The sequence below is a fragment of the Clarias gariepinus genome, chromosome 20, assembly GCF_024256425.1.
Source record: "Clarias gariepinus isolate MV-2021 ecotype Netherlands chromosome 20, CGAR_prim_01v2, whole genome shotgun sequence".
NCBI classification, from domain to species: Eukaryota; Metazoa; Chordata; class Actinopteri; order Siluriformes; family Clariidae; genus Clarias; species Clarias gariepinus.
Window position 1 is genome coordinate 180862 of NC_071119.1, and position 129139 is coordinate 310000.

At 44.1% G+C, this 129139-nt stretch overlaps 4 protein-coding genes across 11 annotated transcripts; 3 read left to right on the forward strand and 1 right to left on the reverse strand.

Annotated features, from left to right (window-relative positions):
• Positions 1 to 4211: 4211 nt before the first annotated feature.
• Positions 4212 to 12833, forward strand: LOC128508291 (histone PARylation factor 1). Of its 4 annotated transcripts, none has more exons than XM_053479556.1 (8): positions 4212 to 4309; positions 5129 to 5306; positions 5744 to 5927; positions 6709 to 6807; positions 6928 to 7075; positions 7262 to 7349; positions 12169 to 12341; positions 12578 to 12833. In XM_053479556.1, exons 1-8 carry the CDS (start codon positions 4268 to 4270, stop codon positions 12710 to 12712), a joined length of 1047 nt encoding a protein of 348 aa, XP_053335531.1. In that variant the 5' UTR covers positions 4212 to 4267; the 3' UTR covers positions 12713 to 12833. The 4 variants fall into 4 exon arrangements, with proteins under 4 accessions (XP_053335531.1, XP_053335534.1, XP_053335532.1 ...); XM_053479559.1 differs by having other exon boundaries at positions 4253 to 4350; positions 5155 to 5306; XM_053479557.1 differs by having other exon boundaries at positions 4266 to 4452.
• A 6512-nt stretch (positions 12834 to 19345) lies between these two features.
• ank2a (ankyrin 2a, neuronal) lies at positions 19346 to 85716 on the forward strand. Its single transcript, XM_053479504.1, has 52 exons — positions 19346 to 19540; positions 23889 to 23990; positions 24116 to 24214; positions 24297 to 24395; positions 24624 to 24722; positions 24806 to 24991; positions 26902 to 26925; positions 29883 to 29981; positions 39505 to 39603; positions 39720 to 39818; positions 39953 to 40150; positions 40275 to 40373; positions 41104 to 41202; positions 41308 to 41406; positions 41567 to 41764; positions 41873 to 41971; positions 42242 to 42340; positions 43443 to 43640; positions 44156 to 44254; positions 44384 to 44482; positions 44608 to 44706; positions 44804 to 44902; positions 57924 to 57996; positions 58351 to 58477; positions 58598 to 58673; positions 58773 to 58876; positions 58992 to 59213; positions 59335 to 59433; positions 59549 to 59703; positions 60415 to 60626; positions 60712 to 60919; positions 61060 to 61156; positions 61365 to 61593; positions 61759 to 61884; positions 62017 to 62139; positions 62956 to 62988; positions 63078 to 63099; positions 64730 to 67017; positions 67060 to 67437; positions 67774 to 67777; positions 69008 to 69319; positions 73610 to 76543; positions 77018 to 77095; positions 77311 to 77442; positions 77522 to 77662; positions 78185 to 78380; positions 78512 to 78572; positions 79603 to 81216; positions 82150 to 82233; positions 83876 to 83992; positions 84091 to 84213; positions 84285 to 85716. Exons 1-52 carry the CDS (start codon positions 19475 to 19477, stop codon positions 84351 to 84353), a joined length of 12894 nt encoding a protein of 4297 aa, XP_053335479.1. The 5' UTR covers positions 19346 to 19474; the 3' UTR covers positions 84354 to 85716.
• A 1321-nt stretch (positions 85717 to 87037) lies between these two features.
• Positions 87038 to 111311, reverse strand: camk2d2 (calcium/calmodulin-dependent protein kinase (CaM kinase) II delta 2). Of its 4 annotated transcripts, none has more exons than XM_053479725.1 (21): positions 111140 to 111310; positions 110481 to 110575; positions 109948 to 110007; positions 109713 to 109767; positions 109503 to 109568; positions 108173 to 108245; positions 106194 to 106296; positions 105953 to 106036; positions 105720 to 105814; positions 102121 to 102243; positions 101918 to 102001; positions 99064 to 99106; positions 98545 to 98582; positions 97899 to 97943; positions 97684 to 97728; positions 97467 to 97515; positions 88669 to 88689; positions 88477 to 88552; positions 88252 to 88346; positions 87850 to 88104; positions 87038 to 87663 (listed from the first exon to the last, which is right to left on the reverse strand). In XM_053479725.1, the coding sequence occupies exons 1-20, from the start codon at positions 111199 to 111201 to the stop codon at positions 87875 to 87877; spliced, it is 1542 nt and encodes a 513-aa protein (XP_053335700.1). In that variant the 5' UTR covers positions 111202 to 111310; the 3' UTR covers positions 87038 to 87663; positions 87850 to 87874. The 4 variants fall into 4 exon arrangements, with proteins under 4 accessions (XP_053335700.1, XP_053335699.1, XP_053335702.1 ...); XM_053479724.1 differs by having other exon boundaries at positions 98545 to 98585; XM_053479727.1 differs by lacking the exon at positions 88669 to 88689 and having other exon boundaries at positions 111140 to 111311.
• A 1214-nt stretch (positions 111312 to 112525) lies between these two features.
• elf2b (E74-like factor 2b (ets domain transcription factor)) lies at positions 112526 to 119534 on the forward strand. Of its 2 annotated transcripts, XM_053479363.1 has the most exons (9): positions 112526 to 112691; positions 113859 to 113943; positions 114037 to 114247; positions 117203 to 117319; positions 117414 to 117587; positions 117882 to 117965; positions 118206 to 118395; positions 118546 to 118866; positions 118960 to 119534. In XM_053479363.1, the coding sequence occupies exons 2-9, from the start codon at positions 113869 to 113871 to the stop codon at positions 119348 to 119350; spliced, it is 1563 nt and encodes a 520-aa protein (XP_053335338.1). In that variant the 5' UTR covers positions 112526 to 112691; positions 113859 to 113868; the 3' UTR covers positions 119351 to 119534. The 2 variants fall into 2 exon arrangements, with proteins under 2 accessions (XP_053335338.1, XP_053335339.1); XM_053479364.1 differs by lacking the exons at positions 112526 to 112691; positions 113859 to 113943; positions 114037 to 114247 and adding an exon at positions 115360 to 115515.
• Positions 119535 to 129139: the final 9605 nt, after the last annotated feature.

The window sequence follows — 129139 nt, forward strand, 5'->3', positions numbered from 1 at the left end:
CTAATAAGAGGTGAGACTAATAAGAGGTGAGACTTATGAGAGGTGAGATTAATGAGGGGTGAGACTCATGAGGGGTGAGACTAATGAGGGGTGAGACTAATGAGGGGCAGGCACGTACAGGGGGGTGGGTGATGGAGGGTGCTTGAGCACCCGCCCCTTTCCTCCAGGATGCCTCAAGTGCCCTTTCTTGTTTTTTTTTGTTGTTGTTGTTGTTTTTTTTTTAAATGTGTATGTGCGTATGAAGCCCTGTCTTTGCCTCTCAACAATAAAATGTAACAATTAATCTCAATTTTGCTAAATAAAAGGATCTGGCTTGCATCAGTCAAACGACTGCCATTAACCAATGCTCGCCCTTGATTGCAGAGCGCGCTCGTTACGAGCCGGGTACGTCCTCGCAAAGTGCACGCGGATATTTTGCAGGCTGGGTGGTGCGGAGCTGGAGGAGAAGCAGGCAAATTAATTGGAAGGTGCAGACTGCAATAGGGTGTACAGCGCACACTATAGTCTATAAGAACAGAACAGTAAATAGGGTGTACAGCGCACACTATAGTCTATAACAACAAATGAATTTAAATAAATGAGCAACAGCAGGACAAACATTACCTGTCCTTTAATGAACTGCACACGTAGTGGTGGTCATTAACTGCTATAGATAACTGGGTATAAGGGTGTTACAGGGGGTCTGTAGGTCTGGCCACCGTTTTAGGGAACATGTTTTGTTTTAAAGTAAGTTACAGGACTTTTCCCTTCTTTTCTTGAGGGCTTTTATTTCACTAAAAACAATCTAATGTGGATATCAACTTGATTATGGATTATTACATTATGATTTTCAAATAAAAAACGAAAAAGAAAAATATATTAGGTAACAGAAGTTCATGCTTTTTGAGGTGCTTGTTTTATGTGTATAGGTTGTTTTAATATAATAATAATAATAATAATAATAATGTGGCGTGGGCGGGGCGGCGGCTGACGACCAGCATACCTTGCGGGAATGTCGGTGTGTTCACCATGATGGGGAAAGGTGTTTGGGTTAGTGACTTCGGCCCTGTTTGTTTGTGTGTGTGGGTGTGTGACGTGTAACGTGTGCTCTAGTTCAGGCTGATGCTGAATTAGATGTAGGCTCCTGAGTGACGGTGTTGCTCATGCCATACCTGCTGTGTGCTAAATAAAGTACTCCCAGCCATTGCATTGGGCAGCAAATAAGCTCACTCGTCTCTCCAGCATTCTTTCTGGCGTAAAAACGCTACATTGGTGTCAGAAGTGGGATGGAGAGTAACGGGTTCAGGCGCACAATGGAGGACCTTCAGAAAGTCCAAGCGGGCCGCCGAGTAGCGGAGCGACTACTCGCGCAGAAGAAGCGCTTTCCCGACGGCGCTAAAGCGAGCACACCACGGCAACCAACACGGAGCAGCCAGGTGAAAATCCCGGCGCTGGATCTCGGGGCGGAGGCTGGCGCTGCGCAAGCGCCGGAGCAAGATACAGCTCCGTGCGCCGTCAGCCGGCAAAGCGACCTGCCGAGCGCGCTGAGCCCATATCGGCGGTGCATCGCGACGGAAGAGCCGAGCGGCCGCCCGCAGCTCAGTGGCGCTCGGTTTGTGAACCTAGCCGGGGACAGGGCTACCCGTCGCGGCTAGGCAACGAGCAACTCTCCGACGTTTCGCGGCGAGGCCGAGGCACGGGACAGCGTACACCAGCAGCCGCTAAACTAGCGCCGGGAGGACGCTTGGGAAGCCGCGCTGGGCTTTACATTGACTGTGTGCTGGATGGCGTCTTACTGCGGGCGCTCGTGGACACCGGCTCCACTGTTTCGCTGCTGCACTCTGGATTACTGGGGCAAATTGTCATCCTGCCTTCAGCATCCGCACCGTTGCTGGGGGCTGCGTCAAGGTACGGGCGTGTCGCACAGCGCGAGTCCAGGTGGGTGGCCGAACTTATTCCCACGGGTTCGTTGTGGGGAATGTTGAGGAGGACTGTATTTTGGGGCTGGACATTCTGGAGAGATTGGGTGCGCTGCTGAATTTGTCCAGCGGAACTCTGCGTGGTAACTTCGGGGTAGCCAGGTTGCTCGGACCCAAACCACAGCCGAGCAGGTTAGCAACACACACCCGGGGGGCGGAACTTCCGATAGCAGACCGAGCGGGAAATCTGCGCGCTAACACCGGCGCTTTACCTCGCCGGCCGGGCAGCAAAGCGCGTGGCCGGTACTGCGAGCAAGTGGAGCGCCGTGTCGACGTAGAACCCTCGACGCAGGACGTTCCCCCCGTGCAGTCCTCCAGGTTCTCCGGTGGTGATCAGCTGTCCAAGCCAGCATGCAGCCGTCTTACTGCGTCACCCAGAGCGTCACCCGCAGTCGCTCCGCCGGTCTCGCCAGTCTCACAGCTGAACTGTGAACCGCTCATCGCCAGGCAGAAGGGCCCCACCCAGCGCTCGCGGGCACCGCTGCAAGACTTTCAGGTGGGGGCACCTATGGGGCGAATGGGCGTGGACACTCACAGCCAGGGGCGAGATTTTGCTGCTGGCGAGCAGGTGTGGGTGTGTTCCTCCGGAAGGAGAAGGAGGGGGCCCCCGGCCGGGCGTGTGTCTCACTTAGTGGGCCCCTGTACGGTAATATCTCGGCTCTCCGATGTCATCTACCGGGTGCGGTTGGCGGGGCGGGCACGAGTTTTGCTCCACCGGGACCGTCTTGCGCCTTGCCAGCCGCACGCCGGGGAAACATTGAACTCTGTGGAGGCCGGACCGCCTCAGGACTACGTTCGCGTTCATCCCTCACCTGCCAAAGGACGCCGGCGTTCCCACCGCCAGCGCCGACCGCCTCCACGCCTCCGGAACGGAGTTCGTCATGGTGACCGGGGACAGCTCGGGTGGGGGCAGTGTGGCGTGGGCGGGGCGGCGGCTGACGACCAGCATGCCTTGCGGGGATGTCGGTGTGTGTTCACCATGATGGGGAAAGGTGTTTGGGTTAGTGACTTCGGCCCTGTTTGTGTGTGTGGGTGTGTGACGTGTGATGTGTGCTCTAGTTCTGGCTGACGCTGAATTAGATGTAGGCTCCTGAGTGAAGGTGCTGCTCATGCCATACCTGCTGTGTGCTAAATAAAGTACTCCCAGCCATTGCATTGGGCAGCAAATAAGCTCACTCGTCTCTCCGGCATTCTTTCCGGTGTAAAAACGCTACAATAATAATAACAACAACAACAACAATAATAATAATAATAATAATAATAACAATAATAATAATAATAATAATAATAACAATCATAATAATAATAATACATTCTCACACTACCATGACCACCCCTGTCTTTTGTAATACTAATATCCTGGTTTCAGTTTATTTCCCAGCTTTTTTCATCTGTTGCCGTATAGTTCCAAGCATTGTCACCAATCTTTTTACATTTTATTTTTATCACAAAGCACTTCTTTAATCAGCTACCCGTGGACTTTTTAATGTCTACAGTGTCAGAACAACACAGCAACAGGAGCAGCAGTGGACCCCTCATCAGCCACACTGTACATGTGCTTTTCATTGTCCCCCCTGATGACAGTCATACAGTATGATGCAGTTCCATATTCGATTCGTCATGGATGTGAGTTGTTTGTATTCAGCCTGTTCTATCTTTTTTAACTTTGAGCACGCGCCCCTTCCAACGTCTCTGCACGGCCCTGATGAGGGGTGAGACTGACTGAGACTAGTGAGTCATTATTCTGGAATAATTCTGTATTAGCTCATGTATTTTGTTAATCCTTTATTTTCTTAGAAAGATAATTGATAAAATAATAATTGTGTCTCCAAATGAACGGCGCTAAATTACAGCCTTCCTGAAATGTAGAAGCGTAACCGCGGTACTGCTGCCATCGTGTGGTCAAACCAGAAAACTGCACTGCATGCAAGTCTCATTTCCGGTTTGTTTCCTCGAGAAACTCCCACTGTGTAGTGTTTAATAGTATATAGTGTTTAAATGTATAGTTTAATAATAATAATAATAATCGTAAAAATTATAATCATTTGGTTTGTGTTCTACATAGATTTGGAGCAAAAAGAACAAACGTAACCTCATTTAAAGAAACGCACTATATATGAGGGAAAAACATTGTAAAAAAAATTATGGTGGAATTTTATATAAACAGTGATTTGAACCTAGAAGTTTTTAATTTTTTTAAGGTTCCATATTTTAGAACGGAACCGGAAGTGCATCTACCTTCTGCTATTGGCTGAGAGCGCTGTGTGCGTCGTGACGTCACTGGAGGACGCGTGCGGAGGCAGCGGAAGATGGCGGCGCGCGGGAAAAGGAAAGCTAAAGCTGCAGCTCAGGTGAATAAAGAGCGCGCGCTGCGGCACAGACGTGACTCAGCGTTTTAGTGTTTAATACAAAAACACATAAATATAAGCAGCGTGAGGTAATTAAACACGGAACCGGATATGAGGTAGTTTAGTGCTCTACACCGAGGAGTGAGGTGTGTTTGTTACAGTAACTGAGGAACTAACAGTCCTGTATTTCTCTCCTTCACTTCAGTGTTTATTCAGTGTGTGTTTATTCCTGTTCCTCATTTATAACCTGTTGGTCTGAATGAGTTTATTCAGGGAAATCTGAATGAATGAGTGGAAAGGGGCGGTGCTTACTGGCACGAGGTCATGAATATTCATAGATTTTCTGATCTCATCATATAATATTTCTGTACAAAATCACACTGACATGTTTCTGAGTCTGTGTGTGTGGGGGGTGGGGGTGTGTGTGTTAGATAGGAGAGTGTGTGTGTGTGAGAGAGAGAGACAGGAGTGTGTATTACAGGGGTAGCTCAGTGGTTAAGGCATTGGACTACGGTTCAGAAGATCCCAGGTTCAAACCCCACAACCACCAGGTTGCCACTGTTGGGCCCTTGAGCGCGGCCCTTAACCCTCAACTGCTCAGATGTGTAATGAGATAAAAATGTAAGTCACTCTGGATAAGAGCGTCTGCCAAATGCCTAAATGTAAATGTATTACATTTCCTTAGACTCTATGTGTCACTCAGGGGACGGGCCTTAAGTAGGCAGTGAGGGCAGTGTGCCACTTAAAGTATTTTCATTTTTTTAACTTTAATCTTCACACACACACTATTAGGTTTAATATGCGTTACCGTTTCTGTGTAAGGCATCTGAGCAGGGCAAACGGCCGAGGTTTCAGGAGGCGGGGTCTGATCAAGGGGCGGGGCCATCAGCACCTGCGCAGGTAAGGGAGGAGGTGGAGCGTCTGTACGGCCTGCGCATGCCTCTCGACTTCTATCACTTCTGGGATTTCTGCAGCAGTCTGAGACCTGATGACCCACAAGGTAACACACACACACACACACACACTGCAGCGTCTCTAATTACACAAAGTTTATAAAAATATCCATAATGAACAAATCTTTTTTTTAATCATTTTATTCTTTTGTTTAGAAATAAATTAAAATGTTGTGTTTTTAATAAACAGACTCCCAACACGTCTACATACACACATTTAGTCTATAGTTCCAGTGATGAAGATATTACAATGCAGTTAAGGACATATTATAATAAACAGAATGAGCAGCTCAACATCCTATCTTCTGGTCTGAGTCGTTCGTTCTTTTGAATCTATTGTACTGTATAGCGTTTAATGATTTGGACCAAAGACTCAAAGGTAACTCCTCATTCCTGTTTCCTGTACATAACCTACGGAGGTTTTGTGATGATTTGCGCATCTGTGTGTGTGTGTGTGTGTGTGTGTGTGTGTGTGTGTGTGTAGATGCCCTGAGGGATACTGTAGGTGTGCATTTAGTCGGGCCGTTTGATGTTGTGTGCGGTAAACACTCCCAGTCGTCGTCCAAACCCAACCTGCACCTGCACTGGAGACATTACTACGACCCTCCTGAGTTCCAGACCGTCCTGCAGGGGAACACGGACACTCACCTGCACCTGGGTTACTACAGGTATGCACACACCCGAGGACACACACACACCCGAGGACACACACACACACCCCCGAGGACACACACACACCCCCGAGGACACACACACACACCCCCGAGGACACACACACACACCCCCGAGGACACACACACACACACCCCCGAGGACACACACACACACACCCCCGAGGACACACACACACACACCCCCGAGGACACACACACACACACCCCCGAGGACACACACACACACACCCCCGAGGACACACACACACACCCCCGAGGACACACACACACACCCCCGAGGACACACACACACACCCCCGAGGACACACACACACACACACACCCCCGAGGACACACACACTCACACACACACCCCCCCGAGGACACACACACACACACACACACACCCCCCGAGGACACACACACACACACCCCCCCCCCGAGGACACACACACACACACACACCCCCGAGGACACACACACACACACCCCCCCGAGGACACACACACACACACACACCCGAGGACACACACACACACACACACCCGAGGACACACACACACACACACACCCGAGGACACACACACACACACACACCCGAGGACACACACACACACACACACCCGAGGACACACACACACACACACACCCGAGGACACACACACACACACACACCCGAGGACACACACACACACACACACCCGAGGACACACACACACACACACACCCGAGGACACAGCTGGGAACGATCTGATACTGTTAGGAGCTGTGACTGACTGTGTGGGTGTGTGTGTAGAGACAGTCCTGACGCCCTGCCGGTGTTTGTTGGAGAGAATGAGGCGAAGAAGGGCTGCACTATCACACAGATGGGAGAGAACCTGTTTGCTGCAGTGCTGTAAGTGAGGGTAACAGGGGTCAAAGGTTAATCTGGATACCGCACACTCACATTACACTACTGATACACACTCTCTCTCTCTCTCTCTCTCTCTCTCTCTTTCTCTCTGTTGTTTTTCAGGCTGTTAATAGACAGGAAGAAGCGTAAGGAGGGGGGGAAGGGGGGTGGTGCTCTGAGGAAATTGGAGGTGGAGTTAAAGAAGAAGGCGGAGCAGCTGGGTTTGCCTCTGGAGAAGAAAACCAAAGCTATGAAGCAGAGAGACAAGAAGGTACACACACACACACAGGGGACATGAGTGAATATGTTAATAGGAGCTGCAGGTCAGTGTAATGTAAACACTCTGTAAACACTCCGCTCAGTCCAGCATGGGGCACTTTTACACTCAACACACACTCACTTCAACACTTTCAGAAAACCAGGTGTAGCTCTAATTGTGTGTGTCTGTGTGTGTTAGGTGGTCAGTAAGACGTTCCATGGTGCAGGTATCGTAGTGCCTGTTGATAAAAACGACGTAGGATATCGAGAACTTCCTGAGACTGACGGTACTCTCCTGAGATCACTCCCTACTCTCACTATTCACGACACTCCTTAATCCATACACGCCTGGTTCTACCCTCCTTATACTCCCTATTCCCTACATCCCTTATAAAGTGCTGTGAAAAACTATTTATATCTGATTCTTAGTTTCTTTCATCTAACTTCTTTGCTAACAGTTCTCACTAACATTTGATTGGAGATGTTTCTGCCAAGTGTGACGCAACCAGTTATTAGGGTTAGTTCCAAATACTTTTTCACATAGGTCCATTTAGTTTAGGACAGATTTTTTTTCCCCTTTAATGAATGAAATTGTCATTTAAAATTATCTTAAAGTTATCTTTCTTCTTCTTCTCCTTTGTCTTTGGGCTGTTCCCTTTCAGAGGTCGCCACAGCGAATCATCTGCCTCCATCTAACCCTATCCTCTGCATCCTCTTCTCTCACACCAACTAACTTCATGTCCTCTCTCACTGCATCCATAAATCTCCTCTTTGGTCTTCCTCTAGACCTCCTGCCTGGCAGTTCCAACCTCAGCATCCTTCTACCGATATGTTCAAATTCAAATTTTATTTGTCACATACACAGTCATACACAGTACGATATGCAGTGAAATGCTTATATATAAGCATATATATATATATATCACAATCTCTCCTCTGAACATGTCCAAACCACCTCAATCTGGCCTCTCTGACTTTATCTCCAAAACATCTAACATGGGTTGTCCCTCAGATGAACTCATTCTTGATCCTATCCATCCTTGTCACTCCCAAAGAGAACCTCAACATCTTTAGCTCTGCTACCTATAACTCTGCCTCCTGTCTTTTCTTCATTGCCACTGTCTCTAAGCTGTAGAGCATCGCTGGTCTCACCACTGTCCTGTACACCTTTCCTTTCATTCTCCCTGATACTCTTTTATCGAACATACCTGACACCTCTTCAACGCCCTTCTCACCTCACTTCTACTAATATTTGCTACTTCCTGTTCCACAACAGTCACTTTTTTTACTTTTTGTTCTTTTTCATTTTCCTCATTTATCAACTCCTTAAAGTACTCCTTCCATCTTCCCATCACCCTCCTGGCATCTGTCAGTACATTTCCATCTCTATCTTTAATCACTCTAACCTGCTGCACATCCTTCCCATCTCTATCTCTCTGCCTTGCCAACCTGTACAGATCCACCTCTCCCTCCTTACTGTCTAGCCTAGCATACAAGTCCTCATATGCTCTTTGTTTGGCCTTTGCCACCTCTACCTTCACCTTACTCTGCATCTCCCTGTACTCCTGTCTACTCTCTTCAGTCCTCTCAGTGTCCCACTTCTTCTTAGCTAGCCTCTTTCCCTGTATACACTCCTGGACTTCCTCATTCCACCACCAAGTCTCCTTGTCCACTTTCCCCTTACCTGATGATACACCAAGTACCCTCCTACCTGTCTCCCTGATCACATAGGCTGTAGTTGTCCAGTCAACTGAAAGCACCTCCTGACCACCCATAGCCTGTCTCAACTCCTCCCTAAAGACTTCACCACATTCTTCCTTTCTCAGCTTCCACCACTTTGTCCTCTGTTCTGCCTTTGTCCTCTTTGCCTTCCTCACCACCAGGGTTATTTTACACACCATCATTCTGTGTTGTCTGGCTACACTCTCCCCTACCAACACTTTGCAGTCACTGATCTCTTTCGTCGACACAAGATGTAGTCGACCTGAGTGCTTCTGCCTCCACTCTTATGTGTCACCCTATGTTCCTGCCTCTTCTGGAAGAAAGTATTTACCACTGCCATTTCCATCCTCTTTGCAAAGTCCACCACCATCTGTCCTTCTACATTCCTGTCCTGAAGACCAAACCTGCCCATCACATTTTCATCACCTCTGTTCCCTTCCCCAACATGTCTATTGAAGTCTGCACCAATCACCACTCTTTCACCTCTGGGGATGCTCTGCATCACTTCATCTAACTCACTCCAGAATTTCTCCTTCTCTTTTAACTCACATCCTACCTGTGGGGCATAACCACTAACAACATTGAACATTATCCCTTCAATTTCCAGCTTCAGACTCATCACCCTATCTGATACTCTCTTCACCTCTAGAACATTCCTTACAAACTCGTCTTTCAGAATAACTCTTACTTCATATCTTTTCCTATCCACACCATGGTAAAACAATTTGAACCCTGATCCTAAGCTTCTAGCCTTGCTACCTTTCCACCTGGTCTCCTGGACACACAGTATATCCATCTTCCTTCTCTGCATCATATCAACTAACTCTCTTCCCTTCCCTGTCATGGTCCCAACATACGAAGTCCCTACTCTCACTCCTAAACTCTTGCCTTTCCTCTTCTCTCTCTGCTTTCGAACACGCCTTCCTCCTCTCCTTCTTCGACCAACAGTAGCCCAATTTCCACCAGAACCCTGTAGGTCAACAGCACCAGTGGCGGTCGTTGTTAACCCGGGCCACGACCGATCCGGTATGGGAATTATATTCGTGATTTGCATCATTGATTTGGCAAATGTTTTACGTCGGATACCCTTCCTGACACAACCATCTGCATTTATCCAGACTTGGGACTGGCACAAGAAGACACTGGCTACACTGGACATTCTCACTCCCTAATCCATGCTCCCTATTTCCTATAATCACTCCCTGATCATGATTCCTGTACTCACTCCCTAATCCATGCTCCCTATTCCCTATACTCACTCCCTAATCCATGATCCATATTTCCTATACTTACTCCCTAATCCATGATCCATATTCCCTACACTCACTCCATAATCCATGCTCCCTATTCCCTAAAACTCACTCCTTAATCCATTCCTCAGATTCCCTAAAACTCCCTAATCCATGCTCCCTATTCTCTATACTCACTCCCTAATCCATGCTTCTTATTCCCTAAAACTCACTCCCTAATCACTGCTCCCTATTCCCTAAAACTCCCTAACCCATGCTCCCTATTACCTAAAACTCCATAGCCCATGCTCCCTATTCTCACTCCCTAATCCATGCTCACTATTCCCTATACTCACTCCCTAATCCATGTTCCATATTCTCTATACTTACTTCCTAATCCATGATCCCTATTCCCTACTCACTCCCTAATCCATGCTCCCTATTGCCTATACTCACTCCCTAATCCATGCTCCCTATTCTCTATACTCACTCCCTAATCCATGCTCCCTATTTTCTATACTCACACCCTAATCCATGCTCCCTATTTTCTATACTCACTTCCTAATCCATGCTCCCTATTCCCTATACTCACTTCCTAATCCATGCTCCCTATTCCCTATACTCACTCCCTAATCCATGCTCCCTATTCCCTATACTCACTCCCTAATCCATGCTCTATATTCCTATACTCACTCCCTAATCCATGCTCTATATTCCTATACTCACTCCATAATCCATGCTCCCTATTCCCTATACTCACTCCCTAATCCATGCTCCCTATTCCCTATACTCACTCCCTAATCCATGCTCCCTATTTCCTATACTCACTCCCTAATCTATGTTCCATATTCCCTATACTCACTCCCTAATCCATGCTCCCTATTCCCTATACTCACTCCCTAATCCATGCTCCCTATTCCCTATACTCACTCCCTAATCCATGCTCCCTATTCCCTATACTCACTCCCTAATCCATGCTCCCTATTTCCTATACTCACTCCCTAATCCATGCTCCCTATTTCCTATACTCACTCCCTAATCCATGCTCCCTATTTCCTATACTCACTCCCTAATCCATGCTCCCTATTCCCTATACTCACTCCCTAATCCATGTTCCATATTCCCTATACTCACTCCATAATCCATGCTCCCTATTCCCTATACTCACTCCCTAATCCATGCTCCCTATTCCCTATACTCACTCCTTAATCCATGCTCCCTATTCCCTATACTCACTCCCTAATCCATGCTCCCTATTTCCTATACTTACTCCCTAATCCATGCTCCTTATTCTCTATACTCACTCTCTAATCCATGCTCCTTATTCTCTATACTCACTCTCTAGTCCATGCTCCCTATTCTCTTTACTCATTCCCTAATCCATGCTCCCTATTCCCTATACTCACTCCCTAATCCATGCTCCCTATTCCCTATACTCACTCCCTAATCCATGCTCCCTATTTCCTATACTCACTCCCTAATCTATGTTCCATATTCCATCATATTCCATCACTCCCTAATCCATGCTCCCTATTTCCTATACTCACTCCCTAATCCATGCTCCCTATTCCCTATACTCACTCCCTAATCCATGCTCCCTATTTCCTATACTCCCTCCCTAATCCATGCTCCCTATTCCCTATACTCACTCCCTAATCCATGCTCCCTATTCCCTATACTCACTCCCTAATCCATGCTCTCTATTTCCTATACTTACTCCCTAATCCATGCTCCTTATTCTCTATACTCACTCCCTAATCCATGCTCCCTATTCCCTATACTCACTCCCTAATCCATGCTCCCTATTCTCTATACTCACTCCCTAATCCATGCTCCCTATTTCCTATACTCACTCCCTAATCCATGCTCCCTATTTCCTATACTCACTCCCTAATCCATGCTCCCTATTCCCTATACTCACTCCCTAATCCATGCTCCCTATTCCCTATACTCACTCCCTAATCCATGCTCCCTATTCCCTATACTCACTCCCTAATCCATGCCAGAGTTCTATTCAAATTCTGGAGAATCTTCAGTTAAACACATTTTTAGAAATAATTTAGGTTTCCAATATCACACAGCCCTGAACTCATTGTTCCTTACTCTCAGGATCTGTTATTTACTGTACCTCGTGTGTGTGTGTGTGTGTGTGTAGCTGAACTAAAGAGGGTGTGTAAGGCGATAGCGGAGGCTGAGAGTGATGAGGTGAGGATGAAAGCCTTCGCTCCTCTACAGGAGATAATGACTCTGGTGCAGTTTGCTAACGATGAGGGAGATTATGGCATGGCTCTGGAACTCGGCCTCGACCTCTTCTGTTACGGATCACACGTGAGAAACACACACACACACAGTGCATATACACTCACACACAGACTCATCATACACACACACACACACACAGACTCATCATACACACACACGCACACACAGACTCATCATACACACAGACTCATCATACACACACACACTCATACACAAACAGCTCTGTCTCTCTGTTTTATTTGTTTCTCAGTTTTCTGTTGATTTTGAACATTCAATGTGAGTGTGTGTGTGTGTGTGTGCAGTATCTCTCGAAGACGATTGGTAATCTCCTGCCCTTGGCGTACTCGCTGCTCCAGAGGAACCTTTTTGCTGAAATCATTACGGCTCACCTCGCTAACCGTTCCCATGACGACCTGGATAAACTGGCAGCTGTATAAGTGGGCGGAGTCACGTCTATGTTTTGTTCAGATTATTTTAGGGCGGGGCAGCATTACAGCAAATACACACCAGTTCAGAAGTGTTACATGTTATGTGTTATTTGCTTGTTTGGATGTGTGTGTGTGTTTAAGAGAGAGATGTTTATGATGTTTTTCTTAGGTGTTTATTAATAAAGTTCATTTCAGTTTGACTTTTGCATTGTTTATTTTTATTTTTGTGTGTGTGTGGGGGGGGGGAAGATGTATCACACATACACACCACTGAAAGACATACACTCTTGGTGATGAGAACAGGAGAGAGCCCGTGTGTGAGAGTGTCGAGTCATCACTGGGCAGTCTGTTCATTTTCATCTCTTCAGCTGATGTAAACATGAGATATTGTGGGAAAAGGTTTATGTCATGTGATTTTAAAGTGAAGCTCTGATGTAAAGTGAAATATTTTAATATTTATTTACAGTTCATAAAAACCAATCATCTCAGGAGCTTTTAGAGCACTTCATGATCCTGTCTGTTGATAAGTTTTTTTGGAGATGCTGATTTGCTTTTCCAGCAGGACTCCACCCACCGCGCCAAATCTACCACTGGGGTTGTCCGTGATGTCACTGTGCTTGACTGGCCAGTAAACTCACACCTGACCTGAGCCCCATAGAGGATCTCAGAGTAATTGTCAGGAGGAAGATGAGAAGGACCAGACCCGACAATACAGACGAGCTGAAGGCATCTATTAGTGCAACCTGGTGTTCAATGACTATCGCCCTGTAGCCCTCACCTCAGTAGTGATGAAGTGCTTTGAACGCCTGGTCAGAGACTTCAACATCTCTTCACTACCAGACACACTCGACCCACTACAGTTCGCTTATCGTCCAAACCGTTCCACGGACGATGCAATCTCTCATCTCCTCCATACATCTCTCACTCACCTGGACACTCGGAGGGGCAATTATGTGAAAATGCTCTTCATTGACTACAGCTCTGCATTTAATACCATAATTCCCTCCACACTTACCACCAAGCTGGAGCACCTGGGACTCAGCTCATCAATGTGTCAGTGGATCTCCAATTTTCTGACTGGCAGACCACAGGCAGTAAGGATGGGCGGACATGTCTCAGCCTCCCGCACTTTCAGCACTGGAGCCCCCCAGGGTTGTGTTCTGAGCCCCCTGCTGTACTCTCTGTACACCCACGACTGCGTGGCCACTACCAGCTCCACCACCGTCATCAAGTTCGCTGACGACACTGTCGTGGTGGGCCTGATCACGAACAACGATGAGACGGCCTACCTGGAGGAGGTTGGAAATCTGGGGAACTGGTGCCAGAGAAACAATCTCCTCCTGAACGTCAGTAAGACAAAGGAGCTGATAGTGGACTTCAGTACAAAGCAGGTGAGGAACTACCAGACCGCCGTCATCAACAGGAGCCCAGTGGAGAGAGTGGACAGCTTCAGATACCTCGGTGTTCACATCACGCAGGACCTGGCATGGTCCTGTCACATCAACACCGTGGTAAAAAAGGCCCGGCAGCGTCTCTACCACCTCAGACGCTTGAGAGACTTTAGACTGCCCTCCAAGGTGCTTTAGGAATTTCTACTCCTGCACCATAGAGAGCATCCTGACGGGAAATATCACGACCTGGTTCGGGAACAGCACCATGCAGGACAGACGAGCTCTACAGAGGGTGGTGCGATCAGCTGAGCGCATCATCCGCATCGAGCTCCCTGACCTGCACTCGATCTACAGCAAGCGGTGCTTGACCAAGGCCAGGAAGATCGTGAAGGACCTCAGCCACCCCAATAACGGACTGTTTACTCTGTGGCGGTCTGGGAAGCGATTCCGCTCCTTGAAGGCCAACACAGAGAGACTAAGGAGGAGCTTCTTCCCGCAGGCGATAAGGTCTCTCAACCACAACCACGAACTAACACAATCTTTTCATAATTGATCAAATCAATCAATCTTTTTACATCCATGAACACTATGGACAATTACACGCTCACCTTCCTTCATATCTACACTACATTTTGTACATCTACATCCTGGACCATTGCACAAAGACACTTTAATAACTTTGCACACCTACCTTCACAACTACACTACATGTCTACGTTTACATCCTGGACCAGTGCACAAAGACACTTTGTTCTATGCATATTTGCACACACAGCACAGTATATTTCAATTTGTACAGTATATTTCTATTTTTATGCATATCATATTTCTATTTTTATTTTTAGTTCCATTTTTTTCTAGCACATTTCTATTTTTATTTTTAGTTCTATTTTTTCCTAGTTTAATTAAATTTTTTTATTTAATTTCTATCGTATTCTTTTATTTATATTTATTTCTTATTTGTAAACTTTAATTCTCTTTTAGGGTCAATAGCAGTCGTATAATACATTTCACTACATTTCGTACTGTGTATGTTTGTGTATGTGACAAATAAAATTTGAATTTGAATTTTGAATTTGTTCAGTAACGCCTCAGCAGAGCCACAGGCTGATCTCCTCCACGGCGCACTGATGCAATAACTCGTGCCAAAGATGCTTAGAGTTTGTAAACAAGTATCATTTCAAAGTCAGACATTTCTGTATTGTAAATGGATTTCGTAATTTTTTGGAAACATTTCACTATTTTGAAATACTGAAATAAAAGCGACTGAAGAGAATTAAAATAGACTAAACTTGACCAGAACAGTAATGCGATCTCGTGCTGGATGATACAGCAGTAAGTTGTGTTAATAAAGTGTCTGGTGTAGTACCACCTGGTCCAGTGGATGGCGCCCTCTGCTGCTGCTGTAACTAACAAACTTTAAAGGGGAGGCTCAGCATTAGGCCCCGCCCCCTCCGTTTGATGGGTGACAGTGATTTAGTTGTTTTATGACGTGTGTCAGACCCAAAGTTAATAAAAAAAAACACATAATGTTAATAAAGCATTCTAATAGCAATTAAATAAATACATTTTGAATATATAACTGTCAATTTTGTATTTTAATTAATGCCAGTGAATTACGTCTATCTAGTGTGTTGTTATTTAATATAAGTTTTTTTTTTCATATTTCCACACATAATACGGTTCTGTGATGAGTTCTCGAGCCACAGTGTCACCAGAAGACCAGAGAGATCAACCAGGCTCGAGCGTGTGTGTGTGTGTGTGTGTGTGGATCCCTGAGAGGGTGAAAGGGTGTGTGAGAAGGTCTGTGTTTATTTCTTTTAATTTTGATGATTATGTAAGAGCCAAAATCATCAAAAGTTAAAGAAATAAACACTTTATATACATCAGTCTGTGTTTCAGTCTTTATATTGATTTACTAAAATAAAAAACTTTTTAATGATATTCTAGTTTGTTAAGATGCACCGATACAATGTAGAACACCATTAGAAGTTCAACATCTACAACAGTGCGATTAGAAGAAATACATAAACTAAGGGTTGATTTAAAAAATACCGTAAGACAGCAACACACACAGACACACACACTATGGGACGAGAACGATACTGGACTTAATATACTGAATACTGGAATTAAATAGAGACAGACTTTACTGCACAAGCCTCACTGTGTAAAACAGCTGATTTAATGAATGTGGAGGTAAATGAGTAAATGATGACTGCAGAGTTTAATTATTTCACTAGCCATGACATACTGTACTCATCATGTTATTACTGGTCTGTTTATAACTCTACTGGGTTAGGGTTAGGGTAGATGGAGAGTTTGTGGGTAAATGGTTGAGTGTTTGGGTAAACAGGTGAGTGAGTGGATAAGAGAGTGGGTGAATGAATGAGTGAGTGAGTGAGTGAGTGGATGAGAGAGTGAGTGAATGAGTGAGTGAGTGAGTGAGTGAATGAGAGAGTGAGTGGATGAGAGAGTGAGTGGATGGATGAGAGAGTGGGTGGATTAGAGAGTGGGTGGATAAGTGAATGAGAGAGTGAGTGGATGAGAGAGTGGGTGGATGAGTGAATGAGAGAGTGAGTGGATGAGAGAGTGGGTGGATTAGAGAGTGGGTGGATGAGTGAATGAGAGAGTGAGTGGATGAAAGAGTGGGTGGATTAGAGAGTGGGTGGATAAGTGAATGAGAGAGTGAGTGGATGAGAGAGTGAGTGGATTAGAGAGTGGGTGGATGAGTGAATGAGAGAGTGAGTGGATGAGAGAGTGGGTGGATGAGTGATTGAGAGAGTGAGTGGATGAGAGAGTGGGTGGATTAGAGAGTGGGTGGATGAGTGGATGAGTGAATGAGAGAGTGGGTGGATGAGAGAGTGAGTGGATGAGAGAGTGGGTGGATGAGTGAATGAGAGAGTGAGTAGATGAGAGAGTGAGTGGATTAGAGAGTGGGTGGATGAGTGAATGAGAGAGTGAGTGGATGAGAGAGTGGGTGGATGAGTGATTGAGAGAGTGAGTGGATGAGAGAGTGGGTGGATTAGAGAGTGGGTGGATGAGTGGATGAGTGAATGAGAGAGTGGGTGGATGAGAGAGTGGGTGGATGAGTGAATGAGAGAGTGAGTGGATGAGAGAGTGAGTGGATGAGAGAGTGGGTGGATGAGTGAATGAGAGAGTGAGTCGATGAGAGAGTGAGTGGATGAAAGAGTGAGTGGATGAGAGAGTGGGTGAATGAGTGAATGAGAGAGTGAGTGGATGAGAGAGTGGGTGGATGAGTGAATGAGAGAGTGTGTGGATGAGAGAGTGGGTGGATTAGAGAGTGGGTGGATGAGTGGATGAGTGAATGAGAGAGTGGGTGGATGAGAGAGTGAGTGGATGAGAGAGTGAGTGGATGAGAGAGTGGGTGGATGAGTGAATGAGAGAGTGAGTGGATGAGAGAGTGAGTGGATGAGAGAGTGAGTGGATGAGTGAATGAGAGAGTGAGTGGATTAGAGAGTGGGTGGATTAGAGAGTGGGTGGATGAGTGAATGAGAGAGTGAGTGGATGAGAGAGTGGGTGGATGAGTGAATGAGAGAGTGAGTGGATGAGAGAGTGGGTGGATTGGAGAGTGGGTGGATAAGTGAATGAGAGAGTGAGTGGATGAGAGAGTGGGTGGATGAGTGAATGAGAGAGTGAGTGGATGAGAGAGTGGGTGGATTAGAGAGTGGGTGGATTAGAGAGTGGGTGGATGAGTGAATGAGAGGGTGAGTGGATGAGAGAGTGGGTGGATGAGTGAATGAGAGAGTGAGTGGATGAGAGAGTGGTGGATTGGAGAGTTGGTGGATAAGTGAATGAGAGAGTGAGTGGATGAGAGAGTGGGTGGATGAGTGAATGAGAGAGTGAGTGGATGAGAGAGTGGGTGGATTAGAGAGTGGGTGGATGAGTGGATGAGTGAATGAGAGAGTGGGTGGATGAGAGAGTGAGTGGATGAGAGAGTGAGTGGATGAGAGAGTGGGTGGATGAGTGAATGAGAGAGTGAGTGGATGAGTGAATGAGAGAGTGAGTGGATGAGAGAGTGAGTGGATGAAAGAGTGGATGGATTAGAGAGTGGCTTGATGAGTGAGTGAGTGGATGAGAAAGTGGGTGGATTAGAGAGTGAGTGGATTAGAGAGTGAGTGGATGAGGGAGTGGCTGGATGAGTGGATGAGTCATGGCGGTGAAGATGTTGGTGTAGATGGCTGTGTGAGAAGCAGAGATGGTGTTTTGGCTGTAGCAGCTGTCACTCTGAGATGTTGACATGATGTAGTGGTTAGCACTGTTGCCTCACACCTCTAGGGTCTGGGTTTGATTCTCACCTTAGGTCTATGTTCTCTCCGTGCTTGGTGGGATTCCTCTGGATACTCCGGTTTCCTCCCACAGTCCCAAGATATGCAAATTAGGCTAATTGCTGTAGGTCTTTCGGCTGTTCCTGTCGGGGGTCTCCACAGCGGACAATTCCATCCGCACAACAACTCGACACAGGTTTTACAATGGATGCCCTTCCTGACACAACCCTCCCATTTCATTGGGGCTTGGGACTGGCACTGCACCAGCGGCTGGGGTTTGGGCACTTGGTGGAAATCAGCCTTGGCCTTCTGACCTAGAACTGAACCACCAGTTAGATTAGGGTAATTGATGTTCCCAAACTGTCTGTAGCCTGTGTGTGTGTGTGTGTGTGTGTTCTGTGATTGACGTGCACCCTGTCCATACTCCTGAGATAGTCTTCATGACCCCACTAATATACAGACGACACTGTGTATAGATGATGACGGAGTGAATTTAGACCTCAGATGCTTAAGCCCCCATCACCCCCCCCCCCCCCCCCCCGCTGGCCCCCCTACTCTGTTTCTCCGGAAGTCCCAGCTCTGAGTGATTGATGTTGTTGTTGTTGTTGTGTGTGTGTGTGTGTGTTGCTGAGTAAACACATTTCCCCATAATAATAATCATCATCCTCCCCCCCCTCCCTCTCTAAAAGCTTTGTAGATCGATCTTTGCGCGCGCGCGTGTGTGTGTGAGTTCGTTTTATTCTCGAGCGAGAGACGGAGAGAGGAGACTGCACGCGCACCGCGGAGCCGCCTGGTCTGGTCTCGTGTTCATCTTCATCATCTTCATCATCCCCACCCTCCTCTCTCTCTCTCTCTGCGCGCTCTCGGTGTCTCAGTGCTGCAGAGCCTCAGACCTGTCCCTCTCTGTCTCTCTCTGTCTCCCTCTCTGTCTCTCTGTCTCTGTCCCTCTCTCTCGCGCACGGCTCTGTAGGCTCGCGCTCCGTCACAGCACAGAGGAGGAGAGCGCGCGCAGCTTGTCTTCATCAGTATGTACCGGGGCTGAGGGACCGCACCGTGTGTGTGTGTGTGTGTGTGTGTGTGAGAGGGAGAACATGGCCTCCTCGTGCAGCAGCTCACCGGAGGGAGGATCCCCACCGCAACAGGGCCGCGTGCGGCAGGTCAGTGCGGGTGTGTGTGTGTGTGTGTATCTGTGTGTGTGTGTGTGTGTGTACTGTGTATGTGTGTGTGTGTGTGTATCTGTGTGTGTGTGTGTATCTGTGTGTGTGTGTGTATCTGTGTGTGTGTATGTGTATCTGTGTGTGTGTGTGTATCTGTGTGTATGTGTATCTGTGTGTGTGTGTGTATCTGTGTGTGTGTGTGTATCTGTGTGTGTGTGTGTATCTGTGTGTGTGTATGTGTATCTGTGTGTACTGTGTGTGTGTGTGTGTGTATCTGTGTGTGTGTGTGTGTATCTGTGTGTGTATGTGTGTGTGTGTGTAGGGGTGTATCTGTGTGTGTCTGTGTGTGTGTGTAGGGGTGTATCTGTGTGTGTGCGTGTGTGTGTGTGTGTAGGGGTGTATCTGTGTGTGCGCGCGCGCACTTAAAGATTTGACCAAACACACACTCAGTGTTTCCAGTTATTTCCATCTCAGCATCTGATCCCAGCACACTGTCTACTGCCGAGTGCACTGTGTGTGTGTGTGTGTGTGTGTGTGTGTGTGATAAACATGTAACTGAATGCTAGACATTTTTGCTCTGTGATGATGTCATACTTCAAAAAGTCCGTCCGTCCGTCCGTCCGTTTGTGTGTGTGTGTGTGTGTGTGTGTGCTACAGCTTCCTGTTGGAGAGGTCGGTTTCAGATTTAATCAGATTTCAGTAATGGACTGCACTCTCTCTCTCTCTCTCTCTCTCTCTCTCTCTCTCACACACACACACACACACACACACGCACACACACACACACCCATTAAAGCCTCATGTACACAGACACAAAATACAATTACAGTCTCTATTTCCACTGCCACTCCCTGTGTGTGTGTGTGTGTGTGTGTGTGTGTGTGTCATCATTTAACTCCATAACAGCTTTGTACTTCGGGTCAGACCTGAAGTTCTTTAGATGATCAGATGGTGTCCTGCATTGCATTATGGGTAGTGCTGGGTTTGTAAGAATGAATGAATCCTTCACAGGCTAAAACATTAAACACTGTGTGTGTGTGTGTGTGTGTGTGTGTGTGTGTGTGTAAGAGAGAGAGAGTGTGTTACTCAAGATCTTCATAGACACTGTTTCTGTGAGAGAAACCCAAATTAATTTGATCAGAAGCTAATGCTAATGCTAATTGTGACTATGTGAGCTGTCCGGTGCTGAAACAAACCAACCTGACAGTCCAGACTGTAAAGTGAGCTGAGATTAACATCCCAGGAAATGGCATTATACCCAGCCCCTTTTTTAGTCCAGCCTGGATTTATGATGTATGACTCAGCAGTCTCTCTCTCACTTCCTGTCTCACTCTCTGTTACTAAGCTCTTTCTCTGTTATTGACTGTTTCTCATCTTTTTATTTATTCATGTGCACTTAAAGCTTCTGAATTTTTGCTGAAGCTGAGGCTGATGTCAGACCGTGACCTTCATTACGTCATTTTCCTTTAATGTCCTGAAGAGGAACCAGATTCAGGATGGAAGCTGTGCTCATTTGGTAGACGCTGAATCATTTGTCTAACAGCATACAGTGTTCTCTTTATACAGATTATCTACTGCATAATTAATGAGACTGAAATCATGAAGTGTTTTCAGTAGGTGTAACCTTTAGGCTATCCAAGTGAGACCTTCCACTTCTGACTCCAATCAGTAGTAATGGGATAGGGTTAGTCAGGGAGCTCTTGAGGAAGAAGATATGCTACAGCTTGTGCTCAGAGTGCAAGCAGGGACTAGAAGTTACAAACAGCCAAAAGGAAATGCAGACATGAGGGGGAACTGAGGGTGGAGAAGACAGCATCTAAACATACCAGTTCACCATAACACTCTACGTCCATGAGACTCTGCTCCTTTACCTAAGGCAAACCTATTTACAAAAATGCTTGGCTAAATAAATAGGTTTTAAGCCTATGACACAAGGTGCTACCAAATAGCCTTAACCTTTTGATCTAAGTAGGCGTGGCAGATCAGAAGACACTATCAGTTCACTCAGATACTGTGGCGCTAGACCATTTAATGCTTTATACATCGAAAGTAGTAATTTAAAATCGATGTGAAATTTCACAGGCAGCCAATGCAATGTGGATAAGATAGGAGTGATGTGCTTGTATCTCCTGGTTCTAGTGAGGACTCTCGTTGTGTTCCAGTAGTTCAACCTAGAGGTGATAAAAGCATGAACTAGTTTTTTTTCATCGTTTAGTGTATATTAGTAATATATTTCTTATCTTGGCAATATTTCTGAGGTGAAAGAATGCTATCCGGCTTATATTATCTACATGAACTTTAAATGAAAGACTGAAATCTATAATCACACCGAGGTCTTTCACTGATAGACTTAATGGAACAGAAAGGTAAAAGCTTACTGTTAGCTGCATGAGGCCCTAGTAGCAGAACTTTAGTACTTTTTGGTACTTACTCAAAATTTTTGTGTTTTAGGTCCATTATATGTTCCTGAGTTAGCGATATGGTTTTGCAGGAGAATTTAAGTGTTGTCATAAGAAACACACTGGAAACTAACACAAACAACTTTATGAACATCTGAGCACAAAGGTAGTGAAAATTATATCAGTATAATCAGTTCCTCAAGGTCATGATGGTCCTTGAACATTATAATAAATTCTCTTCTAATATGGCCTTTGTATCCTTCCGCCCCAGGTACCCCTGTTACTTGATGTGATAAGTATTTTCCAAAGAGTTTTTTTTCTTGTGAAGCTGCTTTGGGACAATGACCATTGTTAAAAGCGCTATATAAATAAAATTGAATTGAATTGAATTGAGTCTTACTTTTGCTTTATTTCACCAGAGTATATCGTTCCAAGACAGTTCTGATCTGTCCAAATGCTTTAAGTGACACACCTTTGTGCTTATTCCAGTAGAGGTGTGGGATAGAGATAATTGTGGTTAAAGTAATTGTTTATTATTCTGTGTGTAACTGTTGTTGCTGCTGCTTTCAGGTCATCTCTATTTGAGCGAGGTTGTAGGGTGGGGTGTAGGACGAGGTGTAGTGTGAAGAGTGATAAGAGCCTTCAGGCCTGTTCTTGGCTCTGTAGGAACATGAAGTTGATCATCAGTGTTTGAAATCTGATGCAGCAGCTACAAGAAGACTGCAGTGGGGTGATGTGAGGAAAACTGAAACAGTACTCCATTTCTTCCTCGCCTTCTCCTCATTCATTAGATTCCTTACTTCCTCGATCTTATTTCTCCTTGTTTCTTCTCATTTTGTCCTCCTCCTCAGGTCTTCCTCTGGTCCGCCTCAGTTAATCCCTCTCAATATTTTAATCCTTCCTCCTCAGTGCATCCTCACTTTCTCTTGATTCTCAGTTCCTTTTTCTCCTGTTACTCCCTGTGTGTGTGTGTGTGTGTGTGTGTGTGAGAGAGATGGACAGAATCAGTTTGTATTTTCAGCAGCTGGAGGATGAAGTTTACTTTCTAAATGATTAATGACCAACCAATCAGGGCTTCCTGTAACACTCAGAGAGGCGGGGCTAATCAATAACTCACAGATGGAAGAGTTTGTTATTGTGGATGAACAAAAACACAACCCAGCATTCTGCACTGCTAATGGACTAGGGTGTGTTTGTGTGTGTGTGTGTGTGTGTGTGTGAGATTATCATCTGGAGTCTTTACGCTTTTATCTTTTATTGATCTGTCCATAATAGTTTAGGTGTGGTCTGTACTCTGTGTGCGGGTGGGGCTGAGCAGCTTCACCACTAGATGGAGACACAGAGATCAGATCTCCAGTCTCCATTCTGATGTTTGAAGTGAAGATGCTGCTGCCACGTGATTGACTGATTAAATAACTGCATCAATAAGCAGTTAACCTATTAAAGTGGACAGTGAGTTTATGGTACCAATATAATGATTATAAATTAAAACGTCTATAATAGATTAGAGATTACAGACTAAAGTTAAGGCGGCACGGTGGTGTAGTGGTTAGCACTTTCGCCTTGCACCTCCAGGGTCCTCCATGGGTGTGTGTGTGTGTGTGTGTGTGTGTGTGTGCCCTGTGATGGATTGGCACCCTGTCCAGGGTGTACCCTGCTTCGTGCCCTAAGCCTCCTGGGATAGGCTTCAGGTCTACAGGATAAAGCCGTATATAAGATGAGTGAGTGAGTGAGACTAAAGTTAAACACAATATGCTGTGTGTGTGTGTGTGTGTGTGTGCGTGTGTGTGTGTGTGTCGAGGGGCGGGGGGTGTTGGTAGCTTTGTGGTGGCTTTTGTTATATTACAAACAGATACTTTCAATGTGTTAATGTTAGTCTTGCACTCAATTTAACGTGTGTGTGTATGTGTGTGTGTGTGTGTGTGTGTGTGTGTGTGTGGTCTCTAAAGTCGGACAGTAACACCAGTTTCTTAAGAGCAGCAAGATCCGGAAATGTTGACAAAGTTTTGGAGCTACTAAAGGGAGGACAAGACATCAGTACCTGTAACCAGGTAATCACTTACACACACACACACACACACACACACACACACTCCGTCTGCTGATAATCATAATCTAGGAAATATGTAAGCTACATGTATGGTCTGTTTGTGTGTGTGTGTGTGTGTGTGTGTAGAATGGGTTAAACGCGCTTCATCTCGCTGCTAAAGAAGGTCACGTGGAGCTGGTGGAGGAGCTGCTGGAGAGAGGAGCACCTGTAAACTCAGCTACCAAGGTACACACACACACACACACACACACACACTAAAGTGAGTGCAAGTCTGAATCTTGTTCCTTCTCTTTGATGGTCTGTGCAGAAAGGAAACACTGCTCTCCACATCGCCTCATTGGCTGGACAGAGGGAAGTGGCCAAGCTCTTGGTGAAAAGAGGAGCAGATGTGAACTCCCAGTCCCAGGTAAGCCCCGCCCACTAGCCAATCACAAACTCTATCACCTGTGTCCTTCTTAAACCAGCAGGTAGTGCAGTGACCAGTGTAAATCAGTCACATGATCAGTGATCATTAATAACAAGTAGCATAACCACATCTCTAATCCACACTGACAAACCATTTATGAAGCAGAATTAATTTGACTTCACTGTTTTGTGTGTGTGTGTGTGTGTGTGTGTGTGTGTACAAACACAGAATGGCTTCACTCCACTCTACATGGCTGCTCAGGAGAATCACCTGGATGTTGTGCGCTACCTGCTGGAGAATGGAGGCAACCAGAGTACAGCCACCGAGGTGTGTATTTGTGATGGAGTTTGTGATGACGTGTGTGATGGTAAGTATGTGATGGAGTGTGTGTGTGTGTGTGTTTTGTGCAGGATGGCTTCACCCCGCTAGCAATCGCACTGCAGCAGGGTCATAACCAGGTGGTGTCTCTGTTACTGGAGAAGGACACCAAAGGGAAAGTGCGTTTACCCGCTCTGCACATCGCCGCCCGCAAAGACGACACCAAGTCTGCTGCACTTCTGCTCCAGAACGACCACAACGCTGACGTCCAGGCCAAGGTCAAACACTTACACACACACACACACACACACACACACACACACACACACACACACATGTTTAGGCATCCTGGTGACTGACCGTACTTCCTGGTTTATTTCTTTCTCTGTACCGCACCCACATTGTGCAAAAAGAACTGTATTAATTACCATAGGCGCATTCACAAATGGCACTTGAGTACTCTTACTGTAGGTGCCATTTACATCATCACACCACCAAAATAAAAGATGGAAGCCCAGATAATTGTACCCTTCCCGAAGTTCCTGTTGTGCCTGTTTTTTCATGTCCAGTGTTGAAAAAAAGCCAGTTAGGGCTAACTGTTTATCTAATTAAGTTTAGTCTTAATTTCTTGCACATTACCACACACAGAAGTTCTTTCTCAGCTTTTGGAAGCTGTGGCCAAAGCTCAGGGTCCCTTTGGAGCGGACAAGGATCCACAGGAGCAGCCTGACAGAGCTGGGGCTTGTACCAATGACCTTCTACCAAAGAGGGGGATTCAGGGTGGGGCTGGCTGACCTCAAGTATGTGCTTAAATTGTCTGTTGTTAGCTGGACCACCTCCCTTGCCTGCTTTATGCCAGTTGTTGGCACACAGCCCATTCTGCTATCTTTTCAAGCAGTGTCAACCGTTTCCAGTACCACATTGTCCATATTCTCTTCAGTGACTTTGGTGGGCTTGGAGTGCCTATGAGCTGAGCCAATTGCCCAAGAAGCCGTAATCTGCACCTAGATGAGAGCTACAAAGTGTAGTTGGTGAAGACTCGAATAGGACTTAATTTTGTTGAGGGTTTAGTAAAAATCTTCACTGTAAAAATCTACAGGAGATGTTATATGGTTTATTGTTTATTGAGGACAAGGTCTCCAGTCTTTGGTGTCTGAAGCCTGAGCAAGGTGTGAGCTGCGCAAACAGTGGATGAAGAAGGAAAGCATGGCAAGTCGGTGCAGGACTATGCTAGGCTAAAAAACAAAGTCTGCTCTCGTGACAATAAAATGGACTACATTTGAGCACTAGCAGACTATTCAGCGTGAGTCTAGAAATTGCTGTTTTGTGGTTTTCACTGGACGATTCCATTGAGCTAGATGTGCTAGCATTGATCCGCTATGAGAGAAATGCACCTTTGTATTGTTAGGCTCCTGGTGGCGCTTGTGTGTTTATATCAACATGGAATAGTGCAAGAAGTGTTTATGTAATTTAGACACCCAAAAATTTATCAATGTACTTCTATTCTGTGTACATTCCCCCCAGTGCTAACGCCAAAGAGGCATCTCGTGAACTGTATGGGAATATAAGTTAATTGCAAAACCCTAAAGGACTGTTTAATGTCATGGAAGACATAAATTCTATTAGCATGAAAAAAGGTGCATTTTATTCCCAGATCACATCTCAGTTATGCTCCCAGCATACTGATCACACATCGGCTCTCCAGAGTGGTTCAGAGATGCCATCTTTGCTCTTAAGCAATGTTTTGAGAATACTGACTGGCACATGTCCAAGACCATCATGACATGCCTTAACCAGAAGCTGTGGATGACTAGGGAGGTGTGTGCACTCGTGAGGACGCCAGACTCCACCTTCAGAGTAGGTGACCAAATCGCTCCAGGAACAGCGAGGGCCAAATTGTCCTGTTGACTTTAGAAGAGATCGGATCTCAGCAGATCCTGTTCCTGCAGAAATGTGGTTTTGTTTCACTTCATTGTGTACTTGCTGTATATGGTTCAAATTGGTTAAAAGCGACTTGACGAGAAACAAACGGCTTGCTCCTAGATTCTTTACAAACAGCGTGTGACCAGTGAGGGTTATTCGTAAGGTGTGTAAGGTGTATGTTCTGTTTATATGGAGAGACACACTAACTCTAGGACTGCTAACAGTAACAAAATCTAATAGACATTTTCTCCTTCTGCCGCTGCAGATGATGGTCAACAGAACGACTGAGGTACTGATTCTCCATCAGACACTTATGTGTGTGTGAGAGAGTGTGTGTGCATGCCTGTATTTAAACACAATTTGCTTCATGGTCCTTTCTGTTCTCAGTTTGTTTGCTCATTGATGCACACATTTCTCTGTTTTCTGTTTCACACTTAACACAGTGACGGGATTTTAGCTGCAGCAACAGTTTTATGTTTATATTTAGTAACAATAATTACTAAATATATGCCAGTTTAATAGGTACATGTCCCCAGGTTTTGTTCTTTTTTTCTTTTGGAGCTCCACTTTCTGCACATTAGCTAATCCTATGCATTGTGATAGCCAATAAATTAAGCTCAGAGTGTTGTTTTTTTCGGCATTTGAGACATTCTGTAAAATAATAACTCATCATAATTAAACAACCAATTCTAGGTATGTAGCATGCTAGTGAGATATCGTGCATAAGCTCGGCAATAATAGCAAACATAAACTGTTTATGTTCTTAAAGATGTCTGGTTTGGGATCACATCCAAATTCAACATGGGGTCCTTCTCACGACATTCCAATTAAAGCCATGAGAGAAGAACATCTCATTCAGTGAGAATAAAAGAACCTGAAGGGTGAAGAAGTTTCCACATCCAGCATCCTGCTAGTAGCAAGCCAAGAGCTTAACAGTGAGTGAGGAATTTGGAATAAGATGGTCATGTTCTCCTCAAATTTACTGAAGAACATCAGCACCACATAGTACATCTGATTAAAGCCACAACTTGAGTTTGTCTTCACATGGCTACTTAATTTATTCCTAAATGAGCACCTTCAGCATGATGATGGAACGTTACTGTATACTGATTCATACCCTGGGGCAAAAAAGTATTTAGTCAGCCACCAGTTGTGCAAGTTCTCCCACTTAAAAAGATAAGAGAGGCCTGTAATTTTCATCATAGGTATACCTCAACTATGAGAGACAAAATAAGAAAAGAAAATGACATTGTAGGATTTTTAAAGAATTTATTTGCAAATTATGGTGGAAAATAAGTATTTGGTCAATAACAACATTTCATCTCAATACTTTGTTATAAACCCTTTGATGGCGACGACAAAGGTCAAACGTTTTCTGTAAGTCTTCACAAGGTTTTCACACACTGTGGCTGGTATTTTGGCCCGTTCCTCCATGCAGATCTCCTCTAGAGATCTCTTAGAGATGTTTTGGGGCTGTCGCGAAACTCCCTCCAAAGATTTTCTATGGGTTTGAGATCTGTAGACTGGCTAGGCCACTCCAGGACCTTGAAATGGTTCTTACAAAGACACTGCTTCTTTGGCCGGGCAGTGTGTTTGGGATCATTTGTCATGTTGAAAGACCCAGCCATGTTTTATCTTCAATGCCCTATCTGATGGAAGGAGGTTTTCACTCAAAATCTCATGATACATGGCCCCATTCATTCTTTCCTTTACACGGATCAGTCGTCCTGGTCCCTTTGCAGGAAAAACAGCCCCAAAGCATGATGTTTCCACCCCCATGCTTCACAGTACTGTAGGTATGATGTTCTTTGGATGCAACTGAGCATTCTTACTCCTCCAAACATGAAGTTCTATTTTGATTTTATCTGACCATATGACATTCTCCCAATCCTCTTCTGGATCATCCAAATGCTCCCTAGCAAACTTCAGATGGGCCTGGACATGTACTGGATTAAGCAGGGGGACACGCCTGGCACTACAGGATTTGAGTCCCTGGAGTCCCAGATCGAGGGAGATTATCAGTGGTCTTGTGTGTCTTCCATTTTCTAATAATTGCTCCCACAGTTGATTTCTTCACACCAAGCTGCTTGCCTATTGCAGATTCAGTCTCCCCAGCCTGGTGCAGGTCTACTGTTTTGTTTCTGGTGTCCTTTAACAGCTCTTTGGTCTCGGCCATAGTGGAGTTTGGAGTGTGAGTGTTTGAGGTTGTGGACAGGTGTCTTTTTTACTGATAACAGATGCCATTAATACTGGTAACGATCAGGAGAACAGAGGAGCCTCTTAAAGAAGAAGTTACAGGTCTGTGAGAGACAGAAATCTTGCTTGTTTGTAAGTGAACAAATACTTATTTTTCACCATAATTTGCAAATAATAATCCTACAGTGTGATTTTCTGGTTTTTTTTTTATTTATTTTGTCATTCATAGTTGAGGTATACCTATGATGAACATTACAGGCCTCTCGCATCTTTTTAAGTAGAAGAACTTGCACAATTGGTGGCTGAATAAATACTTTTTTGCCCCACTGTATCTCTATACAGCATGAATACGTGTTCCTGTTGTTATTCAAAGATCTGTGTTGGTTTGGTGAGTGACACCATTTAGTGTACAATGTGTTAGATCTCTCCTGCTCACTCCACAGGTTAAGGAGGTGTCCCTGATAAACTGGCCACTCAGTGTAGTGTGTGTGTGTGTGTGTGTGTGTGTGTGTGTGTTTATTTTTTTTAATTAAACTTTATTTAGAGTCTGTGAGCTCGCTCTGTCTCGCTGTACGTTGTATAACTCTCACTTTAGAAATATTTCATTTTTAGCCATGTTTCGCTGCACATGTTAATTATGTCTCTTAAATCGCACCATGTCTGCCAGAGTGGAAAGGTAAGGCATGCTCAGTCATGATATCTGCACTCTCTCACTCATTTCTCAGTATCCATCTTCACTCATTAGCTCTTTACTCAAGTCATGCTAGTAGCTGCAAAATTTTCATTTTTCCTTTCTTTATCTTTTCTTATTTTGCTAATATGATTAAGTGAAAGGATACTTATTCTTACCTTCATTTTTTTTGCATGTGATGTTTGTTTTAAAGCTCATGCTGTCTTAATTTCCTGCTCCAGCAGCATGCTGCACGTTCAGACAGAGCTGTTACTGACATACAAAGCATGTGCATTCGATAAATAATACTCCTTCTCTCTTTTGCTTCTTCCTTTATTCTTCTTTATTTATCATTTTCCCTTTCTGTCTTTTCTGAGAAGAGTGGCTTCACTCCACTCCACATCGCTGCTCATTACGGAAACGTTAACGTTTCTACTCTGCTACTGAACCGTGGCGCTGCTGTGGACTTCACTGCCCGGGTAATGCCCTTAGCCAATCATAGGGTACTGTACTACAACCTTGACCAATCAGAGAGTACTGCCCTACACCCTTGACTAATCCCAGAGCCCTGTACTACACCCCCGGCCAATCACAGAGCCCTGTACTACACCCCCGGCCAATCACAGAGCCCTGTACTACACCCTCGACCAATCAGAGAGGACTGTACTACACACTCGGCCAATTACAGAGGACTGTACTACACCCTCGACCAATCAGAGATGACTGTACTACACCCTCGGCCAATCACAGAGGACTGTACTACACCCTCGACCAATTACAGAGGACTGTACTACACCCTCGACCAATCAGAGAGGACTGTACTACACACTCGGCCAATTACAGAGGACTGTACTACACCCTCGACCAATCAGAGAGGACTGTACTACACCCTCGGCCAATCACAGAGCCCTGTACTACACCCTCGACCAATTACAGAGGACTGTACTACACCCTCGACCAATCAGAGAGGACTGTACTACACACTCGGCCAATCACAGAGTACTGCCCTACACCCTTGACTAATCCCAGAGCCCTGTACTACACCCCCGGCCAATCACAGAGTACTGAACTACACCCCCGGCCAATCACAGAGTACTGTACTAAACCCTCGGCCAATCACAGAGTACTGTACGACACCCCCGGCCAATCACAGAGTACTGTACTACACCCCCGGCCAATCACAGAGCCCTGTACTACACCCCCGGCCAATCACAGAGCCCTGTACTACACCCTCGACCAATCACAGAGCCCTGTACTACACCCTCGACCAATCACAGAGCCCTGTACTACACCCCCGGCCAATCACAGAGCCCTGTACTACACCCTCGACCAATCAGAGAGGACTGTACTACACACTCGGCCAATTACAGAGGACTGTACTACACCCTCGACCAATCAGAGATGACTGTACTACACCCTCGGCCAATCACAGAGGACTGTACTACACCCTGGACCAATTACAGAGGACTGTACTACACCCTCGACCAATCAGAGATGACTGTACTACACCCTCGGCCAATCACAGAGCCCTGTACTACACCCTCGACCAATTACAGAGGACTGTACTACACCCTCGACCAATCAGAGATGACTGTACTACACACTCGGCCAATTACAGAGGACTGTACTACACCCTCGACCAATCAGAGAGGACTGTACTACACACTCGGCCAGTTACAGAGGACTGTACTACACCCTCGACCAATCAGAGATGACTGTACTACACCCTCGGCCAATCACAGAGCCCTGTACTACACCCTCGACCAATTACAGAGGACTGTACTACACCCTCGACCAATCAGAGAGGACTGTACTACACACTCGGCCAATTACAGAGGACTGTACTACACCCTCGACCAATCAGAGAGGACTGTACTACACACTCGGCCAATTACAGAGGACTGTACTACACACTCGACCGATCAGAGAGGACTGTACTACACACTCGGCCAATTACAGAGGACTGTACTACACCCTCGACCAATCACAGAGCCCTGTACTACACCCCCGGCCAATCACAGAGCCCTGTACTACACCCTCGACCAATCAGAGAGGACTGTACTACACACTCGGCCAATTACAGAGGACTGTACTACACCCTCGACCAATCAGAGATGACTGTACTACACCCTCGGCCAATCACAGAGGACTGTACTACACCCTGGACCAATTACAGAGGACTGTACTACACCCTCGACCAATCAGAGATGACTGTACTACACCCTCGGCCAATCACAGAGCCCTGTACTACACCCTCGACCAATTACAGAGGACTGTACTACACCCTCGACCAATCAGAGATGACTGTACTACACACTCGGCCAATTACAGAGGACTGTACTACACCCTCGACCAATCAGAGAGGACTGTACTACACACTCGGCCAGTTACAGAGGACTGTACTACACCCTCGACCAATCAGAGATGACTGTACTACACCCTCGGCCAATCACAGAGCCCTGTACTACACCCTCGACCAATTACAGAGGACTGTACTACACCCTCGACCAATCAGAGAGGACTGTACTACACACTCGGCCAATTACAGAGGACTGTACTACACCCTCGACCAATCAGAGAGGACTGTACTACACACTCGGCCAATTACAGAGGACTGTACTACACACTCGACCGATCAGAGAGGACTGTACTACACACTCGGCCAATTACAGAGGACTGTACTACACCCTCGGCCGATCACAGAGTACTGCCCTACACCCTTGACTAATCCCAGAGCCCTGTACTACACCCCCGGCCAATCACAGAGTACTGAACTACACCCCCGGCCAATCACAGAGTACTGTACTAAACCCTCGGCCAATCACAGAGTACTGTACGACACCCCCGGCCAATCACAGAGTACTGTACTACACCCTGGGCCAATCACAGAGCATTGAACTACACCCTCGACCAATCACAGAGTACTGTACTACACCCCCGGCCAATCACAGAGGACTGTACTACACCCTCGACCAATCACAGAGGACTGTACTACACCCCCGGCCAATCACAGAGCCCTGTACTACACCCTCGACCAATCACAGAGGACTGTACTACACCCTCGACCAATCACAGAGGACTGTACTACACCCTCGACCAATCACAGAGTACTGTACGACACCCCCGGCCAATCACAGAGCATTGAACTACACCCTGAACCAATCACAGAGGACTGTACTACACCCTTGGCCAATTACAGAGCTAGGAGTTATGTGTGTGTTTCTGTGTGGTTGAAAGTGATGTTTGTAAGTGTTTGCGTTTGTGTGGGTGGTTAGAAGCGGTGTGTGTGTGTGTGTGTATGTGTGTGAGTGCGTGTGTGTGAATAGAAGTGTGTTTGTGTGTGTGTGTGGTTAGTAGTGATGTCAGTGTGTGTGGCTAGGAGTGATGTATCAGTGTGTGTGGCTAGGAGTGATGTATCAGTGTGTGTGTGCGTGTGTGTGTGTGTGTGTGTGGTTAGGAGTGATGTATCAGTGTGTGTGTGTGTGTGTGGTTAGGAGTGATGTATCAGTGTGTGTGTGTGTGTGTGTGTGTGTGTGTGTGTGTGTGTGTGTGTGGTTAGGAGTGATGTATCAGTGTGTGTGTGTGTGTGTGTGTGTGTGTGTGTGTGTGTGGTTAGGAGTGATGTATCAGTGTGTGTGTGTGTGTGTGTGTGTGTGTGTGTGTGGTTAGGAGTGATGTATCAGTGTGTGTGTGTGCGTGTGTGTGTGTGTGTGTGTGTGTGTGGTTAGGAGTGATGTATCAGTGTGTGTGTGTGTGTGTGTGTGTGTGTTTAGGAGTGATGTATCAGTGTGTGTGTGTGTGTGTGTGTGTGTGTGGTTAGGAGTGATGTATCAGTGTGTGTGTGTGTGTGTGTGTGTGTGTGTGTGTGTGTGTGTGTGGTTAGGAGTGATGTATCAGTGTGTGTGTGTGTGTGTGTGTGTGTGTGTGTGTGTGTGTGTGTGGTTAGGAGTGATGTATCAGTGTGTGTGTGTGTGTGTGTGTGTGTGTGTGGTTAGGAGTGATGTATCAGTGTGTGTGTGTGTGTGTGTGTGTGTGTGTGGTTAGGAGTGATGTATCAGTGTGTGTGTGTGTGTGTGTGTGTGGTTAGGAGTGATGTATCAGTGTGTGTGTGTGTGTGTGTGTGTGTGTGTGGTTAGGAGTGATGTATCAGTGTGTGTGTGTGTGTGTGTGTGTGTGTGTGGTTAGGAGTGATGTATCAGTGTGTGTGTGTGTGTGTGTGTGTGTGTGTGTGTGTGTGTGTGTGTGTGGTTAGGAGTGATGTATCAGTGTGTGTGTGTGTGTGTGTGTGTGTGTGTGTGTGTGTGTGTGGTTAGGAGTGATGTATCAGTGTGTGTGTGTGTGTGTGTGTGTGTGTGTGTGTGGTTAGGAGTGATGTATCAGTGTGTGTGTGTGTGTGTGTGTGTGTGTGTGTGGTTAGGAGTGATGTATCAGTGTGTGTGTGTGCGTGTGTGTGTGTGTGTGGTTAGGAGTGATGCATCAGTGTGTGTGTGTGTGTGTGTGTGTGTGTGTGTGTGTGTGTGTGTGGTTAGGAGTGATGTATCAGTGTGTGTGTGTGCGTGTGTGTGTGTGTGTGTGTGGTTAGGAGTGATGTATCAGTGTGTGTGTGTGTGTGTGTGTGTGTGGTTAGGAGTGATGTATCAGTGTGTGTGTGTGTGTGTGTGTGTGTGGTTAGGAGTGATGTATCAGTGTGTGTGTGTGTGTGTGTGTGTGTGGTTAGGAGTGATGTATCATGTGTGTGTGTGTGTGTGTGGTTAGGAGTGATGTATCAGTGTGTGTATGTGTGTGTGTGTGTGTGGTTAGGAGTGATGTATCAGTGTGTGTGTGTGTGTGGTTAGGAGTGATGTATCAGTGTGTGTGTGTGTGTGTGTGTGTGGTTATGAGTGATGTATCAGTGTGTGTGTGTGTGTGTGTGGTTAGGAGTGATGTATCAGTGTGTGTGTGTGTGTGGTTAGGAGTGATGTATCAGTGTGTGTGTGTGTGTGTGTGTGTGTGGTTAGGAGTGATGTATCAGTGTGTGTGTGTGTGTGTGTGTGTGTGTGTGGTTAGGAGTGATGTATCAGTGTGTGTGTGGTTAGGAGTGATGTATCAGTGTGTGTATGTGTGTGTGTGGTTAGGAGTGATGTATCAGTGTGTGTGTGTGTGTGTGTGTGGTTAGGAGTGATGTATCAGTGTGTGTGTGTGTGTGTGTGGTTAGGAGTGATGTATCAGTGTGTGTGTGTGTGTGTGTGTGTGGTTAGGAGTGATGTATCAGTGTGTGTGTGTGTGTGTGTGGTTAGGAGTGATGTATCAGTGTGTGTGTGTGTGTGTGGTAAGGAGTGATGTATCAGTGTGTGTGTGTGTGTGTGTGTGGTTAGGAGTGATGTATCAGTGTGTGTGTGTGTGTGTGTGTGTGGTTAGGAGTGATGTATCAGTGTGTGTGTGTGTGTGTGTGTGTGTGTGTGGTTAGGAGTGATGTATCAGTGTGTGTGTATGTGTGTGTGGTTAGGAGTGATGTATCAGTGTGTGTGTGTGTGTGTGGTAAGGAGTGATGTATCAGTGTGTGTGTGTGTGTGTGTGTGTGTGTGTGTGTGTGTGTGTGTGGTTAGGAGTGATGTATCAGTGTGTGTGTGTGTGTGTGGTTAGGAGTGATGTATCAGTGTGTGTGTGTGTGTGTGTGTGTGGTTAGGAGTGATGTATCAGTGTGTGTGTGTGTGTGTGTGTGTGGTTAGGAGTGATGTATCAGTGTGTGTGTGTGTGTGTGGTTAGGAGTGATGTATCAGTGTGTGTGTGTGTGTGTGTGTGTGTGTGTGTGTGTGGTTAGGAGTGATGTATCAGTGTGTGTGTGTGTGTGTGGTTAGGAGTGATGTATCAGTGTGTGTGTGTGTGTGTGTGTGTGTGTGTGTGTGTGGTTAGGAGTGATGTATCAGTGTGTGTGTGTGTGTGTGTGGTTAGGAGTGATGTATCAGTGTGTGTGTGTGTGTGTGTGTGTGTGGTTAGGAGTGATGTATCAGTGTGTGTATGTGTGTGTGTGTGTGTGTGTGTGTGTGTGTGGTTAGGAGTGATGTATCAGTGTGTGTGTGTGTGTGCGTGTGTGTGTGTGTGTGTGGTTAGGAGTGATGTATCAGTGTGTGTATGTGTGTGTGTGTGTGTGTGGTTAGGAGTGATGTATCAGTGTGTGTGTGTGTGTGTGGTTAGGAGTGATGTATCAGTCTGTGTGTGTGTGTGTGTGTGTGGTTAGGAGTGATGTATCAGTGTGTGTGTGTGTGTGTGTGTGTGTGGTTAGGAGTGATGTATCAGTGTGTGTGTGTGTGTGTGTGTGTGTGTGTGTGTGTGTGTGTGTGTGTGGTTAGGAGTGATGTATCAGTGTGTGTGTGTGTGTGTGTGTGTGTGTGTGTGTGTGTGTGTGTGTGGTTAGGAGTGATGTATCAGTGTGTGTGTGTGTGTGTGTGTGTGTGTGTGTGTGGTTAGGAGTGATGTATCAGTGTGTGTGTGTGTGTGTGTGGTTAGGAGTGATGTATCAGTGTGTGTGTGTGTGTGTGTGTGTGTGGTTAGGAGTGATGTATCAGTGTGTGTGTGTGTGTGTGGTTAGGAGTGATGTATCAGTGTGTGTATGTGTGTGTGTGTGTGTGTGTGTGTGTGTGTGTGTGTGTGTGTGTGTGTGTGTGGTTAGGAGTGATGTATCAGTGTGTGTGTGTGTGCGTGTGTGTGTGTGTGTGTGTGGTTAGGAGTGATGTATCAGTGTGTGTATGTGTGTGTGTGTGTGTGTGGTTAGGAGTGATGTATCAGTGTGTGTGTGTGTGTGTGTGTGTGTGTGTGTGTGTGTGTGTGTGATTAGGAGTGATGTATCTGTGTGTGTGTGTGTGTGTGGTTAGGAGTGATGTATCAGTGTGTGTGTGTGTGTGTGTGTGTGTGGTTAGGAGTGATGTATCAGTGTGTGTGTGTGTGTGTGTGTGTGGTTAGGAGTGATGTATCAGTGTGTGTGTGTGTGTGTGTGTGTGGTTAGGAGTGATGTATCAGTGTGTGTGTGTGTGTGTGTTTAGGAGTGATGTATCAGTGTGTGTGTGTGTGTGTGTGTGTGTGTGTGTGTGTGGTTAGGAGTGATGTATCAGTGTGTGTGTGTGTGTGTGGTTAGGAGTGATGTATCAGTGTGTGTGTGTGTGTGTGTGTGTGTGTGTGTGGTTAGGAGTGATGTATCAGTGTGTGTGTGTGTGTGTGTGGTTAGGAGTGATGTATCAGTGTGTGTGTGTGTGTGTGTGTGTGTGGTTATGAGTGATGTATCAGTGTGTGTATGTGTGTGTGTGTGTGTGTGTGTGTGTGTGTGGTTAGGAGTGATGTATCAGTGTGTGTGTGTGTGTGCGTGTGTGTGTGTGTGTGTGGTTAGGAGTGATGTATCAGTGTGTGTATGTGTGTGTGTGTGTGTGTGGTTAGGAGTGATGTATCAGTGTGTGTGTGTGTGTGTGGTTAGGAGTGATGTATCAGTCTGTGTGTGTGTGTGTGTGTGTGGTTAGGAGTGATGTATCAGTGTGTGTGTGTGTGTGTGTGTGTGTGGTTAGGAGTGATTTATCAGTGTGTGTGTGTGTGTGTGTGTGTGTGTGTGTGTGTGTGTGTGTGTGTGTTTAGGAGTGATGTATCAGTGTGTGTGTGTGTGTGTGTGTGTGTGTGTGTGTGTGTGTGTGTGTGGTTAGGAGTGATGTATCAGTGTGTGTGTGTGTGTGTGTGTGTGTGTGTGTGTGGTTAGGAGTGATGTATCAGTGTGTGTGTGTGTGTGTGTGGTTAGGAGTGATGTATCAGTGTGTGTGTGTGTGTGTGTGTGTGTGGTTAGGAGTGATGTATCAGTGTGTGTGTGTGTGTGTGGTTATGAGTGATGTATCAGTGTGTGTATGTGTGTGTGTGTGTGTGTGTGTGTGTGTGTGTGTGTGTGTGTGTGTGTGTGTGGTTTGGAGTGATGTATCAGTGTGTGTGTGTGTGCGTGTGTGTGTGTGTGTGTGTGGTTAGGAGTGATGTATCAGTGTGTGTATGTGTGTGTGTGTGTGTGTGGTTAGGAGTGATGTATCAGTGTGTGTGTGTGTGTGTGTGTGTGTGTGTGTGTGTGTGTGTGTGTGTGTGATTATGAGTGATGTATCAGTGTGTGTGTGTGTGTGTGGTTAGGAGTGATGTATCAGTGTGTGTGTGTGTGTGTGTGTGTGTGGTTAGGAGTGATGTATCAGTGTGTGTGTGTGTGTGTGGTTAGGAGTGATGTATCAGTGTGTGTGTGTGTGTGTGTGTGTGTGGTTAGGAGTGATGTATCAGTGTGTGTGTGTGTGTGTGGTTAGGAGTGATGTATCAGTGTGTGTGTGTGTGTGTGTGTGTGTGTGTGTGTGTGGTTAGGAGTGATGTATCAGTGTGTGTGTGTGTGTGTGGTTAGGAGTGATGTATCAGTGTGTGTGTGTGTGTGTGTGTGTGTGTGTGTGTGTGTGGTTAGGAGTGATGTATCAGTGTGTGTGTGTGTGTGTGTGGTTAGGAGTGATGTATCAGTGTGTGTGTGTGTGTGTGTGTGTGTGGTTAGGAGTGATGTATCAGTGTGTGTATGTGTGTGTGTGTGTGTGTGTGTGTGTGTGTGGTTAGGAGTGATGTATCAGTGTGTGTGTGTGTGTGCGTGTGTGTGTGTGTGTGTGGTTAGGAGTGATGTATCAGTGTGTGTATGTGTGTGTGTGTGTGTGTGGTTAGGAGTGATGTATCAGTGTGTGTGTGTGTGTGTGGTTAGGAGTGATGTATCAGTCTGTGTGTGTGTGTGTGTGTGTGTGTGGTTAGGAGTGATGTATCAGTGTGTGTGTGTGTGTGTGTGTGTGTGTGTGTGTGTGTGTGTGTGTGTGTGTTTAGGAGTGATGTATCAGTGTGTGTGTGTGTGTGTGTGGTTAGGAGTGATGTATCAGTGTGTGTGTGTGTGTGTGTGTGTGTGGTTAGGAGTGATGTATCAGTGTGTGTGTGTGTGTGTGGTTAGGAGTGATGTATCAGTGTGTGTATGTGTGTGTGTGTGTGTGTGTGTGTGTGTGTGTGTGTGTGTGTGTGTGTGTGTGGTTAGGAGTGATGTATCAGTGTGTGTGTGTGTGCGTGTGTGTGTGTGTGTGTGTGGTTAGGAGTGATGTATCAGTGTGTGTATGTGTGTGTGTGTGTGTGTGGTTAGGAGTGATGTATCAGTGTGTGTGTGTGTGTGTGTGTGTGTGTGTGTGTGTGTGTGTGTGTGTGTGTGTGTGATTAGGAGTGATGTATCAGTGTGTGTGTGTGTGTGTGGTTAGGAGTGATGTATCAGTGTGTGTGTGTGTGTGTGTGTGTGTGGTTAGGAGTGATGTATCAGTGTGTGTGTGTGTGTGTGGTTAGGAGTGATGTATCAGTGTGTGTGTGTGTGTGTGGTTAGGAGTGATGTATCAGTGTGTGTGTGTGTGTGTGTGTGTGTGGTTAGGAGTGATGTATCAGTGTGTGTGTGTGTGTGTGGTTAGGAGTGATGTATCAGTGTGTGTGTGTGTGTGTGGTTAGGAGTGATGTATCAGTGTGTGTGTGTGTGTGTGGTTAGGAGTGATGTATCAGTGTGTGTATGTGTGTGTGTGTGTGTGTGGTTAGGAGTGATGTATCAGTGTGTGTGTGTGTGTGTGTGTGTGTGTGTGTGTGTGTGTGTGTGTGTGTGTGTGTGATTAGGAGTGATGTATCAGTGTGTGTGTGTGTGTGTGGTTAGGAGTGATGTATCAGTGTGTGTGTGTGTGTGTGTGTGTGTGGTTAGGAGTGATGTATCAGTGTGTGTGTGTGTGTGTGGTTAGGAGTGATGTATCAGTGTGTGTGTGTGTGTGTGGTTAGGAGTGATGTATCAGTGTGTGTGTGTGTGTGTGTGTGTGTGGTTAGGAGTGATGTATCAGTGTGTGTGTGTGTGTGTGGTTAGGAGTGATGTATCAGTGTGTGTGTGTGTGTGTGGTTAGGAGTGATGTATCAGTGTGTGTGTGTGTGTGTGGTTAGGAGTGATGTATCAGTGTGTGTATGTTCTCCCCTATACAGAACGGGATCACTCCTCTGCACGTGGCGTCTAAACGGGGAAACACCAACATGGTGTCCCTGCTGCTCGACAGGGGCGCGCTGATCGACGCTAAAACCAGGGTGAGTCCACAGCGTGCTTCCTGTCTCACCTTCACCTACGACCTGCCAGAGTACTGAATCACTGTGTGTGTGTGTGTGTATGTGTGTGTGTGTGTGTGTGTGTGTGTGTTGAACAGGATGGACTGACTCCACTACACTGTGCTGCCAGAAGTGGTCATGATGCCGCAGTGGAGCTGCTGTTAGAGAGAGGAGCTCCGATACTCGCACGAACCAAGGTATACACACACACACACACACACACACACACACACACACACACACACACACACACACAGATGTTGCAGTGACTTTATGGTGCTCAGAAACATTGGTGTTAAAATGTTTTTCTCTTTCCTACACACACACACAGAACGGGCTGTCCCCGCTGCACATGTCTGCACAGGGCGATCATGTCGAGTGTGTAAAGCACCTGCTGCAGTACTCGGCGCCAGTTGATGATGTAACTCTGGATTACCTTACCGCTCTGCATGTCTCCGCCCACTGTGGCCATTATAGAGTCACAAAATTACTGCTGGACAAGAGAGCCAATCCCAACGCGCGAGCACTGGTAACACACACACACACACACACACGCGCACACACACACACACACACACACACACATTGGTTTTAATGTCACTCAGCTATGTTGTTTATACAACTCTGTGTGTGTGCACATGTGTGTGTTACAGAATGGCTTCACGCCGCTGCACATTGCCTGTAAGAAGAACAGAGTTAAAGTGATGGAGCTGCTTGTGAAATATGGAGCCTCCATTCAGGCCATCACTGAGGTAATGAACTTTCACCTTTGATCACTCACCCTGATCCGTTCACCTTTGACCAGGAAGAGAATTAATGCGGTTTGATATCTTCAGTAAGATTTGAAAGAAGAACTGACGAAAGAGTGTACAGTGGAACCTTGGATTACGAGCAAAATTCGTTCCGGAAGCGGGCTCGTATTCCAAAACAGTCATTAACCAAAATCCAATTTTCTCAAAAGATATAATGGAAACTCAAATTATTTGTTCCACATTAAAAAAAAAATAAAGACATAAAAATAATTAACCTGCGCTTTACCTTAAGATAAAAGTAAAAATAAATCCAGACAGATAGGTGTTAAAATGTATTAAAAATCTTTGCTTGTCTTGTGGAACGCTCGCAAACCACGTTACCCGCAATCCAAGGTTTTACTGTAACGGGGTGTGGAGAACCCCTAAGTGTGTACATTAGTATGGAAGAGTGAGAGAAACCCCAGCAGTAATGCATTAAGGAGATCAAACTGAACCTGAGATGTGATCAGGGTGTATTTCTCCATGTCCAGATCTGGGTGGAGATAAGGGAGGTGAGGAGTGAGTCAGGCACTTTGAGGAGAAAAGCTTCAGGAGAAGACATTGAGCTCTGTTAGATTAAGGTCTAATAAACATGGTGTAAGAGCCGAAACATTTCCAGGGTGCAGAAAGATGTCAGTGTAATAAACCAGAGTGCCTGATAGTCATCTCTCTCTTTCTCTTTCTCTCTCAGTCGGGTCTGACTCCGATCCATGTGGCGGCATTTATGGGTCACCTAAACATTGTTCTGCTGTTGCTGCAGAACGGAGCCTCACCGGACATTTGCAACGTCGTCAGTTACACCTCGTCATTATCATCATCATCTTTATTCTTATTAGTTGTAGTAGTAGGACCTGTCTCTTTACACTGTTTTGTGTGTGTGTGTGTGTATGTGTAGCGGGGAGAGACGGCCCTGCACATGTCAGCGAGGGCGGGGCAGATGGAAGTGGTTCGCTGTCTGCTGAGAAACGGAGCCCGCGTGGACGCAACAGCCAGAGTAAAACACATACACACACACACACTCACACATTTACATTTACACTTAGGCATCTTCCCTTTATACTCCTTGTCTCTTTGTCTCTCCCTCTCTTTTTCTCTGTCTCTCTCTCACTCACTGCTCCTTCGCCCCCGGCCCCTCCCCATCTATCTCCCTGTAGGAGGGTCAGACCCCCCTCCACATTTCGGCGAGGTTGGGCCATATCGAAACGGTGCAGCTGTTGTTGCAGCACATGGCCGATCCTGACGCTGCCACCACTAACGGGTACACACCTCTGCACATCGCTGCCCGAGAGGGACACACACATATTGTCTCTGTACTGCTGGAGGCTGGGGCCACTCACGCACTGACAACAAAGGTATGTATATACGCACACACACATACACACACACACACACACACACACCCAAACATACAAAATTTGTGTATACTCTGCACCACACTGTCATTTGTGTTATGTCCACAGAAAGGGTTTACGCCTCTGCATGTAGCAGCCAAGTACGGAAGCCTGGAGGTTGCCAAACTCCTCTTGCAGCGCAGAGCCCTGCCTGATGAAGCTGGAAAGGTACATCAGACCAGGATCAGACACAGACTGGAGATGAAGATCAGAAAAAAGTCTAGAATTTACTAAATGTTAGACATGGAGTTAAGCTGAGGATCAGACACAAAGTACAGTTAAAGAGCAGAAATGGACCGGAGCTTAATATTGGACCTGAACTGGAGATAAAGACCAGAAAGTGATCTGACACAGATCGAGTTAATTTTGCTCTGAGGTTTGGAGTTTAACGCCATCTCTCTCTCTCTCTCTCTCTCTCTCTTTCTCTCTCTCTCTCAGGATGGTCTCACTCCTCTGCATGTGGCAGTTCATTATGATAACCAGCAGGTTGCACTTCTGCTGCTAGATAAAGGCGCGTCACCTCAGAGCACAGCCAAGGTGATACTCACGATACTCACTATACTGACTATATACTTTTTTATGCTGGAAAGCACCTTGGTTTAACTTAGATTGCTGTAAGGTGCTATATAAATAGATGTTGATTGATTAACTATATTCACTATACACAGTGTGCTCATTTTTATCATTGTACTCACTGTAGTCAATATACGTTTTGTAATTACTAAGCTCACCATACTTACTGTACTCAATAATTACAATACTGAATATACTCATATTATATTCACTAAACCTACAGTTCTCACTACTACAACAGTTCTGACTTACAAACAAGTTCCATTTTGGGAGCATGTTCGTAAGTCAGATTCATGTCCAAGTCCAACACGATAGGGGTGTGAGTCTTACACCCCTATCTCATCTATGCAGAGTCAGCGCAGTTTACACGGTGGCCATAAGTACGGTTTATTGCAAATTCACCAAGTTTTTGCGGTTTTGGCAACCCTGGTGATTACGTTTCTAATCTTTCTGCATGAGACATTCAACATGTTTAATTTTTTGGCGGTTCTCCTGGAAGCTCGCGGACCCTGTGGAACATAGGGCGGTCACACATGGGGAGTGATGCAGTGGAGTGACACAGTGTGGTTTAAAGGGAGCCCGAGAAGACGACATTACACTTTGTTTACCATGCACTTGTATGGATGCCATTTTGTCATTTATTAGACTAATAGGATATTAGATTTTAGAGTTAAGATATTTGATAAAGCCATTTTAAGCTTTATTAGACTGTGAAGTTTTGTTCTTGTTGAGGATTTTCCAAAATTAGGAACTGTCAATGTCCATAGATCCGCTTTACATTTGTATTATAGAGAATTACTGTACGCTATACTTACTATAATAAAAATAATCACTACTATAGTCACTATAATTACAATATTTAATGCTTACTGTACTTACTATAATCACTATACTCACTATACTCACTATACCCACTGCACTCTGCATTCAGTGTTCTAACTGTACTTACTCACTGTTTTAAGTAAATAAGCCAACATCTATTTCTTTGTATACAAACACTTATAAAAAAATCAGATTTCTTACAAACATGTAACATTTAAGATATAACTGATGTGTGCGTGTGCAGAATGGATACACCCCGCTCCACATTGCAGCAAGGAAGAACGAGCTGCAGGTGGCGAAAGCGTTGTTGCAGAAGGGGGCGGAGCCTGGGGCAGCGACACGGCAGCTGATGACCCCGCTTCACCTTGCTGCTCAGGAGGGACATGACGACATGGCCGCCCTACTGCTGGACCATGGAGCTATTGTTAATGCTGTTGCAAAAGTGAGGCATGACATCACTGCACGTATAGAACACACATATAGCTTGTGTGTGCGTAAAAGACACCTATAGTGATTAAGAAAAACACATGAGAAAACACACTTTTATATATATTGCAATAATTATATATAAGATTGTTGTCATGGTGTGTGGTCCATAGTACTATATCACCACCTATACTGTGGTCTTTAAATTTGTCATGCATTTACATCTTGTGGAGTCTGATGCAGGTTCCTCCAGTGTTTGGTGTTCCTAAGGGTTCTGTTTTAGGCCCACTGCATTTTTTCTTTATACATGCTTCCTCTGGGTGACACAATTCATAAGTATGGCTTCCACTGTTATGCTGATGACACACAGTTATGTCTCAGAAAAGCCAGAAGAGTTAAGTAATGTGTGCAGACCATTAGACACTGGATGCCTAATTCTGACGTGACAGAATTACTTCTGGTAGCTGGAAGTGGCTCGGGGAAGACAGTAGAGCTGTACTTACTGTTCATCTCTCTGTGTTTCTCTTTCAGAATGGTCTCACTCCTCTACATCTTGCTGCTCAGGAGGACAGAGTGAATGTGGCGGAGATTCTTGTTAAACATGGTGCAAACTTGGACCACCAAACAAAAGTGAGAACACACACGCCATCCTCTCCCCCCAACACACACACACACAAACACACACTAATTCCAACTTCATAGTTGTACTTTCATGTACATACGTAATGTATTTTGTGTGTAACCCCTTCCACCCAAAAGCTGGGTTACACCCCTCTCATCGTTGCCTGTCACTATGGAAACGTGAAGATAGTGAACTTCCTGTTGCAGCATGGGGCAAATGTAAACACCAAAACTCGAGTAAGAGCACACTTCTCATTTTTTCTTTACAAATTGTAAATGTTCTGTGGTCACATTTTAATTCCTTTACTTCAGCAAGCAAATAAGGCATGGCGTGTGTGTGTTTGTGTGTGTGTTATCTACAGAATGGATACACACCACTTCACCAAGCAGCTCAGCAGGGAAACACACACATCATTAATGTTCTGCTTCAGCACGGTGCGAAGCCCAACGCTGTAACCATGGTGAGACACATGTATATTAATATAATCTGCACACACACACACACACACACTCGCACATAGACAGATCAGAGTGTAAGGGTGTGTGTGTGTGTTTCAGAACGGGAACACAGCTCTCTCTATTGCTAAGCGTCTAGGCTACATCTCTGTGGTGGACACACTGAAGGTCGTCACTGAGGAGATCATCACCATGACGACAGTGAGTAACACCCCCGACACCCCCCACCCCCCCCAGACAAACAAATAAACAAATATATTACAAAACACAAACATCAAACACTATAACTGAATGACACTCAGGGATGATCACATCAAATTCTTATTTATGCTTCACTTCGTCCTCATCAGCATTGTAAGCTTTTAGGCAAAAGTTAAGGCACCTTTATAGGTCCAGGTCCATGACTGTATACAGAATATGGGAAAACAGTAACAGGGAACATGAACTGAACACTACTCTAACTCTTCTGGCAGCCTGTGGTATCATCTCTATAGCTGCTACCTCACCAAGACAAAGCCGATTATTGTAGACTTTAGAAGAGCTAAAAAGACAGAAGACTTCCCCTGGAGAAGCAGTAAAGGGTGTAGAGAGTATTAAGATCCTTGGTGTCTACATCAAAGAAAACGTCCCCCCCATACACCTTACCCGGAGAAAAATGCCCAAGAGATAGATTGTACCTCCTAAGGTCGCTGAAACATGCCCAAGTCTCTCAACACCTTGTGGTGGATTTTTACTGCAGCACCATCGAGACCCGCCTCATTCTCTCCTCATGACTCTGTGTTCCACCAACTCCTGGAAGGTTAGAAGAATCTTTGTGGTGAGGGAGATTTAGTGGATTAGGCTTTCTGAACCTGAAAAGAGTCCACACCTGAAGACGTCTACTGGCACCAGACACAACACATCCTTGCTGTTTGCCTTGCTGTAGTCTTTAAAGGGGTAACACGGCAGTTCCATTCACCACAAACAGAAACTCTGGACATAGCAAACTCTTCACAATTCAAGCAGCACTGATCAAACCCCCTCGCATTCCACGGACTGTCAGGATACACACACAAGCACAACTATAACATACACAAGTAATTCAAGATTCAAAGAACTTTATTAATCCCAGAGGGAAATTGCTTTGTCTTGGTCATACAGTTGCACTGATTAATAATAATAAAAAAAAAAAACCTTGAGACAAGGAAAAGTAAAATACAATGAATAAAAATTAAAGAAAAATACAATAAATAGAAGCAAAAATAGAATTAAATATAGCAGACTTTTTACATATTGCCCTAAAAATATAATCTGTATACTGATATTGCACTTGAAATGTAGTATAAGTGAATAGAAATTAATATTGCACAAATGTACTGATAAGATTTTGCACTTGGACTTTTTGTGGGGATTTGTGGGAACAGTAATGTCCGAAAGTATTATTGATTATTAACTACTGACAGTCCCTATCCCTTAGTGAAAGCGTTACAGAGATGAGTTATATAGTTTAATGGCCGCTGGGAGAAAAGATCTCCTGTGGCGCTCTGTAGAACACCTGGTCATGATCAGTCTCTGGCTGAAATTGCTCCTTTGGTCAGAGAGAACACTGTGTAGCGGGTGAGAAGGATTGTTCAAGATTGTGTGTATTTTGGACAGAATCCTCCTCCTTGCCACAACATCAACAGAGCCCAGCTCCATGCCCAGGACAGATCCCGCCCTTTTAATGACCTTGTCCAGTCTGTTTTTGTCTGCTGCTTTCATGTTGCAGCCCCAGCAGACCAGAGCAAAAAAAACGACACTCGCCACAACAGATTCATAAAACATCCGAAGAATGGTATTACAGATGTTGAAAGACCTGAGCCTTCTCAGAAAGTACAACCGGCTTTGTCCTTTCTTGTAGAGTGCCATTGTGTTAACTGAACAGTCTAGTTTGTTATCCAGGTATTTATACTCAGAAACCAGATGGCACACACACACACACACACACACACACACAGACACACACACACACACATACAGTATAGTGTTCCTTGACAGATTGGGTGAGCGAAAGGGGGTGACACTGACTGGCTGGCTGAATCTGCAGTGCATGCTCTGGTTCTAATTTTCACACTACTGGCCATAAGTCACTCATGTTGTATGTAGTAATCTCACAAAGGTGTGAAGCAAGAGCTACTGTCATTGTTCACAGGCATGTACCATTTATCCATCCATCCATTAAATCAATTCAATTCAATTCATATTGTATAGCACTTTTAACAATTGACGCAAAGCAGCTTTACACAATCAAAAGAATTAAAAGTCACCACACGCATCCCAGGCAGACCACACGGGGCATCCATGTAACGAGATCTCCAACCAGATCGGGGGGGGGGTCTGGATCCCTGGCAGCTCAGGAGTGACATGTGTAGTTCCATAGGTACTACAGAGAGATAGGTAGAGGGAAAGACAGAGAGGGAGAGAGAGAAAGGAGAAGAGAGAGAAGAGGATAGAGCAGAAGAGAAGGAGAGATAACAGTTAGGTATGGTCACACTCAAACAATGTATAATGTGAATGTATATTAACTGTAGAGTGCAAGCAGAGACTCCGGCAGGACTAACTATTACAGCATAACTAAAAGGGAGAGCCAGAAGGAAACACAAACATGAGGGCTTCCTGACATGTAAAGCAAACAATCACCTCACCGTCAGCAAACCTGAGTGATCAATGAGAGTGAGGAAGACAGCATCCAAACATACCAGTTCACCATAATACTCTACGTCCATGAGTCCTCCAGATCTGCTCCTTTACCTATGGCTAATCTATTTATAAAAATGCTTGGCTAAATAAATAGGTTTTTAGCCTGGACTTAAACACTGAGACTGTGTCTGAGTCCCGAACACTAATTGGAAGACTATTCCATAACTTTGGGGCTTTGTAAGAAAAAGCTCCGCCCCCAGTTGTATTTTTTTATAATACGTGGTACTGATAAGCAGCCTGCATCATTTGATCAAAGTAGAAGGGGCAGGTTGTAAGACACTAGCAGTGGGGCTCAGTTGGTTAAGGCTGCGGGCTACTGGGTCACTGATCGGAAGGTCGGGGGTTCGAGCCCCAGCATCGGCAAGCTGCCACTGTTGAGCCCTTGAGCAAGGCCCTTAACCCTATCTGCTCCAGGGGCGCTGCAAGCTGGCTGACCCTGCGCTCTGACCCCAGTTTCCTAATTGGGATATGCAAAAAAGAAGGAGACAAGATGGCGCCGGTGAGGTCGGCTGCCGTCACGACTGCTCCGACCAGATTTTCTTTGTTTTTGTTCTTTAAGTTAGTTCTTACCGTTTTAAAACCAGTCAAATTACCACCATGGAGTACATTAGTTATGATAGAGACACTCTTGTTTCTATTGGTATACAATGTACTCACAATTCGACATTTTTAACTCCGGATCCGAGCTGGCCGAGTGAGATCCTGAGGGACAACAAAGGACGCGACGCGAAGCGGCGGCCCCGAGGGAAACGAGCCGGCGTCAGGAACAGGCTGAGAGCCCGTGCACACCGCACACCTCTGCCTAGCATCCTGCTCGCCAACGTCCAGTCACTGGAAAACAAGCTCGATGACCTCAGGGCCAGGGTAACGTTCCAGAGAGACATTCGGGACTGCAACCTCCTCTGCTTCACCGAGACATGGCTGAACCCAGCCGTGCCGGACCACGCCATCCAGCCGGCCGAGTTCTTCTCGGTTCACCGCATGGACAGGACGCGGGACTCGGGGAAGTCAAGGGGAGGCGGCGTGTGTTTAATGGTGAACAGCAGCTGGTGCAACAGTGCGAGTGTTGTTCCTCTCACACGCTCCTGCACACCAAATCTGGAGCTACTGTCCATCATGTGTCGTCCTTTTTATCTACCTCGGGAGTTCACATCGGTCATAATCAGCGCCGTTTATATTCCACCACAAGCGGACACGGACACTGCCTTATGCGAGCTGCATGAGGCACTCACACAACAACAAACACAACACCGGGACGCTGCGCTTATTGTGGCGGGGGACTTTAACAGTGCCAACCTCAAACGTGCAGCGCCAAACTTTTATCAGCACATCACCTGCCCCACCAGGGGCGAAAGGACACTGGATCATTGCTACACCACAGTCAAGGACGGTTACAAGGCACAATCTCGCCCTCCGTTTAGTAAATCCGACCACGCCGCCATCTTCCTCATGCCAAAATACAAACAAAGGCTGAAACAGGAAGTTCCGGTTCAGAGGGAGGTCGCGCGCTGGACGGACCAATCGGTGGCTGCGTTACAGGACGCACTCGATGACGCAGACTGGGACATGTTCAGAAACAGCTCCGATGGTGACGTCAGCGTGTTTACGGAAGCGGTTGTGGGATTCATCGGGAAACTAGCGGATGATACCGTGGAGAAAAAGACTATTAAAACGTTTCCCAACCAGAAGCCGTGGGTGGATAAAACCATCCGCGACGCTCTGAAATCTCGCACCGCTGCCTACAACACGGGACTCGCGTCGGGGGACATGGAACCATACAAGGCTGCGTCATACAGCGTCCGGAAGGCGGTGAAAGAGGCGAAGCAGCGCTACGGGAGGAAACTAGAGTCACAACTCCAACAGAGTGACTCTAGGAGCCTGTGGCAGGGATTAAGGACAATAACGGATTATAAAGCACCAACATCCGGTATGACGAACGCGGACGTGACTCTGGCAGATGAGCTGAACACTTTCTATGCTCGCTTTGAGGCTGCAGCTAAAGACGCTAGCGATGCTAATGCTAGCGGCGCTAATGGCTGCAGACAGGAAGTCACTGCCAGCACCGGAAGCGCGTTCATCATCACCGAGCACGACGTGAGGAGAGCCTTCAAGAGAGTGAACACCAGGAAAGCAGCAGGACCAGACGGCATCTCAGGCCGGATCCTCAGAGCCTGCGCAGACCAGCTAGCACCTGTGTTCACTGAGATATTCAACATCTCTTTATCTCAGTCGGTGATCCCCACATGCTTCAAAGAGTCCATTATTGTTCCAGTCCCAAAGAAACCTCATCTTGCTTCCCTCAATGATTATCGCCCTGTAGCCCTCACCTCAGTAGTGATGAAGTGCTTTGAACGCCTGGTCAGAGACTTCATCATTTCTTCACTACCAGACACACTGGACCCACTACAGTTTGCATACCGTCCAAACCGTTCCACGGACGATGCAATCTCACATCTCCTCCACACATCTCTCACTCACCTGGACACTCGGAGGGGGAATTATGTGAAAATGCTCTTCATCGACTACAGCTCTGCATTTAATACCATAATTCCCTCCACACTCACCACCAAGCTGGAGCACCTGGGACTCAGCTCATCCATGTGTCAGTGGATCTCCAATTTTCTGACTGGCAGACCACAGGCAGTAAGGATGGGCGGCCATGTCTCAGCCTCCATCACTCTCAGTACTGGAGCCCCCCAGGGTTGTGTTCTGAGCCCCCTGCTGTACTCTCTGTACACCTCTGACTGCGTAGCCACTACCAACTCCACCACCGTCATCAAGTTTGCTGACGACACTGTCGTGGTGGGCCTGATCACCAACAACGATGAGACGGCCTACCTGGAGGAGGTTGGAAATCTGGAGAACTGGTGTCAGAGAAACAATCTCCTCCTGAACGTCAGCAAGACAAAGGAGCTGATAGTGGACTTCAGTACAAAGCAGGAGAGGAACTACCAGACCCCCGTCATCAACAGGAGCCCAGTGGAGAGAGTGGACAGCTTCAGATACCTCGGTGTTCACATCACGCAGGACCTGACATGGTCCTGTCACATCAACACCGTGGTAAAAAAGGCCCGGCAGCGTCTGTACCACCTCAGACGCTTGAGAGACTTTAGACTGCCCTCCAAGGTGCTCAGGAATTTCTACTCCTGCACCATAGAGAGCATCCTGACGGGAAACATCACGACCTGGTTCGGGAACAGCACCATGCAGGACAGACGAGCTCTACAGAGGGTGGTGCGATCAGCTGAGCGCATCATCCGCATCGAGCTCCCTGACCTGCACTCAATCTACACCAAGCGGTGCTGGACCAAGGCCAGGAAGGTCGTTAAGGACCTCAGCCATCCCAACAATGGACTGTTTACTCTGTTGCGGTCTGGGAAGCGATTCCGCTCCCTGAGGGCCAACACAGAGAGACTGAGGAGGAGCTTCTTCCCGCAGGCGATAAGGTCTCTCAACCACACCACTAGGCAAAACTAACACAATATTTTCACAATTCTCAAAATCAATTAATCAATCTTTATACATCAGTGGACAATATGGACAACTCCACGCACATCACATCTACACTACATGTTCACGTTTACATTCTGGACCATTACACAAAGTCACTTTAATAACCATTGCACAGAGTCACTTTTTCTATGCATACTTGCACAAAATTATAGTTCTATGCATACAATATATTTCTATTTTCATGTTCTATTTTTTCTAGTTAAATTTTTATTTAAATTTTTTATCATATTTCGTCTATTCATATTTATTACTTATAAGTTTTAATTCTCTTTTTAAGGTCACTGGCGGTCGTGTAAGCATTTCACTACATTTCGTACTGTGTATGACTGTGTATGTGACAAATAAAATTTGAATTTGAATTTGAATTCTCTCAGGCATGAGACCATTTAATGTTTTATACGTCACTAGTAGTATTTTAAAATCGATGCAAAATTTCACAGGGAGCCAATGCAGTGTGGATAAGATAGGGGTGATGTGCTCATATCGTCTGGTTCTAGTGAGGACTCTCGCTGCTGCATTATGGAGCTAACTGAAGCTTGTTTATGCACCTAGTTGAACAACCAGACAGTAAGGCGGTACAATAGTCCAACCTAGAGGTGATAAAAGCATGAACTAGTTTTTCTGTTCATGCTTGAAGTACATGTAGTGCTGTGCTTTGCATCGTTTATTGACGTTTAGTGACGATGTATTTCTTATCTTGGCAATATTTCTGAGGTGAAAGAATGCTATCCTGGTAATATTATCTACATGAGCTTCAAATTAAAGCCTGGAATCTATAATCACACAGAGGTCTTTTACTGTTGCACTTAATGGAACAGAAAGGCCATTTAAAGATCAGAAAGCTTGCCTCTAGCCACTTGTGGTCATATGACTAGAACTTCTGTCTTATCAGGATTAAGCAGAAGGGAGTTAATTAACATCCAATCTCTCATGTCCTGCACACATTGCTCAACTTTCGTAAGCTGTTTTTTTTTGTCTGGTTTTGCTGAGACACAGCATAACAATAAAAAATATCATGCCTCCGAATTATGATGCCCAGAGGAAGCATGTAAAGAGAAAAAAGCAATGGGCCAAAAACTGAACCCTAAGGAACACCCAACTCCAATTTAGCACATGCAGAATGGTCACCATTTAAATCTATAAACTGACAACGATCAGTCAAATAGCATCTGAGCCACGAGAGGGCCGTTCCCTTAATTCCTACTACATTTTCTACTCTGTAAAGAAAAATATTATGATCAATGGTGTCAAAAGCTGCACTGAGGTACACAGGTACACTGAGGTACATATTGAGTAACACAAGTATAGTGACGCAACCCTGATCAGAGGCCAATAGGAGGTCATTTACTACTTTAACGAGTGCTGTCTCTGTGCTGTGATGAGGCCTAAATCCTGACTGATACAGTTCATGTATGCCATTTCTATGTAGATATGAGCGTAGCTGCTCCGCTACTATCTTTTCCAGAATCTTAGAGATAAATGGGAGGTTTGATATCGGCCTGTAATTAGACAGCTGACAGGGGTCAAGGTCAGGTTTCTTAATTGAAAGTGGTTTAATAACTACTAATTTAAAGGATTTAAAGGATTTTAGAACATAACCACTGCTAAGTGAAGAGTTAATCATTTTCAACAGGGGTTCTGTTATTGCTGGCACTAGTTGCTTGGGAAAATGTGTCAGTATAGGACCTAATACAGTAATTCTATTTTATCAACTAAACATGTTGCTAATTTTTAAGAAGAGATGAGTGAAATTAGTTTACTCTCTTCAAGTGGAGTAAAGTATTCTAGGTTCTGATGTGGTTTGTTTATTATCTGTATCACTTAAATTGTCTGGTTTCAAAGTCTGAATTGCGTTGTTGTTGTGGAGATTTCTGCTGTGGTCTTGTTTCTAGTTAAGAAGAAGGATTTTTTTTCTCTCAGTTGAGAGATACAATGATCTAGCTACACTAAGAGCTTTTCTATAGTTCACGATGCTCACCTTCCATGCTATTTGAAATACTAACAATTTAGTTTGACGCCATTTACGTTCTAATTTTCTAGTTCGTAAGTTTTAAACTGCATGTGTGGTCATTATACCAGGTAGCAAGTTTCTTATCTTTAATCATTTTCCTTTTAACTTGAGATACATTATCTAAGGTATAACAAAATGTTGACTCTAAATATTAAGTCATCTGATCGAGTTCTATGGAGTCAGATGGCGATCCAATCAAAGTTGATAACTCTGAGAGATTACTGATAAAACTCTGTGTGGTAATTAATGGTGGTAATTAACGTGCTGGGCGTACATTATTACTATGACACACTTTATTTGAGACAAGACAGTGATCTGAGATAACTTCAGACTGTGGAATTGCGATTATATTTCTTATACTTAATTTAAAGGATAATATGAAATCTAAAGTGTGACCTGCCTTATGTGTGGGTCCTTCACACTGATTTACCCCTACTGAGTCCAGTATGGACATAAATGCTGTTCCCTTTCAAAAGCTACACTCGATGCTGCGTGAAAACGCTATGGGAACATCTTTATGTGTTGCCGGGTGTGAAGCATGTGTGTGTCAAACACGCCAAATTTTGGCTTATATAACCTCGGTCAGGTAATGTCATCTGATGAAGTGCAACTGCAGGTTATATATAGGAGTGAACCAGAAACATTCCTCAGATCTTTTTGTCTTCAGGACTGCATTGTGTTTGTGTGCGATGTGTGCAAGCGAATTTAAAAGTATTAACTCACCGATATGGTGGAGTTTGTTAGGAGATCCTGACCTCCGCTCTTTCAGAGCGCGATCTCCACACTGTTGTTTAGAGTGTTTTGCGCGCGGCTTGCATTCTTTAAAGAGAAAACCGCGAGCCACGCCGCATTCCGGGTGTTAAACAGTGCAATCTGGCAGACGTGCACGAGACGGAATTCCCCCTTTCTCTCGCGCTATCGCTGGATAAGGAAGTTTTCTGTCCACTTCTCAAGCGTGCCTCTGCGCTTCTTGTAAAATAGACAGGAGAGACCTACTAGAGTTACTGCAGGTAAGTAATGCATGCGATCGAGCGATTGCATATTGTCTGGCCGCAGAAGCGGGATTAAAAGAAAAAATTCAGACAACAGGTTTCTGTCGGGTGGCCGGGGGGAAGAGCCTCAGATGCCTCCTCCTTTTTTGCGACCTACATGACGAGTTAGCTCTTACATGCCATCAACTTGGATTTATTCAAATATTGTTGATGCGAAGGCTTCACATTCAGGGTTACGTGATGATGTCCCAGATAGAAGAGATGCTTGCGGGCTATCTCTCTCCTGGGACATCATCCTCCCTAAAAAAGCTGCCCACCTCTCCCCACCAAGCTGCGTAGACTGACATCTTCTCTGGTGGGGAAAAACTTTGAGGCAGCGGATCAATCTGGTGCTTTACTGCGCACCATGGCGGGTTTTGCAGGCTCACCAGGTTGGCCTGCTAAAAGACTTGAGTGCTGGCGGGGCTCTTCATGATAGGGCATTCCTGGAACCACACTGAGCCACAGGCCTGTCTCTTCGTGCAACAAAGCAGACGGGCCGTGTTATCAGCCATTTAATGGTTGCGATAGTTTCCGCGAAGAGGCACCTGAGGCTAAATCTCAGGGGCATCAACGATTAGGAACATGCATTCCTCCTTGATGCCCCCATCTCGCCTTCCGGCCATATTTGGTGACACTGTTAACTCTATCACCACTAGGTTTCAGGAGACGAAATTATATGAACAAGCCTTCAGGAAATACTTTCCCTGCTGTGCTCAAGAGTTGGGACTGTCGGCCACCCAGTCCTGACCGGGTCTGACTCTCGCGAGGCATGAAGCACAGAAGGAGGGGGTTATGAGCCGGGCACCCCCTCCTAAGACTAGGAAGAAGTGCGCCTCAAAGAAGTTGGACCTACGTACTGTCTTCTTCACGAAGAAGTTCTGAGGCTCATTCGCTCAGGACCCCCGTGGTGGGGCGCGTAGAATTTCTTTAAAGGATGAAGTGTTCTCACTGGCACCCCCAGGAGCTCGGTGTTCATGTTCATGTTCATGTTTCGGGCAACACCGGTTTCCAAGAAATGTTAGTTCTTCGGTCTTGTCCTGCCATGTTTCAGGATGCCGAACATCTAACACCCAAACCCAACCAGGGGGTTGGTTTGTGACAATCGATCTGAAGGACGCATATTTTTACATAGAAATATTGCCACCACACAGGAAGTTTCTGAGGTTTTAGGGGCGAAGCTTACCAGTATCAGGTTCTTCCATTTGGTCTAACTCTCTCACCCCGCACATACACAAAATGCATGGATGCAGTTCTGGCTTCTTCACGACTCCAGGGCATCCTATTTTGAATTACATAAATGACTGGCGGATTCTGGCTCAGTCTCAGGAGCTAGCACTTCGACATCGGGATAGCTCATCTCATCCTAGCTTATCTCCGTTGCTTAGGATTGAGACTCAACGCCACGAAAAGCGTGCTTTTTCCTGTTCAGAGGACAGTGAATTTGGGTGTCACATGGGACTCGATCGCAATGCGGGCACAGCTTTCTCCTGCTTGTGTCGAATCCATTTTCAACACTCTCAGGGAAATCAAGCTAGACCAGAAAGTGACTGTTCATCACTTTCAGAGTCCTTTAGGTCTCATGGCAGCTGCGTCCACGGTGATACCTTTGAGCCTTCTTCACATGAGAGCATTTCAGTTGTGGCTAAGAGCCAGGGGATCTCACTCGAGGGCCAATCCCCAGAGGCAAATAAGGGTTACGCGCCAGGGGCTTCATACCCTTTCTATGTGGTTCAGACCCCAGTTTCTGACTTTGGGTCCCAGTCTATCTGCATTTTGTCATCACGAGACGCTAATGACAGACGCTTCCCTCACGGGCTGGGGTGCCGTCTTAGAAGGCAGTCCAGCCCAAGGGAGCTGGAGAGGCCATCTTCTCACGTAGCACATCAATTGCCTCAAAATGATGGCTTTATTTCTGTCCCTGAAACACCCCCTCCAGCAGCTGAGAAGCTATCATGTCCTAGCGGGTGGACAACACTATGGTAGCCTACCAGGCATGTGGTCACACTTTGGGACCAGGGGGATTGCCTCATCTATTGCGCTGGCAAGAGCAGTCCCCTTGCAGCAAGTGTGTGAAGCGGCATGTTGGTCCTCTCCGCACACATTTGTTGGATTTTATAGTTTGGATGTTCATGCTACTCCAGGCTCACAGGCCCTCGAGTCAGAGCTAGGTCTGAGACCTCCTTGGCTAGTGTGCGCACACGCAACACAACCCCGGGGGTCCAGACACTTGCAGTGCGGCAGCGTTGGTATTCTCGTTCCCATAGCGTTTTCACACAGCATCGAGTGTAGCTTTTGAAAGGGAACGTCTCGGGTTACTTTGCTGTTACCGTGTTCCCTGAAAAAGCGGGAACGAGATGCTGTGCTCCAATGTCGCACTGCTTGCATGACTGGACGTCCTTTCAGACAAAATAGATCTGTGAATTGATCTTCACTTTTATTTATAACCTGCAGGTGCACTTCACCAGATGGTAATATAAGCCAAAAAATTTGGCATTTTTGACACACACATGCTTCACAACCGGCAACAGAAAAAGATGTTCCCATAGCGTTTTCACGCAGCATCTCGTTCCCGCTTTTTCAGGGAACAGGGTTACAGCAAAGTAACCTGAGACGTTCTCAGAGGGTCTTCTGGGTTTTCAAAATAAATATTAAAGTCTTCAGCAATTAACACTTCCACAGAAACGACAAGGTTTGAGAGGAAATCTGCAAATTTACAGAAAAACTCAAAGTATGGCCCTGGAGGTCTGTAAATGATAATTAGCGGGATCGACTGATTTGACTTCATATTTTCTGACTTCCTTTTATGTTACTATAGAGAACTTCAAATGCATTAAATTTAAATCCATGTTTTTGTACAATAGACAGATCATTGTAAAGAACTGCGACGCCTTCTCCTCTACCAGTTAACCGAGGCTGGTGTATGTAGCTTTATCCAGGAGGACTACTGTAGCTTTATTTAGAGCTACATACTCGTCCTGTTCAATCCAGGTTTCTGTTAAACATAATTTATCAAACTTCTGGGCTGTGATAGTTTTATCAACAATAATTACTTTAGATATGAGAGATCTAATATTAGCTGTGTATTAAGCGTGTTTTGAATTTTTTGTCTCTATATTAATTAAATTACTAAAACAGACTTTCTGAGTCTTTCAAAATTTTTGTTTAATTCGGGAAACAGACACAGTCTCAATATAGTGAACCCTGAGTAACGACTCTATGCAGCTAGCAGACGGTTGGTTTAGCCTGTTTGTCTGCTCCCTGGCCTGGGCTCTGGATTGTCACCAATTAACTAGCCCTCTTCTGAGACTATGCTACAAGAAATGAGCGCAGCATCTTTCCGAGTGGAATAAACACCGTCCTGCCCTAACAGGCCAGCTTTGCCCTCAAAGGTACTCCGATTGTCTATGGACATCCAGCAGTTCAGCGACCATAACCTGCTGTAAGCTGTCGCCACATCGCATTGGAATGGGACCAGAGCATATTACTTCATCGAACTACTTCATTCATCTGTCCGTACATCGATCCATTCATCTATTCATCCATGAATCCATACATCCACCCATCTATCTGCCTGTCCATCCATTCATGCAGCCATCCATCTATCCGTCATTCCATCCATTCAGCCATGCTTCCATACATCCACCCACACATCCATCTGTCCATCCAGAGTTTTTAGCTCAGCACTTGTCCCTGGAAGCCACCAATCTAGCTCGACGCATCATTTAATCCAGTTTTTTTGGATTGATATTTTTTGTTAGGTTATGTGTAATTTGCATAAAGTTGAGAATACCTTTTGTTTTTGTGTAACTTGTGTTGGACCTAATAAACTGTAGTTTAAATAAAAAACATGTGTCTATAGAAGTTTCAGGCTAATGTTTCTAATGTTACAGGTGTTAGTTATTTTACAGGTGTTGTTGACCATGATGACGTTAACTCTGTCCCGCAGACGGTGACAGAGAAGCACAAACTCAACGTTCCTGAGACAATGACAGAAGTTTTGGAAGTTTCTGATGAAGAAGGTGAGTGTGAAGATGACTAGAGTTCCCAGTAGTCTACACCTGATAACCACATAGTGAGTTATGGTCTTGGGTTAATTTGTTTCTCTAGGTAACATTCAAGCTCTCAGCAGTACCACTCAATGTCATACTTTATTAAATTGTTATATCTATCAAATTAGTATTATATAAATCTTATTGAAGTTTTTGTGTATAAATGAGGAACACGTCTGAATCATCATTCAGTGTTATATTAATATGTGTAGCTTTCTGATATGTGCTGCCTCATCTCTTAGTGGAACACTAGCATGTGAGTTTATTAGTGAGCTAATAGGTGCTAGGTAGTGTGTCCGAGTCTGCTAATAGAGGTGTGTGCAGGTGAGGACACAATGACGGGAGATGGAGGAGAGTATCTAAGGGCGGAGGATCTGAGAGAGTTGGGAGACGACTCTCTGTCTGGCCAGTTCCTGGATGGCATGAGCTACTTCAGCCACAACCTGGACAGGTACACACACCTTCTCAGATCTACTTTACTTTTCCAAACTCCAAGTTCAGGTAATATATCAGGGCTATAGCTCCCTATATGGTTTACTCTTTGCTGTTAATGTGTTTCGTTGTTCTTAAGGGCTCATTATACTTCACCTCACCTGGGCTACCAAAGAGATGGAGTTCTCATTGAGGACATGATCACAAGCCACCAGGTATAAACACACACACACACACATTCTTCTTGTTGGATCTGAGCTGTGTGTGAATGTTTATGTGATTATGTGCTTGTATGGTGTGTGTGTGTGTTTCAGGTATCAGCTCTGTCCAGAAAGCATGAGAAGGAGTCGTATCGGTTGAGCTGGGGAGCTGAACACCTAGACAACGTAGTCCTGACTAACACTTTGCTGCAGTCTGGGTTAGCATACACACACACACACACACACACACACACACACACACACACACACACACATTCTGTAACTATATGGTGATGATGTCCTCCTGTGCCCTTCTGTTTTTCCACCAATCAGGTTCCTGGTCAGTTTCATGGTAGATGCAAGAGGTGGGGCCATGCGTGGTTGCCGTCACAACGGCCTACGCATCATAGTCCCACCCAGGAAGTGTTCAGCTCCGACACGCGTGACCTGCAGGCTGGTGAAGAGACACCGTGTGGCGACGATGCCTGTGGTGGAGGGAGACGGAATTACAGGACGTATCATAGAGCTGGGACCTACAGGATCACCATTTCTTGGGTGAGAGACAGACAAACATACGGACAGACAGTGTACTAAAAACCCATTTAAAATCTACTGAAAAACCTGTGAACACACACAGTACTGTGTGTCTTACTTGTTCTCCTCCTCTGTTTAACAGGAAGTTACACTTGCCTACAGCTCCACCTCCTCTTAACGAGGGAGAAAGTTTGGTGAGCAGGATCTTGCAGCTTGGCCCACCAGGAACCAAATTCCTTGGGTAGGACATGCTAATGCTAATTTTAATGCTATTCAGCTCTGTGTGTTTTTTATTTACACAAATATAAGTAATTGTATTTCTTGTAAATACATTGTGTGTGCATGTGTGTGTACAGACCGGTGATTGTGGAGATCCCTCATTTCGCTGCTCTGCGTGGTTCTGAGCGAGAACTTGTGGTTCTGCGTAGTGAGACAGGAGAGAGCTGGAGAGAACACCACTGTGAGCACACTGAGGAGGAACTTAACCAGATCCTCAACGGCATGGACGAGGGTTAGTCCTTACGCCGTATACCCTTACCTAGCTATCTACGCCCAGTTTCCTACTCCCTGCCCCCTACAGAATATACCCTGCTACCTATAACCTAAGGCAAATCTATTCACGAAGGCTTGGCTAAATAAATAGGTTTTCAGTCTAGACTTAAACAATGAGACTGTGTCTGAGTTTTCAATATCAATTGGAAGGCTATTTCATTACTAATGGCCCTGTACTGTAGGTTTCATTGTTCGTTATTCATAAGTACGCATTTTTCCAATCTATCTAGGAGAATAGTATGATCAATGGTGTCAAAAGCTGCACAAAGGTCAAGTAACAATCCTGATCAGAGGCCAGTAGAAGATCATTTACCACTTTAACTAGCGTTGTATGATGAGGCTTGAATGAATGTTATTGTTATGTGGCTCTGAACTTAATTACTGAGAAACTGTGTTATTATCATAGCATTAGCCAGATGACAAGGTCAAAAGTTAATGCCAGGGTTTTCAAATGATAATTCTCTAATGCACACTAATCCTATTATCTTTACTAAAGCCAAAGACTAAAACTGAGTAACTCGACCAAATGCACAGCACAATTAATGATGACCCAAACCCCTAACTCCTAGCACCTAGTCTCTTACTTTATGTAACCTAAATAAACAAGTGTACCAGCTGCTTTCAGTAAAAGTGATGCTCTGTTAAAGATATGTTGTTTTTTCTGGTTCAGAATTGGACTCACCTAAGGAGCTGGAGAAGAAGCGGATCTGCCGCATCATCACTCGGGATTTCCCACAGTTCTTTGCGATAGTGTCTCGGATACGGCAGGACAGTCACCTTATTGGCCCAGAAGGTGGCGTTCTCAGCAGCTCATTGGTTCCTCAAGTGCAGGCGGTGTTTCCTGAAGGAGCTCTGACAAAGAGGATCCGTGTTGGACTACAGGTAGCATACACATTCAAACCCCACCCCATCACCGACCTTGAACACAAAAACAACTCTGATAGCTCTGCCTCTTTTTATGTGACAGGCTCAGCCAATAGGTGCTGAGGTAGTGAAGAGAATTTTAGGTAACAAGGCGACGTTCAGCCCTATCGTGACTCTGGAGCCTCGGAGACGCAAATTTCACAAACCCATCACTATGACGATCCCTATCCCCAAAACCTCCACCAGTCAAGGCGACAGCAGCAGCGTGCTAGGGGAGACGCCCACTCTGCGTTTGCTGTGCAGCATTACAGGTGTGTGTTGGGGGGCAGGTTAGATTCATGTGCAGCAAATCCCTTTAATAATATAAGGGAAGGTCCTTATTTTGACAAACATGACAGAAGACTCATGTGTGTGGTGTGTGTGTGTGCACTGTGTGTGTATGTATGTGTAGGAGGTACCACACCAGCACAGTGGGAGGACATCACTGGTTCGACTCCTCTTACCTTCATCAATCAGTGTGTCTCCTTCACTACCAACGTCTCGGCTCGGTGAGTGTTTCTTCTCTGCAGGTTCTACCTCATTCTTCTGTTTTCCTCTGTTCCCTGTTTTCAGCTTCCCTAGATCTAGCCTCTTGTTCTCTAGAACACTATCACTCAAGACATTAGTAACAGTAATGAGGGATTAGATCCCACACCCTTGTGGTAAGTGCAGAGCCACAAAGCAGATGGTGTTTTTTCTCCTGGTGATGGTTCTCAGGTTTTGGCTTATAGACTGCCGTCAGTCTCAGGAGTCAGTGACGTTCTGCACACAGCTGTACAGGGAGACCATCTGCGTTCCCTACATGGCCAAGTTTGTCATCTTCGCTAAAACGCTGGATCCGATTGAGGCAAGGCTGCGGTGTTTTTGCATGACAGACGACAAGATGGACAAGACTCTGGAACAGCAGGAGAACTTTACAGAGGTGGCCCGCAGCCGAGATGTGGAGGTAGGCCGACATTGTAGAGCACAGGGGTATAATGGGAAGTGCAGGAATGAGTGTGTGGGGAAGGTGTGTGAGCAGAGACGAAATGTGTGGTGATAAATGACGTAAGCAGTTAATGATTTGCTTTCAGCTGTCAGGGTGTAGGTTCAGATGGATCCTTTTTTTCAGGTTCTGGAAGGAAAGCCCATTTACACAGATTGTTTCGGAAACCTTATTCCTCTGACTAAAAGCGGACAGCATCACGTCTTCAGCTTTTATGCCTTTAAGGAGAACCGTCTCGCTCTTTTCATCAAGGTATGCTTGTCATCTGACATCATCACTCCAATTAATCATTCAATTATCATCTGTGTACTAATATATGCCTAATAAATATCCAGAGCCTATAGATTGATTGATTGATTGATTAAATGATTGATTGATCGTTAGATCCGTGACAGCGCACAAGAACCATGTGGTCGACTCTCTTTCACCAAAGAACCGAGGACTTACCGTAGTCTGAACCTCAACGCCATCTGCAACCTGAACATCACACTTCCTGTTTACTCAAAGGTAGGGCTACAAACTACAGTACAAATATGTTCCTCTTAACTGATATACACACACACACACACACACACACACACACATGTATGCCAGGACCCGCAGCACAGCTATGTTGATGGGCATGTAACATCAGAACTAAACTCTGGAACTTTGGAGAAACTCTGGAGATAAGGAGTGCTCAAGAGCCCTAGAACAATTTTAAATAAATCGACAGAATGACCTCGAAAGCTGAAAGCAGAGCAGATAATACAAACATTTTATAACTCAGCATCAGAGGTTTAGAGGAGTCACTGAGAAGAGGCGGAGTCAGATCTGCGACAGTAACGTTTATTATTGCAGCAGAAAAATGTGTGTGTGTGTGTGAGTCAGAGGTGGGCTGAGTACACAAATCCTGTACATCAGTAAAAGTAGAGATTCCCTGGGGGACGTATTACTTAAGTAGAAGTCCTTCATTTACTTGAGTAAAAGTACTGACGTACTTGGTTCAGGGCTTGTATTAACACGTAATAAGGTGTTTCTCGAGGCAAAGGTAAGTCACACATTTTCCCATAAGAGTCAGTAACTGCGTCTAATACTGCTTCAAATACTACACACCACTGTGGTTATGTTATACAATACAATGCAGAAATGTAGTGAAGTTGAAGTACAGATAATTGCTGTATTATGTAGCAGGGTAAAATAAAAAGTATTCTCTAATAAAACTACTTGTATACAGGTATATGAAATATATACTTAAGTACAGTAACTCAGGCAGCTTGCACCCTCGGTTAGAGAATGTTTGATTAATGTTCACATCTCTTTTTTTGGCATTCTGTTTTTTAGGAGTCTGACTCAGACCAGGATGCTGATGAAGAGGTACCATCACACCAAACCATCATTACATATCTATTAGATATAAAATGTGTGTGTGTTTAAAGTCATATGTAAACTTTTATCTATTGCAGAGTGAGAAGACGCACGACAAATGTAAGCCAGAGTTTCTTTTTAGATTTCTAAATCTGTAAGTTATGTTTCTTCTTTGTTAAAGGATTAGAGGGTGAATGTTCAGACTGATGTTAAAAGTAAAAATGTTAGGAGTGTATGTCTGAATGGATCCTTGACTCATGTGCTGTGGCTGAAACACACACACGTCCCTCACAGTCCATTTCTGTTTTTTTTTTAAAGGTTCATGAACTTGTACCTGTACTGGGTTAAACACTTCCCTTATTTCCCTCAAAACATCTTATTCTGACTTTAATAATTACGCGGCTCATCCCTTTTCCATTTATTTAAAAAGTATTTTATACACACACACGGTTGATGGTTAAAACAGTACAGTGTATCTTTTCTTCTCCTCATGGAGCTTTGAGTTTTTCCTCTTTGTTTTGAATTAAATAGTCTGAGATTTCCCTTTAGCACAAACCAGCTGAGACACTTCAGTTATTCATCATTTCTTTATTAATGAAGTGGAAGTTAAATGTGTGTGTGTGTGTGTGTGTGTGTGTGTGTGTGTGTGTGTGTGTGTGTGTGTGTGTAATAGCATGTGTGTTAGTGGACCTCCGTTACTGTAAAACTAAAGTAGCAAATTTCATTCACATCTCTTGCACTCAACATGTCTCACACACACTCACACACTCTCAGCACATCTCAGACACTCAGCACATCTCACACACACGTCTTACTCAACACATCTCATGCACAGAAACATCTCACTCTCACTCACATCTAACACACACTTACCACAGCTCACACACATCTTGCACACACTCAGCACATCTCACACACACGTCTCACACACTCAATATAATATAACTCATATACATGTCTCACACCCTTAGCATGTCTCATATGTCTTACACACACACTCAGCATGTCTCAGCTGTTCAGTTGCATTAAAGGGATATCTAGGATGTTTTATTTTTCATAAATCATGTATTTCATGTGTAAATGCATGAACACCCATTTGTTGCTTTGCATGGAAATAACTTGACTTACACATGTAACATGTGTGTGTGTGTGTGTCTTCATTTCAGATTTTGCTCTGTTTTTTCCTGATGATTCATCATCTCACTCAGAATTACAAAGACTCATTTCAGTCACCTAATTAGGAATAGCATCAGGAGGAATATATTAATAATAATAATAATAATAATAATAATAATGGCTATCTGTGAAATCATTGGGTAATGTGTGTATGTGTCTGTGTTTTTGTTCCTGAACAATCTTGAGATTATCTGTGTTTCATTCGTTGTTCATTGATGTTTAATTTTCAGGTTACTGTAGCTCTTCCACTTCTACTTTTTCTTCTTCTTTTCTCTTTATGTGTACAGTATGTGTGTGTGTGTGTGTGTGTGTGTGTGTGTATGGAAACTTGAATACAACATGTTAAAGCAAGTTATTTCCTGCAAATTTTGTTCTGGCACATTCTCCTTTATTTCCCTTTGCTTAGCCGCTAGCCATAAATGCCCGGATCCATGGGTGTGATGTAATAATTTATTTATTTAAGTATTAATGGACTTTACCCCACGTCTGACTGTATTTCACCTGCGCTGACCAGTTATCCAATGTCTTTGTCCTCTTCATTTCCCTTTTGTTCTGTAAATCTGTTTTACTCAAGATGAGGACGAGACTGAATCCACAGAATTCTCCACACTGCACACACACATGGTCCACGACCCGGCCACGCTCGCCAGTCCTGATCTCCTCTCAGATGTCTCAGATATGAAGCAGGACCTTATTAAAATATCTGGCTTCCTATCCAATGAAGTTTCAGAGTCGTCTCTGGTGGATGGATTAAAATACTGTATAGATGAAGAAGAAGAGCCATTTGAGATAGTTGAGAAGGTCAAAGAGGACTTGGAAAAAGTGGGAAAGATTCTTAGTGTTGGAGACACTGGTAAAGACACTGAAAACCCTAAGTTTAGTAATAAAGTGGCAGCAGAAGAGAAAAGCCAAGTCATCGAACCTGTACTTAGAGAGGTGAGAATCACTAGGGCCACTGACTGCAGATCTGCACCCCAAAAGGATGCGTCTGAATTGGTTACACATCTTAGTAAAGACTTGGAGAGCTATCTTCAGGACCTGCCTGTGACTGCTCAACCTGTCCATGAAGAGAATACCATCGAAGAGACTTTCACAGAAGTTGTGCTACCTCGGAAATGTCATCCTCCACGAATTAAAAAACCAGCAAGAAGGAAGCTTAAAGATCGAGAGGTTGTAAGCTGTAGTTCTGACGATGAGCTGGAGAGGATGAGCTCTGAGGAATCACTAGATGGAGACACACTTCTTGGAGACTCTGAGATTGGCGTGCCACCTGTGTCTCCTAAAGTTGTTGAGACACCCATTGGATCCATCAAAGACAGGGTCAAAGCACTTCAGAAGAAAGTGGAAGAGGAGGAAAAGGAGGAGAGTGTCAAAGTTAGAGAGGGGAGACGAGTGACAGCTGTCCAGAGAAAAGATTTTCTGACCATGAGAGAAGCGGAGGAACATCATACTCCAGCTCCTAAATCTCCGAAATCTCCTCGCTCTCAGACTGAGAGAATAGAGCACTCCATGTCTGTGAAGGAGCTAATGAAAGCATTTCAAACTGGACAAGACCCGTCAAAGAGCAAATCGGGACTTTTTGAACATAAAGTGATCACTACAGTTGTGGTTACATCTACAACAGATGTTTCTAAGGAAACTACAAATGGTCAAATATCTGACCTTCCAAGCTCTAAAATTAAACCATCAGTAGAAGAAATTAGGTCTCAGTGGATCACAGAAGAATCATCACAAATCATCCATGACCAATCCATCCATGAGCAGGCATTAAGTACATCAGAGGATCCTAGCATTAGCAGGCTTCATTGTGAGAGCAGTGTAAGAGAAGAACCATGTAAAGCATCAGATAAACACATAATTCAGCATGGCGAGCAAGGAGAAGCTTCAGATATGTCACGTGAGAAAGAGATGTTTTTTAGTGAGGAAAATAAAGAATGCTCTAAGGATCTGGATGAAGAAGAAATACAAGCTAAAGACTCAAGAGTAACTTTGAAGGTGTGGCATGAGGAACCTGAAGAACAGCATAGTCCTACAATACTGCACACCCAAAGACTAAGTTCTAGCCATGAACGGAAAACATCTGAAGAACCTCAAATTAGCCCTGACCGTAGACCTTCTGAAGACTTTAGTGCTGTAATCAAGGAAGAACTCGAGGAGAGTCCAGAGTATCAGCTGTTTATCCAGGCAGCAGGTCCATCCCCAGTCAGCTACAAGTCATACAGGGAGACTCGCATTATACAACACACTGATCAGGAAGAGCACACGGCTGTGGAGCACCATTCATACAAACTAAAGCCAGCAGTCAGATTTGCTCCTTCAGTGGTCCGGAGTGAGAAATTTATTTCAAATATAATTCATGATGAGGAAACAAATGAAAAACTCAACTGGAATGTGCAAGCAGGTGAAGAGTCAACTGAAGTTATGTACAGTAGCAGGGCACTTAAAACTAACTTAGAAGATGAAACTTATGAAAAACAAACCAGAGAAATCAGTCCAGGAAAGATAATTTTAAGTGAGCAAAAGGTTAAAACACTCACAGAGACAGTAGATGAGCCTAAGGAGGAGAGTGCAATGCAACTAGCATACACAGAGAGTGGAAGTCCAACTAAAGGTCCAGTCCAAACAATTCTTAAAGAAACAAAAGAGGCAAAAGAGAATGACCAGCGAGATCAAAACACAGTGCAAGGTTCATTTTTTCATGAGGAGATCAAAGGTCCACTTCATATGGAGATGGAATTTATGCACAAGTCACCCACGGATATCGAAAGCCATGCCCTGACAGAGAAGCAAATCAGTTTTCAGGTTGAAAGCGACCAGTTGAATCAGGATGTAGGGAGCAATACCATTTCCTTAGGAGAAGCTGTAAAATCCTTAGTAGAGTCTGAAGATTATCAGAAAAGTCAGCAAAGGTTAACTGCAGCACCTGGCCTGGACGACCCAAAGCCTGGACCTCAAATAAACTCACCTGAAATTACTCCTGATGAAGAGGATCTCTCTTATTATATGTCTCCTGACTTGGTGCAGGAATCATCAACAGAAATCAAATGTGCAGTCCAATCAGAGCTTAAGGAAACACATTTACATGAGACAGAGCAAGAATTCAAGGATGTGTATATAACTACAGTGGAAAAGAAGACTGTTACAGAAACACAAACCCAAGAGGTGGAAATGGGTTCTACTGTTGAGTCTGATATTTTAGTTCAGGGTCTGGATGACAGATACGAGGCTCCTGTACCTGAGGAATCCAAACAAATTAGAGGACTTTATGAGGGTTCTTCTGAAGTCTGGGACATTCAGAAAATAGTGTATTCAACATCTCACCCTGCCCTCACTGATGACCTACAGTATGTAAGTTGTCCTGGACTTTGCAAATCAGACTCACAGGAAATGACAAGACCTGGTGAGGAGGAATTAGATACTCACATGTCTCCTAACTCAGTGCAGGTATCACCTAAGAGTAGAACTTTAAATGAGACAGAAGACCAGGAGAATGTGTATAAGACCACAGTAGGAAGGGTGTCACTTTCTGAAATCCAAAAACATATCCAGGCAGAGGAGGAAATAGGGGGTTATTTGGGGGACAATAGTCTAGTTCAGGGTCTAGACGAGACCTATCAGAAGAGTGCCCTTACAGACGTTAAACAAGCAAGAGATTTGGATGTTTCCTTTGAGGAAACTGCTGAATCTGAGGAATATCAACAAATTCAGCAAAATTTGTATAGCTACAAGGCGCCTTTGCCTGAGGGATTGAAAAAAATTATAGAACTTTCTGAGAGTTCCTCTGAAGTTCAGGAAATTCAGCAAATGCTGTATTCCACATCTCACTCTGCCTTTGCTGATGACCATGTAACGAGTGATCCTGAACTTGTTTGCAAATCAGACTCACAGGAAATGACAACACCTGGTGAGGAGAACTTCTTTACTCAAAGGTCTCCTGACTCAGTGCGGGTAACACCAAGAGAAATCAAAAGTTTAGTCCAAACTGGGAGAAAGGTTTTACATGAGGCAGAAGAAGACCAGGAGCATGTGTATAAGAGCACATTGGAAAGGGTGTCACTTTCTGAAATCCAAACACAAATCCAGACTAAGGAGGAAATAGGTATTCATATGGGAGCTGATAGTCCACGTCAGGGTTTAGATGAGACCTATCAGGAATATACACTTACAGACGGTAAGCAAAGTAGAGATTTGGATATATCCTCTGAGGAAACTGCTGAGTCTGAAGAATATCAGCAAATTCAGCAAAGGTTGTGCAGCTATGAGGCTCCTGTACCTGAGGAATCCAAAAAAAATATAGAACTTAATAAGAGTTCCTCTGAAGTTCAGGAAATTCAGCAAATGCTGTATTCCACATCTCGGCCTGCCCCTGCTGATGACCATGTAACAAGTGATCCTGAACTTGTTTGCAAATCAGACTCACAGGAAATGACAACACATGGTGAGGAGGACCTTTTAACTCACAGGCCTCCTGACTCAGTGCTGGTATCATCCAGAAAAATCAAAAGTCCAGTCCAAACTGGGAGAAGAGTTTTACATGAGACAGAAGAAGAAAACCAGGAGCATGTGTATAAGACCACAGTGGAAAGGGTGTCACTTTCTGAAATCCAAATCCAAAAAGAGGAGGAAATAGGTGTTCATGCGGAAGATGATAGTCCATGTCAGGGTTTGGATGAGACCTATCAGGAAGATGCACTTACAGATGCTAAGCAAACTAGAGATTTGGATATATCCTCTGAGGAATCTGCTGAGTCTGAAGAATGTCGGCAAATTCAGCAAAGGTTGTACAGCTACGAGGCTCCTGTACCTGAGGAATCCCCCCAAAAAATTGAACTTTATAGGAGTTCCTCTGAAGTTCAGGAAATTCAGCAAATGCTGTATTCCACATCTCGCCCTGCCCTTACTGATGACCATGTAACAAGTGATCCTGAACTTGTTTGCAAATCAGACTCACAGGAAATGACAACAACTGGTGAGGAGGACTTCTTTACTCATGGGCCTCCTGACTCAGTGCAGGTAGCATCCAGAGAAATCAAAAGTCCAGTCCAAACTGAGAGAAGAGGGTTACATGAGACAGAAGAAGAACAGGAGCATGTATATAAGACTACAGTTGAAAGGGTGTCACTTTCTGAAATCCAAACACAAATCCAGACAGAGCAGGAAATAGGTGTTCATGCGGAAGATGATAGTCCATGTCAGGGTTTGGATGAGACCTATCAGGAACATGCACTTACAGATGCTAAGCAAACTAGAGATTTGGATATATCCTCTGAGGAAACTGCTGAGTCTAAAGAATATCAGCAAATTCAGCAAAGGTTGTACAGCTATGAGGCTCCTGTACCTGAGGAATCCAAAAAATATATAGAACTTAATAAGAGTTCCTCTGAAGTTCAGGAAATTCAGCAAATGCTGTATTCCACATCTCGGCCTGCCCCTGCTGATGACCATGTAACAGGTGATCCTGAACTTGTTTGCAAATCAGACTCACAGGAAATGACAACACATGGTGAGGAGGACCTTTTAACTCACAGGCCTCCTGACTCAGTGCTGGTATCATCCAGAGAAATCAAAAGTCCAGTCCAAACTGGGAGAAGAGTTTTACATGAGACAGAAGAAGAAAACCAGGAGCATGTGTATAAAACCACAGTGGAAAGGATGTCACTTTCTGAAATCCAAACCCAAATCCAAAAAGAGGAGGAAATAGGTGTTCATGCGGAAGATGATAGTCCATGTCAGGGTTTGGATGAGACCTATCAGGAACATGCACTTACAGATGCTAAGCAAACTAGAGATTTGGATATATCCTCTGAGGAATCTGCTGAGTCTGAAAAATATCAGAAACTTCAGCAAAGGTTGTACAGCTATGAGGCTCCAGTACCTGAGGAATCCAAGCTTAATATAGACCTTTCTAAGTGTTCCTCTGAAGTTCAGGAAATTCAGCAAATGCTGTATTCCACATCCCGCCCTGCCCTTACTGATGACCATGTAACAAGTGATCCTGAACTTGTTTGCAAATCAGACTCACAGGAAATGACAACAACTGGTGAGGAGGACTTCTTTACTCATGGGCCTCCTGACTCAGTGCAGGTAGCATCCAGAGAAATCAAAAGTCCAGTCCAAACTGAGAGAAGAGGGTTACATGAAACAGAAGAAGAACAGGAGCATGTATATAAGACCACAGTTGAAAGGGTGTCACTTTCTGAAATCCAAACACAAATCCAGACAGAGCAGGAAATAGGTGTTCATGCGGAAGATGATAGTCCATGTCAGGGTTTGGATGAGACCTATCAGGAACATGCACTTACAGATGCTAAGCAAACTAGAGATTTGGATATATCCTCTGAGGAAACTGCTGAGTCTGAAGAATATCAGCAAATTCAGCAAAGGTTGTACAGCTATGAGGCTCCTGTACCTGAGGAATCCAAAAAAAATATAGAACTTAATAAGAGTTCCTCTGAAGTTCAGGAAATTCAGCAAATGCTGTATTCCACATCTCGGCCTGCCCCTGCTGATGACCATGTAACAAGTGATCCTGAACTTGTTTGCCAATTAGACTCACAGGAAATGACAACACATGGTGAGGAGGACCTTTTAACTCACAGGCCTCCTGACTCAGTGCTGGTATCATCCAGAGAAATCAAAAGTCCAGTCCAAACTGGGAGAAGAGTTTTACATGAGACAGAAGAAGAAAACCAGGAGCATGTGTATAAGACCACAGTGGAAAGGGTGTCACTTTCTGAAATCCAAACCCAAATCCAAAAAGAGGAGGAAATAGGTGTTCATGCGGAAGATGATAGTCCATGTCAGGGTTTGGATGAGACCTATCAGGAACATGCACTTACAGATGCTAAGCAAACTAGAGATTTGGATATATCCTCTGAGGAAACTGCTGAGTCTGAAGAATATCAGCAAATTCAGCAAAGGTTGTACAGCTACGAGGCTCCTGTACCTGAAGAATCAAAAAAATATATAGAACTTCATAAGAGTTCCTCTAAAGTTCAGGAAATTCAGCAAATGCTGTTCTCTACATCTCGGCCTACACTCACAGATGACCATGTAACGAGTGATCCTGAACTTGTTTGCGAATCAGACTCACAGGAAATGACAACACCTGGTGAGGAGGACTTCTTTACTCAAAGGTCTCCTAACTCAGTGCAGGTATCACCAGAAGAAATTAAAAGTCCAGTCCAAACTGGGAGAAGAGTTTTACATGGGACAGAAGAAAACCAGGAGTATGTGTATAAGACTACAATGGAAAGGGTGTCACTTTCTGAAATCCAAACACAAATCCAGAAAGAGGAGGAAATAGGTGTTCATGCGGAAGATGATAGTCCATGTCAGGGTTTGGATGAGACCTATCAGGGAGATGTACTCAGAGATGCTAAGCAAACTAGAGGTTTGGATATATCCTCTGAGGAATCTGCTGAGTCTGAAGAATATCAGCAAATTCAGCACAGGTTGTACAGCTATGAGGCTCCTGTACCTGAGGAATCCAAAAAAAATATAGAACTTTATAAGAGTTCCTCTGAAGTTCAGGAAATTCAGCAAATGCTGTATTCTACATCTCGGCCTACACTCACAGATGACCATGTAACGAGTGATCCTGAACTTGTTTGCAAATCAGACTCACAGGAAATGACAACACCTGGTGAGGAGGACTTCTTTACTCAAAGGTCTCCTGACTCAGTGCAGGTATCACCAAGAGAAATCAAAAGTCCAGTCCGAACTGGGAGAAAGGTTTTACATGAGACAGAAGAAGACCAGGAGCATGTGTATAAAACTACAGTGGAAAGTGTGTCACTTTCTGAAACCCAAACACAAATTCAGAAAGAGGAGGAAATAGGTGTTTATGCAAAAGATGATAGTCCATGTCAGGGTTTGGAGGAGACCAATCAGAAACATGCACTTACAGATGCTAAGCAAACTAGAGATTTGGATATATTCTCTAATGAATCTGCTAAGTCTAAAGAATATCAGAAAACTCAGCAAAGGTTGTACAGCTACGAGGCTCCGGTACCAGAGGTATCCAAGCAAATTATAGATATTTCTAAGAGTTCCTCTGAAGTTCAGGAAATTCAGCAAATGGTATATTCATCATCTTGCCCTGCCCCCGCTGATGACCATGTAACAAGTGATCCTGAACTTGTATGCAAATTAGACTCACAGGAAATGACAACACATGGTAAGGAGGACTTCTTTACTCAAAGGTCTCCTGACTCAGTGCAGGTATCACCAAGAGAAATCAAAAGTCCAGTCCAAACAGGGAGAAGAGTTTTACATGAGACAGAAGAAGACCAGGAGCATGTGTATAAAACCACAGTGGAAAGAATGTCACTTTCTGAAATCCAAACACAAATCCAGAAAGAGGAGGAAATAGGTGTTCATGGAGAAGATAATAGTCCATGTCAGGGTTTGGATGAGACCTATCAAGAAGATGCACTTACAGATGCTAAGCAAACTAGAGATTTGGAGATATTCACTAAGGAATCTGCTGAGTCTGAAGAATATCAGCAAATTCAGCAAAGGTTGTACAGCTCTGAGCCTCCAGTACCTAAGGAATCCAAGCAAATTATAGAACTTTCTAAGAGTTCCTCTGAAGTTCAGGAAATTCAGCAAATAGTGTGTTCAACATTTCGCCCTGCCCTCGCTGATGACCATGTAACAAGTGATCCTGAACTTGTATGCAAATCAGACTCACAGGAAATGACAAAACATGGTGAGGAGGACTTCTTTACTCAAAGGTCTCCTGACTCAATGCAGGTATCACCAAGAGAAATTAAAAGTCCAGTCCAAACTGGGAGAAAAGTTTTACATAAGACAGAAGAAGAACAGAAGCATGTGTATAAAACCACAGTGGAAATGGTGTCACTTTCTGAAATCCAAACACAAATCCAGACTGAGGAGGAAATAGGTATTCATGTGGGAGACGATAATCCATGTCAAGGTTTAGATGAGACCTATGAGGAATATACACTTACAAATGCTAAGCAAACTGAAGGTTTGGATATATCCTCTGAGGAAACTCCTGAGTTTGAAGAATATCAGAAAATTCAGCAAAGGCTGTACAGCTATGAGGCTCCTCTATCTGATGACTGTAAAGAAATTAATGAAATTTCTGAGATTTCTTCTGAAGTTCAGGAAATGCAGCAGATTCTCAATTCTAGATCCTCTACATCTTCTCCGGAGGTTCTTGATGACCTTCAGTATGTAAAAAATTATCCTGAACATGTTCACAAATCAGACCTAGAGAAAATAACACTAGGTAAAAAGGACTTTTCTACTCACAGGTCCAACGAATCAGTGCACGTATCATCCGGTAAAATCAAAAGTCCAGTGGAAGAAGAGAGAATAGGTTTACAAGAGACAGAGGAATATGAACAGAAAGGGTATAAGACTGCAATGGAAATGTTTTCACCTACAAAAATCCAAACACAAATCCAAATAGAAGAGGAAATAGGTGTTCATGTGGGAGATGATTATCCAGTTCAAGATCTTGATGGGACCTATCAAGTTTACGCACACAAAGAAACAAAACAAACAACAGATATTTTGTGTGAGGAAACTGCTGAGTTTGAAGAATATCATGAAATTCATCAAAGGTCGTATAGTGTTGTTAAACTTTGCGACCTGCAGCCTGTAACAACAAGTGCCTTCCAGGGAGACCCCAAGGCGACTAAATCTGGTCAAACTGATCTCTCTCCTCTTGACTCAATGCAGGAATCATCAACAGAAATTAAGAGCCTAGTCCAATCAGAGCTTGAGAAAACACATTGCCAAGAATCAGAAATGGAAGACCAGCATGGGTTTATGACTACTGTTGAAAAACCTTCAAAATGTCCAGAGCTAACAGGGCAGGAAGTAAATGTTGAGGTTGAAGATGATTGTTTATTGGAACTGCATGCCAGCTACAGAGTTGCAACAGTTAAAGAAACTGCAACATGTGAAAGGCTTCAGGAAATTCAGCAAACTTTGTCTAGACCATACAATTTAGAAGACCTCCAGTCTGTAATAATGAGTGACTCTAAAAGTTTATGCCACGGAGATTCATTAGAGACTACACCTATTATGGAAGATTTGTCTTCTAAAAAGTCTCCTGATTCCATTGAGCCAAGTCCAACCAAGGACTTTCCATGTCCTGACTCTTTAGAAACAAGTCCCATAGCCCAGAGACCAGACACCAAAAGCCCAGAGCTATTTTATCAAATCAGCAATGACTTGCAAAACAATCAGCCAGAAATCAGCCTGACAGAAAACATACAGCTAGAAGTTAGTAATAAAATGATAGTTCAAGAAGAAGGTGAGATTCCTGACTCACAGTGCCTTTCAACACTCTCAAAGCCATCTTCACTGAATGAAGAAAACCTCCAAAGCAGTGGTCCAGTACAAAGACAGGCCACACCAAATGAAGAGGTTCTATATACAAGTAGGGAAATTGAAAAAATCCATGAAAGTAAGGATCCTGAAATGGAGGCATTTGATTCAGCCAGTTCTGTAGAGCTCACAGGGGAGAATGTAATGACCAAAGCAATGTTAATCCAAAGTGAGGATAATTTAGCCTTATCTTCTGAAACTCCTGACACAAAGGAGCCATCAGTGCCTTTTCAGCAATCTCAAGAGGAAAATGATGAGGAAGATCATGAGATCAATGAAATGAAAAAGCAATTTACTCCTGAGGAAAAGATGTTTAAGATGGCAGCAAAAATCAGGGTCTTTGATGAGATTGAAAAGGAAACCAAAACGAGAAAGGTCCGATTTGATTTTTCCACTTCATCCCAGGATAGAGATTATGAGGTTAGGGAAAATGAAGATCTTCAGTCCTGTGATGAAAGTCCATTAGATTACGAAGAGGACGACAGAAAGCAGGAGTGTGGACCCGAGTCCATATGTACATCACTAACTGAAGTACCACAAGAGGAACCTGAACAAATCCTAAGTGAAAGTCAGATCTTAGCGTTGCCTTCAAACCATGAATATGGAGCTTCAAACATTGGTGAGCTGAAGATGGAATCATTACCTATGCAAATTTACATTGATAAAAAGGAGCTGAGTCATGAAGACTTTTCTCCTGAGTGCCTTATCAAAGAAAACAATGTTGACACGATGGTGGCATTGCCTGAAGATTCAGCTGCTATGTTAGTGAGTAATGCTGATATTGAGCGTCACAGGGTCGATGAGAAAACTGGAGAAATCCCCTGGCCCCAGTGTCCTGTATATGATGGAAAAGCTATGGAAGAACAACCACACCCATATGGTTATGAAGAGATTCATGGAGAAAAATCGCAAAGCATTTCAGAAAAGTTTCAGGGAGATTTAGTTCCTTGGAGTGTAGATGTGAAGGATGATGAACGGCATATCTCAGACACTCGGTCTCCGCAGTCTACACCTGAAATGCCTCCTGCTCAGACTGAAAATGGACAGCCGAACCCTTTCCTGTTCCAGGAGGGGAAACTCTTTGAAATGACAAGGGGTGGTGCTATTGATATGAGCAGAAGGAGCATGGAGGAAGACCTGGATGCTTTTGTCTTTTTCCCAATAAGTGAGGATCCTGCTGAGGATGGGGCTTGCGAGCAAGTCAGTCAAAGTGCAACAGAATTTAGCACCTCACTGGAAACTTCATTAGACATAAAAAGTGTTGATTTACCTCAAGATGTTTTTGATCCATCAGATGAGACCAGAGATTCAGAAAGCCACAGTGACTCAGAGAGCCCAAAAGAAGAAAAATATCTGGAATTTGATTCATCAATAGCAGACATTGATACCGCCACGTCTACAGTGACCCGATCTATCTACTCCGAGCAAGATATGGAGTCGTCTGATTCATCAGCAGAGGAAGATCAGCAGTCAGTTGTTGAAATGCCGACACCTACTCAAGATGATTTTATGATCCCTAGTGGAGAGACATTACAGATACCATCACACTGGTCTCCCAGCTCATCTAGTGATAATGTCGCAGAACCTGAAAGCAGGAAACCAAAATCAAGGATTCCAGTCAAAGTGACCAGCTTTGACAACAATTTGGGCAAAGGTGAGTCTACTGAGCAAAACCAAAGGCCCAAATCAGAAACAGATATCTATTTCTCTGACCTCATCAGTGGAATCCATTCTTCGTCAGTGAAACCCAAGACACCAGTATCTAAAATACCAGTGTCTGTAGAACATGCATTATCAGGTACACTTCATTCAGGTCAAACTAATGAAGATGGTGGTAATGAAATGTATTCAGATGACAAGGACAGTCCCCAAACTGTCTTTGATGGAGATAGCAGGTCCAAACCCTTCCAAACCCGGTCTGTAGGAGAGGACATATTTGAAACCAGACCAAACTGGGAGGATTGTGTAGAGACACAGATGCAGCGACTCTCAGGCAGCAGTAGTCCAGATCAGAGTAAAGGTACCTTCATGGTTTATGACTCCTTCTTTCCTACCCTTAAAAATGAACCCTTATTCCTGCACTCACTTTCTGTTTGTACCTGTCCTGTCCTGTCCTGGTTATCATCTGTGCTCTTGTGTCTGTTTGTAAAGGGTTTCATGTGTGTGTGTGTGTTCTGTCCTGTCTATTTGTTCTTCTTAGTTAATACACATTTTCATATAAATGTTCAAATCTCAAGATTGACTAATGTAAGAGTATTTAGACCATTTTATAATTTTTCTTTTACATTGTGATCACTTTAGCATGAACTGCTATCATTTGAACATTTTTCCTTCATTTTCTTTTAAATCACATTTTGTGAAATAACGAGTTTTTATGTATTTATTATACTTTAAACTTTTAGAATGTGATATAAGTAATTATAAAGCATACCCTTTTATTTTAATTTATAGTCGTATATCTGATAATAAAAAAGTTAATGCGTGTTGTTCACAGTGGACTGGAGTGATGATGCTGATCGTAAAGAGGAGATTTTGTCCATCATTGCTGATCTTCTGGGGTTTAGCTGGACAGGTGAGTTAGTAGTAGCATATGTCATCATGGTGCAGGAAAGGATGAAAGTAAAAGATAAGCAATCCTGACCAGCTGAGACATGTTTCCTGTCTGGGCTCTCTAATTTCTGAAGTTTTCTACTCTTTATTCACTATTAAATTTTAACTTGTTCTAGTGTAATCTGATTAATACGAAATGTTCTAAAGCTCAGTCTGTGGCTTTGTAATCATGTATAGAGTTAGCTAAAGAGCTTGAGTTCAATGAGAATGAAGTTCAGCATGTCCGAGTGGAGAACCCGAACTCACTGCAGGAACAGAGTAGCGCTCTTCTTCAGCGCTGGATCGAGCGCGAGGGCAAACACGCCACAGGTCAGTCCTTCATTCTCTAGTGTTAATAACACTCCTGTAGTGTACGCTATTAATACTGCGTGTGTATGTGTGTCTCCAGAGGACTGTCTTCTAAACAAACTGACCAAAATAAACCGCATGGACATTGTCCACCTTATCAAAACACAGCTTAACAAAACAATGCAGGAACAAACGTCCAGAACTTACTCAGAGATTGAGAGGACACTGGACCACAGTGAAGGTAAAGTACAGACACATACTCACACACACGCTGAACAGTAGAGACATTTTGGATGATACCCTCTGTGTTATTTTTATACTTTCTTAGTAAATATAAGAATATCAAGAATGAATTCATCAGAGGGACAACCCATGTTAGATGTTTTGGAGATAAAGTCAGAGAGGCCAAATTGAGGTTTGGACATGTTCAGAGGAGAGATGGTGAATATATCGGTAGAAGGATGCTGAGGTTTGAACTGCCAGGCAGGAGGTCTAGAGGAAGACCAAAGAGGAGATTTATGAATGCAGTGAGAGAGGACATGAAGTTAGTTGGTGTGAGAGAAGAGGATGCAGAGGATAGGGTTAGATGAAGGCAGATGATTCGCTGTGGCGACCCCTGAAAGGGAACAGCCCAAAGACAAAGAAGAAGATTAGTAAATATTAGAATTTGACCTGGTAATGGAGCTCTCCCCTCTGAAGTAGTTACATATATTACAATGAACAGTACAAACGTGTGTGTGTGTGTGTGTGTGTGTGCGCGCAGCTCTGTCCTCAGTGCAGGAGGTCAGTCCACGGATGGTGAGGAGAGCGGATGTGTCCCAGAAGCCCCCAGCTGCAGTATCAGAGGAGGACCTATCGATGGCATCACTGCTTGACATTCCATCCTGGGCGGAGCCTGTAGGGCACACCCACTCCGGGAGTATCCATGGAGACATGCTAGAGGAGCTGGAGGTCACACAGTAAGTCGATTTTATTTAAAATATATTATTATTATATAAATTATTATTAAATCCCACACTTTGTCTTACTGTTACTGATCACCCATCTGTTTCCATTGTATAACTGCAATTAACGTTGGTGTATGTTATAGAGATGAGTGGGCGTGTCAGGAGGGTGCACCCAACTCCACACACTTGGCTCCACAAGCACCGGTAAGTAAGGGTGTGTGTGTGTGTGTGGATTAGTGTTTTAAGTTCAGTGTGTTTAAATCGCTGATCTTTCTGTAAGATAAGATTGGTAGTGTTGTCAAAGTGTGCGGGACTTAGTGAGGTTGAGACTGAGACATGTGTTTTAGTAAATAATGCTAAGGGGTGTGCTTAGTGGGTTGAAGCTGAGGGATGTGTTCAATCGGCAGGATTGAAATGTGTGTTTAATTCAATTCAATTCAATTTTATTTGTATAGCGCTTTTAGCAATTTTCATTGCCGCAAAGCAGCTTTACACAGTCAAAAGAATTATTTAAGTTTGTATGAAATGTGAATTTGTATGAATCAAAATGGTCAGTTTGTCCCTGGTGAGCAAGCCGAGGGCGACAGTGGCAAGGAAAAACTCCCTGAGATGGTAATAGGAAGAAACCTTGAGAGGAACCAGACTCAACAGGGAACCCATCCTCATCTGGGTGAAACAGAAAGCAGTAAATGATCTGCATTTATACAGTGTGTAAAATGTTTAATGAGTGGGGCTGGGGTGTGTTCCATGGGCAGGGCTGACGTGTGTGTTTAGTAGGTGGGCTGAGGTGTTTATGTGATCGGGGCTGGTACCATGTGTTCAGTAGGTGGGGCTGAGATGTGTGTTTAGTAGATATGGCTAACAAATGAATCATTCCGTTAAATAAAGTAGCTGCTAGTTTGTACCATCTCTCCTAGCGAGGCAGCTTAATGCTATGGGGTTACCATGGTTACCACCAGCTGACAGGGTGATGGTGCAGCGGATTATTCAAGTGGCTGTAATTCTAGAAGAACTGCATTTTACCATCAGCCTGTTTAACACTGCACTTGGGTTTCTGTTTTTCTTCATCACTTGCACTCATGGTCGTTTTCAGATACGTTACTTTAAACAGCAGCATGCGAATGTACATGACTGCCCAATGTTCATATCCTACCGGTGACTTTCAGTTGATCTCCCTTCTCCACTTTCATCATCTGATTTATTTTAAACATTTTTGTTGCATTTCATCATCCAGCTCTCAGGTGCAGGTCAGAATGCAGATCAGGCTTTGACTGAACCTGAAGAACACAATATCCTGAGTATCTTACCTGCAGCAAAATCTCCAAAGCCATACATCTTCAGCTTCAGTCAGTCCTCCATTGACAAGTTTTCACATGAGCTTTCATCAGTTTTGCACTCAAACCAAGCTCAGTTTTCAACAAACATGTCACATGAACATGCTGAGGAACTTCTGGGATTTCCACCCGATGATCTTTCTCCTGTGTATGAGAAAAGTGACATGGAAGAAAGTGAGAAGTCCTCCTCAGAGTTTCTACAGTCTCGTCTCTCTGGCTCTGATTCCTACAGAGTCCTGCAGCACACTGAGGGTGATCAGGGACCTGGAGAGGAACTCACTTCTTCAGTGGACGAAATGATGAAGAGTTCTGCTCCAGAGGATTGTAAACAGAAAACCCCAGACCTAATTAGGACACCGTCTGAGTCTGATTTCATTTTTGTAAATCCTGAATCTGATCAACTTTCAGCTGAAGAACATGCTGAGCTGAAGTCAGCATGTGATTATGAAGGTAACATGGAGAAACAGCAACCATCAGAAGGTTGGAATGAAGTGCCTCAAATATTTGAAGCAGAGGTGAAGGCTGTTAGTTCAGAGATATCTACTCTGATGACACCACATGTCCAAGATGATACAGCTCATGAACAATCTATAGACCAGAGACATCAAGAGGATCAACAACTTTCTCCAAAAGAACAAAAACATGATCAAGAAACCCACAGCACCTACACTGAAGATGCTGAAATGCAGCAAGACTGTTTCATTTTGAAAGACAGCATTGTTCAGCAAGACATTTCCCCATTTTCTCACTCAGATGTTTCTCCACAAACACCAGACACGGTCCGAGTCACACAGCAATTTGAGTTTGGTGAAACTCTTTGGGGACCAGAAAGAACCTCTGACCATAAATCATATCAGTTTTCGATCAAGGCTCCTGAGGCACCAACATCACACAGCTCAAAACGTCCACATTCAGAATCTTTACTGTCTGATAATCAAACTAAATTTTTAGAGGCAGCTTCATTCAGTCACAGCTTCTCAGAATTTGACCAGACCACTGTACGCTCTTTAAGCACTGATGAAGCTCTTGCATTACTTCAAAAACTTGTTCCTACAGAAAATCTATTAACATCTGAATGTGTCAACTTGGGAATTACCAAGTCAAGAACATCTGAAGGTGATGATACAACACTGCAAAACCTTTCCAAAGCTGAGGAGCCTGAAATCATAAAAATTCAGAAAGGACAAGAGAATTTCCAGTCTGTCCTCCACCTACCTGAAGAACAGATGTTCTTCACAAAATCAAGCTACTCAGAATTAGCACTAGAACAAAATGTAGCCTGGGCAACATCCATTAGCATGAAGACCCAACAAAATGGCACTAAAAGTCCTATTACTTCTCAGAGCGGGGAAGAGGAGAACCAAGATTCTCTCCAGGACAGCATAAAGGCACCATTCATCCAAGAAGCTTTAAAAAAGTCAGAAGATAAACATAAAATGTGTTCTTCTGAAGAAGCTCCTCGTAATGAGGATGTTACGGATGATGATTATAATGATGATGATAATCTGAGGAGGGTAAGATCAGAGCATGGTCCTTCTCTCCATTTTTTATCCCCAGCTTCACCTTTTGCTCCTCATAGTTCCTGGCACAAGGATGACATTTCAGTTTCTGTAATTAGATGAATCAGCAGAATTTCTAACATCATGAGGTCCGCACTCAAAAACCTGCTTCATAAATAATGTTGCATAACTAAAACTAATGCTCCCTAATTTTGGAGTTGTATGACCTTTAGAACCTGACACTACTGCATGATTAGTTTGTTTTTGTTTGCTGTCTAAAATTATCTGGAGAAGATAGAAGTTTCTGAAACTGGTTTGGTGTAAAGTATCTCCAGATGAACTGATGACTCCTGCACTGATGGTTTATGATTGTGTTATTTGCATGGATGTCCTGTTTGATGCTCTTGCATGTTCTCCTGATAGGCTGAGGTTCTGCTTTACTCATGTTCTTCAGTCACATCCATCTACATCATAAAAATTCTTCCAAAAAATCCATTTCCATTTAGATTGCAGAAACATTTTTAATTGGATAAAAATCACTTTTGATTTCATTTCTATTATATTTATTTATTTAAATTGGATAATGTTCTTTATTTTAGTTAAGTAACGATAATTTTAATGAGCTGATCTTTGTTTATTTTGATGAGGTACGATTCTCTACTTAATGATGGTTGAGAGACATTTAGGCATGCTTGGAGGTTGAGATTAGTCCTTAGGATCATAAAAATTTGTTTTGATCAGACTGGAGGTGACTGAACAGCTGTTTAATTTTTGTTACTGATCATGAAGTGTTTGATTTTCGTTGGGAACCTCATTGAGTTTTGATGATGATGAGGAGGAGGATGATGAGGATCTTTCTTGAAAATCATGCTTTGTGTTAAACATGCAAGTTGATCTTTTTCACCTGAGCACTCTGTTTTTTTATTTACTTCTTATGTTTGTTAGCAGGTTCATGTGGAAGCTGCTGTTCCTCTGCAGACTGAGCCTAAGGAACTGTACATGGATGAACGGGAAATCCTTCACACTACACAGGTACCTGCTAATTTAGACCTCCTTACCCTAAAAAACTACCTAAAAATCTAACCCTGCACTACTGTACAATCCTTAACCCTAACCAATTGCCCAATCCCTTATCCTACACCACTACCCCTAATTTCCCAACGTACACTGTTCCCCAAACCAAAAGCCCCTTACTCCTACCCCTAACCCCCAACCTTACATCACTACCCCAATCTCCAACCCAAAACTCCCCTTTATAAATATACCTTATTAATCCCGTGAGGGAAATTATTGTATTAAAGCAGTGGCAGGTTACACAAAAAGTAGTAAGGTGGAGAAACAAAAGAATGTAATTGTAACATTTATAAATTTATACAGTATTGCATATGCTATATATATATAAAAAAAACTCTGCAAACTGGCAATTCAAAATAAGAAAAGAGATGAAATGTGCAAATTGTTAGTGTGTGTAAAATGACTGTAAAGTGACAGTGAATAAGGGGATATGTATACTGTATACAGTGAGGTTTTTAAGTATTTGATCCCCCTGTGATTTTGCAAGTTCTTTTACTTGGAGAGGTCTACAATTTTCAGCATAGGTGCATTTCCACTGTAAATTGAATCTAAAAAGAAAAATACGAAAATTACATTCAGTCCAGGCCCGTCTGAAGTTTGCCAGGGACCATCTGTATGATCCAGAGGAGTCATGGGGGAAAGTCCTGTGGTCAGATGAGACCAAAGTAGAACTTTTTGTCTTAACTCCATTCGCCGTGTTTGGAAAAGGAAGAATGATGAGTATCTGCCCAATAATACCATGTGAAGCATGGGGCTGGAAGCATCATGTTCTGGGGGTGTTTTTCTGCACAGTCGGACAGGACGACTGCACTGTATTAAGGAGAGGATGAATGGGGCCATGTATTGTGACATATTGGGCAAAAACCTCCTTCCCTTAGTCAGAGCATTAAAGATGGGTCGTGGCTGGGTCTTCTAACGTGACAATGACCCAAAGCACAACCAGGACAACCAAGAAATGGCTCCGTAAGAAGCATATCAATGTTCTGGAGTGGCCTAGCCAGTGTCCAGACCTAAATCCAATAGAAAATCTTTAGAAGGAGCTGAAACTCCATGTTGCTCAGCGACAGCCCCGAAACCTGACAGATGTAGAGAAAATCTGTATGGAGGAGTGGGCCAAAATCACAAAATCAAACCTTGTGATAAACTACAGGAACCGTTTGACCTTTGTAATTTTTAACAAAGGCTTCTGTACCAAATATTAAAATATTTTGACTGAAGTGATCAAATACTTATTTGACACAGAAATTCACAAATAAATTGTTAAAAAAAATCTAACAATGTGATTTCCGGATTTTTCTTTTTAGATTCTGTCACTCACAGTGGAAATGCACCTATGCTGAAAATTGTAGACCCTCCATGATTTCTAAGTTACTTGCAAAGAACTTGCAAAATCACAGGGTGATCAAATACTTATTGACCTCACTATATTTTGGTAGAGGTAAGTGGTTGTACAGTGTAATGGCGAATGGTAGGAATGATTTCCTAAAGTGTTCTTTGTGACAGTGAAGCTTGATCAGCCTGTTAGAGAATGAACTCTGCTGCCTCTGTATGGGATCAAGTAGTGGGATAATGTGGTGGGTGATGTGTGCTACCTGTATAGGTGGGTCAGAGGGCAGTGGTCAGACGGTGTGCATCGACAGAGGACGGAACCAAAGGCCATACCCACTCAAGAGCAGTGAAAAGAACAGTGGTGAAGAGTGATGGTGATGAGACCGAGGTACATGAGATCGTTTACCCCTGTTCTCATTCTGATTGTGTCATGCTCTTTAGACTGATTGGATGATGATCGCTGTTCTGATTGGATAACTTCTTTAGGTGATGTTCACTGAGCAGTGCAAAGCGGCTGTGGTCCGTGAGACGCTCAGTGAGACTGGAAACTATTTTGGAAACACTCACCTGGACACCCACCAGGCCATGGCCCGTGATGTCATCACACAGGTGAACTGCCAGTGTAGAAGCTTTTACCCTTAACATCAGCAGCACACTCACACCGTTTCTGTCTTTTCCAGTGCAAAGATGATGAACCTGAGGTCTCTGAAGCACCGGTCAGTGAAGGGATGGAGGAAGAATGTGTATAGGACACAAGAATGACCTCTGATCTCACCAGGACGATAACCTTCAGCATCAGGTTCATCAGGAATAATGATGAATCTTCACTTTATTTCCTCTTCTATTTCTGCACTAAGAATCTTCAAGCAATCCCAGAATGCACCTCTTTCCCTCTTTCTTTCTTTACTTTCTGTTTTACAGGTCTTCCTTCTTCGATGTTGTTTGTTCACATCCTCTTGGAGCACATGTTCAATTCATCATTTCTTTCTCATGTTGTTAGCTGTGTTTATTTATTTATTTATTTATTGGGCGGATGTAAAAAAATGTTAAAGACATGACAGTGGCGCTCGCTGATGATGTCATCATTAAAAAAGGAACAGAACAAGCAACAACCTAGCCCTTTTGATCTCTAGCTTTTTATGGTTAGCTACTCTAATGACAGCTTCTCGCTGTAATGCTAACCAGCTAGCATATTTATTACCTCATGGATGTTTGCGCTAACTAGCTGTTTGGGACAAACTATCACTGGTTAAAGGCTTATTGAATCACTTGCTAGCTAGTTTTAGTGAACAGGTAGCCCGTGTTTAATTGATTAAATGAGCTTGTTTAATCGGATGCCGACCATGATGTAGCGACACAACGTCCTCACGGAGAAACGTTCAGGATGTTTTTTCATTCTTCCTTTATAAATTAAAGTAAAAATATTGATGTCAAAATTACATTGTAACAATGCTGCGTGCTGTTATTTATAAAAACTCAGCTAATCGAGTTCCTGCGTCTTGCTTGATCACTCAGTACCATCATAATGCTAATCTGTATATAATCACATTAACTACTGCAAGTGAAATTAGCATTAGCATGATTAGCACTAGTCATCTAATAAGAACTTATATTCATGGTATTTAAACTCACCTGTCTGTCTGTCTGCTGTTCATGTCTCACTGTCTGTGTTTGTTGTAGTGTTCCCATGGCTTGTGTACTTCACTCCCTGTCTTAATGCTGATTACGACACAGCCTTGTCCCCTTGACCTTCACTAATCAGAAGTGGACTAGTGGACGTGCAACTGTATTGTAACAGGGCAAAAAGAGTTTGTTTTAAAAATGTAGCAAATATGAAACTGTGTTTGTGACATCATAATGACTTATTTTGTTCACCTAATCTCTAAGCAAGAAGACCAATCAGTGTGTGTGTGAGTGTGTGTGTGTGTGTGACTTTAACCTGCTGCTGTGTTTCACTGTGATTCTCAGTAACACCTGATTTATTAGAATTCTAATATAAATTCTATAAACAGCATGTGTTCTAGTTTATTATAGAGCATTAACCACTCTACAACACCTGTATGTGTGTGTGTGTGTGTGTGTGTGCAGCTAAAATTAAAATGTTTATCAGAGGATTCGTCTGATTGCTGATTCTTTAAACACTTAAAAACTAAATGTCTTTATCTCACAGACAGGTCGGACAGACAGACAGGACTTCCTCCGCATACTGACAGTTGTTTATTTCACAGACAGACAGGCAGATGGGTCTTCCTCTTATGGAAAGACAGACAGAGAGACAGGTCTTTCTCTCGCAAACACACAGGTCTTTATCTTACAGACAGACAGACAGGTCTTCCACTCACAGAGACATATCTCTCACAGACAGACAGGTCTTCCTCTTTCCAGACAACCAGACATACAGGTATTTATTTCTCCCAGTCAGACAGAGACGGTTGTTTATTTCTCATAAACCCACGTGTTCCTCTCCCAGACAGACAGACAGACAGACAGACAGATGTTTATCTCCAGACAGAAGATAGTTGAGTCACATCCGAACTTTATTATAGTTTTATGTAAGTGTTAAAACGCTGACTGTCGTCATGGTGATAAATTAACCTTTCCTAGTTACTCTATAGTGAGGTTTCAGCAGAGCAATAAACCACAATGATAACGACAACAACAATAGTAACAATAACAATAATAATAATAAAACTGATGATCCGCATAGTCGAGCAGTGATGAGGTTTCTACTCGAGGAAGACCGTTTCCTGTTATGATGTCACTGATTACATCATCACCTGAACCCTTACTCCTGCCCCATTTGACAGTTTACCAGAACAACCAATCAGCTTCCAACACACTGTATACCTCATTATAATAAACACAACATGTACACAGTGATGTCATTAACAACGCTGAATAAACAAGAAACAAATACCCCGAATGCACTGCGGGAAGTACACGAAAAGGAAGTCATGTAATGATATAAATAAAAGATCTTAAATAAACAACTTGTAAATGAATAAACATAATTCTGAGCAGAAATTCTGGGGTCCAAGCACTGATCCACAAACACGCCAGGTTGTCAGTTCTGGCCCTTTGGGGGAATTCATTATTATTCACAGGTATTCATTTTTATTCGATAACGGCTACAGAGCCCCGACCCCAATATCACCGAGTCCAGCCAATCAAATATGTCTATTTATTATTACTCACGGAAATTATCTGCAGACGTTAAATACAGCAATGATACCAAACTCTTTTAAAGTGGGTGGAGCCAAATGGTCAAAATTCTGCTCACCAGCGCCATCATCCAGGTGTTGTGTGGATCAGATCGGAGCGGATTTGACACCTCGCCATCCAGCCACATGTCTACTCATTACGATTTTATTCCTTAGTGCGCTCCAAAATGAGAAAAGAAACTAATTACACTAGTTTTCCTAACAACAACAACAACAACAACAACAACAACAAAAGTAATAAAAATAACAATAAGTCTAAAAAATAATCAATTTGCTTGGACCAATAGACATTAAGATTAGATATGAATAAGCATTAGTTAACATGAATATTATTGAGGTCTATTATAATCTGCATGCACAGCTCATGTGCTTTTTATGCTACATTCTGACAGTGTATAGACTTTAATTAATGTACATAGCATTATTAAATAGTGTGTGTGTGTGTGTGTGTGTGTGTGTGTGTGTAATTTTGGATTTGTCTATGGGACAAATTTGTAATTTGTTTAACAATCACATTACATATGAACATTACCACAACAACACACACACACACACACACACACACACACACACACAAATGTATGTTTATGCCATTATAAGCAAAACCTAACATTAAAAAACTCCCTTTCATCTTTAACAATGTGTGTAAGAGAGAGAGAGACAGACAGATAGATAAGTGAGAGAGAGAGAGAGAGAGAGAGAGAGAGAGATTGTTGCTGTGATGAATTTAAAATCTTGTCCACGTGCAGTGATATGTTAATGAGTGGGAGGAGCTTGCGGTGGGTTGATGCACTCGGCGTGGTCTCCAGCTGGTCATACATGGGCAGGTCCAGTTTAGCTGCAAAAACACAGGGACACAATGTTTATTAATTCTATGTACAGGGTACACACTGTCAGAATGTAGCATACAAATACATTAGCTGTGCATAGACCAAATTATAATATTTATATTAACTCATACTTATAAGTATAAGGGAGTTTTCTGTTATTAATGAGCAGTTATTAGTTATTGGCGAATGGTTACTTGATTGATTATTAACAGAGGTGAGTTATGGGTACGTGGCACTGGGAGCTCCGGAGCGGTGGTAGTGGATGTTCTGCCACTTCCCGTCTCGGCGGTGCCACACCCGTGTCTCCTCTGACTGAGCAGTCCGCGGGCGTCCGGAGTCTAAGTACTGCGTGAGGCGGATGTAGGCGATGCACGCTGCGTCCTCGCCGATCAGGTGAACGTGAGGGTTTAACAGGATGGTGTGCACCGGCTTAGTGCCCTTTGACAGAGCTAATACACACACACACACACACACACACGAAAAGGAGATTCATGGATGCATAAATTGAAATATAGACCTCTGAACCTATTAAAATATAAATTAAAATAACCTATTATTATGTTTTGCAAATTAGTGATGATGAAGCGGGTCAGTACCGTGCTCAAAGTAGAACCGGTGGAAATCGTGTCCTTCTACCAGATTCCCCAAAGCCTCAGGCTCAAACGACGTTAGACCAGGATCACACATCTTACTACACACACACACACACACTCAATATGACTTTACGCATCAGCTGTAAGTCTGTGCTCTAACCAGTTCCACTTCAACACACCAATTTTGGAAAAATAATTGTTTGTCTGTGCGTGTGCATTCTCACTCACGAATAAGTTTCAAAATCTCCATTGTTGATGGACTCAATCAGCTGCTCAGTAACTTTAATGATCTCCTGCTTTCGGGCTGAAAAACACACACACATATACAGATTATCTTTTTATTTGATTATTTTTTATTAACCATACGATGCACAACACTTTTAAAGAAAAGCTTTTAATAAAAAAATATATATTATTCACCTTTACTGAGAACTTGACAAGCTAAGGGGCAGAAACACACCTGTAATTATTATATACACACACACTTATACACCCACTCTTACACTTATGCACACACACACACACACACACATTTACACTTAAACACTGGGATGGCGGGCTGAAAGCCGACACATTGCATTCTGTAACAGCTGCTTGTGTGTCCAAAACACAAGGCACATTAAGCACCATGGTGCCTAAACGCTGCACCGCCGGATTCACATTACCAGCTTTAAAACTAGCTATACAGTAAGACCAGCTATACAAGAAGGAAGCGAGTGCCACACTGCTGAATGTTCCCAAAAGCAAAGTAAACTGAACCAGTGTCTGATGTTTTCAGTCTCTGAGTACTCAGATTTACAGAACTGGGAAAAGGCACACCGGAGGAGATCTCTTCCAGGTTGGTCACCTACTCCAGCTTGGCCACCCACTACTGGGCCTGTCGACCAACCCAGACCGCCTGCTGCTCCTTACCCTCTGCATGTGACTACATCTTTCTCTGCACGGATAAGCTCCATATTTCTTTACCAACACTGGAATGCGCCAGGAATGTGCAGGTTACCACACTTCACTGCAGCCCTAAAAAGAAAAACCAGCACACCTGCCAATGTATGAACGACCCACAGAGCCCATGGTTACCAATTCATAGTCGACAAAACATATGTCTTTATGGGGGTTCTGGGCCAGCAGCCTAACCTTATTTTTATATTATTTCCCACCCAATGTACTAAAATGATACAAATTTGCCATTCTATTAGTTAATTAACAGCGTGTTTTCTCCTGAGATGGTTAAGGATGACCTTCCACTACAGATTCTCACAATCTTCTACAGGGGAACTATCACGAGCATCCTGAGCAGCTGCATCACTGTCTGGTTTGAGAATTGTGCCATCTTGGACCGCAAGACCTTACAGCAGATAGTGAGGACAGCAAAGAAGATCATCAGGGTCTCTGTTCCCTCTATCAAGGACATCTACACCATATGCTGCATTTGCAAAGCCACCAGTATTGTGGCTTATCAGGTACACCCCTCACACTCACTCTTCACCCTCCTGCTACCTGGAAAAAGGTACCAAAGCATTCGGGCACTCACATCCAGACAGCTACAACAGCTGCCATCCATCTCCTTAACAAGAAAGGACTGGGCTTTGTAGGGACTAGCAGGCCACCTCAAAGGGAGCCGTTGAATGAGGAAGAAACAGTTCACGACATCTAAGCAACTAAGGAAAGAAACAGTTACATGTCTCCAACTCAGATGGTGTAACTCTGCAAAGCAACTTCCTGGCACAAGAGAGAAGCAGTTACACATCCCCACTCAAACAGTGTAACTCAGCTAGCTAGTCCTTTGAATAGGGACGTTTCACAACCCCCTGGCAGTTATTGACCCCCCGGAATGCGTTTCCTGTTTAATTTTTTGGCCCCAGAACAGAAAACATACAAAGCTTTAGAACACGTAGAATGTTAATCAGTTAAAATATACCACTGGAGCAAATATAAATTATATGTATGTGCTCATATAGAACGTGTGATATATTTGTGTTGTGTTCATGTTTATCATAAACTTAAGAAGTGTAATCAACCTGTATAACCCTTGCTATAGATAACGGTATGAATGGGTATGCAAGGCATGGGATGATTGTTATCAAATGAAAGCTCTCCGTATTCAATGAACATTGATGTGCATGAAATCTCAGTCATATAACCAGACTGATGTTAATACACATTACCTAAATTACTAAAACTCCACTGCGGTGGCCTCCCACATGACAGACCAAACCAGCTGTTCATGTATGCACGAAAAGGAGGAACCATGTGGGCATGGCTATGCCCCAAACCACCTCTGATTGGGACAAACGGAAGGTTAAAAACCCAAAGTCCAAGAGGCTAAAAAGAGATTCGTCATAGGCATCTGAAGGTAACCAGCAAGTTTGACCACTTCGTCGCAGCTTGCCTTTGCGGGCGTCATTCACTCTTTAAGAACCTGCAGCGAAGAAGCCCTCAAAAGAACCAGGCAACCAACGCCTCACCAAAGGCTTTTCCCGAAAGACGTCATCTCAACAACCGCGCACCAACCAATCAACAACGTTATGATTCCCTTCGCTGAGGCAAACCAATGGATGAGAACGAAACGTAGCGTAAGTACGAGCTCACGCGAGCAGATATCGTTGTCCTCCGAGTGTGTTACTCCACCCCAACCCAAGTGAGCAGTTCGAAAAGATGCGGCCTGCTGGTGTCACATGGTTCAGTCCTCCCGACTGAGTGGTAGTAGTAGCCTTAATGTGGGAGCCCCCTAGTGACAGGGAGGAATTGGACACAACTAAATTAGGGAGAAAATCAAGAAAAACATTTAAAAAAAAACTGTTGTATTAATCATGTATTTTAAAGTTTAATCATTTGCCCAGATCCTACATTACCTTGCTCAAAATTGGTAAATACCAGATTTTTTATTATAATCTTTGGTTGTGGGATAAAAAGAATTGGTAAAATACATTACATCGTGCTGAATGATGGACGGATAGATGACATTTGGAAATCCAGCAAATATCAAACACAAAACTTAAAAGTTTTTTTTCTTTTTCTTGCAAAAATATTGATATAATCATTTGCTATTTGCACAGGGACTCATCTTTGCTGCTATTCACAAGAAATGTTTACTGTTTTTTATCCATCTATCACACCATTAACTTGGACAACCTCAACTCACTATCTCAGAATATCACTTATTATTGCATTGTGTTATGTTGTCGTGTTTCTGCTGCTGTTTGCACATTTGCATGGGCACTTTGTTGTCTTGTGTTATCTTTTGTATAAGTAATGTCTTTTGTATAGTACTTTAGAATAGTTTTTTCATAACTTATGGTGTATATTTGTCTAAGATTTGTCTCACAACTTATTTGTCAATAGGTTTGTCTTTTTTGGTTATATAATCAGCTAATTAGCTAGTTAGTTATTATCCTAGTTAGCTAGTTAGTTTCTGTTCATTTATGTTACATGTACAGTATTGAAATGGTTACCAAATTGAAATGGTTATTACCGTCACGCTCACCGCCGGGTAAAAACAACAGCGGCCAAAATAAATCAGTTGCATTTTAAAGTAATTCATAAAATGGTCGCCAGATGGCGTAAAGTGACATTTTTACTCATTGCAGTTTTAAAACACAATCTGGTCATAAAAGCATTGTATCGAAGAAATACTATAGTGATGGTAATTTTTACATGAGTACTTTACACAACAAACATAAAAGCGGGAGACAAGGTGGCCCTTAGAAGAGCAAGGGCCAAACTTTCGCCATCAGAGAGGTGAAGCGCACACACGCCCAAAGAATCCACAACCACTTCATAGACAGCGGCGACACACGGCGCATGTGGCAGGGCTTACAAGCCATCACTCACTACAGAACGACATCACCTGCCTGTGACAGTGATGGCTCCCTCCCAAAATTCGCTGAACAACTTCTACGCTCGGTTCGACAGGCAGAACAATGTGGCGGCGAGGAAGACCACCCCATTTTCGAACGACCAGGTGCTGTGTCTCACTACAGCTGAGGTGAGGAAAACTCTACGCAGAGTCAACCAACGTAAAGCTGCTGGACCAGACAACATCCCAGGCAGAGTGCTCAGAGAATGTGCTGAACAGCTGGCAGATGTTCTCACCGACATCTTCAACATCTCTTTGAGCAGCGCCGTCAAAAAAGCATGCTTCAAAGCCACCACCATCGTTCCTGTGCCCAAGAAGTCTACTGTGTCCTGTCTCAATGACTACCGTCCCGTTGCACTTACACCCACCATCATGAAGTGCTTCTAACGGCTCGTCATGAGACACATTAAGACCCTGCTGCCCCCCTCACTGGACCCACTGCAATTTGCGTACCGTCCTAACCGCTTAACAGACGATGCCATCTCCACTACACTCCATCTTGCCATTACACACTTGGACAAGAAGGACACATACGTTCGAATGCTGTACATAGATTTCAGCTCAGCATTCAACACTATCATCCCCCAACAACTGATCGGGAAGCTGAGCCTGTTGGGCCTGAACACCTCTCTCTGCAACTGGATCCTAGACTTTCTGATCGGAAGGCCTCAGTCAGTACGGATCGGGAACTGCACCTCTAGCACCACCACACTGAGCACTGGGGCCCCACAAGGCTGTGTGCTCAGTCCCCTGCTGTTCACGCTGCTGACTCACGACTGTGTAGCAACACACAGTTCGAATCACATCATTAAGTTCGCTGATGACACGACCGTGGTGGGTCTCATTAGCAAGAACGACGAGTCAGCGTACAGAGAGGAAGTGCAGAGGCTAACGGACTGGTGTAACAACAACAACCTGTCTCTGAATGTTGACAAGTCAAAGGAGATGGTTGTTGACTTCAGGAGGACACGAGGCGACTATTCTCCGCTGAGCATCAACGGCTTCTCTGTGAAGATTTCACCAAATTCCTGAGGTCCACCTGGAGAAGGACCTCAACTGGTCCCTCAACACCAGCTCCCTGCACAAGAAAGCCCAACAGCGTCTCTTCTTTTTGAGAAGACTGAGAAAGGCCCAGCTTCCACCACCGAGCCTGACCACCTTCTATAGAGGAACTATCGAGAGCATCCTGAGCGGCTGCATCACTGTCTGGTTTGGGAATTGTGCCATATTGGACCGCAAAACCCTACAGCGGATAGTGAGGACAGCGGAGAAGATCATCGGGGTCTCTCTCCCCTCTATTGAAGACATCTACACCACACGCTGCATCCGCAAAGCCACCAGCATTGTGGCTGATCGGACACACCCCTCTCACACATACTTCACACTCCTGCCATCTGAAAAAAAGTACCGAAGCATTCGGGCCTCACATCCAGACTGTGCAACAGCTTTTTTCCACAAGCCATCCGTCTCCTCAACAAAAAGGGACTGAACTGATAATCACACACACACACACAAACACACACACACACACACACACACACACACACACACACACACACACACAAACATAAACATTATCACTCAGCTCAACTTAACTACATCAAAACATTGAGACTGGACTGACTAATCAACACAAGCGCAGACACACTGACCTTCACCACCAAACTATCGTACACACCAACGTGTAAATGCTTCACTGTTTATCTCTTTTGCACAATATTCATTACTTTTTGCACTAATTCCTCAATTCTTGCTGCTATGTTTACTACCTCAACACCATATTTTATGTTCTGATATGTCGTTGTCACACTGTCACTTTGTTGTTGCTCGTTTGCACATTTGCACGTGCACTTAGTTAGTTAGTTTTAGTTAGTTTTTTGTTAATTTGTGTTGTAATTTATGTTAGGACTATCTGTCTTGTCTCTGCTAACCAGCTAACTAGACCTCTTAGTAATTTATGTTGTAAGTTTATGTTGCATGTAGCACCTTGGTCCTGGAGGAACGTTGTTTCGTTTAACTGTGTACTAACTGTATATGGTTGAAGTGACAATAAAGACTACTTGAACTTGAAAAAATCTGAACCAGAGCTATTGATATTTACTGTACAATAAAGAGTAAAAAAAAACATTGCAGCAGAGCCTTCCCTCCTACAACGGCGCCGTCGAACCCTACGAATTTTTCGCCCAAGTGGAGCTAGCCGCCGACTTCGCGGGAGGGTCCCCAGCGGAAACCGCCATGGATTTAAGATGCTTCGCGCACCGGGGACTACCGCTGCAACGTCCTCAGGCCACACTAAACGAGCGCCAGGGGGGCCCTAAGGGGAAGCCACCTCCCGCAAGTGTCCTTGTTCCCCCAACTGATGGATTCAACTTCCGTTCGGGACGTGTAGGACATCGCGCTGGGATCTATGTGAACTGTGTCCTGGACGGCGCGTTACTATGGGCGAATGCTGGTCCTGGATGAGGCTAGCGCGAGCAAACCAGGGCGACCGATGACTCCCCCATCGACAGCGGGAGAAGAGCTGTCACGAGGGAGCGTCCTGGAGCACTGCCTCTGCATTATCATCAGCTGTGTGCCTGCATGCCAGCGTGGCAGTGCCCCTGAACCTGCACAACCTTTAGCCCTTTCCATTTTCTTTCCATTCTCCCTCCTTCAACCCTTTCCTTCCGCATTTTATCTAAATAAATTACCCTTTTCCCCTTAAGACCTCGCCTCGTGTCCGTGCTTTATGGTGCCGCCCGTGCAACATGGGTCGAACACATTACAGCTCATAACAGCCTACTGCATTTCATTCTTATAATAACACAAAAACACAAGCAGGGCTGAATGACCGACATCTGTTGACGCAGTAGAACGTCCTGACAATGTTTTAATTTTATGGTCATTTACTTCAGTTATTAAATCTACTACAAATATAAAGAACACAAGATATAAGAGGATACAAAACCCTACACACATAGCTTTTCTAGTCACACATGATAAAATCTAAAGGCTCACTGTGTTAACATTCATTTCATTTAAATTCGATCCTAATAAGACTTAATTTAATCTCTACATTTGTACTGTAATTTTAGTACTCTGATTATGAATTCGTTTAACTACAATGTTTCACTTGCTTTTATCCGCTACTACGTGCAGCTCTAAAGAAGCTGCGGCTCATTAATTCTGCAGAGAATGAACTAAGGCCCGAGCCGTCAGTCTGTAGTTAAATAGCACCACTCAGCGGTAAAAGCCAGGAAACGCACAAACCCAAATGCTGCCGCCGAGCCCCGCGACGGTAAAACGAAAATTCTGATTGGGTAACCACTGTATGTAGCACCTTGGTCCTGGTGGAACGCCTTTCATTTCAACATGTACTGACCTGTATATGATTGAATTGACAATAAAAGACTACTCGACTCGACTTGATTAAATACTAAGAACAAAATTAATCTGCTCATTAATCTAAATCTGTTAGGCTCGACTGATATCATTAAGTTATGTTTGGTCTATGCTTCCCCAGAGCATCAAAGCATTTAAACAGACATTCTAGGATGGAGAGAAAGTGTCTATGTGGAGCAGAAAAGAAAAGGGGGTGCAAAAAGAAAGCACTTCGAGAAGAAGCAGCAAAATGTTCGAGGGCTTCAAGTTACATCTGTAAATTACTTTAGTTGTTTCTTTGCAAGTAATGAACTGCTAGCAAATATTAGATGTAGCACCCCTACTATCATCACTTAAAATATGCTATATGCTAAAAAAAAGTTATTGATTGTTACATAAGAGGGACAAGAGTTATAGTGCAGACGTGAACAAAAATTAGTCATAAAGTCAGATTTTTTAGTTAGATTTTTTAAAAAACGTCTTGTCTTATGTAATTGTTGTTTATTTTTTACATTTCAGAAAATTATCTCTTCTAACTATCTTGTGCAGTGATCACACATCAGGTTCAGCCAGGGACTGGTAGAAGGATAAAATTATTAGATTTAACATATTGTATAAAATGTATTGTTTTGGTAATTTGGGAATCTGAGTAATTGTTAGATAAATAAATACATATTGTTTGGATGCGTAGGACGGCCTGGGTACATGGGAGATTTCCCGGCCTGAAATTGTGTCCCATTCCGGCCCTGTTCAAGAGCATTGCCCGGTAGCTCGTCCTACTATTCAGCTGTGTACGATTGACGAAGGAGCTACTAATGCATCAAGGTACCCCAATCATATCTAAATTAATGTCTGATGTATGTTGGCCATTGCAGGTGAAACAACTCTGAACATCAGTTTACCATGCTCAAACCTACGGCCTTTTACACAATCCCTTAAAAGGATTCTGCAGCGAATACCGGACAATAGTGGCTGAAATTGGGCTCAGCTGCTCCAGTATTTGGCGTAACAGGCAAACCCAAACTAATGCCACTTTGGCTTGACAAAGGCTTAATACCTGGGGTACCGAAATGAATAAAATAGACAGCAAAAACAGAGGATGTGTTCCAGCTTTTAAAAACCCACCTCGCTAGTTCCACCATCCTCCGCAATCTTGATTTCAACCAACACTTTTATGATGCCCATGGGAATTATAGAGACTGGACTCAGGGCTGTCCTTTCTCAGGAGTTTGATGGGGAAGAGCATCCAGCTCTGTATGTGAGTAGGCCCAGCAAACCCCAGCAAAACAGAAATATGGCCCAGTTGAACGTGAAGCCCTCACCATCAAGTGAGCTGTTGATGAGCAATTTTCCTCAGGGATTAATAAAGTTATTTGAATCTTTGATCTTTAAATCTTTGATCTTTGAATCTTTAAATCTTGAATGAGCTTAGGTACTGCTTAATAGATCAACACTTCACCCTCATCACAGATCATGCTCCTCTGCCCCTCAGTGGATGGCGAGGGCAAGAAATATAGGAGGCTACCTAGGGGAGATAAGCGGGCATGCCATGATGGCACAGTACACAAGAAAGAGGCAGGGAGTCAAAGACCAGCTATGAAAGGAGATGTGAATGTCAAAATGGTCACAAAAGTGTCATGTTCCGGAAGCAAAGTAAACTGAAGTAGTGTCTGTTTTTGAGTGTTTGCATCCACATGCTCCAGTGATTCACAGAACTGGGAAAAGGAGAACTCCGGAGATCTTGTCCCAGCTTGGCCACTTCCTCTGCAACCTCATCTTCCACTTCAGCCAGCCTGGCCCGTCGACCAGCCCCAACCGCCCGCTGCTGCTGCCTACCCACCGAAGAAGATATATCACATGTCTCTTCCCCTACCTACTTCTCCTGCACGTTAAATTGTGTGCCAACATGCCCGCACACATGCAGACAATTATACAAACACAGATGCACATGCACACACACACACACACACACATGTACAAACATATACACACACAGAGACACCTTTAATATCTTCATCCTCTATAGTGGTGTTGTTGCTCTCAGTTGAGTCCTGAAACAAAAACAAACCTCAGGAAACTTAAAGAGCACACACACACTCACACACATACAGTCTATCTTCTTAAGGGGATGCTGATAATGTGTGGGTGTGTGTGTGGGCGCACGTGTGTGTGGAAATGATAAAGGTAAACACTAACATGATGTATAATAAATCTCTCACCTTATTTCTCTCCACTGGATTGTGGATGACAGTCGTCTGAGGCTCCTGACACACACACACACACACACACACACACACACACAAAGACACATACAGAGGGAGTAATGTCATGTTTATTTATTTACTGACAGATGTTTGTATTATTTATCAAGTTTATTCAGAGCTCCACAAGAATCAAATGATGTCATGCAGGAGGGGCGGAGTCTGCCGTGTACCAGTGCGGGGGCGGGGCCTGTGTCTTTGTTGGTCTTATTGTTGACCTGCAGGGGGACAAAGAGAAAATCAGTTTTACATAAAGGAACAAAAGAAACCGAGAAAATACTCAATTTTTTATAAATATTACAAATTTAACATATGACTTTATAAATAATTCGCTCCTATCAAACAGGATACTACCAGCGTGTGGATAATTTAGAGCAGCTGGAGGATTTTAGAGAAACTGCACCACTTTACCAGCTCAAATGCAAACAGATATCATTTTTATTTATATTTAAAAATAAAACGATTTTGGAGTCGGTGTGGCGATACACAACTCTCCACATGAACGAATCGTGATACACTGTTTGATGACTGAATAGATTTTTTGCTCCAAAATATTAAAAAGAAAAAACAAATAATAAAATTATTTAAAATAAATAATTTAGAACCAATTTTATTATTATTTCGATTTTTTTAATTATTATTTAATTATGATTGATTTATTTTATGAGTAACCTGCAGTGATGAAACAAACCGACAGTAAGGTACGTAGCAAAATGCATTTAAGAATAAATAGCTGGAAAAAACACATGGATGAATAATAAAATTCTATAAATAATAAAATAAAAGTAATTGTGGGTGTTTAAGATGAATAGAACACACCTTTACACTGTCCGGCTTCTTGTTCAACAAACTCTTCGCTGCTGTTAAATTAAAATAAAAGTATTAATATCTCAGTGTTAAACACACAGATGCATGCATTAGACATGCAGCAGGTGGATTAATAACGTGGTCTAAAGTAAAGATTCCATTCAGAAAGCAGAAACTGGAAAAACAATAAACTTTAAACTCAAGTTCAACTTTAAATAACAATTATAATGGGCATAAAAACACTTTGTGAATGTAATCTCTCAACTGACATGCAGTCCAGTGCGCCACGCAAAATCCCATGCACCTGATTGGCCAGAAAGTGTTACGTCCAATCAGTCTTACCTCCAGAGACACGCCCACCAAAAATGGAAGGAAAATTAACCAAGAGGAAGGAAAAAAAACATAAAAAAACATCTTTCACTGAACTAAAGAAGGAATGTAGAATGCAAATAAAACTAAGAGAAAGGAATTGTAGGGAACACATGCACACACACACATACACACACACACACACATGGGTAGAGTGAGTACCTGAAAAGTTCCTGGTCACTAGAAGCGTGGTTAAAATGGCGCCCTGACAGGAAGGAAAGACGAGAGTTTAAATTAGTTTACACTCCACTTCCTGTAGAGTTCAGATCACATGACAGGATGATGAGTGGTGGTGAACAGGTGGGGCCACGTTCAGTGGGTGAAGTCAGTTGTATTTATTTAGTTTGTTAGTATGAGAAGTCAACTATATTAAGGAAGTGGATCTGCCTCCCTGATTCACGAGGTAAGTTGTGTTGCCTCCGAGGAAGTTGCTCTGCCTCCCATATCTATATATATTGTGAAAATAAAGTCTTTTCTGTCTGTTAGAAAAAGTGATTCATGCATTTACCTCCCCTTTGGATTATTGTAATGCTCTTTATGTAGGTGCTGCAGCGAGGCTCCTTACTGGTGTCAAGAAAAGGGAGCACATTACTCCGGTTCTAAAAAGGCTTCATTGGCTTCCTGTGAAACATCGAATCCAGTACAAGGTGTTGTTGTACGTTTCTAAAGCTTTTCATGAGTTGGCCCCGGAATATATTAAGGATTCGGTGCGTATGAACTCTTGTAGAGCATAAAGGTATTCCAATTGTTTTCAGTTGTTGGTACCGAGAACTCGCCTTAAACCAAAAGGGGATCGAGCCTTTTCAGTTGTTGGTCCTAGATTGGCCCTGATGTTAGATATGCATCCTCAGTTGATGTTTTTAAATCTCGTGTTAAAACGCATTTGTACTCTGTCGCTTTTAATTCTTGACTTTGCCACTGCATGTGTTGTGTATGTCATGTATTTAATTTATTTTATTTGATCATTTCTTGGATGTTCAGTCCTTTGATCTACGTTGTAGCATAAAGGGTTATATAAATAAATGAGACTTGAGAATATCTGTCGTCTTGCTCTTTCTCCCTGCTCTGCTGAGGACATTCAGCTATGCCTCCATGATCTGCAGAGGATGTCACTCTGCCTCCCTGAACCGCCAGGAGGTCACTCTGCCTCCTTAATTCACCAAGGATTTCTTCTGCCTCCAGGTTCCGCCGAGAAAGTTGCACTGCCTCCCTAAATGCCGCGGATGTCTTGCTTTTCCAAGAGAGTTGCTCGGACGTCTCACTCTTTCTCCTTGTTCTGCCGAGGACGTCTTGTTCTTCCTCCCTGTTTCACTGTGGAAGTCGTTCTGCCTCTCTGATCTGCCGAGAAAGTCATTCTGCCTCATTGACCAGCAGAGGAAGTCGTTCTGCCTCCTTGACCCACAGAGGAAGTCACTCTGCCTTCCTGATCTGCAAAGAAAGTCATTTAGCCTCACTGATTCACCAAGTGCCTCTTTGATCCATGAGGAAGTCGCTCTGCCTCCCCAAATAACACAGCTGTCTTGCCGTGCTTGCTTTGTTCTGTCTCCCTAATATGTTGAAGACATCTCGCTTTTCCTCCCTGTTCTGCCGCAGACAGTTTCTCCCTAATCTGCCGAAGTAGTCACTCTGTCTTCCTGATCCACTGAGAATGTCTTACTCTGACGAGAAAGTCGCCCTGACTCCCTGATCTACCAAGAATGTTGCTTTGCCTCCTTGATCTGCCGAGGATGTCTAGCTCTGCCTCCTTGATCTGCTGAGCATGTCTTGTTTTGCCAAAAAAGTTGCTCTGTCTCACTGATCTGCCGAGGACGTCTCGCTGTTCCTCTTTGTTCTGCCACAGACGTCACTCTGCTTCACTGATCTCCCGAGGACGTCGGTCTGCCTTCCTGATCAGCCCAGAGCATCTCAGTCTTCTTCCTTGTTTTGCTGAGGACATCTCGCTGTTCCTCACTGTTCTGCAGAGGACGTCACTCTGCCTCCCTGATCTGCCCAAGAACGTGACTCTGCCTCCCTGATTTCCAGAGAACGTCTCACTCTTTTTCTTTGTTCTGCTGAGGACATCTCACTCTTCCTTCCTGTTTTGCCATGGAAGTCATTCTGCCTTTCTGATCCACCGAGGAAGTCGCTCTGTCTCCCTAAATAAGTTACTTTGCCTCCCTAATCTGCCAAGAAAGTCCTTTTGCCTCCCTAATTTACCAAGTAAGTTGCTTTGCCTCCCTGATCTGTCAAAGATGCCTCGCTCTTGCTCCCTTTTCTGCCAAGGACGCCGTTCTGCCTTCCTGATCTGCTGAGGACGTCTCGCTGTTCCTTACTGTTCTGCCAAGGATGTTGCTCTGCCTCCCTGCTCTGCTGAGAAAATCCTGCTCAGCTAAGGAAGTGGCTTTGCCTCCCTTAACTACCAAGGATGTCTTGCTCTGCCTGGCTGATCTGTTGAGGGCATCTTTCTGCCTCTCTAATGTGCAGAAGAAGTTGCTCTGCCTCCCTGACCTGTCGAGGATGTCCCTTTTAGTTTGCTCAGTGGAGAATTCATTTTGTTGATTTAGTGCTGATTTTGGTCTCCACCTCGGCTGAAGGCTTTACGATTCCTGTCTCTGTTTACTTTCTAACTCTATAATGTTCATATGACATGGGCATGAACAAGCTACTGACTGTCTGTAAGGCATAAAATGTCCTGCACCTTTGAAATTGTGGAGAATGTGACTAGAGCATTTTGTCCAAAGCACTAAAACCTTAACTAAAAACTTCTAAATATCTCTTTCAAAAACAACTTTTCGAGTTGGCATCTAAATTAGTCTGAATGTCCTGCAATAGTGCATAGTTTTTCAGTAAGAAATAATAATAATGGCAAAAATAGAAATGAACAATGGGACTAATGATGGAAATTTGAGAAATGGAAGAAATTACGGGCAATGTTCATACGAAGAAAAGGAGAGAAAGGGGAGAAATGATGGGAAAAGAATTTGGAGAACATCTTGTGACTGAAGAGAGCTACAGTATTACGTGTGTGTCTGTTTACCTTTAACTTCCTTCTAGCATTAAACTTTTTCAGGCACTCCACAGTTTCCTGTCGGTGCATCATTGAAGCCACGGTGGAGCGTTGCTGTGAGAGAGAGTAATTAGATGGTGAAATTCTGAACTCATTATTATAGATCAGTATAGAATATGTATAGAAAATCAACACACTGTAACAGTGTGTTAGTGTGTGTGTGGGTTACATACACAGATCCAGGGGTGTTTAAGTGCCTCAGCGGCTGTGATACGTTTGTTGGGGTTTATTGTAAGCATTTTATTAATCAGATCTTTGGCCTCAGGAGTCACTGTGTCCCATTCTGGAGAAGGAAACTGCAAACATACCATTTATTAATGAAGTCAGTGTAGCTCCTGCACGTTTTGAAAATCACGCTATAGTCACAGGCCTTTACTGTACTTGTGTTGTTAAGATTTACATTTACATTTACATTTAGGCATTTGGCAGACGCTCTTATCCAGAGCGACTTACAAAAAGTGCTTTAATGTTTACAACATTGGATACATACTTACACTGGGTTTACTAGGTTAATAACTAAGTACCATTAGTCCAACACAACTGAGGTGTTTTTTTTTTTTTTTTTTTTTTTTCGGGGGGGAGGGGGGTTAGTCCAAGTACTGGAGAAACAGATGCGTCTTGAGTCGTCGTTTAAAGATAGTCAAAGTCTCTGATGTACGGACATCTAGAGGAAGTTCATTCCACCATCTAGGTGCCAGAACAGAAAAGAGCCTGGATGAATGCCGCCCTCGATCCCTGAGAGATGGTGGGATGAGGCGAGCAGTGCTGGAGGATCGGAGGCAACGTGGTGCAGTGCGTGGTGTAATTAGCGCAGAGAGGTAAGTGGGTGCTGGGCCATTTTTGGCTTTGTAGGCAAGCATCAGTGTTTTGAATTTGATGCGGGCAGCTACAGGAAGCCAGTGCAGGGAGCGGAGGAGTGGGGTGGTGTGGGAGAACTTGGGAAGGTTAAAAACGAGTCGTGCTGCTGCATTCTGGATCAGTTGCAGAGGACGAATCGTGGACAGAGGCAGGCCTGCCAGGAGTGAGTTGCAGTAGTCCAGTCTTGAAATAACAAGGGACTGAACAAGCACCTGAGTAGCCTGTGAAGAAAGAAATGGGCGAATTCTTCTGATATTTTAAAGAAGAAATCGACAAGAGCGAGTAAGGTTAGCGATGTGTGGGGAAAATGACAGATGATTGTCCACGGTTACCCCAAGATTGCGGGCGGTGGTTGAGGGAGTGATTTGGTTGTTGTCCATGGATATCACAAGGTCTTGACCTGGAGATGAGTCACAAGGGATAAACAACAGTTCGGTTTTACCGAGATTGAGCTTCAGCTGATGAGCAGCCATCCAAAATGAGATGTCTGCCAGACATGCTGAGATCCGGGTGGAAACCTGAGTGTCAGAGGGAGGAAAGGAGAGGACAAGTTGGGTGTCGTCTGCATAACAGTGGTATGAGAATCCATGCGATGATATGACCTTACCAAGAGACCGGGTATAGAGGGAGAACAGAAGAGGACCAAGTACTGAGCCCTGCGGGACACCAGTAGAGAGTCTACGTGGGGCAGATGTAGATCCCCTCCATGTTACCTCATATGACCTATCTTTAAGGTAAGAAGCAAACCATTGCCACGCTGTTCCACAAATTCCAAGGCTTGTAAGGATAGATAATAGAATCTTGTGGTTCACGGTGTCAAATGCAGCTGACAGGTCCAGGAGGATGAGGACAGATGAAAGTTTAGCAGATCTAGCAGCATGGAGCTTCTCAGTGACTGACAGAAGGGCAGTCTCTGTGGAATGTGCCACTTTGAATCCAGATTGGTTTGGGTCATTAAGGTTGTTCTGTGAGAGATAAAGAGACATTTGATTATAAACCGTTCTTTCAAGAATTTTGGAAATAAAAGAGAGCAGTGATACCGGGCGATAGTTGTTAACTTCTGATGGGTCCAGGCAGGGTTTCTTGAGGATGGGAATAACCCTCGCCTTCTTAAAAGCGGCAGGAACATGACCAGATGATATGGATTGGTTGATGATGGCTGTGGTGAAGGGAAGGAGGTCTCGTGAGATGGCCTGGAGCATTGTGGAAGGGATTGGGTCTAATGAACAGGTGGTGGGGTTAGATGACGAGATGATCTGTTGAATCTCGTCAGATGACAAGTTGGAAAATTCTGCTAAAGGAGGGAAGGAAAGGTCCTGAGGTTCTGCCGTAGGATAAACATGACAACCCAATGAAGAAGAAGCATTATGGTTCACTGTGTTTTTAAACCAATCAGATTTCAGGGTGTTGTAGTTTGAAATATTTGCTGTGGCATTAATTAACCTTCACTGCCCATGCCCCCCTGACCATCACACCCATACGCCCCAGTTGAACAGGCCATTTCAGATCGAAACCTCCTGTGGTCTAGTTCCATTTCCAGTTTATCCCAAAGCTGATGGTTCAGTGGGGTTGAATTCAGTCAGGGTTCCGTGCAGAATGCTCAACTTCTTCTGCTCCAACACACTCTTAACTAGGGTTATGTACCTAAACCCTAACCTTATTGGCACCGGTACCTACGTAACCAGTATGTACTAGATCCAAATCAGAGCGCAGTTTTTTGTGCTTTGGTGCCACTGCAAATTATTTCCAAAATGAGAAATTCATGCAATTGCAACTCAAAATCCAACTAATGTTTGTAGTAACCCAAGCGTGCATGTTGTTTTCACAACGAGAGTATACGTGAATGCAGCGTGTGTACAGTATGTCTGTAAGTCCACTTGCTCTGACGGCAGCAGGTAGCGTTAGTTTTCACACTTAGTTTAATATCCCTAAAACATTTTAAAGCGTGACTGTATTTAATATTTGAGGACACACGGTATGAAATTAAAAGCAGAGGGATGGACTGTGTTTAAAAGCTTGCAGACATCAGCCGGCAGTGGTTGCGTGTCCGGCCCCAGTCGGACCAACTCTAGCAAAGTTAGGAGAGGTGTGGTATTTTCCCACATTAGGCAAATATGGTCGTATTTCTGCAAAAGAATTGCGCGTTAACTGTTTACTATAACATTGTGACCATGTGTGTGTGCATGTAATGAATCTTTTATTTTGTGCTTGTATGTGTGTGTAGGTCGACTTTCACACAAACACACACACACACACACACCAGTTTACTGTGGGTGTGAAAGTTATCCTATACAGAAGCCGCCCTCCCCCCCTTGTCTGTAAGCTAGTGTGTGTGTGCGTGTGTTTTCATGTGTCTGTGTGCGCACTCGTTTGGTGCAGGTTAATTTGTTTTATTTTTACTTTATAATTTGTATTAATTATTTTAATATGAATATTTTTGGGTTGTGGAATGAATCGTCAGAGAATTAGTATGGGATCAGACATCGTTTAGGCACCGGTACCATTTTAAAAGTATCGATTTGGCATCAGTATCGTTAAAAACCCAAACAATACACAACCCTACTCTTAACACACGATGTCATCATGGAGCTGGCTTTGTGGATCTCACAGGGGCGTCGTCATGCTGAATAAGGGTTTGGTTGGTCCATCTTACCACTACAGGGGAACTGTAACGCTACAGAAAACACAGAGATGCTCTGTACAACTGTGTGGAAGAACCACATACTGGTGTAATGTTCAGGGGTGCATATACTTTTGGACATTTAGTCTGCTGTTGAAAAATGGAACACATGAGTGCAAGTGTGAGAACTGCTGTGGGAAGCGAGTGAGAGCTCAGGACTACTGTGTTAGGGGTCACAACCGAGTATGGTAAGGTTCTGCTGAGTTCAGGTGCAGAGTATTAATGAGTACACACATCATACGCCCCGGCTTTGATCTGCTGATAGAGACGATGCTGATCTTCATCCCAAAACGGAGGATAACCAACTAACAGGATGTAGAGGATCACACCTACAACACATATACACACACATATACACACACCTCAGAACATTTATACAGTATATAAATATATAACCAGACTGTGTGTGTGCGTGTGTGTGCGTGTGTGTGCGTGTGTGTGCGTGTGTGTGCGTGTGTGTGTCGTACCACAGGCCCACATGTCCACTGGTTTTCCATAAGGATCCTTTCTCAGAACCTCAGGAGACAAATATCCAGGAGTCCCAGCAAAACCTACACACACACACACACACACACACACACACACACACATACACCGGTACAAAAGAACACACAAACAGATATAGCAATTAGTTGATGATCCATAAGTGCATTTATGTGTGTGTGTGTGTGTGTGTGTGTGTGTGTGTGTGTGTGTGTGTGAACTTACCAAACCAGGCCTGCTGTTCTCCTTGCACCTCAATCGCAAGTCCAAAATCAGCTAGCTTCACGGCAGCTCCCTTTAGTTTACTCGCTAACAACAGATTCTCAGGCTAATACACACACACACACACACACACACACATCAAGCTAAATTTAAAACAAGGTAAATTGTATGTGTATGTGTTCTCAGTTAGTTGATATTCGATGCTATACAGAACTTAGTGAGAATTAGATATAATTCTGCTCTGAGTGGCGCAGTGGTAAAGTTCTCGCCCTATCGTCCGGAGATCGCTGGTTCGAACCCCGGGTGATGCTGTAACCTCTTGGCCGAGCTCTCTCAGGGGGGAGGGATGAGAGGTACTTTGCGCTCCCACATTAATCACGGCTCTACAGCCTATCAGGGGCGTCTGTGAGCTCGTGCTCGCGGAAGGAACGGCTAGCGCTTTCCTCCGAGTGTGTTACTCCGCCCCTAACGGTGCGTGAGCAAGCAGTTCGAAAAGATGCGGTCGGCTGACATCACGCGGTTCGGAGAAAACACATGATAGTCTTCGGCCCTCCCGGCTAAGTGGTAGGAGTAGCCGGAATGTGGAGCCCCCTAGTGACGGGGAGGAATTGGACACGACTAAATTAGGGAGAAAATTGGAAGAAAAAAAAACCAAACAATCAAAAATATTGGAATTAGAAATAATTCTACTTTAAAATTGCATAAAATGTGAGCAAGATTTTTTTTTCCTCTTCTGTTGTATCCTGTTAATTCCCCTCATACACTCTGTCTACACCACTTCCTGTCCATCAGTAACTTGTATTCATGATAGGATTAGCCTCCGTTTCATCTCCCAGGAGTTCTACCAAGTTATCGCACTTAGAATGCTCGAGATGTGAACTCCTCTCGTAGCTGACAACAGAAGCGGGAGGTAACTGAGTGCAATGACTTTGTTTCTGTACTTGAGTAGTTGTATGTGTAATCGTGTGACTTGCCTTTCTTTTAAGCCACGCCTAATAATGTAGAAGGTGTTGAAATGATAGCAGACAGCAACAAAAACAGAGTTCTCCACAATCAGAGAGAGAGAGAGAGAAAGACAGAGAGAGAGAGAGAGCTACTGTAAACTAATACGAGCCTTACATTTCTGATTATTAAGAATCTCTAGAATCTCTACTTTTATACTCCTAATCTTCTTTTTTTACACTCCGATATCTGCATTAAACATAACCTGGATGTTTAACAGAATCTCTGCCTCAGATACATGACTGAGGGAGGCGTGATGTTGCTAGTTCCAGAACATCATAGTGATTATATGTGTATATAAGCGATTACCAGCTGAAACGCAAACGCTGGACTCTACTGGAAATCAAGAGTAAAATGTCCAAGCAACAGCATTTATATCTGAGAGGCTTTAATAAAGAACGGAAGACAGAGTCTGATTTCCCGGGGTGGAGACGCCACGAGCAGCGATAGAGGCAACAGAAGCGCAGTAAGTGGATCAACTGTAATCTAATCCACACGGCCCGCCATTAGACTGGAGAGGGTTTACAGAGATCCGCAGAGCGAGACGTCAGGGACCGTGCTTCATTTTCATCGTGACAGAACAACAACATCCCTGTCCAACCTTGAGACCCACCCTGAAATCCCACCCTGAGACTTGGCCTACTGAAGGGTTCTAGAACCTAAAGAACAAATGCTGTTAACAAAGAGTTCCTTCAGAACTCCAGCAGCCATGTAAAAAAAAATACAGCTCTATAGAACATGTATAAAACCCCCTCGAGAAGAAATTCTACAGAAACTTTGCTGATGTCAAAGGAGCTGAATGAGAAAATATTCTCCCGCATGAAGAAATAACTGAAAACTCGGTCTTCGGGAGTTTTTTCTCTAGAATCCTCTGTGTGGTATCATTTCTAGAGAACCTGGATAGTATATTCCAATCCATTTACCTTAGTTAATGTAATGATAGTAATGATACAGAAATTCTAAAAGTGTGTGTGTCTGACCTTCAGATCTCGGTGCACGATGCCATTAATGTGGCAGTGATGAACGCTCTCCAGAATTTGTTGAATACAGTGGCTGTGAGACAGAGAGAGAAAGATTATAACAGTGGAAATGATGATGATGATGATGATGATAATGGTGGCACCTCATCACACAGGGAAAAGTGTAAAACAGGTGCAGTGTGTTTCTTCTCTAGAACTTTGATAAGGGCTAAATAAGGACCAACTATACACACACACACACACACACACACAAAACACACGCACACACATTCCAGGTCAGCTCAGGTATCAGGAAAACATCCTTCCCTGGGTGATGTAGAGATGTGTTCCATAATTAAATCTTCTTTCTGGTAATAAAATCTTCATACATGGAGCCATCTCAGGTTTCCTCCCAGAGCTCCACCCTGCTCCAGACAATCCAGGCAGAAAGATTCCTACATTCCTGCTTTCCAAATTGTTTGCTGAGTTCTATGCCAGAAAACTTTCATGGGACCATTTGTAACTACACCATCTAAAAAAAAAACATTTTTAAAAATTTTATACCCAGAAAAAAAAGTATCTCAAGAAGGTGTGGAAGTCCTCACTGACCCAAGGAGAAGGTGTGGAAGTCCTCACTGACCCAAGGAGAAGGTGTGGAAGTCCTCACGGACCCAAGGAGAAGGTGTGGAAGTCCTCACGGACCCAAGGAGAAGGTGTGGAAGTCCTCACGGACCCAAGGAGAAGGTGTGGAAGTCCTCACGGACCCAAGGAGAAGGTGTGGAAGTCCTCACGGACCCAAGGAGAAGGTGTGGAAGTCCTCACGGTACCAAGGAGAAGGTGTGGAAGTCCTCACGGACCCAAGGAGAGGGTGTGGAACTCCTCACAGACCCAAGGAGAGGGTGTGGAACTCCTCACAGACCCAAGAATAGGAATAAGGTGTAGAACTCATCACAGACCCAAGGAGAAGGATAATGTGTGGAACTCCTCACAGACCCAAAGATAGGGATAGGGTGTCAAATTCCTTCTCACAGATCTATGGAGAACATGAGGAAGAGAGGAACCCAAGCTAAAGGTGATAAGGAGGCGATGATCCCTGATGTCCAACACATTCACTGAACGTTCATTCAACACAAACATCATCCTGCATTACAGAATCCGTCCAGGTTCTGACTGAAGATCAAATTTGAAGAGTCAGATGTCTGATCAGGGATTCAGTGTAGAGAGAAACAAGTACTCCTCCTAACACCCTCCTAACATCCAGCTGACCTTCACCTGACATCCAGATAAGGTGTGTGTGTGTGTGTGTGTGTGTGTGTGTGTGTGTGTGTGTGTGGTGGTGTGTCTGGGTTACCTGGCATCAGCTTCGCTGTAGTACTCTCTTGCTACAATGTCTTCAAACAGCTCCCCACCCGTGACCCTGGGGTCAAAAGTCAAATTCGTATATATTTATATTCCATCCACACAGCATACATTACCCATAATCCTGTGTGGCATCTAATAAAGAGCAGATCTCTCTCTCTTTCTCTCTCTCCCTCCCACTCGGTATGTTAGTGATACTTACAAATCAAACACGAGGTAATGGAAGCCCTCCTCAGATATACTGTCATGGAGACGAACTGAGGAGCACAGAACACACACGGCTCAGAGAAAGAGAGACAGTTCAGCGAGAGAGACAACACAGAGAGAAACAGACAGGTCAGAAAGAGACCGACAGCTAAAGGACAAACAGGTCAGAGAGAGAGAGAGAGAGAGAGAGATGAGTAAAAGATAGACAGACAGTTCAGAGAGACAGGTACCTATATTAGGGTGTTTTAACAGTCTGCAGATTCGAGCTTCTCGCTCCAGTTTCTGATGATCTAAAGGGAGAGGAAAACAAGCAGTAAACCAGTGACACACACACACACACACACACACACACACACACACACACACACACACACAGAGAGAGAGAGAGAGAGAGAGAGAGAGAGAGAGCTGTAGTCTCTAATTAAACGTGCCCTAGTTAGTTAAAGTTCAGCCTCTGGAATGACACACAGTTAAATCTCTCTCTCTCTCTCACACACACACACACACCTTGAGATAATAATTATAGGCTGTGTGTATTCTTAGCTTTGGTCTGTATCATTATCTCTCTGTGTGCATCTCTCTCTCTCTCTCTCTCTCTCTGAAGGTCATGATGAAAGTGAACGGTTTATTATTAATGGAAGAAATAAGAAACTCATTGGTTTGGTGATGATGAGAGAAGGAGCTGATTGGTCAGTGTGATAGGACCCAAAAAAAACTACACACACACACACACACACACACACACATATACGCAGACCCCTACCCCTGGCAGACAGCTTTTTGGTGTTGATGATTTTAGCTGCATATTCCTGGCCTGATGAGATCTTCACACACCGCCTGACCACGGAGAACGCTCCTCTGAGACACAGACAGGGGGGGAGGAGGGGGGGACAAGGGGGGCAGAGAGAAGAAGAAGAGATGATGCTTCATACATATGATGCACATTTACACAGCCGGTCCCTCAGTCCCCTCACACCAGGACGGACAGACAGACAGACGGACGGACAGACGGACAGACAGACAGACAGACAGACAGACAGACAGACAGACAGACAGAGTATATCTTTATGCTGCTGATTGGAGGAGAGCTGTGCTCTTTAATAATCTTGTCACGTGCATTTCCCAACATGCTCAGCTCCTATGTGAGGTCAGAAAGACATGTCGCTTATCTCCCGGTGTGTGTGTGTGTGTGTGTGTTGTCGCATTGCCAGTGTTTCTGCGTTTCCCCAGTCCCACCTCCGTCCCTGCAGCGCGCGCGCACACACACACACACACACACACACACAGCCTGCAGCAGTCTCCTCTCATCCATCCAGTGTCTCTGTATCCGCGCGCGCGCCTTTTCTCTCCATCATATAAACGACACGCACAGACAGGCGCGCGCACATGTATGCGCGTACACACACACACACACACACTTACTTGCCGAGCTCCTCGTACAGCTGGTACTCGTCGGTGAAGCGCGTGCAGACGGTCAGCGCCATGGTGCAGCGCGAGAGGATGAGGAGGCGCGCGCGCACAGACCGGGAGCGAGCACGGGGGCGCGCGCTGATGCTGCGGCCGTGCACGCGCGGCGGCGAGATAAAAAGGCCACAACGGGGTGTCGCGCGCGCGCGGGATCAGGAGGAGCGCGCGGACCCTGGAATATCTCACCGAGCGGAAACAGCAACACGTCACGCCTCCTAAACCACGCCCCCTCCGCTCTCCCTCACACACACACACACATTGAATGAATGAAGTTCTTTAAATGTATCCATAGTTCCATAGTCCTCAAAATAAATTCTCAAATCAACCTTAAACTGGAGATACAGTGCAGTTTTATGACTATAGAATTTACCTGTACTATAAAAAAAATTCAACATAAACATGTGACTCTTTTCAATAGTTTTTTTTATCATAATAAAACATAACATATATTTTCCTTATATTATTTTTGATCCACTTAGTACAGTAAATAAACATTCAACGAAAAAAAATGAACATATATAGATTGAAAAAGGAGATGCAGATCAGACTCCACGTACATTCACAGACAGAACAACTTCAAAGAGATCAGCCAGGCTCAGACAGAAAGCGTGACGTCATTGATTCTTTTACGTCACTCTGGTGGCGCGCTGCTTATTTACATGACGTGCCGTGATGGGTCAAAATATAAGTGTTAATTAAGTGTTTATAACTCTGTCCGTATACAGTGCTAATGCACGGATTAATCAACGCATGTGGTCTCGTGTACATGGGGAGTGTTTTAGGGAAGGAGTCTCCACTGTCAGTTCTTCTCCGCAGGTGTGTGTACTCTGGGTAAAACGCGCCCTTTAAATGTATCAGCTGCTCGTTATATTTTTCCTGCCCCCTGGTGGCTGACTTCTGGTTGGCGTTCTCATATCACATGAGGGTGGCTTCATTTGTTCTGCTGAGGACCATGAAGATGCTCAGGACTGTGTTGGTACAAACAGCGTCCCGTGATGTGACTGCAGTCGCTCTACAAAGGTACCGAGTGTGTCCAAGTGAACCGTGTGGAACCTCAACACAATGGACTCCAGGTCACACATTTCCCTTTCTGAACACTTTTGACTTCAGAGCACACAGTTATGCATTATTGCAAATTAGTTTTATATATTTACAAATTTTACGTTTTTATCCCGGATACTTATCTATGTAAATAAATATTAAAATCCAGTGGAACAGATTTGAATTACAATATTTGTGCCGTGTCTGTTTCTGGACACGAGGTGGCGCACATGTGTAAAACAAATGTTCGCGCATGCGTAGTGTAATATCGGAGCTCGCTGGCGTTTGACGGGGCGCATGCGCAGTACCGAATCGCGTATTTTTCGAAAGGTTAGATAGATTTTAGCCAAAGAGCTAATACGATAATAACGTACTAAAATATCAGCGCTTTGAGGACGCGCCTTGTTTATAATAAACCTTTCTTTACCACTCCATCTGACTGTGTGTTCACTGCGCTATACTGAAGGTAATGTCGGTTATCACAATTATCTTCGCTCTGTTTGTTTATATCTTGCTAGCCTAGCCTAGCATCACTGTGCGCTTTGTGCAGCAGTCTGACTGTTAGCTTTAGCATTAGCCGTGCTGCTAACGGACTGTGTAGCTGATGTAAGTGAGCTGTGACATGTTTACAGAGACCAAAGTCCCGAGGATTCTGGAATGTTCCCGCTTTCCTCCCCCGAACCCCGGAAGCCCCGCACGACCAATACAGCTCGGTGGTTAGCTGATGCTAATGCTAATGCAGAGTGTTCATGTGTATCTGTGTAAAGTGACAGGTTAGTCACCTGGTACAGTGTGTGTGTGTGTGTGAGACTTATCTGCGCATTAGCACCTGGTTATACAGATGATAAAACATCTGAAACATCAGTGTATTATAACAGTTATTCTAAACACTCTGTTATTTTATTATATTGTGTTCTGGTGAGTTCTGGACTTGTCAGTACCTGAACAGTAGTTTATTATATTTATTATATTTTCAATAGATCCAGTAGTGGGTAACTAGATGCCTGTATCTGTTGAGAGATTTATTATCAGTTTGTTATGTTTAGCATCTTTTAGATTGAGTATTTATTCTGGATAAACTCTGTATCTCTACCTGTGTCTGTGTGGAAGAGTTAAAGAGGTTACGCTGTTATCATATCGGTTCATAAGAGTCAGTATTTATTATATTTGAACTGTTTGTGTTCTTTATTCAAATTCAGTAGAAAAGCAGAGTCCTTTTACACAGAGTGCACACACACAAACAAATAAGTAAATAAATAAATACGCTCTAATTACTGAGTGTGTGTTCAGTCCGTAGGCTGTAGACTGTATATATAAATATGTATGTACGTATGTGTGTGTGTGTGTGTGTGTGTGTGTGTGTGTCTGTCTCACTGGAGTGTGTGGTGAGTCTGGTGTAGAAACAAAAGTGGCCTTGTACTTGGTCATGTGATGTTGCATTCATGAGTTCACACACACACACACACACATTTAGTAAGATAAGCAGAAAGGAGAGAGAGAGACGGGACGACGAGACGCTGAAACTTACAGGACTACGGACATATACAGAGACACGGACAAACTCTCAGTGCTGGTGGGAGGAGACTGTGGACCTGACCTGTGTGTGTATGTGTGTGTGTGTGTGTGTGTGTAGGGAATGAGGGATGACGTCGGTGGTGTTGGTAGACAGTGGAGGAGCTGTGCTGCAGTACGTCACTGCAGTGGAGGATCTACATCAGGTACACACACACACACACACACACACACACATGATAACACATCTACACATCAGCCTGTTTAGACTGATCTCTCTCTCTCTCACTGTATGACAGGAAGAGGGAGTGTGTGAGGTGGAGGGAGTGTGTGAAGGTGTGTGTGAGGTTGAGGATGTGTGTGAGGATGTGTGTGAGGTAGAGGGAGTGTGTGATCAGGAGGAAGAGGAGGCGTGCTCACCTGCACAGGTGTTTGTGTACGATGAGAACACGGAGCTGATGCAGGGCGTCGCTGAGGAACAAGAAGTGGAGACCGAGGTAGTGGAGACAGGTAACACACACACACACACACTTTTAACACATTTTCTATAAATATAAAGTAAAACATTAACACTGAAAGACATTAGCGTTAGCTGCACACTGACACTGCCCCCATGTGACTGTGTGCTGAACTACAGCAGTGACCTGCATCACCTGGGCCTGTACGGTCACACCCGAACACTCTCGCCCTTCCTGCTCCTGACTCTCTTGCTGTATAAATTGCAGCGGTCCTTACCAATTAATCCTTTCCGGAGACGAGTTTAAGGCGAGATTTTGTTCTACGTTAAAAATGACCAATTTTCAACACTAGAATCATATTTTTGCATATAAAAACAATCAGTACATTAAAAAAAGACATGCAAATTAAGTCAAATATGAAATAAAGAGACATTAAAGCTCACTTAACCTTGATTTATGATTCCTCTTGGCGCTGGCTGCTTTAAAACACAAACTGAAAGTGGCTCACTTTTCTTCTTGCTACCGTCCTTAATAATATTCTTGGGACCCCCAGTGCTACGTCTTCACAAAATCTTATGCATAATGCAAAAAATAAAAAAAAATGTAACCTTGCTCTGCTGACACAGACAAGTTTAGATCGGCTCCAGGACGTACTCGACGTTCGGTCCGGCCACTTGTACTAAAAATGCTTTATATGACCAGGAAAACGTTCTGATTTCAGGTCTCGAGGTAAATATTGTGAGGCAGAGCTTTCGTACGCTGAGGTACAACTGTATAAACTTTTTTAATATTTTTGCGAAAATATGATCAGCATCGTCACAGGTTTGTGTATTTTATTAGTAGTGTTTTATTTATTTAATTATCTTAAGGTGGTCCGTAAGTCTGTCAGTTCACTAACCCTTTAAACGTTTTATTATTTATCTCACATAAGACATGTTATTTATGTTCCGTTGTATTTAAAGCGAGGTACATGTGGTGTGATATAGTGCGCGGAGGGATCTGGAGGCGGGGCTTCGGCGCTAATAGCGGCGCACTGATCTCGGCACGCGCGTCAGCGGCGCTGTTTCTCCTCTCACCCACATTCCGAGCCGTTCTGCCTCCCCGCCCTGTGATTGGCTGACGACTCGGGAATGCGCGCTGCTGGCCAATCGCGGTGCAGCTGGACCGGTCCATGGGCGCGCGCGGGAGGCGGGAACTAGCGGAGTGCGGGTGGGAAAGAAAGAAAATAACGCGAGTCAATGTGTATGAACGTGAAGCTAAACATGGCGACGTCGCTTCATGAGGGAGCCGCTAACCAGCTGGATTTACTCATCAGGGCAGGTAACGGCAGCACAGCGCCACAAACCTTCAGCCTTATCACTCGAGTGTGTTCGTGTCAAGCTCCTCTCCATGGGTGCAGTGTGTGTGTGTGTGTGTGTGTGTGGACGGACTTAGCGGAGGACACACACTGCAGGAAGTGGATCACCTTGGCTCGGTTCGGGGTGTTAAACCTGCACAGCGGCTGCGCTCACATTCGTCTATACTCATTAACATTCTGTGTTTAACTGTGTTTACTGCAGGTGTGTAAACGTGTGCAGTGTAACGGTGTGTGTGTGTGTGTTAATGGGGTTGTAATAAAAAAAAATAACGGGCTTGGAGGCGAAACCAGGAAGTGTGCGCGCGCGGGGCCGCGTCCCAAACGCCTGCGCGGGGTCTCCCGTGCGTGCACTACGCAGTGAGTGACGTAATAACGCACGTGCCCTGCGTAGTGTCCCTGCGTGAGAGCGAGCGCTGCATTCGGGACGCGGCGCGCGCTGTTTCTGCCACGCTGTCTGTCTGTCTCTCTCTCTCTCACACACACACACACACTGTGCGTTTATAACTCCAGCGCGTTCAGTCAGTGTGTGTGTGTGTGTTAATATAGCGTTATAACCGGATTACAGCGCGCTGTTCACACAGACCGGGATATTAATGTTATAAATGTGAATCTAGCGCGCGTGTGTGTCTATATGAGTGTGTGTGTGTTATTTATATATATATGTGTGTGTGTGTGTGTACTCCTCAGTGATTCCGCTCAGTCCCGTTATCCTGTGTAACTGTACAGACACTCTCTAACCCGCGCATTCCAATTAATATCTCCTAATAAACCTCATTGTGTATAAAGACATCACAACTGATCGACTATTTTGTTTGTTTATTAACTGAAATCTGGTTTATTTTCCCAGAAATATTTAGATACCGGAAGCGCTGCTGGTGTGGAGGGGGAGGGGGCGGGAGGCGTGGTTACACCTTGATTGACGCGCGGGTTCGTCCAATAGGAGCACGCGCTGCGTTCGAAATTCTCAGCACAGCCGTTCCTCTGGCGCGCTTTGCGCGTGCGTCATTCTTGAACACGTCCAATCAGAGAAAGGGGGCGGGGCTGGGAGGGCAGGAAGCGAAGTGGAGGGAAAACGTGTAAACAGGGAAGTGGGAGAGCAGCGCTGCTATTCTGAGACTGAGACACACACACACACACACACACAGAGGATGTGTCTCACTTAAACGTGCACCGTGTGTCCTAAATAGAGTTTTTGTGCATAAAAGGAGGTTTGGGACTGGCTGTTAATCGTGTGTGTGTGTGTGTGTGTGTGTGTGTGTGTTTATGCCAGTGAGGAACTTTTAAACTTCATCATGATGGTGTGTATCCCCTGACGTATACCTGTGTGTGTGTAATGTCTAAAGATAGCATGGAAGGCACTCACATCCAAACATGGGCAGTGCAGGAGTGTGTGTGTGTGTGTGGGAGGAGGGGTGGATGGACAGGGACAGGTGAGGGGAGGGGGCGTGAAGAGGATTGGGGTCTCAGGCTGTGGGTCATGTGACACGACGCCCCCAGTCACAACACTTAATGGTGACTAAACCATATTCCTGTTGTAAAACATTAAAAACACCGGTGTGTTCAGTTATACAATAACAACATACAGTATGCCTATTTCACTGCTTTAACTGTGTGTGTGTGTGTGTGTGTGTGTGTGTGTGTGTGTTACAGTGGAGGCATCAGTACACGGGGTCTCCAATGTGCACTGCACTGATAAAACTATTGAAGCAGCAGAAGCTCTGTTACACATGGACTCACCATCCAGCTTACGCGGAGACCGCAGTCCAGGTACACACACTCACACACGCGGCTTTCTGAACGTCTGCATTTTCAGTTAATGTTTCAGAAGAGCACTTGTGCTGAAGTAAGTGTGTGTGTGTAGATGTCTTTGTCCCTGCATGCCCATCCACCCCGGAGTTCCTGCACGCCGCCATGCGCCCTGATGTTGTCACGGAGACGGTGGTGGAGGTCAGCACAGAGGAGGTGGAGCCTATGGAAGTTGTTACCTTAATCAAGGAACCGAGAGTGATAGAGAGGGACGGGAGGAAAAAGAAAGGTAAGAACACACACACACGCACACACACAATAATAAATGTCATCACACGACCAGTAGAGAGCAGTATTCTGCAGTATAACTGAATGTAAATCTCAGTTCACTTATGATGTTTAGCCCCACCCACATTGCTCCGCCTCCTCTCTCTGTAGGTGATGCCACATCATTGTGTCGCTGCTGGTGTTAAAAGTTATTTATATATTTTCTGTTATATTTTAGTAAGGTTTATATTTGTACAACGTGACCCTAACCCTAGAAGTGTGTGTGTGTGTGTGTGTGTGTGTGTGTGTGTTGCAGCTGGGAGGAAGCCCACTAAGCCCCACCCCATCCCCAATGGCTCACCTGATTTAGGCATCAAGAAGAAGTCGAGAGAAGGAAAAGGTTAGTCTCTGTGTGTGTGTGTGTGTGTGGGATAAGGGGTAAGTGTGTGAACATTCACTGTCCAGTTTATTAGGAACACCCGTCGTATCAGAAGTAAACCTTTTGCGCCGCAGCAGAACAGGTGTTCCTATTAAAGTGTCCAGTGAGCATATATGATATTATCGTGTGTGTGAGGAGGAGATGGTTGATGTCCGTGTGTGTGTGTGTGTGTGTGTGTGTGTGTGTGTGTGTGTGTTGTAGGCAGTACGTACCTGTGGGAGTTCCTGTTGGACCTGCTGCAGGATAAGAACACGTGTCCCAGGTACATTAAGTGGACTCAGAGAGAGAAAGGCATCTTCAAGCTGGTGGACTCCAAGGCCGTGTCCAAGCTGTGGGGCAAACACAAGAACAAACCTGACATGAACTACGAGACCATGGGCCGCGCCCTCAGGTACACGCATGCACGCACGCACGCACGCAGGGGTGAAGAGGAGGCGGAACCCGTTACTGTAATAACACTGTTTATATAGAGAACAGGGAGGAATAACACTTCACTAACAGTCTCTCTCTTTCACTCGTCTTTCTCTGTCTCTCCCTGTAGGTACTACTATCAGAGAGGGATCCTGTCGAAGGTCGAAGGTCAGAGGTTGGTGTACCAGTTTAAGGAGATGCCTAAAGACATCGTCATCATTGACGACGATAAGTGTGAAGCAGAAGAACTGGGCGGGACTTACGAGCAAGTGATGGCTGCTGATCTCCATAAAACTACTGGCATTCTAAGGGGGGCGGGGCCAGTCATAAGCCCCACCTCTCCCAAAGCCAAACCATCACCCATCATTACGCCCATCCAACGCATAGTGACCGTCTCCACGCCGACAGAGCCGCCGCACGCCACGGTCATCCCTAATGCCAGCGCACCCAGGTACTGTGTGTGTGTGTGTGTGTGTGTGTGTGTGTGTGTGTGTTCATCCTGTCCTCTGTGTGTGTGTAAAACGTCTTCTCCGTCTCCACACAGGACTGTACGAGTCGCTATGCAGGTCCCTGTCGTCATGACGACGCCCCTGGGTCAAAAGATCTCGCCGGTCGCCATCCCGACGGCAAACTCGCCCACCTCCAGCGTTACCACGGCGACCGGAGCCTCGCCCCCCAAGGTTCTGATCCAGACGGTGGAGAACAACGACAAGATCACGCTACAGCTCGCAAAGATCATCACCATCACCCCCATCACCCTGGCCCTGCCCCCTGGGACAGGCTCCGCCCACCCACACCCACAGAGCCCCGCCCACAGCACGCAGCTTCCCGTGCAGATACACGTCCAGTCTGACAGTCACACGACACACACGGAGCCCCGCCCACAGCAAGCAGAGGCACACACACAGGAAGTCACCGCTCACACACACAGTTAAAGGAGGCGGAGACGGTCTCTCACACACACACACACACTCTCACACATGCACAGACACGGACTAGCCAATCAGGAAGTGGAAATGCACAGACAGGAAGTAATAATGGCACAAAGACATGGAGTTATAAATAGAGATTATCATGGAAAACACACACACACACACACACACACACACACACACACACACGCACGCACGCACGCACACCAGCAGAACAGTCCGGAGTCTCGAGGGTGGGGGGGTGTGTGTGTGTGTGTGTGTGTGTGTGTGTGTGTGTGTGTGTGATTGACCACGGCACTACAGACAGGAATAACACTACACAGGAGGATGTACTGACTACACACAGAGGAGTGTGTGTGTGTGTGTGTGTGTACTCACTTTTATACCTGTACAGAGAGTTATTATGTTTTTTTTTTTTTTTTGCATTAGTGATGCAAAACCAGCATTTACGTTTGGACTGCCACTGTGATGATGTCACAGGATGGAGGGAACTGACGGATGGGTAAAGGGGGGGGGGTAAGGGGGGTGAGTGATGTGTATGTGAGAGCGAGAGAGTTACACACCGCACACACACTATCATTATTATTATTATTATTATTTCAGTGGAGTGTTTATAAGCTCTGTATGTATGTGTGTGTGTGTGTGTGTGTGTGTGTGTGTGTGTCTGTGTTTTTGTGTTTTGTACCAAGCACCAGTATTACTGACAGCTAATCACACAATGCTGTGTTAAAGGTCAAAATTCAACAAGCTGTTCATCAACCCCTTTTTTTCACCTTGTGTCTGTGTGTGTGTGCGCGTGTGTGCGCGTGTGTGCGCGTGTGTGCGCGCGTGTGTGCGCGCGTGTGTGCGCGCGTGTGTGTGCGCGCGTGTGTGCGCGCGTGTGTGCGTGTGTGTGTGTGTGTGTGAGATGGTGTTTGTATATTGAACATTAGAATTGTACACTCTATTTTGTTGTACTCTGTATTCCAGTAGATTTTACTGAATTATAAATGACTAAACTAAACATACGTCTCTCTCTCTCTCTCTACAGCTCTGTGTGTGTGTGTGTGTGTGTGTGTGTGTGTGTGTGTGTGTGTGTATAAATGGTTAAATTTATGCCCTTGGAGCCTCCCCTATCCAAATCTATCCCACACAGTTATACAGGGAGCGTCTGTGTTTCCTGTACCGTTAGCGTTCCCCTTCACTCTAACTAAGAGGAACTATCTGAACCCTCATCCAGCCCCTTCAGTGCTTCAGGTTCTGTTAAAGCTCATGAATCTCACTAAAGCAGGTGGTGTAACAGGGATGGAGGCGACAAAAGTAAGAGATGGAAAACACACAGCAAAGTACGATAATATCAGAATACAATGCACTTTAAATACAGCTAGTGTTAGTACGCATCGTTAACAGTTAAGAGTTAGAAGGTTGAAGTTAAAAATAATCTGATGATCTTCAATGTAATCAGTGAGATGATTATTATTTTAGGTTAAAGGCCACGTACATGTCTATCTGTAAGAAAGATGAACCTTTTATTTTTTTTAAACTGATCTTACAAAATATGGTTTGGTGTGTGATATGTTATTGGTTTCCATTGGATTTGTGACTATCAGGAAATCGTTTGTAATTTACCCAGTTCATGGCAAGATTTTGAATCTACTGTCATTCCATCCTATTACAATCAGTGTGAAAGAGGATATAGAGAAGTTCGTGTTTTTACGTCTTGTTTACACTAAGTTGTCCTTCTTTGGTGCTCAGACAAATACACTCCCTGTTCGGTAATCGGAGAGTGAATCACAGATGAGAAATGGAAAAAGTAGATCAAAGGATAAAGATGAAGTTTTGTCTTAAAACCACTCCAGCGTGTTAAAATTCACTTATACCACTTCAGCGCTGTTATTTCAGCCAAAGTGAAAATATGAACTAATCCCAGTCAAAATATTCACTTTATCTTTTCTAATTAATATCTATTGGTGCAGGTGTTTGTTTACATTGAGACAGTAGCGCATTAGTAGATTATTTTACAGTAGATTATTAAATCCCACACATAACTGTTCATAACATCACTTTTACTCCACATTTAAATTCACTGATGGTGCAGATTAAACTTCAGGTAGAGATCTAAGGACTGCAGGAGATTCAGTAACGTCTAGACGGACAGTTTTGTGTGATGCTGCCACAGACAGAAATTTTTTAGACTGGTTTCGGGTCCGCCAATGTAAAGAGTTCTGACCAATGTAAGGACAGTGTCCTTTCTTTTTATATATACATATAGACGATAAGAGTGTTTTAAAATAAGAGGTTCTTAAAATAGTACAGTCGTGGCCAAAAGTTTTGAGAATTACACAAATATTAGTTTTCACAAAGTTTGCTGCTGAACTGCTTTTAGATCTTTGTTTCAGTTGTTTCTGTGATGTACTGAAATATAATTACAAACACTTCATACATTTCAAAGGCTTTTATTGACAATAACATGACATTTATGTAAAGAGTCAGTACTTGCAGTGTTGGCCCTTCTTTTTCAGGACCTCTGCAGTTGGACTGGGCTCTCAATCAACTTCTGGGCCAAATCCTGACTGATAGCAACCCATTCTTTCATAATCACTTCTTGGAGTTTGTCAGAATTAGTGGGTTTTTGTTTGTCCACCCGCCTCTTGAGGATTGACCACAAGTTCTCAATGGGATTAAGATCTGGGGAGTTTCCAGATCATGGACCCAAAATGTCAACGTTCTGGTCCCTGAGCCACTTAGTTATCACTTTTGCCGTATGGTAATGCCGTATGGTATCACTTTTGCCGTATGGTTTCCCCATTGTGGTGGAAAATGTATTGTTCTTCACCAAACTGTTGTTGGATTGTTGAAAGAAGTTGCTGTTGGAGGGGGTTTTGGTACCATTCTTTATTCATGGCTGTGTTTTTGGGCAAAATTGTGAGTGAGCCCCCTCCCTTGGATGAGAAGCAACCCCACACATGAATGGTCTCAGGATGCTTAACTGTTGGCATGACACAGGACTGATGGTAGCGCTCACCTTTTCTTCTCCGGACAAGCCTTTTTCCAGATGCCCCAAACAATCGGGAAGAGGCTTCATCAGAGAATATGACTTTGCCCCAGTTCATCTGGAGCACCGGTAACCCCTCCCTCACTATTAATTAGTTTGGTCTATTTCATACCCCCCCCCACCTTCACTTCTAATTTACAGAGGGAGATATTCATCTTTCCTCGATACAGCAAATTTCTCTGAGCAAATAATATTTTTAGTGGATGAAAAGAGGAATAAAAAAAAGAAAAGGTGGAGCTGAAAAGTCATGCGAAAAGAACAAAGCTTTAGAGGTAGATGTTATGAAATGCTTCAGATTAACAGATTCTGCCTTTGGTGTGAGGATAGCGAGGCTGGATCCAGCAGCAGGGTTAGTGATGATGCTGAAAACATTATTTTAAATTAATACTACTACCATAATAATTATTAGCATGAGCTAATGCTGCTATAGATTTTATTTCAGCTTACCTGTTCTGTTTGATCATAATCCTTATATGGTATATCTCACACTGCATCAAGATGATACACCCTGACCAGCTAAAATATTGTATTTATAGTTTTATATGTTGTTTGTCTTAATGTCCTTTGCTTTGTATGTTTGTTTTATGAATATTACCCAATTTTCAGTGAAACTTCAAATAATATGTTTAAATAGCATTTATTTTTGTATTGCATAATACTTTTATACAGGTAAGTGGTGTTAAAAATGAATCTCCACATTAATGAGCCAATGTATTATGATGTGGGATGTGGTGGGCTGCTGTGGTCCAGGAAGTCCAGGGACACGTTTTGGTCCCAGTCCGCCCCTGATCACCACAGACTGTTAGAGAATGTTCCTGAACATGTGCATAATCACAATTTATGTGCACACCATTTTCATGGTCACCTAAAACATCTGCAGGAACTGTGCAATGTGATTGTAATGTCCACATGGAGCAGAAGTTCAAGGAAATGTTTTTAGCATTTTGTGGAATCCCTTTTAAGATGTAAGGTTGGTTTGAAAGCAAAGCCCCACCCTCTATCAGTATAATGTTAGTACAAAACCTAATAAAATGACAAGTGTGTATAATGTATGTACTGTAATGTATATACAGTGCCTTGCAAAATATTCATACCCCCAAATTTTTTTCAAATTTTGTGACATTACAACTACAAATATAAATGTATTTTATTGGGATTTTATGTGACAGACCAACACAAAGTGGCACATAATTGTGAAGTGGAAGGAAAATGGTAAATGTAAGTGTGTGGCATGCGTTTGTCTTTAGCCCTCTTCACTCCGATACCCCTAACTAAAATCTAGGGCAACCAATTGCTTTTAAAAGTCACCTAATTAGTAAATAAAGTTCATCTCAGAACATCTCGCGGAACTTCAATCCATCATCCGAAAGGAATGTATAGCACGACTGCAAACCTACCAAGACATGGCCATCTACCTAAACAGACAGGTCGGGAAAGGAGAGCATTAATCAGAGAAGCAGCCAAGAGGCCCATGGTAATTCTGGAGGAGCTGCAGACATCCACAGCTCAGGTGGGAGAATCTGTACACAGGGCAACTATTGGTCGTGACCTCCATAAATCTGGCCTTTATGGGAGAGTGGCGAGAAGAAAGTCATAAGAAGTCCTATTTAAAGTTTATGATGAGCCATGTGGGGGACACAGCAAACGTGGAAGAAGAAAACTTTTTGGCCTAAATGCCACTAATACGCAACATTACCCTGAACACATGTCCCTATTGTGAAACACGGTGGTGGCAGCATCATGTTGTGTGGATGCTTTTCTTCAGCAGGGAAGCAGGTCAGAGTTGATGGGAAGATGGATAAAGTCAAATACAGGGCAATCTTAGAAGAAAACCTGTTAGAGTCTGGGGTGGAGCTTCACCTTCCAGCAGGACAACGACCCTAAACACATCCAGAGATATAGTGGAATGGTTTAGATCAAAGCATGTTTGTGTTAAAATGGCCAAGTAAAAGTCCAGACCGGAATGAAACAAGGAATCTGTAGTGAAACTTCATTGCTGTTCACAGACGCTTCTCCATCTAATCTGACTGAGCCTGAGCGATTGTACAAAAAAAAAGAACTGACAAAAATGTCACTTTTTAGAAGAGGGTAGAGTTATACCCCTCAGACCTGCAGCTGTAATTGCAATGACCGATGGTTCCACAAATATTAACTTGGGGGAGGAAGTGTGCTAATTTGTGTTGGTCGCCACATAAAATTCCAATAAAATACATTTACGTTTGTGGTTGTAACATGACGAGATGTGGAAAAGTTGAAGGGGTGTGAATACTTTTGAGAGGCACTGTATTAAGTAATTAATAAGCTTTAGACTGATAAAAGTGAATGTAGATGTCTGGTTCCACCACGGGGGGGAGACAAAGTTCAAGGAATGAAGCTGGGACCCTAAGGGAACTAAAAAGAAAGAACTCAGAGGATGTGGGAAAAAAATCAATTCCATTTAATTTTATTTGTATATCACTTTAAACAACAGTTATTGTCTTTATGGAATCATGGAAAATAATAGAAAAGTGTATAAAATATGGAAATGTGTATGAATCAGAATGATCAGATCGTCCCTGATGAACGAGCCGAGGGTGACGGTGCTGAGGGAAAAACTCCCTGAGATGGTAATAGGTAGAAACCTTGAGAGGAACCAGACTCAACAGGGAACCCATCCTCATCTGGGTGATAACAGATAGCAGGGATTGATCTGCACTCATACTGTGTGTTAGGAGGCTGGAAGTTCAGTAGAACAGGAGATGTGGAGAAGTTCATATGGAGTCCAGTTGGTTATTGGAGACTCAGGGAGACTGTAGGAAACTCCGGTCTTTCTTATACTCTACGTCCATGAGTCCCCCAGATCTGCTCCTTTACCTAAGGCTAATCTATTTATAAAAATGCTTGGCTAAATAAATAGGTTTTTAGCCTGGACTTAAACACTGAGACTGTGTCTGAGTCCCGAACATTAATTGGAAGACTATTCCATAACTTTGGGGCTATAGATCATCTCTATACAGGGATTTTACTTTGGCCCCACCCCACAATTATTAGTGTGTGTGTGTGTGTGTGTGTGTGTGTGAGAGAGAGAGATGGATGGATTAACCAAAGAGAGGGAGTGTAAATGGATTCAGTGCTCCTGCAGCTGGAGATCCAATCTCACACTGTTTCATGTTTGGAATAAGAAAGAGTGTGTGTGTGTGTGTGTGTGTGTGTGTGTGTGTGTGTGTGTGTGTGTGTGTTCACCTGTAATTCTGCTCTCTGTAACAGAATTATCAGCGTATTTGTAGGTATAAACAATACCATATGCAGCAAGAGATGTTTCAATCAAAGAGGTTTGCAGAAGTATTGGCGCCCTGCTATCAGTAATATTTGGCCCCAGCGCTCTGGCTTAGTGTGTGTGTGTGTGTGTGTGTGTGTGTGTGTGTGTGTGGAGTCTCTGATTAATACACAGCCACGGTAGCAACATGAAGGAGAGCAAAACTGTATAATGTGCATGCACACACACACACACACACAACACTGTGTGCGTCATGTTTTTTTATGACGTTGTGTTTGTGGGTGGAGTCACATATATACTGTATATGTAGTGGGTGTGGTTTGTATATTTATTACTTTCACATCACAGAGCAACAGCACTGAATCACAATCTACTGTTTTATATATATATATATATGTGTGTGTGTGTGTGTGTGTGTGTGTGTGTGTGTGTGTGTGTGTGTGTGTGTGTGTAAGAGAGAGAGAGAGAGAGAGAGAGAGAGAGATAGAAAATGAGGAGTGAAGTTAGTAAAGCAGAGAATTGGAAGTCATTGGGCTGTTTCTCAACTGCACTCTGTCACCCTAACTGCCTCTGACACACACACGCACACACACACACACACACACACACACACACACACACACACACACACAGAGCAATGTGTGTATTGGCGAGTTGGAGAGCAGATGGAGCTGATGTTGGATCTAAAGCCCAGTCACACACACACACACACACACACAGATGCTGAGAAGCTGTATGTCTGTGTGTGTGTGTGTGTGTGTGTGTGTGTGTGTGTGTGTGTGTGTGTGTGAGGGTATGTGTGCCCATCTGTGTGCATATCATTAATGCACACACCTTTATATTTGGGACTAATTTTAGTGGGCGGTTCTTGTCTTTACACTGGACGGGGCTTTTGTGTCATATCTGACTATTTGTAATAAACTCACACACACACACACACACACACAGAGTCTGACAATGCAGTTTAGTTCTATTTTTTGTCTCATGTCAGTGAGACGTTGGAGTGCTGATCAGAAGGTCATGTGTTCAAACCCCAGCACACACTGAGCGAAGCCCTTCCCTCTCACCTGCTCAGGCGTACGATAAGATAAACCTAAGTTCAAGGATGGAATGATATATGAAGTTACATCTTCATCCGTTCGTCCCTGAGGAGCAGCCAGAGGGAACGGTGCTGAGGGAAAAACTCCCTGAGACACGCTGAGGAAGAAACGAGGGACACGCTCTCACCCGGGTGATACCGGACAGTGAGACCGTAACCCGAGCCTGTTGTCACTGTGTGCTCAGGAGCCGAGTAACAGGAGGTGTGTTTAAGTTAGCAGGAAGGCCACTGTGTTGAGGTCCACTGCAGTCACACACTGTCACAGTGATGCTGTCCAGAGCATCTTTATTGGTTCTGAGTGGAAACTCCTCAGGTATCATGTGTATCTGTAAGCAGAGTACACACCTCCTCACCAGCAGTGAGAGTTGGAGTGAAGCATCCAGGGGGATCAGACCGGTTCAGAGGACAGGAGGGGTCAGGATCTCTGGTAACACACTCCTTGTAGGTCCTTACAAGGTGCACTTCCACTGGAAACATGGAGAACCACAAGCAGCAAGAATTGAGCGTGTGGTCTGTCTGGGATGTGTGTGGTGACTGGGGACGGTTCCACTTTACCATGAAGACGGTTCTGTCCTCGGCTGGTGCAGACAGCTGTGTCTTTGAGGACTCGTGACTGCAGTTACTCCATAGTTCAGGACTGGAGTTTCCTACAGTCTGCCTGAGCCTCCAATAACCAACTGGACTCCATATGAGCTTCTCCACATCTCCTGTTATACTGAACCTCCAGCCTCCTAACACACAGTATGAGTGCAGATCAATTCCCGGTTATCTGTTATCACCCAGATGAGGATGGGTTCCCTGGTGAGTCTGGTTCCTCTCAAGGTTTCTTCCTATTACCATCTCAGGGAGTTTTTCCCTCATCAGGGACAATCTGATCATACTGATTCATACACATTCACTCACACATTTCAAACTTATTTCCCTAATTTTTAAAGATTTTTTTCCTGGGGTGAACCAGCAGGTAAGCTGGAAATATCAGGACTGGTATTGTTTAGGTTCTCCAGTGGAGATGTTGAGAGCACACCGAAACATGCAAACAAGCAAGTCCTTCAGTACAATCTCCATGATCTAAGGCCAGGATGAAGTTCCAGACAGACATTCTGCTTCACCAAGACGTGACTGAACCCAACGGTACCGGGCCACACCTTCCAGCTGGCTGAAATTCTTCTACCGCATGGATAGAACAATAGATTCAAGAGTCGGCAGTGTGTGTCTATCTAAAGGTGAACCCCATCTGGTGTGACCTGTCACACCCATCCTGGAGCTCCTAACCATCAAGTGTCACACTTTCTACATCCTCAGGTACTTACCTCAGAGCCAGTACTGTAAGTTTTACTAAAATACAAAATGTCTTTCACCAAGGAGAGCTGTCCAAGGTAGCAGCCATGCAGATACAGAGCATTAAAACTCATCATATACATCACGATATACAGGAACAACATTCTATTCCAGGAATCTTTCCACTAAATAAAAACTGGTTTATTAATAAAAACACCTACACGCCTCCTTCTGCTTTTTTATGATACATTTAAACTCTTCGACGTGTATAAACGTGTCCAATTTCAGATCTTCCTGCAGGTTTTCCATGAGCACAGTACATTGTGAGAAATTGCATCTTTTTAAAAAGCGACCGTCTGGAGTAGAGAAGTGTCGCGAGTGATGAATGACGTCCGAGCAAATCGTAAAGAATGCAGCGGTGAGTAAGAGACTTTGCATTTGTAATGAAATGTAAAGATGTGTGAGTCAAGACTGTGTGAAACAGAGGGAGCTGTGTGTGTGTGTGTGTGTGTGTGTGTGTGTGTACAGTGTTTCACCGTAATCAATCACAGGCGAGAAGGTAGCTTCGACAAGTTTTCTCAGCGTTAAAAAACTTAAACAAGATTTATTTCTGAAATAAAATCCAATCTTGACTTTAGACTTCCAAACTCGATTAGCAGTACGTACGTTAAATGAGGCTCTGAAATGAGCTGACTCACCACCAGGCTGAGCGGTGAGAACCTCCACCCACACTCCACACACCACCTGCCCCACCCAGGGCAAAAGGATCCTGGACCTTTGCTACACTTATTTCTAAAAGGCAGGGCGTGGTCCATTTTGGAAACTTGACCATGCTGCCATTTTCATGTCTAGACGAGGAAGACGCAAAAAATATCTAAGACGGGAAGTTCTAGATATCCAGATCAGCGCATCAGCCAGTGAGATATTCACCGTATGTCTCTCTTATTCTTCCTGTCCTGAAGAAAGACCACCTAGTAGCTCTGACCTCATGTTTCATGAAGTACTTTGAAAGGCTTGATCACGTCAGCAAGATAAAAGAGTTAATTTTGGACTTTGCATAAAGCAGGAGTGGAGATACCAGTGCCTTATCATCAACACAACCATAATGGAGCTTCATGCAGGACC

Excerpts from the sequence above, each read along its gene's own strand:
- LOC128508291 (XM_053479559.1), top strand. The coding sequence starts at position 4,268 with ATGGCGGCGCGCGGGAAAAGGAAAGCTAAAGCTGCAGCTCAGGTGAAT. Across the intron at positions 5,928-6,708 it reads CTGCACCTGGGTTACTACAG|AGACAGTCCTGACGCCCTGC; the intron begins GTATGCACACAC and ends GTGTGTGTGTAG. Across the intron at positions 7,350-12,168 it reads AGAACTTCCTGAGACTGACG|CTGAACTAAAGAGGGTGTGT; the intron begins GTACTCTCCTGA and ends GTGTGTGTGTAG.
- ank2a (XM_053479504.1), top strand. The coding sequence starts at position 19,475 with ATGGCCTCCTCGTGCAGCAGCTCACCGGAGGGAGGATCCCCACCGCAA. Across the intron at positions 24,396-24,623 it reads ATGTGAACTCCCAGTCCCAG|AATGGCTTCACTCCACTCTA; the intron begins GTAAGCCCCGCC and ends GTACAAACACAG. Across the intron at positions 44,903-57,923 it reads AGATCATCACCATGACGACA|ACGGTGACAGAGAAGCACAA; the intron begins GTGAGTAACACC and ends TCTGTCCCGCAG.
- camk2d2 (XM_053479724.1), bottom strand. The coding sequence starts at position 111,201 with ATGGCGCTGACCGTCTGCACGCGCTTCACCGACGAGTACCAGCTGTAC. Across the intron at positions 109,569-109,712 it reads CATTACCTCGTGTTTGATTT|GGTCACGGGTGGGGAGCTGT; the intron begins GTAAGTATCACT and ends TTTTGACCCCAG. Across the intron at positions 97,944-98,544 it reads AGAAGCCGGACAGTGTAAAG|GTCAACAATAAGACCAACAA; the intron begins GTGTGTTCTATT and ends GTCCCCCTGCAG.
- elf2b (XM_053479363.1), top strand. The coding sequence starts at position 113,869 with ATGACGTCGGTGGTGTTGGTAGACAGTGGAGGAGCTGTGCTGCAGTAC. Across the intron at positions 114,248-117,202 it reads GACCGAGGTAGTGGAGACAG|TGGAGGCATCAGTACACGGG; the intron begins GTAACACACACA and ends TGTGTGTTACAG. Across the intron at positions 118,396-118,545 it reads ACCATGGGCCGCGCCCTCAG|GTACTACTATCAGAGAGGGA; the intron begins GTACACGCATGC and ends CTCTCCCTGTAG.